The following is a 140,185-nucleotide window of genomic DNA, read 5'->3' on the forward strand; positions in this document are numbered from 1 at the left end:
TTTTGAATTCAAAAAGAAACTTTGTTAAAAGCACATGTACACATCATTCTCCCTTACTGAAAAATACAGAGCCTGTGATTATGCAAATATGTTTCATTTCAAAAGTTTTATTGCTTGACACATGATGTCTCCGGCTTTCCTGTTTAGTTCATTGTCAGTGTTGGTTCACTGGAGGTTTCAGGTTTCAACTTCAAGTTGCACACTGGACCACGATTGGCTGCCAAAGAAGTTGTAATGTCACAAAATCATACTCCTAAATAGTATCTTAAACTCAGATTTAGGTGAGCACAGAGAAACTTTGTTAGCAGATGAATATGAAAACAGCCCTCTAGTATCAAACTCTGCACCTACATAATTTTGTAAAGTTAAGCTCAAACATCCAAATGAACAAAAAGCAGACTACATTTTGAGTGGAGGGGGGACTTTAAGCTCTCCTTATAAAGAAAAAGCACTTTTTTATTTACTCAATTGTTGTTAACCTGGTGGTTGCTGTAAATAGCAACAGTCTGTTTTTCTTTCCTTTTTTGTATGACATGAGGTTATCAACAGGCTTAAAGTTTGAATGGATTGTAGGTTAAGATTGTCAGCTGATTCTTAATCCGACAGATCCTCGGGGGGGGTTAAATAAGGTGTATCAGATCAATTTAGGTGCTTATAGCGAAGGAAGGGGTGGTGCTATGGGACCTGAGGCAGACAGAATAAGATCTCAGTGCTAAGTATCTGCTATATCTCTGCTTCGCTGGCAGGAAAAAGGTAGGTGTCATATATGCTGTTATCAGCAGAGTAGGCCTGTTTCCCATGTCTCTGATATCTCTGTTTTATCATCAGTACAAACAAAAGGCCCTTTGAACAATTCAAAAATGGCCTGGGGGCAAGAATGTCCATCTTTTCCCCTCATTCTCTTTTCCTTTCTTTCTTCTCGGTCTTCACAGTGAAGCGGCCTATACAGCAAATGTAGCCACTCCACACATATCCACACTAACAGCCCACACAGATTCTAATCTTTTTTCTCACTTATCCGTTCCTGTTTAAAGAGCCTTTGTCACAAGTGACCACGGGTGAAGGACATCAGCCTCTCTGCTCTATCCTGTCTCGTCCTTTTTTCCTCTTCACTTTAAACAACTGTTCAAGGTGAGGATCGGTTTTGCAGTGGTTTTGCAGAGGAAGAGCACGTAGTGGTTTTAGAAATCTAATTTAAAATCTAATTCGTGTTGCCAGCTTTAAGAGGATCCAAAATAACTTAAAACTATTCAAAACAAAAGCATACAAGGGTATCAGGGGTTGGACTGTATGAATTGAGGCCCTCATAGCAGGTAGTGTGTTGGTACAGGTGAACTGAATGAATATCTGGCGGGATTTGGATTAATGTAAATACATCTAAAATAAGCTAAATAAGCCTTTCCCTCCTTTGCCTCTCTGCCTCTTTTGTTATCTTTTACAGTAGATTGCGCCTGAAAGTAGCACTTTCCTTTGTATGAGCAGACATCTCCTTGACTTCTGCTTTCATTAACCTCTCAGTGTTCTCCATCAGAGAGAGGGGAATGTGCTACAATAATATCCTGATGACGACACATGGGTCAGGACCCCTCTGATCCTGAGAGGGGAGAATATCTCATTAAGAGAGAAAGCCTTTGGGACACTAAAGCAATTTGGTTTGCCCTCTGTTCTTAGGAACCAATTAAAACATTAGCCTAAACTATCGCAGCACTCACAGATGTTGATGTGCAGGCATGACTGAAAAGTCAAAGCCGTAGCAGTGACTCCCAAGGCTAAAACAGTAATCAGAGAAGGTGACAAATACGCTGCATAATGTAAATTAAAACACTGAATTAAAGAAGAGAGTGAGAGATGTGCTGTAGTTATAATACATACAGGACATTTTATTGGCTTGTGTGTCCATACAGTGTGTATATCTTTGTGCCAAGGTCCCAAAAGTTGAATATGCACTTCTTTTAAATACAAATATGAGCAGGGTGACATAAATCCAGTGACTAAACATCAATTCAGACTCTAAAAACTGCTCCCTAACTGCTTTCTCCCACAGAGTTTTCATTCCATTTTCCATCCCATGATTTGATTCCAGGCTATTAAACTGTGCTTCCAGGCCAGCTGAGAAAATCTCAACAGCTTCATTCTGTGCTAATGAAGCACGGCCTGTCCTTAACCAAATCTCATCCTGGATTACACTGGCCTGTGTGGAAACTGTTCCTCAATCTTTCATTCCTATCTCTAACTCAGTTTAACAATTACATGCTAATAATCCACAGATTCCAATCGTTGGGGATACACAAAGAAACAAATCCGGTTTAAAAACCAGGATCATCCACAGGTCACCAACAAAAAAAATAAAAGGGGGGACAAAAGAGTTGATGAAAGGAGATTTTGTCATAAACCGTTTTTTATTCATCCAAGCTTGGAATTTTTTTTCTAGCTTCTGAATATTTACTTTATCTTATTTCATTTTTAACATTTATGACACTAAAATTTAACATTCAATGTACTTCATGTACAAAATGTGGAAAAAAGGTCTTTGCCATCATCTTTTCTGTCACAGCAAAGAAAGATCACATGCTTGTCACTCCGAAATCTCTCAAAAAAAAATCTGATTACTCATGAATTCGCCTCCAAGGGCAAGTATGCTTCGCTGCTGTCCCCGTAACAAGCTATATAATCATAAGTGAATCTGTCTTTCCCTGAAAAATTATGAGAGCATTCAGTGTGCTTGAGCCAGCTTGCCTACCAAACCACGTGGACATTCTTTTCTCCTGTCAAAACATTATTTACAACCGTTCAGGACATTGTGACAGAGTGCGGCAAAGAGAAAATATTTAAGCATCACCTCTGACCGTGTGTTCCCTCCTAGCTGATGTGATTGACAGGAGATGAGTGCAGATATGCTGAGTCCACTGGGCATCTCCCTTAGCGATGTCACTGTGGGGTCATGTGATGACAGTTCAGTGTGGTGGGTCATCACCCCCTGACCCCTGAGCTGAATAAACAGAGGGGATTCACAATGAGCGCTGAAAGTAACTGGAGTGAATGACAGACAGAGGCTGGAGTTACTGGGTTATCCCTGCAACCATGGCTGCCTATGAGAGCTACAAAATAAGAGCACTCCACTGGTACTGAACATTAAACACTTCATCAAACACATAGATTCAGCCAAGAGGCTTCACAGCTGAGCTACTTTTGAGAGCTGTTACCAGCACAGTAACCGTATTCACGTTATTTGCAAATAAATGATGTCCCATTATCCATGCAGTTAAACAGGCGGATCATCACTCTTGAGGTCAGTGGTCCAATCACCCTCGACCTCATGGGAGAGTGTGTAAGTTGGACGCAGGCCAGCACGTAGAGACAGGCTGGCATTTCACCCATAGTGCCTAACATCACTGCCAAAAGCATGCCTTTGCACTAGGTCCTTAACAGCTACAGATCAGTGCTCCGGACACGGTGGATTTTGGCTGACCCAGTATACAGTGACCCTGCAGTGGAGAATACTGATACGTGCATGTGTGTGTGTGTGTGTGTGTTTTTATTTGTCTGTCTTAGAGGGGCTGGTGACGATGAAAAAGAAAATTCCACCAAAATTCCTTTCATACACAAAAATCCGTTGTGAGAAGGAGCACAGTGGAAAAACAAAAATTACAGTACTCGGGAAGATTTGTCTTTATAATATTGCTTTCTGCCGCTGCATGAAACTGCACTTTGGCACAGCCGAGCTTTGAAGTAAATGATGACGTCAGCATGCTACCATGCTCAAAATGATGTAAAATGCTGTACAATGTTTACCATGTTCACCGTCTCAATTTAGCCAGTTAGCATTTGCTAGCTTTTGCAAATTGCAAATGCATTAAACACAAAGTATAGCTGAGGCTGATGGGAATGTGATTAGTTTTGGCAGTATTTGCAAAAATCCATAGACCAAAGTATTGGACAAATTGAAATTTAGAGCAGATGGTGGCACTGGATGAAAAGTTATGGGATCATCAAAGTTACTAAAATTCATCCTAAGGGGGACATGAATGTTTTGTCACAGCCCAGCCTCAGTGAGCTAGCTACAAAGAGGGAGACCACAAAGGATTTAAAGTAATTAAGGCAATATTTCATTTGAAACTAAGATAAAACAGAAATATAATGGATGAATCTGTAGTCAGTCAGTAGTGGACGCAGTGTTGAATGTATGTGTAGTGTTGTGAAGGCAGAACAAAAAAAAAAAAACAAGGGTGATTACGATGGCGTGAGAGAGAGACAGAATGAGGAGCCAGCCTAAATGATCCAGGCCTAGCATGCCCAGGTGAAAGACATCAAGTTAGCTGGCTCTGCCCATCTCTACCTGCAGGCAACCCGCAAAGGGAAAAAAACATGAGGCAACAAGAAGCCCAGCAAGAGGCTTCATCTTCGTTTCATGGCAATACATCAATAGTTGTCGAGATATGGCAATCGTGACTAAAGTGTTGGATCAATCGACCGACCGTCATCCCGGGAGCTATCCTGCCAGCATGGCTAAAAATAAATGTATATTTTTTTATACATTTAAAAATCATATTAAATTGCTTATTAGTAACTTTGTTGTCCCATCAAAATACTTTTATTTCCTTCACAGAGAATGGCTCTCCTTATGAAAGACAATATTAAAACTGTAATTGGCTTTAATCAGGAAATCTGTTGTGTAATGGATACAGGCACACGTGACAGTACACACATACAGACAGTAAAAAAAACCCACGCAAACATACACATTCAGAGACACATGCACATAGACACATAATATGATCCCTCTTGGCAATCTATGACCCAAATTCTCTATGAACCCCTCCCTCTTGGCTCCTCCACTTCTGTTTTCTCTCAGTCTGTCTTTCTGGCAAGGGACTGGGACCTCATACATACAGTTACCTTTTTTTTCTTTTTCTCCCAATCAGTTTCAATTTTACATGAACAGAGACATGAGCACACGAATTTCTCAACAAACAGTCAACATTTTCTACATCTCTCCAAGCAGATATCCCTATTGTCGTAACTAAAATAGTATCTCAATTTCCACATGTAAAGAAGATGTGTGCCTGTCTGTGGATAAAGGGGTGTGTGAAAGAAAGAAAAAACAGCAGCATCCTTCCTTGTGTGTCCCTGATTGATCTTAGTATTAGATAAAGACTTCTCTCTGTCCCTCTCTTCTCTTTAAGAAACACCTCAACGCCTATACTATATCACTGGTCTCACCTCTGAGTCAAGGGCTTCCTCCCCACGTGAAAGGAGAACAGGCGTCCAGGAGGGAGAGAGGCTGCTGGGGCTACAGGGGGTTAAATGCAGGCTGTGACCCCACTGATCCCCCTGCTGAGTCTGTAATGCCACCCATAGACCGAGGGCTTGGGGGTACGCACGTGGCTCTGCATTGAGAATATAAACTAGCCGAGAGTTTTGTGGGTTTCAGGGAAAAATGGAGTGAGGGGATTTCAAAGGAAGTCTTCTGAGATTTGCCATATGCTCAATAAGCCTTTTAACACCTGCACTCTTTACCATAAGCTGTCACCTGGATGATATTCACAGAATGATCTATCCTCCATCCTTCAGAACTTTCCTCTTTTTTGCCTGCTTTGACTGGCTCTACAAAATGTATTTTTAATGCCTCCTTAAGCACTTGACAGTAAGATCTATTGCTTCTTTTTTCCTTTCCTTTTTTCCTTGTTCCTTAAAAAAATGAAAATGTTTGTTTGCTCAGGGGAGTAATTACCAGTGGCAGAAGAAGTGCTCAGCTCCTTTACTTAAGTAAAAGTACCAATACAACCATGTGAAATACTCCATTACAAGTGAAAATCCTACATTCAAAATCTTGCTTAAGTAAAAGCACAGAAGTATCATCAGCAAAATGTGCTTAAAGTGTAAAAGGTTAATGTACTCAATCTGCAGACAAATGCATTGACTGATACATTATTATATATGTCAATATTAGATTATTTATACTGATCTATCTGTTGTAGCCTGAGGTGGACTTAGTTTTACTTTATATACAGTTAGTTAATTTACCTAGAGATTGGCCACTTCTAAATGGTCACATGATAAATGCAAGGGGTCGTGAGATGATTAACAGAGGGGCAGGCTGCAACAGAGAGGAAAGAAGAAAAAAACAAAGTTTTTACTTTTCTCTCATTTCTTTTGGAAACAACTGGAAAATTCAAACAGCTTAGACATGTACATAAAAACAGCTTAGAGAGGAAACGTCTCTTGGGTTGAACTGCTAACAATTTAAAGACATCTGAAACATTATACAAACCCCAACTAGGTTGGGAACCACTGGTTTAATCTTTAACAATGTATTTTATAGGGTTATGACAAAGTGGTTGCAAAATCTTAATCTGTTAAGTAACAAGTTACTATAGCTGTGAAATAAATGTAGTAGAGTAAAAAGTGCAGTATTTCCCTCTAAAATGTAGTTTAGCAGAAGTATAAAGTAAAATAAAATAGAAATATTCAAGTCAAATTAAGTACAGTACTTAAGTAAATGTACGTAGTTATTTTCCACCACTGGTATGACTATATATCATACTGCATGTGTGCCAGTTCCAGACTTAAGTGTATGAACAAGACAGTGCTAACACACAGTGGGTCAAAGCAGATCTCAGTAGCCACAGAAACAATGGCAGAAAGGTCAGTGTGAATCAACACAATGACTCACAAGCAAACACGGCCAGACCAACAACAAAGCTCTAATCAGCTGCTCAGCCTTTCTGGAAATGACTCCATTACATGGGCAACTCTCTGATGAAGTAAGGGGACAAGCAGCAGGGAGATAATACACCCTTGTACACTGATGCGGGGGATACTAATCCCCACTCTGGACTGGCAATGATGAATGAGATTCCTGGGCTATGTGGAGGTGTATTGAGCACGAGGTAAGAGAGAAGAGGAATGCGGCGAATGGAAGAAGGCAGTTGGGTGATTAACCAAAGGTTGTGTGAATGGCCCCTCTGATAGTTATTTCAAACATGTATTTGTACATTGGTGCTCAACAGCACTTTAATGTGGGCTCTTATTATTCTCATGGCAGATATCCAGAGACTCCAGGAGAGGGAGGGAATTGTCTATTTCACCAGGCAATCTTTTCATACTTGGCTTTACTAATAAGTTTTCTTTGTGGTTATAACAAAGCCGTTGTTTTATATATTCACTCAGCAGCAATCAACATTTTATCACTCATCTGAATTAAACTCACCTGTGAAATTCTGCAGAGGGTCTAGAGACTATTGCAGCTACTGAGAGTTGAGACACCTAGGTTTTGTGCTATGTACAGGCCCACTGAGTGATGCGGTACAATATGAGTAGTTCAATCATTTACACAACAAGCCAGAAGTAAATTGTTTCACAGATAATTTCAGAGGGAAATATTGTACTTCGTATTCCACTACATTCATCTGTCAAATATAGTTAGTAATTACTTTTGACACTAAGATATTACATTTACAAAATATATAAGCTAAGAAAACGCAGTGCATTTTAAAGATTATACAACTTGTAATACTTTTAATCATATTTTTAAAAAGCAGTGTCTTCTGGGGACCGTTTGGCATGTTTTAGATGTCTGTGAGTTGAGAGTGATTTTGCCTTTTTAATTTAAAGTGATTAAATACTTCAACTGAGAACTACTACTTCATAATCACTAATATACTGTAGGGTTGCCACTACAGATTCTTTTCATTACTGGTTAAACTGTAGGTTTATCTTTTCTTCTATTTAGCTATTTTGTCTATGAAAGGTCTAGCAAAAATGAGAAACCAGAATTACCTATTTGATTTCTTCAAATTGCTTGTTTTGCCTGACCAACGGTCCAAAACATAAATATGTTACATTGGCAATAATTTAAAATAAGAATTTGTCATTCAAGGCACAAATGTCAGTGCATTACAAGGAAGACAGAACATACTTTGTGAAGTGCTACTTATTTCAGACCGGTGCCTGGCACACTTCTGTCTGTTTAAAGTAAAGTTCTTCTCAATTTGACCTCATGGCTATTCTAAGGATGTGAGAGCACCTTCTCAGATCTATAAATGGGTATCTCATAATGAGTATGATGACACCAAGCAGAAATACTCCTCTGTTTCATCAGGGAACTCACACAATCTGATTTATTCTATTCTTCTGTGGCAGATGTAGGAATGTCCCTTTTTCAAAAGGACTGTTAAATCACCTTTGGAAAAAGTCAGAATTTGATGTGGGAAATTTTTAGCCTTTTAGCCCACCGTAGTAAAGAAATGGATTACTAAAGCCATGCTACCCTGTCATGTTGCATCTTTCAAATTCACTGTAGAGAGTGTTGCATCATTTATGGCCTTGTGATTGAAGATTCAGGTCCTATGTTTTATACCTGAATGCCACCCAGCTACAAAGGCGCTGCTCTCTAGCTTAATTTGACCCCTAAAGTCAGTGAAGGAGAAGGAGGGACAAAAGCTATCACCATGGGAGAAAACAAACTGTTAGCTTGCTGTTATTATGGTACCATGTGCTGTGGTGATGAGCTGATGCTCCTGCTGGAGGTATGACTGCAATTTTGATACATGATGACAGCGGTGTGAGAAGATTTCTGATTCTTTACTTAAGTAAAAGTATCAATACCACAATGTAAAAACATTCCATTACATGTAATAAACCTGCATTCAAAATCTTAACTAAATAAAAGTACAGGTATTATCAGCAAAGTGCACTTAAAGTATCCTAAGCAAGAGAGTAGAATGACCCCGACAGTGTTATAATATTATTATTTTACTGGATTATTGTTGCAAATGTATTAACATGTAAGCAGCATTTTAAAGTTGTAGCTAACTGTGATTGCACTAATTTAGCTACAACTTTATATACTGTTGGGTGGTGTCATCTATAACACTGCATCATATCTCTTATGATATGTTTTGTGTGTAATACCTCAATCTGTATAAGTAGTATATGACTGCAACTAATGATTATTTCTATTACTGAATATTTTCATTATTGATTAATCTGCTAATCATTCTCTTGTTCAATTGATGAATTTTTAACCTTTGTAAAATAATAGAAAGTGTTACCCCAAAGATATTTCTTTTTTTGCATCACATTAGACAATGGATCGAATAAGACTGTGGTAGGCAAATTGAGGCCCATGGACCAGATCAGGCCCTCCAGCAAAAATATTTTGTCTCCTGATGAAATTCTTTCACATACTTTCACATACCTTTTCACAAATCTGCTGTAGATAGAAATGTAAAAAAACAAAACTCAAATATCCCATGAATCATATGAATCCCAGTAGCCTACTATTAGTGCAACACAGAAGATACATCCTCATATGAGTCATTTTTTTCCCAAAGAAATTATAACGTGTACTGTTGTAGCTCAGTCAACCCTCAATTACTAAGCTAAAAATAATAAATGCCCTCGGATACAATCCTACAACACCCAGTGTTATGGATCCATTTTATTCTTAAGTAAATTAAACAAAATAAACATTGCCCCAGCAATGAACAATGCTAAAGAAAGAAAAAAACTGGCCCACGATTGAAACTAATTGCTGATCCCTGACGTAAGACAATCCTTAAAACTGAGAGGGTTGAACTAGGGAATGCAGGTATTTTTAGCATAAAAAGGGATAAATGATCTTAAATAATCTTTTATCAAAATAGTTGCCAATATATTTTCTCATGATCAACTACTCAATTAAACTCGTAAAATAACTAGTACTGGGAAATGAATGTAGTTCAGTAAAAAGTGGAGTATTTTCCTCACAAATGTAGTGGAGTAAAATTGTAAAGCAGCAGCATACTTAATATGTACTGGTACAGTAGTACAGTACTGGAGTAAATATACTTATTATGTAGTTATTTTCCATCACTGCATGACGAACCTTCCTACTTAACAATTAAGTGTAAAAGAGAGGGGACAGTTTAACCTACAGTAAATGCATTGCATGCATCTTCTATAGTCTAAAAGTAATAAACATTAAAAAGAAAAGAAATAAAATTATCTACAAAAGGCATACCAAAAGAGAAAATTCAGTTTTCACTGAAAAGCCCAGAGGACACTGTGCTGATAATCACTTAAAAGAAATGAGCTACAGTTACTGATAGATTTGGCTTTAGTGAATGAGCATCAGGGTGTTTTTTATTTTCATTACTGCAGTTTGTGCATGGAGGGATGTTATGATTATTAATATTGCCTCAGCATGAGCCTGAGTGATGAAGCTTGGTAAACAGAAAGACAAGGACAGGACATGAATACTCCCCTGCATGTCGGCGCTGGTTAACCCTACAGCCACATGGGTTGTGACATAGAATGAATATAAATGGAGAAATGGGCCTCTCCAGTGTATTGTTGTCCAGGTTTTCCCCTCTTCTGTCTTGATACTATATGTTGCTGATATTGGAGGGGTGTTTATGGCTGATTGTTATAGTACAAAAAGAACTATCCACAGGTTTTAAAGCACATAAGAAGATGAATGGAAACGTTGGTGTATCGATGAAGAGAAGATGAGATAAATGCTGCTGCAAAGAATTTTTTGGGTTAAATACTGATACTGCAGGATCTGATTTTGCTTCCACTTCTGTAGACACACCATCACCTTATTGCTGCCACCCACTCTTACACCACCACTAAGAACCCACTGGCCACTCTAACATACCTTCAGAAGTAAGCAGAGATGGGAAAACCTGCCAGAAAGACTACCATCTCAGCAGCACTCCATCAGTCAGACTTTATGGCAGAGTTACAAGAAGGAAACCAGTTTGAGTAAACGAAATATGACAGCCTGCTTAGAGTTTATCAAATGAAGTTTGGTCTGATGAGACAAAAACTGAACTTTTTGAGCAGAACTACGACCTCTAGATCTATGACACCCGGTACTACTCATCATCTGGCTAGTACCCTCCCTACAGTGAAGAATGGTGGTGACAGGATAATGTTTTTGGGGGCTTCTCAGCGGCAGGTACAGGGAGACTGGTCAGGATTGAGGGAAGGATGAATGCAGCCATACACAGAGAGGTCCTCAAAGAAAACCCGCTCCAGAGTGCATGCGACCTGAGACTAGGACGACGGTTCACTTTTCAGCACGACAATATTCCAAAGCATACAGCCAAGACAACACTGGAGTGGCTCTGGGACAATTCTCTGACTTTCCTTGAGTGGCCCAGCCAAAGCCCAGACTTAAACCCCAAAGAACATCTGAGGAGAGACCTGAACATAGCAGTTCACACACTTCCCATCAAATCTGACAGAGCTTGAGAGGATCTGCCTAGAGGAATGGGATAAACTGCCCAAATCCAAGTGTACAAAGCTTGTAGGGACTTACCCAAGAAGACTTGCAGCTATACGTGCTTCCAGAGAGGCTTTTACAAAGGACTGAATTAAGGAGTCTGGAATACATTTGTAGAGAGATTTCATTTTTTGATTTTTAACAAATTTGCAAAAAATTCGAAAAACATATTTTCACTTATTGAGTGTAGATTGATGGGTAGAAATTGCAGTTTTATCAGTATGAAATTCATCTACAACACAGTAAAGTGTGCAAAAAGTGAAGGGGTCTGAATACTTTCTGAAGCGCCTGTATGTACTTTTACTTAAGTAAATATTTGAATGCAGGACTTTTACTTGTAACAGAGTATTTCTACATTATGGTATTGCTTCATTTACTTAAGTAGAATTCTCACTATTTCTTCCACCACTGTTATCAGGAACAAAAGAGTAGTGTCTGTCCCGGGATAGATAATAATTTAATACACTGTTAACTATGAAAAAATGCATCAGTCTAGAAAAATATAATTCTTTGTCCAGTGACATTCCTCACTGAGATTAATCACTGTGGGGCAGGCTGCAAATAAAGTCATTCGCCTAGAAATCTGATGTTGAATCTTTTTCATCAACTAAATTAAAAACTAATTAACCGTAATTAATTATTGATTAATTATTAACTGCAAATGCTGCTGGCACTGGGCATTCTACTATATGCTAACAAACGGCATGCTTCATGAAAGCAGTTCTTTTGCATTGCTGTTTTTTTGTTTTTTTTTTAAATGACCAAACAATATTTATATTTTCTACTCTATGTACCAGAAAGATAAGAAATTGAAGCCATTGCACGTAGAACTTTTAGATTATGGAATCTTTCAAACTGTACCTTTGGACAGATAGTGGCAGGCTTTTTGCTTTTGTGGAACTGCGTTGTATTTATGCCCAACACACTGTTAGCAAAAGGTTGCTTATTAACGCACCCAGCAGTTAGGGAGCAAGATTATTATCATGTGGAGTTGTGTGTTTGGTCACCTGGCAAATGTACACAAGTCCAATATTAACTCTCGTTTTAGCTCTGTCTTTGGTCTCTACCAACTCCTGAGGGAATTACTTTAACTGGTTCTTTAGCTGCTAAATGCTCCACTATGTTCACCACAACTGTGTCTGTCTGGCGTTTGGTGCTGAGCAAGTTTTTGTACAGTGGTTTTGCTGAGAATAACACTAGGACGGCGCTGAATCGAAACAATAAAACTGCAGTTTGGACACCTAAACGAGCTGAAACTCCATGCAGGTGATAATTCTCTGTAGTTTATCATTATAGCCACTTTAAGTCCTGACAGTAGCACTAGTGTATCCAGAACTATTGATGTCAACAACATGGAAATAGATACTATGAGGGAGGACACAAATTGAAATATCCTTTAGCAGATGATATCATGTATAAAGATCTGCTTATATTTCATGTTATCTCCCCCTGCACATGTATGCCTATGTCATCCTGATCGTACATATCTTTCTGTCTCTAAATCCTTGCTTCTTAACACATCCTCTTCTTCATTCCACAATCCTCCCTCAGTGTCTCTCCATCTCTACAGTCGTTTGTTTCTTGCTGTCTTTGATCATGAGCTGAGGAGGGCAGTAATCTACTGGAAGCCAAGTGTTTATATCTAGGACAGCTGAGAATTGGGTCACATGTGATTTTTGCTGCTCTAGGCCCGCATGGGCGCTACCTCTAAGTTTCCTCATGATTTTCTCTCTCTACAGTACCGAAGTTTGTCAACAATGACTCGGCAGAATGGATGCAAATGCCCAGCCAAGTGTCAAGGTGAGACCATTATAAAAGACAGCTGTCCTGCATTATACTCTGTACTTTCTCACTATTTGAATCAATAGCATGGCGGCAGGCCAACCTCAAAGGCGATTACGGGGATTTAAAGTAACAGCCAATTTACCACTGTCTGCATCTGGTTTATATTATATAAAAACCATAAATATACACTGTATATGCAGTGTTTACCATTGATTCATTTTTAGCAGGAAAAGGCAATGTCAGTCTGTTGGTCAACCACTTCCAGACCGAAGTATCTCTACAACTATTAGATTGCTTGCTGTGAAATGGTACAGACATTCATGTCCCTCTCAGGATGAACTGTAATAACTTTTTTGATCCCATCAGGTCAAATTTTTAATTGGTCCAATCAGTTTATGACTTAATACCTGCAAAACAAAAGGATTAGCATGCTGATTTTCACATTTAGTTCAAAGTACCATCACAACCATCACAGAGCAGCTAGCATGAAACTTCACCGTTTCAAACCTAGCGTGAAATAAACTAAACGAGGTTTCAGCTGCCAAAGACACAAAGACATGAAAGTGATAGTAATGTTTGAAAGGTGCTTTTGAGGAATTATTTCATGGTGATGACTTAATTGAAAGTAGGAGTAATGCAATTGCTGACATCGTCTCCTTTGGATGTCAGGGATGAAGATGTCAGCGATTGCAAGTGGTAAAACGTTTTTTCTCCGGTGTCTGTTTACGGTGTCTTGTTTAGCCAATCGAACAGACTGAAATCAGTCTATAAATACAAACACTGTTATAAAAAAACCCCAACTTTGGCACGATGAAAAGGCATAATATATTCCATGATGGATTAACAAATGCAGGCATTTTTTTTAAAAGACAGAGAGCATTTATTTAAACTGTGGGTAAAATGAATGGGTTGTTGTGAAAGCAGGAAAATGAGCCACAACACCAGGGATTGTGAAAAGTTTAAGAGGAAACTATGCAACTCTTCAGTTTACATTATTTTATGTTGCTTAAAGTGCAGACTTATGGGTGTGATTGTACACATTGCACATACCCTTCAAGTTGGCCATGTTGAGGCTGTATAGTTTCCTTGCTGCAGTGGTTGACAAAATGACCAAAAATTCTCAAAAAGCATTTGAAAAGCATATTACTGTGTCTCGTCAAAGACCAGACTGAAGCACATAAGTGTTGCCATTACCCTCTCCACCAGTTTGGTCACATTTTCTGTAGCGCTTTGAAATTTACTTGCAGACACAAAACAGCAGGATGTCTAGTTGGGTTTTTTGAAAAGGTGATACCACTGCTTATCAGTAATTTGGAAAGACATAGGGAGGCTGGAAAGAAGTGAAATTTAGGACTTTTGCTAAGCAAAGTTATAATGTCATAATAAAATGTTTCAGTCTTTACAAATACACCTAATGCTGCTCTGTGCTTTTTTCACTCCATCAGACTGGCCACCAACAGATAGCAGCACACTGGCCAGCAAGCTGTGCAGTGATGTCAGAGAGCACTGAGGCACATGTGCTCTCGCAGATGTGCCGGTAATTATGGGGGAATGAATAGTGATGTTTTAAGAGGAGATCAAGGGCAATTACTGTGATTTAAAGCAATGGAGCCAGGCCCTGAGCACACACCTTCTAATTACCAGGCACAATCTCCGATCTCACAGCAAGCACGACAGTTTTGGCATGTTTGCATAATCGAACAAAGGCTGCAATATGGTGTTTATCTTACAATATTCAAAGGTCTTGATTCTGCTTGTGCGTGATAATGCATTTTCTCTGTGATGTGTTTGCCTCTGCTGCCGCTGTCGTTGCTGGTAATGACTTTGAAAAAGCTTGGTGATATATTTAGCTGCTAATCAGACAAAATTAATCTAAAGTCGTTTGGAAATTTTGTTGCATTCCAATAGCTTGCGGGAATGCATTAGATAGGAGTGTGTGTGCTGGGGTATCCACAAGAGGCCAAAACAGGGATATAATTTCATTTGATTGCCACACTCATCAAGTCTAAATGAAGATTAATGAACACATGATGGAGGATTGAAAATAATAATATTCCTGTTGTCTTTAGGGCTCTAATTTGTTTGAGAACATGCTGTCACGCTACACAGGGCTTATTGGCATTTGCTAATGGACTGCTCATTGCAACGGGGTGTGTGTGTGTGGGGGGGGGGGGGGGTTGTCCTGTATACACTACTAAGGCCATAAGCTATGACGAGTAAGAATAGAAAGTGGTACGGCAATGTATGTGTTTTACAAGTGCTATTTGAGGAGACTGTGAGTGTGTGAGTAGGAACGAGTTAGTGTATGAGGAGGGGGAGGCCAATTCCCTAAATAACTTGTTCATTGATCGCAGCAAGTAGATGCAGTATTGATAGTGTTGTTCGCCCAAAGGACCTAGATCCACTAATAATTAATTGCAATAGAATAAGGAGGCAGGGCGTCTATACTGCATTGCAGCTCTACACAGTACACTGAAGATACAATATATAACAGTCCATGTTCAAACCGGTCTTCTATGTAATTTTAATTTGCACCAGAAAATACATTTTGAGAGAAAATATATGCAAATACAATTTTTATCACCATAATAAGGACGTTTTTAATGATGAGACCTGCCAAGTTTCAAAGTTACATATATTTATTTGTTTTCAATCGCAGCAACTGAAGCCTAATTTAAAAAAAAATTTGTGGTTATGTATAGGCATGGCACATGGTTAAGGTTACAGAAGACTGGGATCTTAATTTAATATTTAAAAAGTCAACAGTGACATAACACAAGACATAACATATTTATATTATTAACATACCACTCGGGATGCAATCCCAGTCTCCGGTGCAGTGTCAGAAACCTGCATTCGTACACCCACAACCCAGCCCAACTTCCTACACGATCGTTAACAGTTCAATTCCTCGAAGAAAAAAAAAGAAAAACATGGGTAGGAGGGTTGTTGACTGCTCTTCACTTGTCCTCTTGTGGCAAAACAGCATGGCTGCACTGCCAGTAGTAAACAGGCAAAGCAAAGGGCACGCCAGCAGAACAGAGTGATAATTGGAATTTACGGCATCCAAGTGGTTTGAGTTGTTTCTGAATTATTCAGGACTAAATGACACATTTAGTGAGCCTTTCACAGCATATTGGTTTATTCTAGTAATGCTATTAGCTGATGTGGCTCATCTATGTCAGTGCTTTTGTTAGCTGTTCCTATCTACTAAAACTGTTAGATTTAGACATTGTTGGTGTTCTGATAATTATGTCATTGTGATGGAAGTCACTGCAGATTTAAGGAGCAGCCAGTATAACAATATATATATTCTTTATCGTGTGCACTTTGAAACTGGTTTTTTATTCTTCAATCGGTTTATATAGCTTATAAAGCATATGTAAAATAATAAAAATAGTAATATACATATACTATACATATACTTTTGCATTAGAAACAACCCTGGTCAAAATTGAGGAAGCTCTGGTCTTCACAGTTTATTTTATAGTCTTGTTCATGCAGTTAGCCTCAACTGGAAATCACAGGTGCGATCCTTTTTGTCGCAGTGATCACAGGTAAACTGATTTTTGTAGCAATGTTCATAGGTGTACTCACTTTTGTCGCATTGAGATTATACTTTGGGGGCCATATTTTTAATGCTGTCTATCAACCCCGTTTGTTTTTAATTATACATATGATCACATACGCTACACTTCAACTTATAAATAATCTTTTAACATTTCAGTGACATTGCACAGGGGTGTACATTTTAATATATACCATATATTTTATATATACTAGAACCATGAGATCATTTATTTTTAATTCTATGATGAGCCATTTAAGCTAAGTATGTTTGATTCTTATTCAATCTTGGCGCTTTTTTTTTTTCTTGTTATAGACCACACAGCCTTCAACTCTACGCCTGTAAATCTAATTGGTTGAAATACAGTGCTATTGGAGAATATTCATTAAGGACGAGTTCTATGCGTCCTGTGTGATCTGACTGTCACCCCGAGGTGAGCATCACTTTAACCAAACAACATCTTGAGTGTCCCTCAAAAAATAACCAGCAAAGCAATTTAGTAGTATTAATTTCTAGGCAGTAGAGTTGCATGTTGACCAACATTCAAACAATCATCTCTGGTATTCGAAAAGCACAAATTTAATGGCTGAAAAAGGCCTACTGTATTAAAAACACAATGAAAAAGCTTTAGGTTAGGTTTTATCTTAGATCCTCGGGTTATATTTACAATATGAGGATTCAGCTTCCATAGACTCAAGCCTCTAGACGTGTTACACAGCAGAGTGTGGGTGCTTGTTCTCCACCAACACAAAATGTTATAGGTGATCTTTACTGTATCCTGGAGAAAACACTGGAATAGAATATTTACTTCAGCATGACACTGATATTCACAAACTTCCCTTTGCATGTGTGTGTGTGTGTGTGTGTGTGTGTGTGTGTGTGTGTGTGTGTGTGTGTGTGTGTGTGTGTGTGTGTGTGTGCATGCCTGTGTGGATACAACACACAAAGATTCAATAAACTGATCAGTCAACGCCGCCAGACCAAGTACCTCACTCTATCAACAATGCATGTGTATTCATTAGATGGATATCTCCAGAATTTCACAAATGCAGTCCTTCGATACACAAAGTAATGCCCTGTTTGAGAAGACTTACCTGAGACCCTGAAGCCTTACTCAGGGTCATTCACAGAGATAAGGTTCTGTATAATGGGCTACAATCATTGTCTTCCTCCTCTCATCTGTTTAGAGCAAGTGACACTCAGTGTTGGTAAGCGGTACAGCTCAATAACACCATGCTTCTGCATATGAGTTATTAATAACAGTGTGCTCTTGATGCTCATGCTCTCAGCTCCCACAAACTGATACTACAGCTGCACAATGTCTTATTCCAAGCAACACTGTCCATATTGAGTACAAAGACGCCTGAGGTTTTAAGAGTTCTGTCACAGTAAGGGCTGAGGGATCAATGCACAGCTCAGATGAAATGTGTGATTCAAAAGGGGGGCAATGACATCCCTATTATGTCCTGAGTCATCAAGCATCCACTCTAATACCTTCTGTCTGACCTTCATCTCATCCCTCCTTTCACTCTCACTGTGTGTTTAAAAATGTAATCCTAACTCAATTATTATTCCATTCACTTCTCAGCATAAAATAATTTGGGAAAGGGGAGAGACCAAACATAGTGTGCAGAGCTTGTCTGTTCTGAACTGATTGCTGTATACAGTACACTGTCTAGCACTGTTATTTTCATCCTGTCCCAGCCAAAGGTTCACACAGGTGGGCTTACGCATAAGCACGTTCACATTTATGCATGAACAGCAAGATTTCTATTGCTGCCTTACTGATCGCTGGGGAATAATGTGTGGGTGGACCCTCTGGGCAATTTCTGATCCCTCACACCACCAGAGACAGAAAGAGAAAGTGAGAGAAAGAGAAACAACAGGGAGACGAGACAGAGAGAGAGAGAGAGAGAGAGAGAGAGAGAGAGAGAGAGAGAGAGAGAGAGAATGTCTGTGTGTGTGTCTGTGTGTGTGTATGTGTGTTTGTTTGTTTGTTTGTGAGAGAAAAGAAGGTTATGTAAGGGATGTGAGAAAAATGTCAGCCGCTGACATCTGGCTTGTCCTTAACATAAAGACTCACTGCCTATAGAACAGAATTACATTAATTAAACCATGTAGAAGTATATTTTTGAGTTTAAGATTCTGCAGGAAAAGGAGAGAAGGTTATTTAAGTAGACAGAGAAGATGTCAGCACACTAAGCATTATGTTTGCCATAGCCATGAGTTTGTAACAGGATTACACAAAGTTAGGTAGGTTTTTTTTTAGTATAGACAGAGGAATGAGAAATAAAAGGGACAAAGATACTGTATATTATTGTCTAAAATATCTGAAAAGTTTGGTATCACCATAATGGTTTAAAGTTTAAGAATTAATGTTTTTCATTTCTATTGACATTTGGATTGACTTGATGTCCCTCTTATTTGTCGAGAGGCTGATTCCTCCCACACAGCCACTTTTGATGACAGCAAAAGAGGTGCTCCTTATTTGAATTGCTTCAGCTCAGACAGCCCACTCCCATGGTAACATGAACTGTCTGGTGAATTAAAAATTTAAAACATCCACCTAATGTTCAACAGCAAGAGGATACATGTCAGTTTTAGCATACTAAGTACAAAAAAACTTTGTGGCTTGGAGTAGACAGTCAGACTAGCACTGATGTGCATCAGATGACTATCAGAACATGGATTCAAGCTTAGATGGGCAACGAGTGCAGCTGGATGACATTGATTAAAATGACAATGAAACTGTAAAATAAAGAGGAGTGAAACTGCTGTCACTTACTGTAAAACCCATTGTTGTGAGTTGAAATACTTCTTGAATGCTGAGGTTAGTATGTAGAGTTTGGAGAAGATCTGAAGGGTGACTACTTATTCTCAGTGTGATAAAAATCATATTGATGCCATTAGTGCAGGGGAAATATTAAGTGAATGCCTGTGTGCAAGACAACAGTCATGTTAACATCCATGAGGACATTAATTAATCCATTAGTGACATGACTAGAGTGAGTAATCAATTACTAATTACTTAGTAATAAAAAGTACCTACATTACACTAAAGAACAGCATAATTAGTTACACTACTCATTACATTACTTTCCATTCCTACAAGTGGGAAACTGGTAATTCTCTGATATGACATGAACGCAGCATTACCTTTGTGTGTGGAATAAAAACTAAAGCTGCAAACACTGAGACAGGACAAGCCTGCTTTCAGTTTGAAATAGTGCACATTTTAGGCTAACAGCTGACCTGATCAATGCAATGGTTCATCAATCCTGGTAGCAGCAGCAGCAAACAAGATAACTCCTCCACGCAGCCACCCTGAAGGACATGATCTGTCTCAAGCTTGCTTAATGAAATGCTACAGTATACTGTATTACCGGTAGCAGAAGCACCAAGTGTACTTTGTAGCACAGTTAGCAAATGAGCTGCGTAGCACAGCCAAAGATTGGCAATGACAATTTAAACAGCCCGCCATATTGCAGGGGGTGCACTGAATATTCAGGTATCCTGCAGAATATTACATTTGTGTGAAAGAGCAGTTTAGAAAAACTTATTCACACTGCTTCAGGCCATTAAATACACAACATCATTTCTGTTAGCCAGAAATTATTTCAATTATGTAATCCCTGCTTTTATTGCTTTTACGGATGCGGCAAACATTACTAGTACCCTTCCATTTAAAAAAGAAAAACCCCAATTTTCTCTGAAATAAGTTAAAACTGATAAAAATAATGGGCATCCACTATTTTCTATTCAATATTTAAAAGAACAGACGTGTGGCTTTTGATTTTCGATGTAACAATCAAGCTCTCTTAGTGAGACTTCTACACTTCTCAATTACCCTTCTGCATAGATGTTCAATTGGATTAAGATCAAGACTCACAACAGGCCACTTCAGAGCAGTCCAATATTTTCCTCTCATCCATTCTTGGGTGCTTTTCAATGGATGTCTTGTGTTTTTAAGCTGTTGTAGAGGCCATGACCTATGGCTGAGATGGAGCTCTCTGACACTAGGCAGTATGTTTCACTGCAAAATGCTTTGATAATCTTCTGATTTCATTGTGCCCTGCGCAAATTCATGGCACCCTGTACCAGATACAAATTAACCCCATGACATAACTGAGCCTCCTCTATGTTTCACAGTGGGGATGCTGTTCTTTTCTTTGAAAGCTTAATTTTTTTTACTCAGTGAACATAGAGCTGAGGTGACTTACAAAAAAGCTCCAGTCAGGCCTTTTTATATTTCTCTTTAAAAAGTGGGGTCTTCCTTGGTCATCTCCCATGGAGCCCACTTTCTGAATGAAACTAGGCTCCACTTTGATCTTGGAGTTCAGCTTCTACCTGTTTTGAAGTTTTCCCTGCTTCTTTTCCCACAATTCACACTATCCTGTTCAATCAAGGGTCAACTTTCCTGTTGTGGACATGTCCAAGAATGTTGGCTACGGTCCCATGGACCTTATACATCTTAATAATATTAACAACCGTGGTTAAAGGAACATCAAGGTGCTGGGAGATGGTCTTGTAGCCTTGACTTTGACCATTAAGGGCAATTATTTTCTTCCTTATCTCCTCAGACAATTCTCTTCTTTTCTTTGTCTTGTCCATGTTCAGTGGGGTGTACACAATAACCCAAACAGCACAATTAGTACTTTTCTCCATTTAAATAGGCTGGATGACTGAGTATAAGATTGAAGACACCCTTGATACTAATCGAAGACAATAGTCTGCTTGAAATCACTACAACCCTTCCGTTTATTACCACTTCTGATAGGTACCAATAATTTTGTCCAGGCCACTTTAGAAGACTGTAGAATAAACAACAATTCAGCTCTTTTCAGAGCATCTTTGTTTTGATTTTATGGTAAAATCAAAGGCATGCAGGTATGCAACATAAAATTGCTTTTAATTTTAACACTTTTCAGGAAGGAAGGCACATTGCCTAAATAAGGTGTGAGGGGACCATCACTTTTGGCCACATCTATATGAGCACTTGCCTCAGCACTTTCTTCTCATCATTATATGCCCTTCTATGCCTTGGGTACTTCTCACACTTTTCTGATACATTCTTTTAATGCAGCCCGTGTTGTCTCTCGCTTTGACACCTTGCTGAATTGTCTTTCTCTTTGTATAGTATGTGCGCTACATGCTCACACCCTGTTCTGACCACAAAGAAAATTGTTGCATGCCTTGATTTATATTTAAAAGGCCTTTCAACTATCAGGAACAAAAGTGAGTCAGACATGAAAATGTGTGATGAGCCACCGTCAGTGAACCAACATGCTTTCTTAACCATGAGCTACTGCTTCACACGATCACAACTAATGTTTCTGTAGAGACTCACGCCTCAGGACTGGTGATGTGTTATCAACCTGAGGACAGAACAACAGCATACATCAAACCTACTAGATGTGTCAGTAACAAGATATTGATTTGGATCCTTGCCCAATAAAATGATGATATGTGTATGCTTGGTTTGGCCGACTGACACCAGTGATTTTTTTTATACTCTCCTCTTTCACTCCTGCGTCAGTCCCATCCATGCCAGACATCCCAGTCTGTCATCTCTCATCCATCTCAGAGTGTCTCTTCTGGTGTGAAGGGGGACCTGAGTGAGTGGCAGGGGCATCTGAGACACAGTGTGAGGATAAGGGTTATACTACTCAACAGACAGTGAGTGTCTGTCTCTAAACCCCTCAGCCAGATGGCCACTGTCTGCCAGGGAGATGGCCAATCGCCCAGGGTCACACGTGCAAATTCAAACAAACCTAAACACACATTGAATACATATACTACAATACTGTAGCATTCTACTGTATTAGGTATTTTTTATTCCAAAATGTGTGCAATAATAGAGAGAGGTTAGTACACAAAAATGCGTTGTGAATCGTTAAAATATCTGCTCATCGGAGCTGCCATGCCAGCTGAGCCAAAGTTGAGGCCAAAGGTAATGAAAGCTTTGCAACAGTAAAAGGCGTAAAGACATTCAAGCCATATGTGGTTTCTGTGGCCATATGTGGTTTTGTTGTCCATCCCAAGCACTGGGTTGGCAAACACTATAACGTGTAACATGCTGTAACATGGCAGCTGTTGAGCACAAGGCCAGAGAAAGTCTGTGCTCAGTAATATCTGCCCAAGAATCCCCTCTCTTCTAGGGGAAGATATAACGGTCCGTGAGCCCCCCAGATCCACAGACAGATGGAGACTCTCATCTTTCCCTCCTCCTCCCCCTATTCTCCCAGGCAGAGCTGTTCATCCTGCCCCAAGGAACATATGTGCTGCTTCTACGAGAAAGTGCAAAATCTCATATAAGTGCCAATTTTGGGATCTGGCACATTTCCCGAGGGGATTTTTAATGTTCCGTGAATGGCCATGTAAGACAGAGCACACTGCGACCTCTTCTGTGGTGCCAAACTTCAACAAAAATATATGTGGGCACCCCAAACCAAAGAATTAATACAACACTAACAATTAATACAACACTGAGTTAAGATGAGGCAACATTGATCAATCCTGATGAACATGATGCAAGTTGTTGGCCATTTCACATTTCTGTTGAAAGCCAATTACCTATCACATAATGATTTCACTTTTATAATGGCTGAGGATGATTAAATTCAATTTTCATAATGGTAGTGTGCTATTAAATGGCACCACCTCTGTCACTCTACAATCAGGTCTTCTTTCAATTTTTCTAAAGAAGAATAAAGAAGAACCAGAAAGAACTGAGAGTGCCAGATTACTGTCAGGTAATTGCCAAGGTAATAATGAAGTTAATCTAGCAATGACCTTTGGGTGTTACAGTGTAGTTGTCAATGTGCTTTATTCTTTCTTTATTTCTAATAGAACATTTCAAATGCAGCTAAAATAAATGGTCTTGAGCCATTTATGTAGTTTTAATAAGCATCAATAAACTACGATGGACTTTCTTCACTCTAACAGCAATTACATAAATTCAAAATTTAGTATGCAAACTGACTGAGTAAGTGCTGATCATGTTATCATAACAATTCCACGGCAAATTATTAAATTTACTTGGCAAAAATCCTCAGAGAATCGCCACCTTAATGTTGTGGATGGGTTTGTTTGTTCCAAGCAATTCGTAGAACCCTGATGAACAGGTGCTTTCGGAAAAGGTTCACCTTGCTCAGACCAGGGAAACTGGGGCCCTCTCCTGGAGCCAGACCCTGGATTTGGGATTTGCAGGCGAGCATCCAGTGTTCGAGCCCGGTCGGGCACAGCCCGAAAAAGTTACACGAGGCTGCCACCCTGTGGGCCCACCACCTGCAGGAACAGGCATCAGGGTCGGGGGCAATGTAAGCCAGGTGGCAGGCAAGGACCTAGGTGTGCTGATCCCTGTTGGTGTAGACTGGGCCTAGGGACTTGGAATGTCACCTCTCTGATGGTGAAGGAGCTGGAGTTGGCGGAGGTGGAGGTGGAGCAGCAGCAACTATATTTAGTTGGACTGTGTCCAACTATATCTAGTTGCTGGGAGGACTGTGTCCAACTATATCTAATTGCTGGGAGGAAAGCTCTGACTGTTGCTTGTGCTTATACACCAAACAGCAGTTCAGATTGTCCGGCCTTCTTGGAGACTCTGTGAGGGTTCCTGGAAAGGGCACTCCCTGGGGGCTTTAAAGTCCTCTGGGGGTACCAGAGGGCCAGAGGGGCTGCAGAGGTCATGGATACAAAGACCCAGGTGTGGGAGGAGTTTGGGGAGGCTATGGAGAAGGGCTTTTGGTTGGCCTTAAGAAAGTTCTGGCAAACCATCAAACAACTCAGGAAGGGGAAGCAGAGCTTGGCCCAGGCTGCGTTCAGCCAGGGAGAAGAACTACTGACTCTAACTGCGGATTTCGTCGGGTAGCCAAAGGAACACTTTGGGGAACTCCAGAACCTGGCCAACATGTCCTCTGAAGAGGAGGGAGAGTTGGAGACACGGGGGAAGTTTCACTTATATCTCTGACAGAGGTCACTGAGATAGTCAAAAAGCTCCCCAGCGGCAAGGCGCCAGGTCTGAGATTTGCCCTGAGACGCTCAAGGCCCTGGACATTGTTGGGCTGTCTTGACTGACACACCTCTTCAATGCTGCATGGAGATCTGGGACAGTGCCTGTGGACCGACAGACCAGGTTGGTGGTGATTTCCATATTTAAAAAGGGGGGCTTGAAGGTGTTATCCCATTACTGGAGTATCTCACTGATCAGCCTTCCCGGGAAAGCTTATGCCAGGCTGCTGGAGAGCAGACTCTGACTGATTGTGAAATCTCAGGTCAAGGAAGGTCAATGTGGATTCCCACCTGGGTGTCGAACAACTCTTAGCCAGCCCCCAGTAGCCGGGGCAAGCCGACCGAGCGTAAATCCTTCTCTCCCCCGGCAGCTCCCGAGCAGCCAAGAAGCCAGCGCGGCTGGGTGACTGTCCATAACAAGAAGCATAGCCCTAAGCGGAAGCCCATGGTTCACCACCAACCAGTCCGTGTTTCAAACAGATACTTCCCACACAGCGACACAACCACTGAGAAACCAACTCTGGTTAATTGCAGCTCTATTTTGAGAAACATGACGGTAGCGACACAAGCAACCATAGTCAAATGTATTCCTGGGGCCAGAGCAGGCGACGTAGAATCCTATTTGAAACTGCTGGCTAATAATAAACGTACATATAGTAGATTGTTATTCACGTCGGCGGTAAGGACACCTGATTACACCAATTGGAGGTTACAAAAATTAATGTTGAGTCAGTGTGTACACATGCAAAGACAATGTCGGAATCTGTAGTTTTCTCTGGGCCCCTGCCTAGTCTGAGCAACATGTATAGCTGCATGTCATCATTCAACCGCTGGCTGTCAAGGTGGTGTCCATCAAACGACTTGGGCTTTGTAGATAACTAGTGAACTTTTTGGGGAAGACTTGGTCTGATTAGGAGAGACGGCATACATCCCAATTTGGATGGAGCAGCTCTCATATCTAGAAATCTGACTGAGTTTATAAGTAGACCAAAACCATGACAACGCAGAGTTGAGGTCAGGAGGCAGCGTTGCAGTCTTACATGCTTCTCTGTGCTTCCCTTACAGCAGTCACCCACCCAAAACCCCATAGAGACTGTGTCCGCCCCCCAACCACCTAAATTAATTAACTGAGAAATAAACAGAAGAGGAGTTGTACACAGAAACTTAATAAAAGTTAAGACCATCACTGCAGAAATACAACAAAATAGGAGAAATAAATGTGGACTCTTAAACATTAGATCGTCTGAAGCTGTATTACTAAACAATCTAATATCAGATCATCATATTGATATATTTAGTCTCACTGAAACCTGGCTGTGTCATGATGAATATGTTAGCCTAAATTAATCTACTCCCCCAGTCATATTAATACTCTTATTCCTCGAGGCACCGGTCGAGGAGGTGGAGTTGCAGCCATTTTTAACTTAATCCTAATAATCAACCCTAAACCTATTCTCAACTATAACTCATTCGAAAGCCTGGTTCTTCCATCACGCAGAAGATACCCAGTTGTATTCAGTTAGCTAAACTTCAAACATGCCTTAAGGACATAAAGACCTGGAAGACCAGCAACTTTCTGTTGTTAGACTCAGACAAAACTGAAGGTATTGTGCTCGGCCCCCAACACCTTAGCAACAAATTATCTAATGAGATAGTTACTCTAGATGGCATTGCCCTGGCCTCCATCACCACTGTTAGGAATCTCAGAATTATCTTTGATCAGGATATGTCCTTTAACCCCCACATCAAACAAACTTCAAGGACTGCCTTTTTCACCTACATACCATTGCAGAAAATTAGGCATGTCGTGTCTCAAAAAGATGCAGAAAAACTTGTCCATAGTTTTGATTCTTTTAGGCTGGATTATTGCAACTCCTTATTATCAGGCTGTCCCAATAAATCTTTAAATACTCTCCAGAATTCTGTACTGAAAGTAACTAGGAAAAAAGATCATATTTCTCCTGTGTTAGCTTCTCTGCATTGGCTCCCTGTAAAATTCAGAATAGAATTTAAAATCCTCCTCCTCACCTACAAAGCCCTTAATGGTCAGACACCATCATATCTGAAAGAGCTCATAGTACCCTATAACCCCACTAGAACACTGCGCTCCCAGAATGCAGGCTTGCATGTGGTTCCTAGAGTCTCCAAAAGTAGTATGGGAGGTAGAGTCTTCAGTCATCAGACTCCTCTAGTGTGGAACCATCCTCCAGTTTGGTTCCAGGAGGCAGACACCCTCTCCACATTTAAGAGTAGGCTTAAAACCTTCCTTTTTGATAGCACTTACATTTAGGGCTGGCTCAGGCTTGGCTTGAACCACCCCCTAGTTATGCTGCTATAGGCTTGGACTGCCGGGGGACTTCCCATGATGAAACAAGCTCCTCTCTCCTCCTCCTCCTCCTCTCCATCTGTATGCATTCATATGGCATCAGTGCTCTTTACCAACTTGACTTCTTCTCTCTCCCGTAGTTTTGCGCTTTCTCGTCTCTTCTCCTCTCTCCTCCTGTCACTTTTTGCAGGTATTTCTGCCCCTGGTGCTGCAGTGTGGATATGTGACTGCAAACCACCTACTGTCCCCATGATCCTGCTCAACATCCACTGCTTCAGTTATTATGATTATCATTACTATTATTATCTTTAGTTTTATTAGTACTATTATTCACCGATTATCATAATTATTAGTTTTATTATTATTATATATTATTATTGTTAATGAGATAATGAGACTCTCTCTCTCTCTCTCTCCCTTTCTCTCTCAACCCAGCTGGTCATACGGACGCCCACTATGAGCCGGGTTCTGTTCAAGGTTTCTACGGGTTAAAAGGGAGGTTTTCCTTGCCGCTGTCGCCAAGTGCTTGCTCATGGGGGAATGTTGGGTCTCTGTAAATATAACTACAAAGAGAACGATCTAGACCTGTTCTATATTGAAAATGCCCTGGGATAATCTCTGTTATGATTTGGTGCTATATAAATAAAATTGACTTGAATTGAATTGACCCTTGTAAGGCTACTGAAGGGGTTGTAGGAGTTTGCTCATCCAGTCTACATGTGTTTTTTGGACTCGGAGAAGGCTTACAACCATGTCCCTCAGGAGGTGTTTTGGGGGTAACCACAGTCAGAGTTGTGTTTGTGTTCTTGACAGGAAGTCAAACACATTTCTGGTTGGTGTTAGTCTCTGCCAGGGTTGCCCCTTGTCACCTATCATGTTTGTCATTTTTAAGGACAGGATTTCAAGGCGCAACTGGGGGGAGGGGTTTGTCCAGTTTAGGGAACTCAGAATCATCATGCTGCTTTTTGCAGATGACGTAGTTCTGTTGGCATCATCAGACCACTACCTTCAGTATGCACTAGGATGATTATGCAGCTGAGTGTGAAGTGGCTGGGGCGTGGAGTTAACACCTCCAAGTCCAAGGCCATTGTTCTCTGCCGGAAAAGGGTGGATTAATTCCTTTGGGTTGGAAGGGAATTGTTGTCTCTAGTGGAGGAGTTTAATAATCCTGGGGTGTTGTTCACGAGTGAAGGTAAAATGGAGTGTGAGTTTGGCAGGCGGATTGGTGCATCATCTGCAAAAATGGGGGTACTGTACCGGACCATTGTTGTGAGGGAGGGAGCTGAGCCAAAAGGCAAAGCTTTCAATTTGCCAGTCAATCTACATTCCAACCCTTACCTATGGTCATGAGCTTTGGGTAGTGACTGAAAGAATGAGATTGCAAATACAAGCGGCCGAAATGGGTTTCCTCCACAAGGTGGGCTAACCCTTACTGATAGGGTAAGGAGCTCATACAGCCAGAGGGAGCTTGCAGTAGAGCCGCTGCTCCTCTGTGTCAAAAGGAGTAAATTGAGATGGTCGAGCATCTGATCAGGATCTGTGCCTCCTGGGCGCCTTCCATTGCAGGTTTTCTAGTCACGTCTGGGTAGACCTAGATCACACTCGACCTACATAATTCATCTGGATTGGAAATGCCTCGGGGTTCCTCAGGAGGAACTGGAAAGCGTAGTTAGGGAGAGGGACGTCTTGACGACCTTGGTTAACCTGCTGCCACAACAACCCGACAAGCAGTAGAAAATGGATGGATGGATGGATTTAGCAAAAATACTGGCAGAGGACCAAGAAAATAAGTTGATAAGCAGATGTCAGTGATTGCAATAAGCATTTTTAGACCCTCAGGATATCAAAAAGTTAAGTGTCCATTTATCAAGAGGAGAAAATCAGACACAATTCAGCATAAATGTTATTTGTACAGCTGTACATTTGATCAGTTAATGTTGAGTACTGAATGCTTAAATTTTATAATTCATGAGCTGGTACAACATATACAGGTATTTTTGGATGCTGAAGCAAATCTTGACAAGACTCATTACTTATCATGTTCATTCTGTATAGGCAATTCTGGTATCTGAGCCTGGCAATCATGAAATTTGTTTCAGTACAAGTGAAAATGTGAAAAACGTGTAATTCATGAACTGCTGAGATTTCTTCAGTAACACAGAGATCTTCAGAAGTCTGTTTTGCCCACTGTAAAAATTAAGTATAGCTTTCTGTTCCAACCAATCAGGGAGAAGGATGCCCTGGGAAATTTAAGACATTAGAACAACAATTCTTGCTGAACTTTATTTTCACTTATCTCATGTAAAGTCGGCTGTAACTACTTGATTATGAGCCAAAGCATTAAAATTAGTTATTTCATATTGTGGTATAGAAAAAGTATCTACATGGCTAAATCCTCCATGGATAAATGTGAATTTTTGTTGCATTTTATTGCACTGCAGTCACTTACTCATCACTGTCGATTTCATGTTGCTATAGGGCTTATGCAACAGTAATTGTACTGATCTTCACAAACATGACATTGAAAACAATTTTCAAACTCTGAAAGGGGCTACCAGCCAGAGAAACATTAGTTGTTGACATTCTTATTTAAATGTCTAGGTTAGAATATTCCTTGACATTAATAAATGTTAATGAACACGGAGTGTGAACAGATTCTGACATGTTTTTTTTCACAAGATAGCAGGCATTGTAATGTATGTAATCTTTTGTGTCCATGTTCTTGATAAATATGGTGCTATACATCACAACTGTAGTTAACACATACTTGCATACATCTATCAAATATTCAAGGCAAATGTGGACTATCTCTACATGTCTATAATATTTATGTGTACAATATATGTATTTTTTCTAATTTTTTGACTATGCTACAGAAAACTGACTGCACATTGAACACAATGATAGATATGCAGTGAGTCATGTTAGTGTGTATCTCTAAAGTGCATTTTAGGTTACATTTAGGGGGCATGAGGACCTACTACATGAATCAATAGTGATTTAAAATAAATGGAACTAATACTGTTAGGAGTAAAAAGAAGTGCTTGTGAATGTAAATGAGAAGAAACTTGATGGTTTTAGTAAAACTGTGGTTAGAAAGATGTAACTGCTGTGTAAGCAAATAAATACAATTATATAACCTATAAAAGCTTCATCAGGATATGTAAAAATAAGATAGAAAAGGAAGAAACTGTAAGCCACTTGGAACAAAAGTGTCTGCCAAATGAATGTATTGTAATGCAATGTAATGACAACAGCCCAGAATTCTGATTCAGATCACTGGTGCCATGACAAAAATTACAAGTAACCAAAGGTTATTTATTTGCTTTCCTTGGCCTACCGTGTTTCTGTGCATCAGATATGCATGAAGGAGAACTTTTATTGTGTTTATGAAGAGGGTAGAGGATTGGTAGATTGGTAACCACAGAAACACTGAGTGCCAACCAAGGGGGGACCTGGGGTGAGTACAGATCATACAAGTCATCATGGTTCATGACTGACTGTGATGCTAAGAGGGAGCATGGAAAATTACCGCACAGTAAATTAACTCAGCAGTGTGATTAAAAATAATTTTTGTGAAACTAATTTGCACTTACTGTAGCATAAAATTAAGGTTGCGTTGGAACAGTTGGTTCAATTTTCAGAGGACCATCAGGACTTTTGAAAATTTAATGAGGATCCAAATTGCCTCTTTTTCTCTCTCCCGTCCACATTATGTATTTGTGACAACCCAATGTTGCCTCTGTCTGTTAAAGACCAGAGAGCCAAACAGCAGCAATGTATTAATACACACACAGAAGTCCAGGTGGATCTGGTGGGCAGAATTTAGGAACTATTTTAGGCTTATAATTGCTCAGTTCAATCACCCTTATTCTGCATTTTTTATTTCTAATTTTGACTAAAGTTGGACAAGAGGAGTGCATCTGATGAAAATCATCAGTCTCATGATGTCAAGAGAATAGCTCTATGTTCGATTGCAGAGGTTACAGGTCCATGAAGGGTTAAATGGATGACCTTTCAACTCTTGACTCCATTTACAACCACAGACGACGAGGCTAATTTTTATCCTAGTAGCACTTTGTTTAGAAATCAAAGCACTTCATCATCCATCCCACTCACTTAATCTTTCAAAATGCTCAGATGACATTAAAGGGAGACAAGTAAAAATCCATATCGAATGTAATATAATCTTAATGAATATGCATGTAATCTACCATGGAAAATGGCCCTCAGCAGTACAATTCTCAGTTATCACAGTTAAAGTTTTTTGGGGGGTAAAATACTCTGTCAGTGACATTCAGTTTTGGTGGTTCACCGTTGAGCCTCGCACTCAGTGTGTGTGTGCGGAACCTTTCCCTCATGTGGCTGACACAGGGTTTGGCCTACTTGAAGGGAAGAGAGTGGATCTTTATGAGCTCCTCATGATAAGGCAGGGAGACATTAGGGTGACGGGTGTTCTAACCCGTCTTCCTCACGGTCATTGTGTGGAAGAGAAATGTTAGAAGATGACAGCAGAGAGAGCAAGCAGAATATAATCATCCTTTACCTCAACATGGCCTCCATCCAGCTGAGTGGCTCTATGGTCTCCATGGACATCCACTGAAATGACAAAATAAGAGGCCATGACTGACTTTGATTTGTTACAGGAGACACGGGTTTCTGCCTGCTAGCCTGTGCTGTCTCAGTCCATATAAACAGGAGTGCAGAGTATTCACTTTTGGTGTTCATATAGCCTACTACTATGGGCTCATATGAGGGTCAAAAACATTTTGAGCTTGCAAAGCGTTGTTCAGTAATAATTCCTAAGTTTGTAGCTGTAAAATGTTTTTAAACCTGTACAAAAAATTCAAATTTTAAAAAGATGTGGATGAGAGTGGTGAGAAGGAACCAAAACAGTAAAGTTATGAGCCATAAAACCATATTAATGTCCTGAAAGTGGCTTAAATGCTCCACAGAACTAAAGGGTACTGCAGAGTCGGGTGACAATATCTGTTGGTTCATTGCTACAAACAACCCCTTTTACACAAAAGTATTCAAATGGTCCATTGTTAATACAAAAATATTGATTGTAGCCAGTTTAACTTCTCCTAGCAACTTCTACCAAAACTTCTGTATCGAATGAAAATGACATTGGCAGCACAGATACGTCACCTGCTAATGACTGGTTATGGCAAAAACAAATCAAAATAACTACCCTACCAAGAAGAAATCAGCTAATATGAACACAATGTCAGGCTGAGTGAATGAAATGAAACAAAGTGGCAATTCAGTCTGATTATCTTGTTAGTGTTGATAAAGAAGCACTCAGCTAAACCACAAACGTCAGTGTGTGATGATCAAAAGTCATCATGCCACATGACATCCAATGCAATACTGTTTTTCATTCATATCATGTAATGCTTTTTATAAAACTAGATCTCCAGAAAATGTAACCTACACTGGGATCTTCTTAGCTGAAAGACATCAAATAGTTCAAGGTGAGAGCAGTAAAATTCAAAATTACATAGCTGATCTGAATTCGGATCAGCTATGTAATTCAAAATTACATAGCTGATCTGAATTCAGGTCTTTGTCAAGTCTTCTCTTACACTGGCTGAAAATCTTGCAGATGGATAAAAAAAGAGTTGATCCAAGATCTGTGGTTTTGGATAACCTTGTACCTACAGTGTTTGAGTCACAGTAGGGCATGTTTCTGCCTCAGACTGGACTCCTGTAGTTGAAAGGGCTGTCTTAAAGCAATGGATATGAATGGCATGAGCTTCGATGAGAAAGAGTTAAGGCAAGTGTGTCAGGGGGAGCAGGCTGCAAAGAGGGAAGGTGTCTTTTAAAACATATTTTTACAGTTCATGTAGTTTCGCTGATACGAGTTTTATACATCTTGATATTGCTATGGCACATTTTAAGTCAGTGCTTGGTCTTATTTTCAATTTTCAAATTTTGTATTTCTCAGAATTTCGCCTTTCTCTTGACCATTCTAAATTATATAAAATATATATATCAGTTGTATATGCCCTTTCTCTCTATCTATCTTCATCTGATGCTCTAATCTTGCACCTTAAATATGTAAATTGGGCACAAATGTGAAGTGTACCCTTGGTTTTTACCTCATGAAAGACCAAGATCATTATCATCATCTAGATTAAGTTTTTTGGTCTGCTTGTCTTGATCTGCTTTGTTTTGTTTTAACTCATAATTTAATGACAGGAAACATTGCATTGCAATAAATGGCAATAAGTCTAATTTAGTTAGTGTAGAGAAAAGAGCTATGGCCGTTGATCAGAATCAAAGATTAGGCTCAATGAACCTGGAGCAACATCTGCTCAGATACACTTTTCACTAAGGCTGCTTACACTCATTCATTACATTGAGACCACAGAGTAATATGGCGAAGATAAAACCTAGTTAACTTTTGCTGGAACCAACGAGTCCTCCAACTTTAACGACTATAAAGGTCACTGAGGCTTTCATTGTCATGGTAACAATAATACAAGCTGTAGGAGTGTACCAGCGGGCGTACATGCAGGCGTACATGGGAGTCATATTCCAGGTAGACTAATGATAACGGTGTAGTTTTTAATGTTTACCAAGTGATCATCAAGATGGAGTATAAAATGACTGCTATAAGCCTAACTTTTCAGATTTGTAAAATCTTGATAAGCCCACACCACCAAAGACCCTCATTCTTCTTTCATTAAAACTTTTTTAGCTGTTCATTAACTAAAAGTTTGTGCCTGATTTTTTCTTCTGATGTTCCTGGGCAACTGCGCACAGGTTTTTGTACCCTTTGTAAAGTGTTACCCAAAAGGTGTTCCCCAAGGTTCAATACTTGGACCATGTATATCCATCAATAATCAGGTCAGGTTCATGAACTGTCATCTTATATTGTATTACTAATTGCTTCTTAGCTTGCTTGAGTACCTACTCTGATTGTTTTCTATTTCTACTTGTTGTCTTTTAACAAAAGTAAACAATGGTCTGGGTATCCCTTGCAAAGTCCCATATTTTATCTTGAGCTTGTGAAGATTTACACTCTTAGTTGTCTCTGTTTACATGCAAGAAACGTTCAGTGGTTTCTCGTATACAGCTGTGAGATTATGTTAAGACAGAAACAGTGTGGGAAAACCCCTGTTTTAGACTTTATGCCGATGATCTAGTGTCATAACTGATTTTGTAAGTGTTTTTGGTATTGTTATTGTTATTGTTTTTGTGTGTGTGTGTGTGTGTGTGTGTGTGTGTGTGTGTGTGTGTGTGTGTGTGTGTGTGTGAGTGAAAGTGTGCATGCATTTTATGTTCTTGCTCATGCACTTCTATAGACGTCTTTATGAATCTTTGAAAGTAAAGTGAACTATTTATTGTATGCAAATCAATTTAATTTCACCCTGCTGAATGGGGAAATTATTACTAAAAATAATTTTGGTAACAAAACTGGACTGGATTGCATTTATTTGCACTTTTATCCAAAGTGCTTTACAGTTTGCTTCTCATTCACCCATCCACACACCAATGGCTGAAAGCTATCATGCAAGACACTAGCCTAACCATCACAACTTGGGGTTCAGTGTCTTGTACAAAGAGACTTTGACAGGACAGGAGAAGTGGGGGATTGAGCCACTAACGCTGCAATTATTTGTTTACTCCTGAACACCAGTGATAATGTTTATGCTTTTCAATCTGATCTGGACAGCCACCACCTTTTTATCTCTGCGTCCAGGGTCATCATGGCCACAAAAATTTCCATGAGAGCATGGGCTTTCAGTGTACCATAAACCTAGAGCTTTGCCCCGCCACACCTCACAGCCACAGGCCTCACAGCCAGAGGCCTGGCTGATCTCGGCTTGCGCTCCTTCTCTCCTCTGTGACTAAGTCTCTTCCACCTAAAGTTAATTTTTAATGACACACTTTGTTATGTGGGTCCATAGGGGGCCCTTAGTGGCTGTGCTTTAATAAAGACAGTCTCACTGCCTGCTCCCTTCGGAGTAGGCTTCATTAAAACCAGTGACAGAAAAAAGGTCTTTGAAGTCCCAGATTTGAGCCTATCCAAACTTTATATTTCTCTGTCCATCTGTCTGTCTAGTGTTTTATGAGTTTATTTTCATTTTTACGTCAGTGGGTGCAATAAACAAACAAGATATTTTGAAGGACAGATGATGTGACCCCCAAAGGGCCACTTCATGACTGTAGTGGAGTGAGTGTGAGTTTGAGTGTGTGTTCCACAGGGAATGGTGCGTGGGGTAGAGAGAGAACGTACAGATGCACCGTCAGTCTCCATCAATAATCATTCATCGCCATCTTATAATATCCCACCTCATAACAAAACCAAGAGATGCATGACAATATTTTTGAAGCTGGACTGCTGCAGAAATGGTTGGATTACAAATTCAAAAACTTCACAAAGAATGTATACACTATAATAATAATTTACCAATATTAGACTTATCATTGGGTGTCATTGGCTGAATAATGGAACAAGAAGTTTCTATATGACACCAAGAACTCAGAGAACTCAATTTTTTAATCAACTTCTAAGTTTTATCAACTTCTAATATCTGTCACAAGAGGATCTGACAACTCTATGAAATAGAAGATACCCTATATAGTAGAGTTTGTGAAAAGTGAATGATTTCAGACACAGGCTAAGTGAACCACCCAGGAATTTCATTGTGCGCTGCCATGGAAACAAGTAGGCTTAAGATTGGTCAGTGGGGGTGAAGTATCCTTGCTGTTTTATATGACGTGAACTGGCAAATGAAAGACAAACTAGCCTAAGCCTCACAGTCATATGCCAACCAGTTTGATTGTGTTTATCTGTTAAGCACAAAACCTTGTTCGATATCCCTTCCTCAAAAATCTATGTAATCTGCTATTAAACCACCAGGACTGAATGTCGTTGGTTCATGTTAATCTGCACAGAAAATACGCTTCGTCTTCAGATGGGTAGCTCACAATATTAGATCCAGGTTACAGTACCCGTTTTTAAGGATGAAGAGAGAACTTTGAAGTTGAGTGAAGCTGCTAGTTATTGTTCTCTATTGCTACGAAGACTTGTGTTCCCAGCCAGAGTGAACACCTGGCTCTTGGCTTGTTGCTATAATAATCAAGGGAGGAAAAAAAGACTGCAGCTGTGCTATAGTTGTATTTAGCCAGTAAATTAATAAATATCTTCTACATGGTACAACTGCCTTTAATTGCTGAAACTGATTAGACTGTTTATCGGTTGTGTCCCCTGCCTCTTCTCCCATCTGTGCAAAGATGTAATTTTCTTCTCCCACACTTCTCTATCAAGAAAATAATCACAGAACAGAGTTACGAAAAAACTAAATTAATGCTATCAGTAATCTTGGGGAGAAAATGTCATTATTTAAGGATGGGACAACTGAGTGGTCTACGGAAACTAGGGTACATGGGCCTAGTCATTGGTGGTAAGGTGGCAATAAAAGCATGTTAGAGCAAAGTTAGCACATGATTTTCATTATAACTTACCCTTTGGTAGAATCCTTATAATGTCATGGAAATTTCCCTGCATGACCAACAAGGGAATTACAATATGATCACGGAAACAACAGAGGTTATTTTAGGTAGCAAATACACAAGCATGCCATATTTCTACTATGGTGTCGAGACATAGTGAATAACATTTGAAGAAAAATTATTTTAAAAAAAAATTATCAGCATCCTAATCCTCTTTTGAGATACATAAAACTCAACATAAAATATTTGCTAGATTACATTTGTATATGTATATACGCATCTCTGCCTTAAGGAAGTGGAAAATCCAAATCGTGCTTTTGGGTTCCGCTTGTATCACTGGTGGAATCATTGAGGCTGCTGTACTTCAGAGGGAAGACATCAAATATGCAAATTCAAGCCAACACAATGAATGCCAGATCTTTCTTTACATATTTACACTACACTATCTTCTACACTATATGGGATTCCACACAAGGATATTTTCTTGATGCACACATTGAAATCCAATTAGTCACCTTCTAAAAAGCTGTTAAAGATGGCAAAACATGGACACATTTATGCCAGTTATGTTAAGGAATTTTAATTATGCTGCATAGGGCTTTTTCATTTTTGATCTTTTATACGGTCGCCCTCCTTTTACTGCCTATTGATTAAAATAAGTCAGTATTTTATAGCAGATAAGATCAAAAGTACAGCAGGTAATGATTAACAGAGGCACATTTGATACTTGTAATAGGCACTATATGTCACATGCGGTGTGCTGAGCAGGCAGCGTTCTGTGTACTCTCCATTTATTTCATGTGATTTTGCCTTCCCTCCTCACAGGAGGGGAAGAGCTGATTGCAGTGTTCTCCCTGTCTTTTTCAATAAGCCCGGCACTGTCGGCTCCTCTTTCACTCAAACTCATGTGTGGAGTGACTGTCAAACCGCCAAGGCCCATTCGCTCCAGCACACACAACATCCACCACAACTCCTTCTACTCTGTCTGCATCACAGCTCCTCCCCAGCTCAATCTCAGCTCACAGTCACATTCTGCAGCTTTGAACTAGAATTTAGCTCACCTCACGTCTCTACCCCGCAGCCCCTTTCCACTTCCCTATGCATCCCCACTCTCCTCCCAATCTTACAACCCCCCATCTCCCTACAGCTCCACTTGGGGCTACATGATAACACACTTTGGAGGAAACCGTTTTCCCCCAGAGCAGCCCAAACTGTGAGCATATTCATTCCATCATAACAGCACTGTAGCAAAACTGCTGTCACGCCGAGTTTTCCATGCTAATGCGGCTCTAGGCGCCGCTACCCTGCCTTAAAATACTGTAATGGAGGTATGTGGAGTGTTTTGTGAGTGCTGAAGGGGGGGTGTTTGGAGAGGTTAAATAGCTCAATGCCGGGGCTCTGGGGCATTGGACTGAATGTATGGAGGATGGGATGGTGAGAGGCTATGAAGATAGTTCACATCAAGGTAGCAGTTCCTTTTAAAACTAAAAGCAGTTTAATTCCCAGTAAGGTAAACACTGCTCGATGCATAGCAAAATGTGAAACCACTTGAGCTAGCTCCTCCTATTTCCCCCTCTACCCTTTGAGAGAGGTGAGAGAAGAGGCTTCAAAGGGCTTGACTGACACATGGTATTGCTTTGAACTATGTCCTTGAACTGTCATATGGAAAGAAAGACACTCCCTTTAATCACTCACTTACAAATGTCATGTATCAAGATATATGTACTCAGATAGTACCAACATCTCGTTGCCTCATTCTTATCCTAGCGCACGTGCACACATATACTGACACACAGTATTCTCTGCTGCTGCTGCTGCAGCTGCTGCTGCTGCAGCTACAGTGAGGAACTGATGGGAGTAACAAGGATCTTGCCATCCTCCAAATGAACAATTACTTCCTACTGGCAACATGATGCAGTTGTCTGCAAATCATTGCGACACCAAGGAGGGCAATCAGCCAATTACAATTACCACAGTTTTCCGAGTTACAGGCTCCCGTTTACTCTAAAGCACATGTGGGATTCATGAAACTGATCCCTCCTGTTCCTGTGTGCCTCACCTTTGATGTTTCATTAAATTCAGAGATTCCCCTGCATGTGCCAAATGGATGGGAGCAGCTTTGTTTCTCATGTATGGAGTTCAGTGACCTATCGACTTGTAAACTGCACTGTGATCTTAGAATGAGTTCTCTTTCTTCATGCAAACAACACTTTTTTCTTAAGCAACAGTGGAGGGTTTTGGTCTGGACTATTTCTTGGTCAGGCGCAGGAAACTTTACTGCCCCCGTGGGGGCAATAAACAGGGGTAACTCCGCCATGACCTGTAATATCTACTCGCCGGAGTCTGAACACCGGTGGTGGTGGTGAAAGACTGAAGAACAATAGCTAAAGATTTGGATGGATTTTTGATGAGCTCCCTAGAAGCACCCTTTGGACAGCTGGTCCTGACTTTTTTTTAAGCTTTATACAAAAATAAAACCTCCTTGCCAACACTAACAGCATGCAGGATATCAAGTGGCTCATCATCAGATACCTCAGCCTGTCTTCAATTTCATCTGCTCATCACATCAACTTTTCTGCATCACAATTCAGCTACTGAAACTTCTGAGTCAGTGCTAGGTCAAATAGTCTTTTTACTGCAGATTATTCAATTTTAATCTTCAGTTGGTCTACCCTACATGAATCATAGGCGTAGTGCAAAAGTATAAAGACTGTGTTCTTAGATGTTCCAGTCTGGGTTGTCCAGATCATTGTGTTGCCTGTTGATAACGCTTTTCTCTGTCTGTATGTCTGTACATGATCAGGTTCCCACTTCCCATGCACCGACTTTGTGTTTGCGTAATGTACAAGCAAAACCACAAGCAGGTCAGGAATGAAATCAACCATCAGGTTGTTGGTGTGATGGAAAAGAGGAGATTGTTAATTCATGTCGCTGATGAATAAGTGATTGGCTCCGGCGTTGGGGGCCAGGCTTAAAGGCACGAGCCATATGGGGAATGACGAGGGGCACAGATGCTCCTCAGGGCCAGAGGGCTGATAGCAAACTCAAAAGGGACACAGAGAGGGGAGAGAAGACACCGGGGCAAGCATGAGAGATCAAGCCAAAATGTGAAGAGAGAGGCATTCTTACCCCAAAAAGCAAACTCTGTGCAGAACTAACCCCCTAACCCAGCGTCTGAAGTGCTAGTTCACCACAGGGGCCCCAAGAGATGCTGGTTTAAGAAGTTTGCCTCTGAGCATTAGATCCCGTCCTGCTCTGACCTCTATCAAAAGTAAACAGCTCAAAGAGGAAAACTTATGCACCCGTGCAAGTGACAAGTCTGACCTCATGGGAGGGAAACTGAGATATCTACACAAATACACTGTAAGGACAACACACAAATACTGTTATTAAAATTTCCAACTACCCCTTTTAAATCCCTTTAAAGATATTTATGTTCATAATTCACAGACATGCAGCAGACATGCACACACACACACGCACACACACACAAACACACACACACACACAAACCCAAATGTACAAGTGTACACATTCTGCAGCGCTACAGCTAGAACACTGAGAGGATCTCGGCTCCATCTACTGGTGGCATTATGAATAAACAGCTACACTGTGGCTGAAGGGAAATAAACACCAACTCAGTTCCCTAAAATCATTTTCTCCACCCTTTGCCAAGCCTTCCACTTTCCATTTACACCTCCTTCAAGCCAAGAAACTCATCTGACATGATTAGTAACAGTTTGCCATTGCAGCACTACGGTATCTTTTATCATCCAAAAAGGAAGAAGAAGGTAGTTTCAAATTAGATTTGATCAAAAAATTTGATATCCGGCATTGCACACGGTAACACGTGTTTATAAAAGATGATTGAAAATACAAAAAAGTCGCAAAAATGAATCATACTTTCTGTGTAAGAAAGTAGTAAACTTAAATCCTTGAATGACACAATTTTGATTTGCAGACAAGGTTTCCTATATTAGATGCTGAACCTAATGTGACTTTCTTGTCCCACCATCAATATATACTATCTGTCTTAAATTCTTCTCCTGCAATTTATATCTAGGTGGCGCAATTTTGTCATTCATCCTCAAGAGAGTTTGTCGGGATATGCTTAAAGGGGCACTCCACTGAGTATGTATTGCATTTTCATAGTGTTAGTGGACTTGCAAGAGACATATTAAAAAAGAATGGTCACAATTGAAGCTACAAAGTCTAAGATATCCACATTTTTATTATCAAGTATAAGTAAAGCCTCAAAAACACTGGAAACTACATTTCCTGTCATGGAACTCTATAGGATCTTTCATTAGATCCTCCCTGCCTGGTAAATAGAAAGCTGAGGTGAAACTGGAACTTCCAGGTTCTGTTCCAGAAGTATGAAAACCAAATTTAAAATCCCACTGACATTTTATAATAGCTCTTATAACTAAAAAGCATCTGATTAAAGGTCACAGCTCCACAAAGGACGTGTGTCCATGGGCGAGCCGAGTTCAGACATGTCTGTAATAACAGCAGGACAGAGAGGACTGAACAGTGCTCAGCAGTTACTCGGCAGCAGAGATTACAACTACAAAAATTGGAAAGATTACTCTGGAATAGAGATTTGGTGAATTTTAACCATATGGACAAAACCGAGTTACAATAATGTAAGCACTGGCAAAGGTTCCAGTTTCTACGAGTAAGTGCTGTAGTGGATGCCGATTTGTCTTCGAGTATGGAAAGTAAACCCAAGGAACAAGCGTCATTTTTTTCAGACTGAAGTAAGAAATGCTGAATGAGAAATTACACTGAGGTACAGAAGCTCCTTTAGTGGAACAGAGTTTCGCCTGGACGGGATGTCCTGACTTGGCTCTCGCTGCCCATTATTTGTAACCCAGGCTCTCTGATAAAAAAAAAACTGAAAGTCCAAGATGAGATAACCCTGATGACATCATCTGGATTTTGTTTGTTTGACCAGACATTGGGAAGCTCCCTCTAAAACCACAGAATACACTGATCAATTATTCTCAGGGGCAAAGTTGTACTGTGTGTGACGAGTAAGCAGAATTTGATGTGTAAAACGGGCATAGTGTCCCTTTAATTAGAAAAGACAAATCAATCTCAAAAGTAAATAAATTGATTCATTCCCGTATTCAAGGTAATTTGTGAATACTTGCTAACATGACACTTTTATATCATTAGCTTAATCCCACAGTGCGTTTGCTCTTGATGGAGCTACTGTCGGCAGCAACGGAATCCGAAGTCACAGTAATCTTTGACTTGTAGAAAGTTAATGTTGTAAATGAAGATCAAACAAAACAGTGTTCCAGAGCTGCAGTCACTGGGGAAAGGCTTGAAGCTGGGATCTCAATTATTTTGACTACGCTATGTAGATGTAGCACTATTTCTGGTTAGATTCTGCTGGCAGTGTGCTTTTCCTATTCTTATCACCACCGACAGCAGAACAGCAGAATAATAAAAATCTATTGTGTAGCTACTTGTAAAAATCTCCTCCCAGCAGCAAGAGCTTGTGGGACATTTCCTGAGATTAATGTTTTAGTTGACATGGTTAATATTGCATGACACTCAATGTTTCAATGTAGTGGTTTCAGATAACATTCACAGAATATTTACTCAGGAAAAGTGGGGGCTAGATAACTGCCCCTCTGAATCCGCTTATAGAAGGTTCTCCCATCTTCCCAAAATTGCAGACAAATACATCAATTTGTTATCATTGGAAACAGCTGCTCAAGAACTGCTGTAAAATGGTAATAAACTGCGAGGACTTGCAGAGAATGTTGATAAGACAAATCTTCCTCTTAGGAACATCTTTTTAAAAACCACAACCTGGTCTCTCACATTCACTATCTCTACCTAGATCAGAAAATGAATTGCTGCTGTACATATAAAGGATTCCCCCCTTTCACCAACAGTCCTTTACACTGCGTCATTGAACAAAGCATACAGCAAGACACTGGGCTTCTGTATTCTACACAAGTTCAGGGCAACAACACAGCAAGATGTAATAATGTTGTTCATGCCAGCATTTTGTTTTTGTCAAGGAAGTTATTTAATTTTTGTGCATAAGTCAGTCCTTTCATTTTCTCATGAAGAGAACATGATGTACTGACGGAGCAGAGATTTCCATGATAATATCACACACACACACACACACACACACACACACACACACACACACACACACACACACACACACACACACACACACAGTTACAGAGGGTAGTAGTGAGGGGCTAATAGCTTCTCTAAGGCTTAGATCCAACCTAATTTGCACCATGCAAATTCCCTGTGGGGACCGCACATACAAGAAAACCATATTAATGTTCAGTGTGCATCTGTGGTCTCAAGGAAAAATTTACAGTATGCGTTGCTCTCAGGGACAGAAAGAGACTACAGTATGTGTGTAAAGAAAGAGATAGAAATAAAAGAAAGGGAGGAAGATGTGATTCAATGCCACTAATCTCCCGCTGTGACATTCTGTTCCAGGCTGAGAAACGCCCAAATTATTCTTTTCGTCTTTTATTCATAACCTGCGGGACATCCTGACTTACCCTCTTACCAGTTTGCTCCTAGTCAAACTCGATCTCCCTCCCTTTCTCTCTCTGCTCCTCTCTTGCATTCCCCTCATTCTTTCATTTCTCATCTTATCATCCCATGTGTGATTTCTAACTAAGCTTATGCATTCATGAGTGATTGCTTATTTACATACATGCAGTATTGGGGGTGGGGTAAAAAGAAGCAGCCCTAAGAGCATTAGCATGTATGTTTTTTCATAATTATGATTACTCGTAATTATGCATTGATGGAAGTCATGTCCATTTGAGAAACTAGTCAGAAGATGGTAAAATTTTATGAGGTCATTCACAAACTGATTAATGAAAAATAATTAACAATTTAAGCATGTTAACAAATTCTATATTTTGTAATCCAGTCCTTGTTCGTAGTGTACTGCACAGACCCTTTCTAGTTTTTTATTAAAATATTTCAGATTCTAATGGATTAGTTAGTATGTAATAGCAATGGCTACGTTTATTTCCGGTTACAAGAGAAATATTTGAGTGGTTTACCTGTCATAATCTGGTGTCAGACTATGAGGTGAAAGCAGGTATTAAGCCACAGTGCAAATACAGCTTCTGGGATGATAAATCATCTTGAAACACAAGAGCAACTGCACAAGACGGCGTAAAAGGATTATCGTGGAAGAATATCTTCTGGCTATGTCCCTACTGACTCAAAAAAGCTATCAAGTGAACACGTTCAGTGTTTAATATCTGCATTTTTATGTACACAAGCAGCTGTGTGAATACTGTAAGCTATTTTATTTGTTCAGTGCCTCAAGGTCTTGCAATCCAATACTGGGGTCAACAGTACACAAGAGTAAACAGATGTTTAGAAACACAAATATTTCTTCAAATGTAACTGCAGAAAGATTTAATAGACTCACTCAATGAAAACTTTTTTTTTGTTAATTACATCTATATTTTTGAATAAATTAAAAACCACTTTGAACCAAGTTGAAGTTTTCTTATGTAAGATATGATAAATTATTATATATTACATTATTAGATTGTTAAATTTAATGAATCAATGCATAAGTAACATTTTTCACTGTTGTAGCTGGTCAAGATGGAGCTACAGTTAGGCAGTGTACTCCAGTTTTTCCCAACCTAGGGGTGGAACCCCCTCCAAAAGGCCACAAGATAAATCTGAGGGATCAGGAAATGATTAACGAGACAAGAAAGAAGTGCGGCTACATACATTTGTATTCATATTTTGTACCTTTTGCTAGAACTACAAACAACTCATAGGCATCTAAAATGTGAGAAGGGACATTGCTTTTTTGTAGGAGATCACAAATCAAAAAGGTTAGGAACCACAGGTTTAATCTTTAACAATAGATTGTGTTTTATAAGTTTATCAAATGTCTTTTAATCAAAAATCTGAATCATAATCTAAAAATAACTAGTAACTACATCTTTCAGATAAATGGAATGGAAAAAAATACAGTACTTCCCCGTGAAATGTAGTGGAGTAAAAATATGAAGTATAGCATAAAATGAAAATGGTCAAGTAAAGTGCAAGTATTTCAGAACTGTACTTGAGTACAGTACTCGAGTAAATGTATTTGCACAGCTGCCCAGTTCTCATGGAGTTGTAGATGTCTAAATTTCCATTTTTCTTTAAAGACTTCCCATCCATGTTGGCTGAAAGCCTAAGTTCTTTCTTGTACTTGCAAACAGAATTTGAGAAAACAATCTCATCAGAAGGTTCTCCGTAAGGACAAACAAAATTAATATTTAAGGCGAAAAGTTGAAAATCATGTTCATTGTGATCACCCATTCTTCCATGTATTCATTCTGCTGAAATAGCATCAGTCTGCCATTAACAGATATAGTACGTTCCATCTATCCTGTTGCAGTTCATGGGTGACTAGTTTCACAACGGAGAACATAAATTCAGAGGTCTGTAACAATGGAGCGAATCAAGTTTGTGTAAAATGTCAGCTCTCTATTGTTGACTAACAATCAATAGAAGCAGACATTTGAGGCATTTGGTCTTTTCGAGACCTAAATTCAGTTCAATAATATTCACACCGAGTTCCTCAACAATTTCTATTGATGGCTACTAAGAGCCTGACGATGAGGTTGCACAGACTGTTCTTTAGATTTGTTGCTTCTGAAGTGCATCAAACACTGTTAGTCTTTAAGGTTGTTTTTACTTGTGGGCAAGCAATTTTTCAATCAATTTGAAACTGTATTTGTTTTAAATGTGAAGGTGTTTGGATTGTTGGCTTGTGTATCTGGTTCCTTTACTACAATATGGTGTATATTGGCCACTTCTACAAAATTTCCACATTAGGAAAAATACACAAAAACATCCTACTTCTCAGAATAATTCTGAATTCTGAATGAAACCCAATTAATTTGAAGCTTTATTAAGGTTATACTGAGAAAACACTCACATGATCCAAATAATTCAAAGACTGAACAAACGCCCTGACATGGTTTGCACAGTGACATATGATGAATTTGTAAATAGTGATTAATAACGAAGATTACGAGGTCATTTTTTGTTTCGTTATTGCGTAGGAGGCTAGTTAATGTAGTAGGGGGTCTTGTTGAAGCATTATACTGTAGTAATCCTTTGTATTTGTCATTCGGGATCTTTTTGTAATGGTAGCATGAGTCTCAAATTGTCATTAGAAATGGTGCAGGTCTGTGTGTTTTCAGATATGAAGATGAGGGCATAAATTTTGTGTCGAAAGTGAAATCCAAATGACACTACATCAACCTTATCTGCAGTTACAGAAGCAGTAGCCAATTCATAACCTGTCTGTATCCTTGACGCCTCATGTCATTTAGCCAACAACACAGGTGTTTGTTCATTTTCCAACTGTCCTGGCCTTCCTCTGCTGTTGTCAAATAATATCACACAGGCGGCAGTGTCCTTGTTGACAGGAGCATTGCCCAGAAGTCCCCTCTCACCTTGTTTTGTGCCTCTGTGTCCCCTTGGTGATGTATGCGTTGAGGCAAAAATATGTATGTGTCGCTAAGCTCCCAGCTGTGTGGATGGCCCTCAGCCCTTTAACACTGTGACTTCTGCAACTAACAACGATCACTCTCTCCACGTACCATAATTAGAGGGGGGACAAGATGTCATGTCAGTCTGCCCACACTGTAGAGTCTCTGCTGTCTGCAGCATCAACAAGCTGTGTCCATACTGAGGTCTCACACATGGGAGCTGATATTCTGTTCCATCTGCTGCAAACAAAAGGTGTGAATATGAAGACACATTTGGCATTAAAATGTATGATCTCTTAAGAACAAAGGTCAGTTTCGATAACAACAACTGTACTAGACTGCTGAAAGCTCTGACAGCAGTTATTTATTTCCTTCCTTTCATTGTCAAGAAAAGCTACGTGCCAGCTGCATTAATACCCCAAATTTGCAATTACAATTTGGCACTTTGCGAAAAGTCATTTCGACTCACATAATGCTAGAAAATGTTACTGTGGCAGTTGGAACAGTGTAAGCGGTCGTGTCCTCAGTAATAATTCTGGAAGGGCGGGGGTTACTGACATAGAGAAGAGTTTACATGGTAGCGTTACACACACATTGCACACATTGGGCCTTTTAAGGCTTATTCGGAGCTAAATGGATTACAAGAGGTTTCTCCACCAAAATGACATACGTGACAAAGCAGAGAAGGGCTTGAAACAAAATTTAGATCAAAATTTAGGTAAACAACATTTACAGAAAATATAATTTAACAACAAAATTTATAAATAAATGTTCAATTTAGTGTTTTCTTTCGAATAATTCTGAATTTGGTTGGTGCCTTATTAAAAATTTCTTCTGGGGAAATTTAAAGTTCAACTCAATTACATTTATTTGTGAAGGAGCATGTACAACAAACATTAAAAGAGTACTTCATCAGTTTAACATTGCGCTCCTATAATATTTTCAGACTCATGATGGACAGTTTTCTATTTTTACCAACAGGGCATCTGGACTACAGACAATCGAGTTGAAGATTCAACTGCGATATGCCAGTAGCAGCTGATGTAGCCTCGAGCCTCAAGCAGAGATGAGGAGTGGACTACAGAGGTCTGGTAAACTCGCCTCTTTCTAACTCCAAACCTGCAGGGTTTTTTTCAATTTCAAATTTGTAGTCCTCGGACCCAACTGACCCTGACTCAAGGGGCAAGTTATCACATTTTGCACAGCTCCATCTGGAGCTGCAAAAGGCTTTATAATAGAATCTGATGTGTAAAACATCAGGAGTTCCCCTTTAATCTCAAAAAAAAAAAAAGAAGACAAAAATACTTTTTACCAGCTTTAGCTACTTATTACTTAACATGTGCAGTCACTGGTCATCATAGCCTCATGACCTAATGTTTCTAAATGCCTGGCTATAGTCCTGCTTGCACTTGGTCACATCAGCATCATTTCAGCAACAGAAACATGTGACAACATCTCCTTAGTGTTGACTTCGCATGTTTGAAAAGGCATGGAAGAAGTCGCTGTCAACAACACTAACCCTATGGTGTTTTGAAATGTCAGCATGCAATTCGAAGATTCAGCTGGACAACATGTCATGCTGTAACCTCTAAACTGTCAGTCCCTCTCCGGAACACTTTGCAGTGTGTGGCATTAGAACTTCCATCAGGTGCAGCCTGACCCGTGCGGTTAGACAGTTGGTGAGGCTGACAGTAACTGGGACCTATGCCACAAGGATCCCTGCTCTGAGATAACGTCTGTCTTACCTCTAACCCCCTGACACATCTACAGGAGGCATTAAGTTGTTAATCCCATCTGTGGCCACAGACACATGTACATATGACCAAAACCTGATGCTTACAGACAGAATTGCTCCAACATATCGAAGTATATTATGACACAGACGAATTCCTATATGCATATATAACGTAAATTCACAAATATTGAACATATGTGGTTTTTGCCATTCTGAAGCATTTCTAACCAGTGTGTGTTTTGAACGTCTTTCAACACACACAAAAAGCCTTGAAAACCAACAGAGATGACAGAAAGCAACAGCAACAAATGAATATTTGCCCAGTGTTTAGAATGCAGCACATCTCCATGCAGGTCATGCTCAGCCAGATGCTCATGAATACAGTTGCAACTTGGATATCTGTATTGGAAGTTATGTGTGGTGAAGTTTTGGAGAGCTCAAGGTCACTTCCTGTTTATTTGCACTTGGTCACATACTGGCTGTCAAGCCATTGGCTACCTTCCTGACCCCTCTGTTCCTGCTGAGGCATACTAACATGACAGTTACTGTATTTCATTTTAGATTCATTTGAATCATCATTTTGTTCTTCAACTCTCAGGGCTGTTGTAGTCAACTTCATACTCAACTCTCCTTGGACTGTTGTCCACTAATTAGACAAGGTTACTGCACAATTAGGCAAGTAATAAAATCATTTAATGCCAACTAAATAATCATTTAACCATTGTAGACGACAAAAAACGGTCTCACGTTGTCTCTTCAGTACATCAAACAACTGTAATCTGTTAGCTGTTGTGGGAAAAAAAGGCAGACAATCTCAGTGCTACTCTGGCTGGCAAAAACAAATAAACACAAACTGAAACGTATGTTATTCAGTGGCTAAAACAAAAGAGAGGAATTCAAGAGCTTGAGGAATTCAAAAGAGTCACTGTAGCGATCTTAGGTAAAGAAGATAGGGTCCACTTTTATCACAGTGGAAATGCAAAGCATGAGAATAGGTAGGATATAGATGCCTTTGTGGATGTGTAGTAATTAGCACTGAATTTTTTCAAAGCCATAATTAGTCTGCTACCATTCCCACTTGCTTATCCTCCCTGTCTTTCTCCATGTTCAGCAGAAAAAAAAAAACTCAGTAAAAGGGAGGAGGATGGCAACCAAAAATAACACAACTTCTTGTGATCATTAAAATGAGAAAGTGGAGGAACAGCTGCTTACAACAAAATAAACACATTAACACCAATGCTCCACAGTGTGCAATCACAGAAGCCCGAAGAGACAGCTGTCGGCCTTTAATTACAATAACATTCATCTTCTCTTTCAATCTTTTTCAGCATTCTCACCAGTTTCTAGACTTTTATTGTCGTTATCAATATAGATCTTTTTGCATCTTTTTTTTTTTTCCAGTTTTGCTACAGTGGTACTCAAACATAAATGTGATACTTTCATCCATATAAGAAGGATTTTTACATAATGCATGCATGAGCAGTTTGCTCAGTGTAGGTCAGTTCAGGCAAATGACCTTGGATACATTGTTAGTGGAGAATAGTTTAACATTGTTTGTTTTATCCAGACAAAAACAAAAGTGTGAAAATGACAAGTTGAAGATTTACAGGGGGTTATGTGAGGGACTGTTTCTTGGGTAGGTGCAGTGACTTCCTGTCGCCAGACTAACCAGTTGCTGACTATAGCTTCACATTCGATGGACAGATGTAAGGGGAGCGTGAATCTTCTCATCAGACTTTCAGCAAGAAAGCAAATATGAGTGTTTTCCAAATTGCGTAACTACTCCTTTAAAGTTTATCTGAAGAATAAGGAGGAAATAAAACAACAGGACATTTTAAATTTGAAAACACACTTTAAGTTACTCTAAGTTAGGCTACATATCATCCATATTTTATTCCCCATCAGCAAATGCACACAATTGCAATTTTCTGCTAGCAGCACTTCCTCAAAGGAGCACATTAGCATAATTTCCAACGTACCTTTTAACCTCTCCTTTACATAAAAAAATGTTAGGCTAATATAATTTTTTTGGAAGACTTTTTACATTGTGAACCTTGCTATACACTTTATTTTTTTTAAATGCACTTCTCTTTCACACAAAGGTTGGCTGATTAAGCCAGAAAAAGCTGATTTAACAAGTTTAACAAGTTTCCCTGGGGTCTAGATAAAAAGAATTGTTCTTTTGTACAGCATATTGTTCCTAGTGAAAATGCAGCCAAACAGGAATGATGCTTAATTACATTCAAAGCTGCCATTTATATTCCATTGTCCTGCCTGAATGTTGGCAGATCTCAGCACAATGTGTTGACTGCATCCTTCCTTTCGCTTCCTTAATTTGTTTTTCGTCCCCCGTTTTAGGGTTACACAGCATAACCATTCTGAACCCTTTATAACTTCCTCAGTAATCAGTCTGTTCTTTTTTTTTGTGGCAAAGCCTTAATCAAACATCTCATAGCCTCTACCAGCCAGAAATGTGTTATTCTGACTCAAACACAAAAAAGCATACAATTACTCCCTGAGGACCTGTCCCTCCTCTCTGCTACAGCTGCAGAAAAGAGGGCACTGTTCCAAACACGTCCTCTTCCTTTCTCTTCTCTTTCATTTCTTCTGTGTGTTGGGAAATAAGACCACCCAGCCCAAACCATAATGACAGAGGATGAAAAGATCGTGTACGCTATGTAGAAACACTCAGTAGAACAGAAGGTTACTGCTCTCTTCCTCGTTGGAAACATCACCTTATGTTACATAATGAGCATTTATCCTATAATTACATATGCCATTTGTAAAAACTTAAACATTTGAGATGTATAACCTTAATATAACTTATGGAGGCCTTTTATTTGATATATAATTAAATGTCAGAGAGAGCAACAGTAACCGAAGCAAAGTGATATGCCTTTATTCCTTTTTTATTTCAAGAAAATCTGTTATGCCGGGCTACAGTGTGGGGGGGAAGAGAGAGAGCGAGCTGCATGCATGCAAAACCAAAATTATTTTGTAAACCGAGTAGTCATGTTTATTGCTCTGCCACTGCAACAGTTCTAATTCTACAAGATCTACTCAATCTGTAGTCTTGAGATGACATTTTCTATTGAATGGATAACTGTTACCGCCTACAGTAACTATAACACAACATGCGAAAAGCAGCTTCAAGGCAACTATAAAGGCAAAATAGTCTCTGACCTAAATTGCTCTCTCCTAAATTATGTCCTCATTTCTTTCAACGCTAAATACAATGGGGCTTTCAACTGGCCCAGACAGTGAAACAACAAAGAAAATGGAAACCTCCTTGCTTGCAAAAAGCGTAAAATTTAAACTTCTTTTGTGCACTCTTAGAGCCGAAGACAAACTTATATAGAGGCAGGCAAAGTATTTAGCATAGATCACTGCTCTCAGTGTTAGACAGGGAGCACTAAGCTCAGGCATTGTCTGCCTATCTGTTGGTTATTTTGCAGTCACACTATATATTTATCTTGTGCTTTGTGCAAGCTATTGTTGCTTTTTGCAATTCTGACTTTTTGCAATCATGTGGCTCTACCTCTGAAAGATGACAAACAGATTATCATTATCAGTGCAAAATGTGCTTGTTTTTCCAGAGCATATTTAGAAGCGCTGTTGCCTAGACACACAGCTTTCTTTTTGCTATAAAAAAATAGGGAAAATTGAACTTTTTCCCAAGCAACCATGCAACAGCTTTGACATTACAAATCGAATTTTGGGTTATTTCGCTTGCTTGTCCCTGGACGAAGATAAAAAGAGACTTGAAGCATTAGCAGTATTGTATGTGTGTGAGTCAGAATCATATCACACAGTATTGGCAAAGGTTTTAAGTACCAAAAGTAAAGTGACAATGCTTTCAAAAATAATGCCATGAATAATTTTAATAAATTGTGCAATAAACAGAAAAAAACTAAATCAAATCAATATTTGGTGTGACCACCCTTTGTCTTTAAAACATCACCAGTTCTCCTCGGCACACAGTTTTTCAAGGTACTTGGCAGGTAGGATATTCCAGGCATCTTGGAGAACTTGCCACAGTTCTTCTGTGGATTGAGACAGTGTCTGTCTCTCCGTGTAATCCCAGACTGACTCCATGATGCTGAGATCAGGGCTCTGTGGGGTCTAGGCCATCTGTTGCAGGACTCCTTGTTTTTCTTGTTGCTGAAGATAGTTGTCTGTGACTCTGGCTGCACGTTTGGGGTCGTTGTCATGCTGCATCCTTCGTGAAAGTATCACATCACTCTTCTATTCAACGACTATGATGGTACTGCATGATGGATAGGGAATCAAATATTTAAAGTGCCTAAAACTTTTGCACAGTGCTGTGTGTGTGTGTGTGTGTGTGTGTGTGTGTATATATATATATATATATATATATATATATATATAACGTATGTGTGTGTAGGGCGTTGCTCGTCACAAAAGTAAATTGTGATATTTTAAATTGTCTAAGGCGCAGTCCCACATTTTTTTAAATAGTATTTAGATTACACTTTGAGGATAACAAGCCTCCCGGGGTCGGGGGTTAACGGTGTCTCGTTGATGTTTTAAACTACAGACTATGTTTTCAACGTGCTGGTTGTGAACACACCCCTACAGTGCTCGCTCAGCGGCAGATTTGTATTGGACAGACGGCTGGCTGCGGAAAATGGGAGACGACTTGGGTGACGAGTGGTGGCAACACGAGGGTAATTCATTTATCTCGCTCAGCTCTATTATCTTAATTTTTTTTTTTTAGTTTATCCGAGACTTGTGGTCCGGGTGTTTTGTTTTGCTGTAGCCTGATGAGCGGACTATTAACGTTAGCTCGTAGCTGTAACGAGGAAATGTCGATTGGTTATTTGCTAACTGTAAGCTAACGTTTACTAGCTAGCAGTGGCTAGTGAGTTGCCTGTAAGTTTACTTTCTGCGAACCCATAGCGACAGTCGTAAAACACAAAGCACCGGCAAGTGTGTGCATAGGTTACCCTCCGACTTGTTAAGACAGAGTAAGTTGGCGTTCGTAGCACATGTTGTTACGGGCAGAAGATGTGTAAACACGTGTGTGTCTGTGTGCGTTTGTGTGTGGGGGTCATGGGAAAATAACTACCTTAACTGCTCTCTGGGGTCGTCTGTCCTGCCTTCTGCCTTGTGCCTTGAACCTCACCTCACAATAACTAGCTCTCTTCCACACGTCCAGCTCGGCATTTATTCTGCCGTTCCCACTCCCGTCACCATAACTCAACCCTGCGGCTATTTCCCCCCCCCCCGCATAGCTCCATGCACGCTACCGCTAGAGGGCACTCGTGCGCTGTAAGGATCGTCGACGTGCTCGTGTTGGACGGCAAAGTTTTACGAAGTGCATTTTCAGGAGGTATTACAGTGAAAGCTTTATGTCAAGCTTATTTAGACATGTCGTTTCTCTCTCCTCGTTCCGTCTCTGTCTCTCACTTACAAATACACAGACACACACACACACACACACACAGAATACACATCTAGCTCAGTACTTGTGCACATACACTAAGCTGGCAGGTTATTAAGCCCACCCAACTGAAATTAATGCAGTTTAATACAGCGGTGCTGCAGTGGATCTTCATGAGCGTTATGGTGCTCAGTGTGTGTTTGAAACTTTGTTGAAGAGGCGTCGATCCCCCACTTTGTGGTCACTTTGGAGGCTGCTGTTTGTGGCGCTGCTGAATTGCTTCGCATTATGCGGACAGGTGTCCGCCCCATTTATATCAGGGCGGGTAGGTTAAACAGAAACACCTCTCTGTAATAATGCGATACAGTTCAACAGCACCACAAACTACGTCCTCCTGAATGATCATACAGCTGAGTCTACGACTCTGATTCAACTTAAATAAAAACTGAACATAACTGTCATGAAGGTAGGATTTATTGCAGGACTGTTATATTGGACTCCATTAGTTTTAGCTTGGTGTAACTGATACACTACCAGCTGAGTGTATATGCTGCTGTGTGAAGAGAAAAGGGATAAAAACTCAGACAAACTGGTAAAAGGAACATGATCGATAGAATCTGTTTGGAAGTCATTTCTTATTTTTTGCATTTACCCTTATTGGCCCCAACGACACTAAGCCATACTTGTAATAATATCCCGGCCCTCTTTTTTTCAACAAAACTCCACTGTGGAGCATTTTATCATGCCTGACAAATTCACATTACTAATGGTATTAAAATAAGTTACTGTTTGTATTGTGAATGACATGAGGTCCCCACATTACTTGTTAAATAAATGGTCTACGAGCTGTTCACCTTTACAGGTGAGTAGCAGCATTAAATGGACAAATTTTTGTTTGGCATTTGGCCTCATGTTCTTTTGTTGCTGTGGAAACATATTTTTGCTGCATTTTTTTTTTTTCACTAAATTTTTGACATGCACTGATTCACTTGTTTTGTCACATCAAAAATGCATAGGACATGTATATTTTATTCAACTCATAATTTTTAGTGCTTGATCACGTTTTTGTTGCTGTATCCTCCTGATACAGCAATGCATTATCAGCATCACAATTCTTTCATATACTTTGCATTTTTTTCATCATGAATTCATTTCTATTTTGTAACATCTAGCTGCAGTACTAAACATTATGTAGTCGCAGGCATGTTGGTCGTTCTCAGGTCAGTGTTTTCCCTTTATGCACTGTGGGAGGATTTCTGTTTTGCTGTCCTGTATTGAGAGCTACGCTGCTTCCTCTGTGTCCTTTGGTCTTTGGAATCCTTGTTGGACCAGGCTTCTGCAGCGTCCCCAGAGGAATCTGAGTAGAGAAAAGAGGCATAACTATCTGTTAAGCAGCGCTCACGGGATGTTCATTCCTGCAGATCTACTTTTTTTTTGTTTTGTTGTTGAAGCATTTGTTGTTTGTGTAAAGATGCAGTAGTGTTGCGCTTTTTAAAGGGGAACATATGACTTGCTTCCATAGGCCTGGTACGGCGTGCTTTAGCCATGCCCCTAGTGAAATTAGCCACGATCATGTGCATCTTCATTGCTGATATCGTGCCCATAGATAGGAAATTAGGGCTGGTGGACTAAAAATTGGATTTTTCTGAATAATTCAGATTTTTTTTTTTTTTTTTTTACTCGAATGATCCAATATTGATTCTTACAATCCCAAGACTGATCTTTGCATTTGTGCCTTCTCAGTAAACATATACATCTTCGCTAAATTGTTACGTTTAGACAGTGGTTACATGTTGAAAGGAATCAGTTTGGGCTGCATGCTGTCTAAATTCTCTCCTACAGTGTGTGGAAAATTACTTATTACAACATGCACAAAAGGTTTTTTTTATTTTAAGTTAAAAAGTAACCTAGATTGTAGCTTGCTATGTGAGTTGCATTCAGCCATGACAGTCTTGTAAACTTTGACGTGAATACTTTCAGTCTATATGGACCCACCACAGTTTATGGGATCGTCTTGACTCAGGATGGTTATCTGACTCCGGCTATCTTGTAGTGTATCTACAGATCACATCCACAACAGGGATAGACTGAAAAGAGAATCCCCACACTGATCTGAGCTCTGTTTGTGTTTGTTTAAGAGATACTATGTGAGGCCATGGAAGTCAAGTGAACAGTCTGTCCCTGCCGGGGAGCTAACAGTAGCTTACAGCTGTCTGCACAGATCAGGCTGATGTCTTGTCAACACAAACAGTGCATATGAATTAGTGAGGAGACTCTCAGTTTCTGCCCTGTCTGTGATAATTAATGTGGATGTGCTGTACTTAGTTAAAGCATCTGCTACTAGCAGTCCATGCATAGCAGTACGGGATAGCATTTATTTTTCAAAATATGCATAATAATTGCACCCTTATAGCTGGTGCAAGGGATTTTTATCTTGCTCAACTGTTTTGCAAAAGTAGGCCTGAAAAAATATTGACGTTTCATGTTTCAGTTGTTATACATTTGCCAAGTAAAATGAATCCTTGGTCCACAGTTTTAAAACTGGGAAATGTGTTCACAATGTAGCCTAAAATATGCACTTTACACAATTTTATATTCAAGAAAACAACAGTGTTGCTCACTGGTTGAATGTAGAAGAAATTTAAGTTCCTAGGATGAATTCTGTGAAGCATTTTACGCAACATTAGTATTTATCTGATTCTTGACTTTGTGAATCGAAATCAAATCGGGAGATCAGTGCTAATATCCAGCCCTATTGGGGATGCACACAAATGAACACAAAAATAATTAATGTATGCATTTTCTTATTTTTTTTTTTTGAGGTTGTAAAACTGTAATTTAAACTGTAATTTAAACTGTAATTTAAACTGTAATTTAAACTGTAATTAAAAGTGAAATAGATCCATACCAAGCTCTAACTGGGTATACTGCACATTTCGCTGTGTAGAAGGAATGTACAGTATCTACTGCAAACATGCAAACATGTTATAATCAAACCTTTTATGAGATGCCTTATATAAATCAATGTACTTTTTATATCGAGAGATTTGTGCAGCTGTTCCTTTTTCTGGGTAGGCCCCTTTACTCTGATTGACGTCCCATCTTTACTCACATTTGTATCACAGACATGCTTGACAGAAAAGGCTGTGAGGCTGACTGAAAATTGACAAGACATAAAAGGAGAGCTGAAGTCTGTTAGACAGAGCATGGGATTGACTTTGAAGTTTTAAGAACGAAGCTGAGATGTGTGAGAAGCACTATGACGTTTATGGGGATGTGTCTTCTGGCTAAATGCTCACACTAATGATTCTCATGAGAGAACTAGAGTCTGCCCCAAACTGTCATCAGTTGCGTCCTCTGGTTTCCACCATGCCAGCTGGTGATGTCAGGGCAGTTAATGTGTCTCCATGTTTGTCATCATATACCTGCTATGTCAGCTCTTTGCCAGCCTCTCCTACCACAGGAGGACCCCATACTGTCAGTTTTTTTTTTAATTTTTTTTTTGTTTAGAGGGCAACTCATCACATCTTTAGCAGCAAGATACAATTTATTAAAGCTGTTCACGAGCCATTTTATTTCTGTCACACTATGTAATCATATATTTGTGGTTTTGACCTTTTTAAAAAGATGATATGCTTGTTGTGTTGTCTTAAAACTCTGAATGCTCATGATACTAGTCTTCAGTGTATTTAAACAAATTGGCTGAACCTAAATAGGGATAATAAATTGGTTCCCTTTGTTTAACCTTGTTTTCAAGAAGTTATGAGAGTTATCTATGTTATTTTAGAAGTTAGATGCACTGAGACTATATATTTCTCCAAAATGAATTCTTTATACTGCTCCTCATTAGTGTGTTCAGCCTCAGTGATGCACACTCATATTCCTGTTTCAAAAATGATTTATTCCATCTGTTTATTTTCCATTATATTTGGAAACTGTATCCTTCATACCTTTTTAATATTCTGGATAGGTCTCCTTCCCCCTGCATGCCTTACAGAGCAGTTTGAACAATTGAAGGTTATACAGATGTTTTTCCAACTAGTCCTAAAAATGGTGTAAGTCTGTTGTGTGTTTGTATTAGATTACAATTTGAGTGACAGACCACCGACCAGTTTCACATGTATTTTACAAACAACAAAATCCGATAAGGAAAACAGGAAATGTTCATAAAGTAAGAAAATCAACACAACCATTTGTGAATTCACCTGTTGTGATGGCGATGCTGCAAAAAACTGTATTATTTACAGTATCTATGCATTGGGAGGTTGGGTTGGCAGGAGATGGCAAGTGCTGAATGCTTTGCCTGCTGTGGCAGCATAAGTTGCTGACAAAAGTCTGACCAACCTCGCTTTGTGACTTTAAAGGGTTTTTTTGTTTTTTTTGTTTTTTTGTTTTTTAAGATTAAATGTGGAAAAGCTGAGGAAATGTGTTAATAGATTCATGTAAAAGTTGAAAAAGGATTTTATTCCATATCAGTTGTCAATTTCAAATAAATTAAGACTCAGATCATATCAATTTAAGTTTATAATTTGTACTCTAAATATCAAAGGCTTTTGGTGTTCCAGGTTTTTTGGTGGCAGTGGAACAACATGAGCTGAGTTTTCCAGTGCACATTTGAAGGCGGCTTCACACTTACACACAGACACAAACACAAACACACACACACACACATAGCGTTGTAAGGAAATTTTCTTTCGGACTCAGAGTTTGTCCACCAATAACCAATAATCTTTCTCAATTCCAACAGATTTGTATTTATTCGGCTAGTATTGTGCAACGCTGTTGATGCCAAACCCCCTCTCAAATGTATTAAAGGTGAATAAGTAAAAACAACACAAATACTTTTAATGAACAGAAAAAAACATTAATGAAACAGAAAACTATGAACAGTACATCACACATTTGGTTGTAATGATAACTCGCTTGGCTCTACTAGACACACGTCATACAAACGATAAAGGATTTTTAAAATCAGTAAGTCCAGGTACACTAATTAGAGTAGGTTTTACAAATGCTCTTGTAGGTCAAACACCACAAAGCATTTATATGGTCATTGTTACCAAATATAACTGTAAATATAAACTCTGAGTCATCTTTAGAGGAAGTGTTTTGTTATAGTTGTCTAGTCCAGGAATGTGACTAAAAACATAATACTGTATGTTCAGAATAGATGTATTTTCACCTAATCACAAAGGCCACTTACTGTAATATTTGAGGAATGTGAGGCTGGAGAGGTAGCAGGGGATATAGTGATGCTACTTGTAATCTTGCCAGCACCCTTGACATGACAGCCATTGGCAAGTATTTGAGTCCTTTGCTCATGTCGAAGATAGTATGGTCCAACAGGCTGTGGGAGGCTGTGGGTCATACCATTCAGAGACTGGACATACGGGCTCCCCAGATGGATATGGATCTTGTTATCCTCTGTGGTGATGATACTGGGGCTTGTGTCGGTACTGTTGGACTTCTGATGTTGCCAGCTGTTCTTCCATTCTGGAGTCTTGCAGAAGACAGCCTGATTTGCAGCTTCTGTTGGTTCTGGAGAACAGGTCCTGACTGTTACAATCTGAATGGGGGAGTTGTTGTGGTCGGGTGTTGCAGAGCGTGATGAATTTGGACTTAACACCCGAGTAATGCTTGTGCCATGAAGCGGGGAGATGGTGCGGTCAGGGCTTGAAGGGGGTGTCTTAGTATTAACTGCAGGCAGAGCTGAGTTCTGGATAATGGTAATTCTCTGCTTGGGTGAGGCTCCGCTTTTTGGGATGACAGCTGTGCTCGTGTAGGATGTGGCTGTCTCTCCAGTGGGGCTGCTAATCTCGAGTGTGGCTGTGTTATGTATATGATGTGGTGTTACCTTGATGTGCAGGGGCTGCCCTGGGGTGTGTGTCAACATCATCACCTCTCCATTACCTGTTTGGTTAATATCTATGCCATTGTCTGAAGGGCTGCTGTATTGACTTATGTTGTTATTTGCTGTATTAAAGCTATTAAGGTTGTTGACAAGAGAGCTTCTTCTGTTTATGACATGTGCATTGTGGTTTGGGTCCTTGTCATCATTTTCTTCATATAGTTTCTCGCTGTGCTCACTGTGGTCAGGTGGCAGGCTGTCTGTTGGCTCAGTCTGTACCTCTTTGCTGGTCTGATGAAGGTCTGAAAAGTGTTGTATGTTAGACCCAGGTGTTAGATTCTTGATTCGTTTTTGTCTGTCTAACTCACTACTCAGTTCCTTCATCTCTCTTGCCAGCTCTCTGTTCCTGGCTTCTTGTTGGGTCAGTTTCCTCTGCAGTGAGGAATGATCTGTCTGCACCCTGCAGATGGACTCTTCAGTCCCCATCAGCTTCACAAGTTTCTCCTTCAGGGTATCTACTTCTCGGGCTAAGAGTCTGGACTTAACCTGCTCCTTCTGAAGACGGCAAAGGAGAAGGTGTTCCTGGTTGACCTCCTGCTTCTCTGCCTGCTCGTACCTGGAAAGCTCCCTCTTTGCCACCTTTAGTTCCTCTGTTAGAGCCCAGGACCTCCTCTGTTCATCCTTCAGCCTCTTTTCCAGGGAGTCAAAGTCCTCTTCCACCTTCAACAGTTCACCTTCCAATACCACCTTGTCCAGGAGTCTCTTTCGCAGCCTGTCTAGCTCCTGGTTCAGTTCTTTGACTTTGTTGTCCTCTGTTGGGCAGTGATGGTTGGTGTTGTTTGGAATAGAGCTGTGTGTGTACTTCTCCTCTTTTTCTTTCCTATTTTCCAAGACTTGTAACTTTTTCTTCATTACGGTTAATTTATTCTGTAGCTCTCTGTTCCTCCCCTCCTCTGTTTTTAGTCTGTCTTGGAGCTCATCTTTTTCCTTCGCTATGCCCATAAGCCTTTCCTCTAAATCTGCATGAGACCTTCGTGGCTGGTGCCTCTCTTCTCTCTGTCTTTCTGTCATTGTTGCCGAATTGCTTTGCTCATTTCTTTTGCCCTCCTTCCTGTTAAGTTTTTCCTCAGCTTCTCGTAGGCTCTCAGTCATGGTCTTTCTGTCCTCCACCAAAGCTACAGTCAGTGACCTGAGCTTGGCCAGATCCTGTCTAATCATCGCTTCACTCTTTTCTATTTGGCCTTCAGTAGCCTCTAGCTCTCTCACCCTGACTTTCAAAGTGTCGAGCTCACCCGACAGCATCTTACTAACCTCTCTCTCTCGTTCCAAGCTGCCCTTAAGAATACTACAGTCCCGTTTGCTCTTAACCAAAGCCTCCTCTATCCTGTCCAATTCACTGATTCTGCCACTGAGGTTATCCACCTCGACCTTCAGGCTACGGCAGTGGCTGATCTCCCTCGCTAGTCTGCGGTCCAGCTCTCGACACTGGTCCCCTATGCGTATCAGCTCTTCGTCCTTCCCTTCCATTTCCACTACCCTTCTCCTCAGCACCTCCACCTCTGACAGCAGACTTGGGGCTGTCATGGTGTTCTGGCTTTGGTTGAAGATGGAAACTTGGTTGTGGTGCTCCAGATACAGGGATTTGAGCTCCTCCTTCTTTGCACTGGAGTCAGCAGGACTGATGTGCAGCTTGATGTGGTCAGTGATGGCAGTCAGTTCTTTGACACATCGCCTCTGTTCCTCCAGCAACTCATTCAGACACTGTTGCTCCTTTACAACCAGCAGCGCAAAAGCCTTCAGCGTGGTCAGCTCCTCTTTTAGAGCTAATACTTCTCTTTCATTTTTCTTTTCCTTTATTTCCTGGTATTCTCTTTCCTTTACAATCAGGAGCATGTGTCTGTAAAGAAGAAAAAATGAGGCTAATGTGAAACAGAATGATTTGGACCTGGTTTTATTGTGTAATTTAGTCTTATTTCAGCCTCAAAGGACCATTTGTAGTGTTTACACTTAACCTCCTCGCCTCAACTTTTAAACATAAACAATTTTTTTAAGTTGTGTATTTCCAGCATAAACATTTGTTTTCATCTTCGGAAAAATTAAATCATATTGTCCTCCCTACTCAAACTTTTAGCAAAGCCAGGAATACTTTTACTCTTTTTTTTTTACATGTATCTTTGTGTGTATACATGCCTCTTTTTCTGTGCCTACCTTTAAACCCTAAAACATGTAGATATGTCCACGTATTTCCTTGTTGTTCTGCACTTCTAGGCAGCGTTCTATAGAATGTTTTGACTGGCATTGCAGATGATCCCTTGGCAGGGAGTGTTTGTTAATTAAGAAATTCTCTACTCTTGAATACCGTCAACACTGCATCCCATCACCCTCCCTCTGTGCACCTCAAACGCTACCCCATTTCAAGCTACGAGAGGCAAGAATTCCCCCCTGTTCCATAAGTAATTACAGACTAGCTACATTTACCAAGTGCTGTCACTCCTCACATTCCCAGAGATGCATACCAGCAATGTGCTAATGTGTTTAATACACGCTGTACTCATTTGTGTCACGTGCTATTGCAAGCGAGGGAGAGTTGAAAGTGATCTCGCACCAGTGGATTTTTACTAATTAGAATCCATCTCCTCATATATATTTTTTTTTGCCATGAGTGCTGCATACTGTATATATCCAGAGTGCTGACTTTGAGGTCTACTTGCGTTTTATGTTCTAGGTACTAATACGATGTTTTTCTCGTAGATGCATGCTTAAATGCTCTTGTATATGTTGAAAATGTTCCCATATTTTTTTGCATATGGTAAGTGGTATGTGGAGATATTGCTATTGAAGTATGGAAAAGATTACTAGGGCAGCCAATGTAAAGTTTAAAATATGAACCTGCACATTGTATTTAAGGTTTTTAAGTGAACAGGATCTTGAAAATTGACATTTAGAGCAGATATTAAAATATATTGCAACGTTCAACTATAATGTGTGTGTGGGTGGGTTAAATTAGCAAAGATTTGATGTTTTGAATGAAATGAATGGCAGGTTTGAAAAATAATTGTATCTTGCTTTAATGCATAGATTAATAGCCTACACTACTTAACATCAACATTTGTATATATGATCTCAATTTTATTTGTAAGTATTGTCTTGTCAATAATGTTTCTTTAAAAAGCAATAATTGCAAAGAGTTATAAGTTAGAAATTAAAGGCCATAGCTTTTCAGTGTAAAAAGATTCAGAGTGAGACTTAAATTAATGTCTTCTAATATACAAGTAGGATACCTTTTTGAAGTGTTCTTTGGCTATCTAATAGCAGCTTGGCATTGCAAGCAACTTGGCATTGCAAGACAATCTAATCTATGCAGAATTTCCCAATGGCTACTTTATCTGTAACAGCTCATCTTGCAGTTACAAAGCCAGTTTTTTTTTAGTGACAAATGTTTTTCTAAACTCACATTTGTGTCATTCCTATGTTAACAAGTTTTATGATTGTTCCTACCTGTGCTGTGCTGTTGGCCTCTGTCCTTTAAAATCCTCAGAGAATAAATTGTCTCTACTCTTTCACCTCTCCTTTCCCGGAGATCCCAGTGATGTGGACATTCCATCCGGAAAACCAAACATTATGAGAAGTGCTTTGCACATTGAGTCTCACTCGCAGTCAGTGGCGCCCATTACATCATCAGCAAGTCCTTATATGGGACCGTACAGGCTCTACCGCTGTGTGTGTGCGTGTGTGTGCGTGTGTGTGCACGTATGTGTGGTTTTACTGGAGTTCAGCCCATTCCAGATGAGGTCATTTTGTAGCCATGCCAAAGAGGCTAATGGGAAGGACAGTGTTTGTTTGTGTGTGTGTGTGTGTGTGTGTGTGTGTGTGTGTGTGTGTGTGTGTGTGTGTGTGTGTGTGTGTGTGTGTGTGTGTGTGTGTGTGTGTGTGTGTGTAAAACTAAAGCTTCAATCACAATTCAAACTCAAAAGACTAACACTCAGATTGTAGGATTAGCCTGAGCGAACGTGTTAACCATGCTACATAAGTACCAAGCATAATTTAACATGTTCTTCTCATCTAAAGCCTGCACACTATTTTACATTGTGTGTGTGTGTGTGTGTGTGTGTGTGTGTGTGTGTGTGTGTGTGTGTGTGTGTGTGTGTGTGAGATGTTCTCATATCTTTTAAGAAGAGACCTGTTTTGTGAGTTGTAGCTGCTTTGCCTTGGGCCTGATAACCTGACTGGGAGATGACATCATTAGTTCATCGGCCCTCAATTACATCCATATGTCTCTTTCTTTCTCTCACTCTCTCTCTTACCCATACCCCATCTCTATCTTTTTCTTTTTCTGTCATTTAGTTCATACCTTTTTTGCTTTAAGGTACAGATTGCACTTTTTTTTTTTTCCAAGTGCAATTTTTACCTTTCTCGTGGCATCATCAATATCTTTTGTATCCCTGTGGTCTTCTGTGGCATTACTCAAGTTAAATATATGTGTTCAATGGAGCAGGGAGAGATGACGGATAATACTCTCATTATTCTCACTGATAGCCTTGCCTGTCACAACAAGAATGACACAAATCATAATGGAAAAATAAATTATATTTTAGCCTGCTGAAATAGCCTGATAGTACTACCAGTGCTACAGGACAAAACAAACATATATTTCTGCGTACGACGCGTGTTCCCCTCCGGGAGCACTTACTAGCACTGTGGCTCCTAGTTCCAGCTTTCACTGTGAAATATACCGCCGGTAGTATTTCTTTCTGTCAAGCAAACCAAACCCATGTAGTCCCCAATTAAAGGAGAACTATTTTCCCTCTGTCATGTTGTCATCACGCAGGAATTTGCAAAACAGCCTTAAAAACACACTTAGACTTGACTTTTTAGACATTTATGTTCACAGGCCTCAATATATAAAGTTACTGTCTATGCCAGTCACGCAAGTTAATGATGTAATGCCTGTATTCTGAGCCTTGTTGGAATTTCCTTAATCCATTAATTGATTCAGCACAACATTGGCTGCCTGTTTCAAAGTCAGAGATTACGGTTTAATAACATTTAATCTATAGTTTTTGGTTTGAGATGGCGATTTCTTGATGTTTAATAAACTTAGATATTAGTTATGTTAAGGCTGTCGAAGGGGAAAGTTATGTTTTGCTAAACTGTTTATAGATATTTTGATTAATTTGTGGTGGTGTTGCATTTTACTGCATTATACTGAGAAGTGTTTCTAATATTTAGTCTCCACCTTGATACAGATTGTAATCTTTTTATGAATTTATGATATATGCTGTATGAGGCTGTATTAGTTTTACTCAGGTGCACCTAATAAAATGGCAGCCGAGGTGTTGTTTATTGTATGATACTTAGAGACCCAGTTTCATATATTTTTACTTTAATTTTTTTTTTGTTTGGGGGAAATTTTAGTGTGAAATGGAAGTGGAACATCAAAATGCAGAAAGTTAGCACCTCGGTTCTGTTACATTGCTAAACACAGCTTGTATTCAAAATTGAAGCTGTCCCAAGCTGATTTCACACGAATCGGTTCAAACAACTCCAGGCATTTTCTGATGGATCAGTATTAGCTATATAAAACCCATTTGGTTATTCCTGGTACGCTAGCTGTCAAAAGCATCTCACAATACTCTATTACAATACTACAAACACACAACACCTTGACTGACTGGATAGCTCGATTGTTCTGCCTTGACCCTCAAGACTCTTCTGTAAGGAAAAGACTCTGTAAGATGAGATAGTTCTGTTGTTGTGGAATGTTAAAGTAAAATCCTCCTCATTCCTTCCAATTCCTATCCACAGACCAACTCCCAAACCAGAGTTCATGAGGTCCCTTAGAGGAGGGGCTGGCATCTGCACCGCTTGTCCTCAATTACAAGCATGATTCAAACCCTCAAAAGGCATTTCCAAGAAAACCCTCAAACATTGCCGATATGTAATATGACCCTTTTCTAGGAGAGGAGCAATCTCTTCTGTTGGCATAACTCCTATTTTCAGCCAGGGGTATAATTTAAAGATATTTAAATTTATTTTTTTTTAAGCTGCTGCCATTTACAAAGCCTTTAGTTGTACTAAACACTGCTGTACAGGATCATAGAAGAAGCATATTCCCAAAGATGCTAAAAGAAAAGCAGCTGCTCAGGCAGTCTGTGCTGACTGTCTCTCTTTATTTATCAGAACGTTTAATAAAATTGAAGGAATGACTAAACTGACCTCATATGCTCAGTATAGTTAATAAATGGGCCCAACAGCTTGCAATCAGCACAGAAGTTCTGCTCTGAAGTGATGCACTGCAAGAATCCTATTGTGATTTATTGAGATCTTCTTCTGGCACAATATTGGCTGAGTGGGCAGATGGTGGATATGTTTGAGCAGGGGGGATGGGCAGAACAGCTGTGGGTTTCCGCTACGGAACAGCCAAGTTTACTTTGTCCTTTTTCTTTGAGCAAAGTCTACAAAAGTTCCTCCACCATTTTTAATCAAGCCAGATAATTTGTTTGTTTTTGTTTGTTTTAAATTGCCAGCTTGTTAGCCATACTAGCAGTGTGCCTTTAAGAGATGGCAAAGTCAGTCTGTCTGTCTGTCTGGTCAGTCAGTCCGCCACTTTAATCCACACTGAACTATCTCAACAACTTTTAAAATGGATTTTTATTTACTTTTGTACGGACATTTGTGATCCTCAGAGGAGAAATTCTACTGACTTTGATGATCTGCTGACTTTTCCTCTAGCACCATCAGCAGGTTGACATTTTTGTGAGATGTCTCAACAACTATTAGATGGATTGCCATGAAATTTGGTACAGACATTCATGTCCCCCTTCAGGATGAATTTTAATAGCTTTGATGATCCCCTTGACTTTTCATTTAGCACCATCATCAGGTCAGAATTTAAATTTGTCCAATACTTTGGTTTGTGACAAAATACCTGCAAATTAATGACATACCATTCACTTTCAGATGTACTTGTGTTCAATGATAATTAGCAAATATTAGCATGCTAATGCACTAAATTAAAATGGTAAATGCAGTAACCATGCATCAGTATGTTAGCATTGTCACTGTGCGCATGTTAGCATGCTGACTATACCTTTTAGCTCATATGTTGGTGTGTACAGCCGCATAAAGCTACACCATGGCTGTAGATGTGTACTCTCATAAAGTAATCTTTTGTAGATCATGTGTATTCCTTCCATACATCTGTAGCACCCACTGATGATGTATTGATGAGGAAGCTACATCAGTTGGGGAGTGAAAACATGATGGAATTTTAAAAGTGGTTTGCGGGTGTAGCATAGAGTCTGTGAAGTGTTCTGTGATTCTGAACTCAAGTGGACAGATGAGAGCATATATGTCTTTTGTGTGTTGAACACGTGTGTGGTTAATGCTGAGGTGCTGTCAGCCAAGTGACAGACCATAGGAAACACATGCAGGCATAGAGCATGTTCAAATAGATGAGGTTGGAACAACCAGGCTGCTGCATTGTGATGTGCAGATGTAATCATCCTCTGACACGCAACAGGGATCATACTATGGCATAAAGTGATTATATACCGTGACTGGAATTTACCATATAGTTCACAGCTAAAACAGGTCATCTGCTCTGCACATGGCACCTTGTGGAGCTTCTTTTTCAGGGAAAATAAAAAGAGAGAGTGGTGTTGATTTTAAGCGGCTCTCTTGACTCAGAGCATATACTTTGAAAAGAATCAGGGAGGGAGATTGAAAAATAGTTGAAGAGGATTTGGAGTGGGAGTGGAAAGTTTTCCAGTCTACTGCAGAGCAAGATGTAAGAAGGAGAGGATGGCAAGGGGAGATGAAAGGAACAAGCATATCACCATGTGCCTTATGTTGTTTACCCTGTGGATAAATGCAAGCATTGACTCAGTTCAGACCTGTTTGCAGCAAGCTCAAGAAAGAGCAGTTGGGAGTGCAAAGAAAGGGAATATAAAGTATTTTTCAAGTGTGCTTCAGAACAAATATAAATATACACCGATCAGCCACAGCATCAAAATCGGTAACTGGTTTTAATGTTGTTGCTGATCAGTATATACAGGCAAGGGAGCGTTGCTGTTTGGCTTTATTGTGCATGCGCAATGAGGATTAGGTCACTTATTTAGTTTTAAGGGATACGATTAGACCTGCAACTAACAATTATTTTCATTTTCATAATGTATTCTGCCGATTATTTTCCAGAGTAATCGATTAATCATTTGACCTATAAAATGTAAGAAACTAGTTTAAAGGTCCATAAAAATTTTCTAAAGCCCAAGGTTACAACTTCAGGTTGATTGATTTGGCTTATCAAAAATCCCAAACCCAAAGATAATCAGTTATACTATTGTATAATGCAATGAAAAGCAGCAAATCCATTCGAATTTAGAAGTCGATCCAAGATCATGTTTGGCGTTTTTGCTTGAACTAATCAGTTACTGAAATCAAGAGTTTCAGCCCTGTTAGCCCATACTTTAGTTAATGTGATAAATTCAAGTGTGATGTTTTAGACACATGTTCTTAAAGGGAATACATAAAGCAGGACAGGCAGGGAGATGAAAATCCTCTGTGTTCAAGCAATCAGGAATGTATGTGCCACACAGGGTTCACACCGCACCACAGACATGCTGTCTACTCATGTATTAATCATCATTAGGCCAAGATGAACCACAGAGCCTTTATGTGTGAATGTTTAGGGTTTCCACATCGTATTTGAATAGACAGAATTCTAGTAAACTTAATCACTCTACTGGCATAACTATTTTTGGTCTTTGATTGTGTGTGTGCTTGTGGTGGATCAGTGGAGCATTTTCACTTTGGCACGCAGATGCAGACAACTAGTCTCCTCCCAAGGCTGCAAGCCCAGCGTGGGTCCAGTCTCTATACACCTAGATTACAGAGTGGACTCTGGTACATGAACCAAGACAACCAGAGAATTCAACATAACAGCCCTGTTTTAGGTCTCAAATTGCATAGGAGAACTGGTGGCCATCTTCATGCTAGACCTAGCTATACCCACAGGCCACATCTAAATGCTCTCTCTATTTGGGAACCATCAGCAAACCCTCATCCCATTTACTTAGTTTAGAAGAAAGCTTCATCCTTTGCAGTGTGGTATTGTTGAATTGGGAAGGAGGGTACCAATTTAGACTGTATGTGTAATTGCATGTTAGTGCATGTTTATGTGTTTACAAGGGAGAGTGAAAAGAGCCAGGCTGGCCGCAGGTCTAACCAAGTCCAGGATGTAATGGACTGTGTCTGAATGGAGTAAGTCTAAGTACAGTTTTGAGGTCACATTCACTGTTTGGTAGAAATGCAGAAGCCAACAGTGCCTTTGCTCTATCGCTCAGCCATGAAGAGCATTACAGACCGACATAGACTAAAAGAGTCTAAGCCTGTGCAAGTGTATGTCAGAGCTCAGATCTGGCTTGTTCCAGTGCTGAAATACTTTAATCCCTTAGCCTTTTCTAAACTATCTGTAAATCCTCATCTATTTTAAATTTGGAGGGTTTCTGAAAGGCATAGGTCGATATTTGTACAAGTTTAGCTTCAATGCAGGCTACCAATTTAGTGGAAACTATAAAATATTGTTTTCTTTTCTTAGGCGTTCATAAGATCCTCTTGGGCTTGGTGCACTAACCTTTCTCTGTCCTGCTCCAGTAGAGTGGTAAAGCAGTTGCTCTTATGAATAAAAGCCCTGTGGCTCCTCTGTTGCTCCTCTAGCCTGTGTAAGGCGCCACTGTGAGAGCGGGACATCTCCACAAGCTGTTCCAGCATCCGTTTGGATGTGCGCTTCTGGGCCTCCACCAAGTGGTTGAGCTGAGGAGAAAAGGGGGAAACAAAATGGGGAGAGGGGGGTGAAAAAGATGTCAGTGTACCTTGACAAGTGGAAGGGTTGACCAGGATGAGGAAAGAAGGCCTACATAGTTTGTAAATGTGGTACTATCAGCCCTAACAATATTATTGTAACAGTCTAATGCCAGGCTAATGCTTCTGGGTAGTGTAGACTGCAACTGGACATCAGTTGTGATTTTAAAGGATTAATTCACAGAGATTTCAAAAAGTGTATTTTCCCCCTTGCCCCTATTGCTGTGTAGCCTCTCAGATAGTTTGGAGTTTTTCTGCCGAGATTTTGAGATTTAAGACCTCCACCTCAATACAACTAGCATAGATGTTATTTCATTGAAATAAGCTTGCGGTTACTCAGGATAATTGCTTCATTGGAATTACATTCTCTTTAAGAAATAGTCATTATAAAAACTTTTGACAGTGAGGTCTGTAGATTAGTACAAAACAAGCATGTAACACCTGTAGTGCAAAATTACAAATTTGTGCAATGATGCAGGAGTAATAAATGCTGTTTTGTCAGACAGTAATGCATTCATCTCATTAAATTTGATTATCCCCTCCATATGGTGTTTGTTTTCTTAGTATTGGCTGTTGTTACCTTAGCAATTGGTTTTTCATACACATCCTGCAGGTGGTCTTGCTGGGCCTGGAGAGAGTCTCTTTGCAGGGCACAGAGAACCTTCTCTGGTCCACTGAAACCATAGTGGGCCCCCAGTAGCGCCGGATCTGTCTTCTCTGATTTCAACACAGTGATTACCTCATCTCTGGCCTGGCGTGACAAACATTGCAGTAGAACAGTAAATTTACCTTAAATATATCATGGTAGCTGCCGTTACAGTCACAATCTCAGTTTGTGCGGTTTAAATGAGTTTTGAGTTTCACATGAACTAGGTTCAACTACAGACTGAATATGCGATATGCACAAATCATCCTACCTGTAATTCTCCTTCCAGGATACTGAGCAGAAACAACAAGTCATCATGGGACAGGTCTTCTCTTGTGTGTCTGCCCTCCCTCCTCTCCCTCTTATCTTGCATGTTGTCCCTCTGGATAGTGCTTTTAGGGTTCTGGATGGGGATGGAAGAGAGGGTCTGTGTTGTAGTTCTTTGGTGCACCTTGATTCCAAGACACCATATTACAGCTTTTACCAAAGGGGTTCCATGTCGTAAAGTCCACCTAGGAGGACATGGAGAATGAAAAATGAGTGGAGGTGGCAGGTATTCAGAACCTTCTTCTGACAAAGACAAATGCGTGCTGCCGATCAAAGAGTTTAAACAAGGTCATGAATTGTATCCTTAGCGTACAAGTGGTTATTATGTGGCTTTAATAAGTGACCAGCTGATGCATATTATATAAGCCTTTCTGGGCTGATTTAGTCAGAAGGCCTCTTCTCATAACACTTGGTGTTACTGAAACGGATAAGTGTGCGGCTGGCATTACTTTGTGTGAGGCTTATATCATCTCGTAGTCCTAGCAAAATTAGAGCCATGACTGTCAGCCTGGCAGACAAAAGGACTAAAGGTTTCCAAAAAGTGGGATGTTGATTGCTGACAACATAAGGGCTGAATATGTGGGTGCAGCATGTCTATGTGTGTATATGCATGTTATTGAAGCATATCACATCAGCGAAACAGTGTTAGCTAGCCAGTTTTCTCTTGAGTTGATGTTTGCAACTCAGATTTAGAGAGAGAAAGCAAGCAGGTTCATATTAGTGAAGGATGATGTCATATCTCTGTTCTTCAGCTCTGCTTCCCTAGTCCAAGCTCTCACAGAAGCCAGGAACACCACTTATTCCCTAGTTGTTGGTCAAGTTTCTTAAGTAAGTTAAAGGCCCTTGTGTTTTCCTTTCTTGTGGAAACTGAGAAAAGCAATTAAGTGAAATGTTTGAAAACATACAGAGGTTGTGTTTTTAGTGAAGTTGTTTTAAGACCGTGATTAAGATCTCTGACCTTTTTTGTAGGTGCTTGTTAGAAATTCTGTGTCTGAACAGGAAAGCAGTGACTCTCTGTCATTAAGGCTTGAGAGCAACCTTGAGACTCTCTAAACAAGATCAATAATGTTACATAAAGGACAAACATTGTGCAAGAAAAACAGACCAAACAGAAAGCAAGCCCTTTAGCTGTTCCAGATTGTAGCCAGTAACATCCCTCGGATATTGAATCCTTGTGAGAATGTAGGCTTACGAAATAGATGGTGTCTGCATAGAGGTATTTTTCTCTTGGCCTTTGCGTGGAAAGGAAAAAGCGTGACGTTCTCAACTCCCTCCCTTCCTCTTAATACCCTCTTGGTATCAATCAGGAAGACAGACGAAGCTGTCTTGGCTATCCCTACATTCCTTTGACCCACTTGTTTGCGGTGGCAGGAAAGGATCATGGAAGCTCTTAACACAGTTGCTAAGGAGTTTTCATTAGGTCCCTTTTAAACTATCAAAACTTACTGTACTCAGGACTTATTTTCTCAAAACATACAGGACCCTATTACACTATTACAGTACATAAACTCAAGGTGATTGTATGTTCTATTATTGAAAGAAAGCAAATGGTTGAGGATTTGGACTAAAGAGAACCTTCATCAGTCAGCTTGAATGGGTTTAGCCCGGGGTTGGTACAGATCAAGATGAAGCCATGCAGTAGAGCTGTGAATTGGTGATCTTTGGCAAATATTTTCAGTGGTGGCCTGGGGTCTGTTATCCTTGGACATGAGTATGTATATATTTATTTTTCTCTGCCAATTCGACGGTGCTGTTAATGTGAGCAGTCAAGCCAAGACACGTGCTGCTGTTTCCTTGCCCTTGGCCTTAAATTGACTAATGTTGATGGGGTCTGACCACCTCACAATTCTCTCTCAAACGCACACACACACACAGATGGCATGACTCATTGTGTTCTTTCTTTGGTGTGCTCAAAGTGTCTAGACAAGCACATGCATACTGATGTCTAAGCACACTCCCACACAATGCCAGGCATGTGAAAATACCTCTCAAGTTTTGGCTCTGAGCCAGAGTCAGCCTTAATAATGGTTGCCAGGGTTGCCCCACAGAGGACTGTCCACTGGCAGGCAGGCTGGATGCCACACATGTGGCTTGCTGCCTCTGTTTATTTGTCTTAACACCACCCAAGGCAGCATGCCTGCATCCCTCCCGTCTACTCAAAAGGGCACCAGCTGCCCTCGCAATAAACTATTAACACTTCCAAAAAATAATCTCACTCAGTGCACTCTCTCCCAATTGAAAACTGGTCTACACATACACACAGGTGGCATCTTAACAGTAAAGTGAAATATGGTCATGGGAGTAGCCACACCTTTTCTTTCCCATTGTCAAACCAGCTCTGTAATCAGCCTCCAAACCAAGTTTAGGTTTGTCATCTTTATATGCAGTTTTTATTAAAGCACTGAGTGGGCTTGTCTGTACTTTTTTCAGATTGTCTCTTTTAAAAAAAGAGACAATCTTTCACTTAATCACTTTTTTTCACTTTTTAAGAGTGGAGTCTGTCTGTTAGTATCGCACATGCAGAGGTGCGTGCGTGCGAGCAGGTGACGGTATATACACTTTTGCCACTGGTTTCATGCTACTGCACTGGTGGACAGGTTGTAGTGGTAACATGCCAAGAAATGAGGGAAGATAATTCTTAGAATACGAAACCTGTGTTTTCAAGTTTTGAGCTCAGTAGGCAGTTTCCTGCCTCAGATACAAGGAGAATGCTCTGAATGAATAAAATCTTAAAATGGATTTATACTCCTTTCAAACTATATATCAGGTTGTCGGATAGTGTCGGAACCTCCCCCAAACCAACACACAAACACATTTCTGACATCAGATTGGATTTCCCCTTTCCCCTTCCAACCATTTCTATAACTTTTTTAAACCAACAATCCAACAATCACGCCCACTTGAAGCCATGGGAGAGGAGCCAGGCATCGAGCTTCTCTCTGTAGCTCTCCTTTTTCATTTGTTACTCTGTTTAACTGTTTAACTATTTGTAGCACTGTTTTCCTTGACATTCGGAAAATATGCACCATTATCCCAGGTTTTAAATGAAACCAGCCCCCCCCCCCAAGAGTTTTCTATGCCCTCTAGTGTGGCTTTTTGGAACAGCTTAAACCAACCCTTACTCTACTGAGCATACAGCGCAGTATGCTAGGTAAAAAAAATGCTGTATTTTTTTTCCCCTGAATGTCGCCCCCCCTCTTTAGGAGCAAACAACCTGGCACATGGCCCACAGGTAATTTAAGTTCGAGGCCCCTGCTTTAGCTATTCACTCCCAGCAGGCGGCTGATATTCACTTTATATACACCTGTCATGGGAGGTTGGCTCAGTCTGTGCCCTGGAGTCATCTCTGGCCTCCAGTTTCCCAGGGTCAAGTTGGCAAAGCACTCTGTAATTCAAATTCTGTATGGTTGATGTATGTTTTGGCAGGAGCACAGTACTGCAGGCATGGTTGGTAAGAGGGTTATAACACAGAAATTATACAGTTAGCAAGTCAGCCAAAGAGAGTGGGAGATGTTGAACATCCTATAAATTTATTTTGTCACCAGCTGTTATATACTTCATTTTTATGAGTTAGGTTAAACTGCACAGTGCTAAATGTTTCACACACCGATGACTGTAACACAAAAAGAGGGAGCATTAGATGAACCTACCGTCTTCACTGCAAGTGTTGTGTTCACTCTCCCTAAGGACACTCAATGCTTTGTTTAGAGTGTTAGACCATTGAATTTTCGTGGCTAGGGAATTTACCGCAGTTAACAGCAGATTTGTCATCCTTATGTAGGTTTGGAGGTATCAGAATTGGTATTGGGAGAGAAAAGTTGGACTGGTGCGTAAAACGTTTAATTTTGCCATGATTTTTTAATTCGTGTAGATAGACTCCAAGGATAAATTTGACACATTTGATTCCACATGCCTAATCTGGGACTCTTTTTATTTTACATCAAGAATTTTTGGCCTGTTCATGCGCATTGATCTATGTTACCAGAGAACTAGTGATTAAGAAACTGCAGAAGTTTCTTGAAAATATTTCAGCTTTTTTGCAACTACGCATGTCTTATATACAGCAAATACGATTTCTAAACAGTTTTTTCTGCCTTAAACATCATTTCCTTTCAGTATTTGGCTGTGTTTTGTTTGAAGTGCCTGACAGTTTTAAGCCCCAGATGTGACAGTGCTCCTGCCGCCTGTGTTGTTAAAAGCGCCCAAGGCTTTCAAGACTTCTGAATGTTGGGTTGATGAAAGAGACCAAACATTTTCCTGTGATATAGATTCCTTTGCATGCTTCATTTATAATCTGAACCGTTTGGCTCCACATGGAATCAAATATTTTCCTGCTCACAAGATCTGTGAAGAGAGAGCACACTTTAGTGTCATCATATGCTGCCATACAGCTGTCAGGCCTTAAGTGATCTTTGAAGTCTAGAATGGTATTGGTTGGACTAGAACTAAAATAAAATAGCGAGAGTGAGCTAAAGTATAGTTGTGGAAAGCAAAGCAGTAACTATATGGCAGTCTGTGATGAAATGAAATGTGGTCTACATTGTTGTGTTGTGATGCAAGCTGTGTCCTTAAGGAGTTATTTTTGTTCAGCAAGACTCTGTGGCAGGAGATTGCTCACTTAATAGTGTGAAATTCTACCATTTACTGTGGATTTTGTGTGCACTAGTGACCGTGTATGTGCTTGTGCGTAGGCATGCACTTTTCACACAGACACATTTAATCTCTCCCCTAACTTTGATTTAAGATGCTAGATTCCATGAGTATTGCATCAGAGTCTTGCATTGATGATTGATACAGAATGAAGGATGAGCACAGTGTTACTAATATCATCCATGTGATATTTGCCACGGGGGGGATTTAGAAAAGAGCAGGAGAGGAATAGATGCTGTAATGTTAGTAGGACAAGTGTGACAAAGCCTAATTATTTAAGCTAAAGTTTGGATGCCTTAATTAGTTTTGGCCAACAACAACACCCATCACATAAACTGTAATATGCTGTCAAGGTGAGAAAGGGTTTCCTTTTTTTTTTTTTTTTTATCCTTGTGAAAGCTTAAAAGCTTTGAGTTATTTACATAACCTTGTATCTCTGATTAGCTCCTCCTGTGCAACATTATCAGGAGCATCTATCACACTCTGCCAAACAGGATTGGCTTCACTTAAACACATGAATGATAGTGTGTCCCCATAGAAATCGGGGGATTATACCACACAGATCAATTGATCAGAAAGACAGAAAATGAAGGCTATCACTGAACCAAGGTAATTTAATGTTATTTTGTATGTGTGACTGACCACTCTTATCAGACTGATTCCCTCAGAGGGAAACATTAGAGGTCAGATCATAGATAATTTAACTTAACACTTCCTTTGACTGTAACAGAGAGGAGGATCAGCTTAGACATGGCATACTCGCACGTACCCACACATCTAAAGACTTTGGATAAGCATGCACAAATTCAGTGTCTCTTTTTACTCTTCAGCCAAGACTTACAGTCTTGCAAAACAGTTGAAGGAATTGAAATGGGGACTGGAGTCTATACTGTCCTTGAACATCAAACTTGGTTTTACTTAGGTGAATTTAAGGTAAACTAGAACTGCCTGGGTCGCAACCAAAACCTGCATACTGTTGAACACCTGTTCCCTGTCAAGGTAGTTAATATCAGATTGTGTGTATAGCTTTTCCTGTGTTGAAACATAATACATAATGTTAGTAGTTTTTGTGTGCATTATTTTAGAACAGGAAAAGCATTTGGTTTAGTTATCCAGATTTCGTAAATTAATCAGGGTTGAGTCTGTGTTTGAAAGTGTGTGTGTTTGAGTGTGTGTGTGTGTAGGCCACCACGCCTGTCACAGGAGATTTAAAGCATGTCCTGCTTTGTGTATCCAAAATATGGTTGTAATCTTCAATAGGTAATCAGTGTCAGTGTTACTACGCATCCAATACTCCTCCTGCTGGTGATACGCCATCCCTGCATTTTGTCAGGTATAAGCTATGAGTATTACTGACAAAAGCTTAAATATCCTATCAAACACTAACAAGAGCAAGAAGTACAAAAGAACAGCTACTAAAATTAAAAAAATTTAAGACTGTATGGGCTGAACAGCTAAATTTTAGAAGCCAGCTGAATATGTAACCAGAGACTGGTATTCTGTACTGCCTTTCTTCCAGTCATTCCACTATAGCCCGCTTGTTAATTTTGTGCATGCAGCCTAACTTCCCCATTGATTTAGCAATAATACATGCTCAAATTGTGACTTGAGGACAGATGCTGCAGGGCTCCAAAACCAATAACTGCTACACCCACTCACCCACCCACACCAATACCAAGATCAGTTAATGGTACATGTCTTGAGATGAGTTATTGATTGTTGAAACAAGCGCTGAATTGATTTCATGGAAAGTATCATATTGTTGTTTTTTTTATACAAGCACCAATATAACAACAAAAATGTCAGAGTATATTTGGGGCTGGGGATGCCAAAGCCTGTTTAATGCTGTAATTGGGCATGTTGTGTTTTCAGGAGGATGAAAGGTGTAATTGGTTTCTATTATCCCTCTGTACAGGCCAAATTGGTAGACCTATCTTTAATCAGACTAATAGTGAAAACTGCTGATGGTGATTAAGAGCTTTTCTGAGGTCATGGCTGATAATGTCTTAAGCAGTTGTGTGGGTACTGTGCCGATTTACAGGAGGTAGCACATCACCCCTGAAAACTAAGAAGTCTGAGTAAAGAAATCAAATTGCCTTTTGTGTGATACTGAAACATTCAACCCTTTCCTGGAACCAGTCAGTAGATCTTAATTGCATACAGTCATCGTCATTGACCATCCATTAAAAGCAGTAACCTCTATTGATCACCCATTAAAGATGATCGGGCAGTCCCATATCCCTGTATGTGATTCCTCTCCACAGCCTTTGACTTTCATTGATCTCTGGTTATCTGAGCTGTAAGCTTGTTGCCCGGTATGCGTTTATAAGGATACACTTTTCCTCCTCCAGCATCCACCATCTGGATCAACTGTGGCGTGGAGGATATTGGGGATAAGGGTTAGAGGACCTGAAGATATTGACTTTCTCATAGGTCGAAGTCTGCTGTCTCCAGGCAACACTTTGGACTTAGCCTGGTTTCCTCAATACTGTTTTATTTATCTGGTGTGCACTGGGTTAATCTTGTCATCTTTGTCACAACCTCCATTCATTGGCCATCTTTTTATTGTTGGCCAATATATTCATCTGTTCATTCTGTTCTTTATTTTCTGGGTTTAATAATTGCTAAAACCCGTGATAGCTATTTGTATTACTATTTGCTGTTTGAATTTAGCTTACAAGAATCATAGGTTACAGGAATCTATTAATTTTTATAATCCCTACGCTGTTGCATTTGGCATCAATCTGTGAATGCAATAGTATGCAAGAAGTGTTATAAAGTACTGGAGAGAGATTTTCTTGCCTTTAACTACTACAATACCTGTACAATTCAATGCTATGCAATATAAAGAGGGGTAACAAATTAAAGAAAAATACTGGATTAATCAGTTTGATTCCTATCATGCTCTTTGAAATCTATTTTAAAAAAAAAAAAAAAAAAAAAAAAAGCTGAGCAAGCCATGTTGACCATTTTGGGATAAAGATGTCGAGAGTGACAAGGATTTGTTATTGGGGCAAAAATCATAAGTGTATAAATTTAGAGAGATATTGAAAAAAGTGAGGTAGTCCGACAAGTCGTTCCTCACCAAGTTCGTGACCAATGAGCATACATGTGTCGTACACAAAGAAAATGGTAAGAGGCCAGAATGCTTTACTTCTACGTTAAGGGAGGCCAGTGTATTCTTTTATGCTGTGGGATACTGTTCTGGCATGTTGTGGGTCCACTTGTCCACTTAAGAGGGAAGCGCCACAGCAAATTAACCAGTTATACTGACTAAAACATTGCTATCCTGACATCCACAGGGTGCGAGGGGTCACACGCTGTGGATGTCAGGTGAGAATAAAAATGAGGTGAATCATCTTCTACGGCCTGCGAAGTCACTAGATCTCAACCTAATTGAAGACCTATATGCGATATTGGACTCACATAATAGACAACAATACTGTCATTAAAACATTAAGCGAAAGAAATATATTTTGGAAACGAGTTCATCCCCCCATTGGATTTCCAGACACTTATAGAGTCTATACTGAAGAGCACTAAAGCTGTTCTGGTGACCCAACACTTACTTACATACATACATACTTATTTACTTACTTACGTTTCATTTTGTTTTTCCCTTTCATTTTGCACACATCCCAACGTCAGGTATGTTGGGCCACCAGACCTTTAACACTTATTGTTGATCAGACAGGTGCATCATTCTCAGTCATTAGATATTCATGATATGTGCCTCTTGCCATGCTTTTTTTGAGACTTTAATAAGTCAGGTGCTAAAGTACAGACAGATTGCATATGCAGTATCGGTCAAACAGAAATATTTAGTCAGATATATGATACCTGGATTGTTGGTCGCATTGTTAGTGACCAGTATAGAAGTGACCACCAAAGTCACAAGCATTTTTACCTGTGCATGAGGGGACCATTTGCTATTATTGAAAATATAGTCAATAAGCAATCTTTAAATACTGCACCACCAACCTTTTGTGGTACTCTCACCTTATCTGTCTGTTTTAAATGATTGTTTCACCCAAATTCTTCTTTACCTCAGGTATCTAGCAGGGCGTATTGTTGTGGTTTACTTTTCCCAGGCTTTGATCTGTCAAAAATTTCTGCCTCCAACTCCAGAATAGTATAGTGAATAGAAATTTATTCATGGTCCTCATAATATTATAAAATTAACTTAAAAAAGTTCTTGAACAAAATATTTTATTATTGGTGCAGACCGACAGTATATTAAGCTGTTGAATTTTTTTTTTAATTATACAGAATATACTATATTAAATGTTCCATTAATTGTCATTTTGGTCAACGAAGCCTTTAATGGCCATCTGCTCTCCTCTACATGGCAATTTCATGCATAAATGTTAAGACAGTATTGTGCCATAGGGGAAACCACCTCTGATGCCATACAACCTTTGTGATTCTAAATTGTTAACACATATATCCTTGACCAGTGTGTTAGGGTTTTCTTTGTGCCATTGTTGAGATTAGAAATATGTTTTAAGCCTAACATCAGTCTGGCTGCCCTGTCAGCACCTTCTAGTCATCTGACAGTTTCGTTAAATTAGTATTTCACGGCTCATTGAACACAAAATAGCAATGGCAGATGATGTATGTGATTTGTGTTTTCAATTCAAGCACATAAACTGCCTGTAGATGATGCCAATGACATTAGAAAGATTAATTAATTGTTAAATTTTGTTCTCACAAGCTAAACATTTTACCTTGCTGATCATTACTAAATTAAGCCATCCTATAATACTAAGGGACACTTACTGTAAAACGTTTGGTTACTGACTGTATCCCTTTCATTCTTAAATATTTAAAGATCAGTACCACACTGTTCTAACGCAACCTTGTTCATTAATGAACACACCTAAACCAAAGCCAGATAATGATGGCCAATACCAGTACCAACAGGGGGAAAAACACTTACCTGGTACAGGACAGGTGGACTCCTCACTGTTCATATATAGGCCTGGATTTTTCTTTGATTATAGTCTGTCCTCCTCACCTGTGTAATTAGTTTTCCTTCTTCCTTTTTGTCCTCTCGTCCTTGGTCGCTAGCACCTGTTTATCCTAACGTTCCTTCCAACCATCCACAATAAAAAAACAAGAAAGGACTGAGAAGCAGAGGAAAGAGAGTGTGAGTGGTGAATGGTTGGCTTGGCCCATCAATATTAGGGGTGGTCTTTCAGCAGAATGGGTGTATGCCTGGACAGATGACTGTAACAAATAAGATGGAAGTGTTGGAGTGGGGGATGAAGTGGAAAAGGGGAGTGGTTATGGAATGATAGAAAGAAAAAGACTTGTGAGGGAGAATTAGAGAGCTGGAGTGGATGAAGGTGCCCCAATCCATCTTTCACACTCTCTTTAATCGGTTGTTGACTAATATCGGCCCCAAGGAAGAAAAGACAACAGTAGAAGGGTGTGAGAATAATAGATTGAATGGAAAATCGGAAATTGAGATTGGGAAAAACTACGAAATCATGCTGCATGCAGACAGGGTTGGCAGAGTGGGGAAAAAATGGAAAACCTCCCATTATTCTAACTTGGGAGCGTTGAATGGTTACAGTACACGCACGCAGGCATGGTTACCCCCACTGTTAGCTTTGAGTTCACATGGTTTAAAAAGCCTAAAAGCTACTTTTGCAGTATGTGGAGCAGTTCTCATTAACAAGTAAAATTAGATGTAAAAAAACCGATTGATTAATGATAATATTGGATTTTATTTACATGTAACTGTCAGTGATGGTGGCTTGCAGCCATTTTGCCAAAAGTTTGTTTACATTTCTGTACTTCTGTGTGGGAGATAGCTGGAGAGATATCGTCCCTAAGGCTGGAACTAATTATCATTTTCATCACTGATTAATCTTTGGGTTATTTTCTTGATTAACTTGATTGACTACTTATTCTGTCTATAAAACATCAGAAATTTGTGAAAAATGTCCTTCCCAGTGTCACAGAGTCTAAGGTGATGTATTTAAATGTCTGTTTTGTCCAACTAACAGTGAAATCCAAAGGCACTCGATTTACTATGATAAAAGAGGAAAGCTTCAAATTCTCTCATTGGAGAAGGTCCAACTGGAAAATTTTGACATTTTTGCTTTAAAAATTACTCAAAAATGATTAACTGGCTCTCAAATAGTTGTTGATTAATTTTCAAACAATTGACTAATCCATAAATCAACTGATCCTTGTAGTTCTAATTATCGCTGTCAGAAATTTCCAGTGTCTCCAACTCAGAATTACAACTGGAAGGCTGACAACAGTTTTTCCAATTTGGTTGCTCCTAATTACAGTCTAAAAAATATGATGTAAACTCAGCATCAGCCAAATGCAGCTTTAAGCATTTGCATTTGGGCTTGAAAGGGCAATTTTACTCTAAACCAGTTAAGGTAGAAAAGCGCTGCTGCTGCACTCTTTTCTATTGTTTACGACACTGAAGCAGTTGTTTTCCGTTAGTGGTTAATGATATTATCCTGTTGGGATGTTACTGATTGGGATTTGGAAATAAGTGCAACATGCTTGAAATTTCAACCCAGACAGCAATACATAAGCTTTTTTCTATTAAATCTGATAGACATTGCCATGCTCAAACTTGGGCTCTTACAGGTGAATTTTAGCCTTATCCACTGAAAAAGAAAAAGAGGCAGTGTTGGCCTGCCGGTTCTTTGGACACTGCAGTTAAACCAGCAGATTTATTGCAGATTTCATTCTGGCATCTGTTCTTAAAGCTGAAGTATTTTGAACAAGCACGCATGTATACCAAAGGGTCTGAGCATGACATCATAGCATGAGATGAGGGGTATGCACTGAGAAGTGGTAGCAACCAGTAGGCTAAATATAACCAGGTGCTTTTTTTTGAGGTCTTCTGCATTTTTGTCATCTCAGGCTGCATTTGTGTATGTTTACTTTTCTGTAGTGACTGAGTTGTGTACTGGAGAGACTGATTTCTGAACCAGAAATCGAATCTCTGGTTCAGGGGGGGGGGGGCAAACCATGGCGATGGATTCTAACTCCATAAGCTTGCATGAGGAGTTTATCTTTCCAAAATGGAGTGGTGTTTAGGCATATCTGTTAATAGCAAAACCCGATATTGGCTGAGCTGAAATATGTTCTTTGCTCTGAATTGCCTCAACTTAACAGGTCCTTGAATTATACCCAGTTGCAAGTTAACTCCATAAATACAGATAGATATATAAAGGACATTTCTCCCTCTTTTTTTCAGATGCATCTGAGGCGGAGGGGGAGACACAACAAGAAAAACAGCCAATACAAAAAACAAACACCAAGAAAAAAGCAGAGAAGAGGAAGAGGATAACAGAGAAAACGGTTAAAGCCAAGAAGAAGAAAAGTGAACAGGTGTTATAATATATTTCTGTCATACCTGCTTATCTAGTAGGTTTTCATTGTTTATATCATCACCACCACAGCTGCAGCAGTGGAAGCTGTTGCAGTTGAATGAGGCAAAATCTAGACATTAACAGTTATAAAAAAAAAAAAGGGGGGGGGGGGGGGTTAACACTAAAATTATAAAATAGGACTGGACTGTTAAATAAACCACACATGATTGGACAGCAGGCTCAGAGACTGATTTACTAAGATGTGTTTCACTTGCGGTGTGAAGCTTTTTGATTTACTCGTGTTTGAAATCAGTTGGTAAAAGGTTCTGTGGTGTCTCAACAGTACGTTATTCAGAAAACATGTCCGCCCCCCCCAAACCACTACTGAAATAATCAGGTGTACGTTGTTAAATCGAATAGATTTCAGAAAATGCTTTAAATTAGGAGTGGGGAAAAACTCCCAATAATGCTGTGCAACATGAACAATAGTAAAATTAACCAGTGTTAAATATACCGATGTCATGCTCTGGACTTTTTGAGGTGAATCATTTGGTGTTGCATCTTGTTGGATTTTGCGTGCTATATAATTCAATATATGGTAGAATGACTTTAGAGATTTGAAATATGTCTAATTTATGATATGGAACTATACTTTTTACCTCTGAGAATTAAAATGCATTCAATAGACTGATTTATATATATAATATACAAGTACTTTGCCTGAATTGTGTGTTCTGCATGTACTCCTTCACAGACCGAGTGCATAAGTCCTCAAAAAAAGACTGAGGATGAAAAGTCAAATAAACCCAAAAAAAAGAGAAAGGTGAGTGTTGCTGCGTAGACTGTTCGATGCAGTGGCAGTCTCTGGGCTTTGTCTGGGAGTATTACATCAATATATGTTTTTTTCCAGAAGAAAAAGACAATTACTGATGTCCTGGCCACCTCTGAGCAAAAACCCGGCTGTCCGGCTGACCTGCAGAACCTGATCACACAGTATTTCTCAGACAAGCGCTCTGTGATCGAGCAGGAGGAGCTCAAATTGCAGGGTGAGTCAGGGCAAGTCCCCTTTAACTTGGATGTTCAGTCAATATCTGCTGATCTGTTGATTCACCAAGGTCACCTTCTGTCCTGCATCTTCCAGACTCCTGTTTCCTGTCCAGTAATGACTTGACGCACAGCCTCTCCTCTTATCTGAAACAGGGTGAATGATGTTTCTAAACTTGATTTGGATAAATCTTCTATCATGTGTTTGTTCTAAACACACTCATTTCACTTTTTTTTTCTTCTTTTCCCATTATCCTTAGTTTGTCCCAAGTGGGCAAAGATTCAAAAGCAGCATACAGAAAAGAGTTCGGTGGTTCTGCTCATCGTCTGTAGCTCTGCTCTCCGAACCATTGAGCTCATCAAGTAAGTGATACACCAGTGATGTTTATTAAATTAAAACTTCTTTATTATAAACTGATATGAGTGCAATTTGTTTTTGTTATTCCCAGGCAGCTGACCACCTTCAAGGGTGAAGCCAAAGCAGTAAAGCTTTTTGCGAAACATATCAAGGTATTAGAGATGTCAGTCATTGTATTGCTTGTGGATTGTGTGCAAGGGGGCAGGCTTTACCAGAACAGTTCTTTGTGTGTCTTTCGACTGCTTAGATAGAGGAGCAGGTGAAGTTGCTGCAGAAAGGCGTCACCCACATTGGAGTGGGGACACCTGGCAGGGTCAGCGCTCTTATTGAGAAAGGTAGGTGTGGACACAATAGTATTACTGTTTAACTGCAAAGCTTTTAAAACCTTCCTCATCTGTGGAAACTCTGTCTATTTTTCCTAGAGGGGTTGAACTTGCAGGCACTGAGATACCTGGTTCTGGACTGGAACTGGAGAGACCAGAAGCTCAGAAGGATGGTAGACATTCCTGAGGTAAACTGCTGCCCCCTGCTGGATGATTAGCTTGTTTTGAAAAAAACATTGTTAGTGCATGTGCACAAGAGAGGTTCAAGTTTCCACATAACACAACATAATGGGTTTCCAAACTAGTCGCAGTGTCAAAAAATCCTGCCTGAATGCAGGGCTCAAACTAACGATTCATTTCATTATTGATACATCGTTTTATCAATTAAAATGTCAGAAGGCTGAGAGGTATTAATCATAATTTCCTGGTGTAGGAAGACTTTAAATATCTTCAGATACCATCAAATACTTAATAAAGTCATCTGGTGTGTTTAGTATTTATTTGTTTTAGTGAACAAGGAGATGGCTTGTGTCCAGCAGTTGAACTTTTTAAATAACAAGTATTTGCATATTCATAGATTCTGGATGTTTCAGTTAGGGAGAAGGATTAGATTTACTAAGGTAATTGAACTTTATTTATGGAAAAACCACATCAGACAAGAATCATTATTCAAAGCAGAGAACTTTTTATATGTATTGAAAACATGCCTGGAGGAGATCTTTATTTTTTATCTTTTTATCTTTTTCCCTAGCAACTATACGTTACACATCATCTGTTCCTGTCTCTTTCAGATCAAACTGGACTTTATGAAGCTTCTGGAGAGTGGTATCCTGAATGGCTGCAAAGAAGACAAAGTCAAAATTGGACTTTTTTAACTGCACGTTGTAAACGTGCTAATAATCCACATGACGACTTTAAAGCGAGGTACTGATGGTCCTGACAGCATGCCGAGGGGCCTCATCCTGTTTGTTTTCCCTTTGTGTAGGATTGAAACCTGTGCTGTGCTTTCACTATTTTCAGAGGCGGTGTCAAATATGTGGTGCTGTTTGTTCACTCTTGTAATCCAACACAAAGTCCCGGTGTGATGGATTGAATAAACGGACTCAGAATGAAACCGGCATCCTTCTGTTTGTTTGCTCTGACCTTGGGAAATCCCTCCTACTGACAATGTGAGGTCATGAGTTTACTTGCCCACTAGGAAGCCCCATATATCATAACATCCTTGCTAGAGCATTTTAAAGCAGCACAACATGGGCCAAGAACCAACAGATTTTCTCCCATAGCAAAAAGATATCGTATATTCTTCTGTGTGATTTTGATATAAATAAACAGAAACGCGTGTGTTTGTCTTGTAGGAAGAAAGTCATGAAGAAGAACAAAATCATAAAAAATATGGAAGTAACAGCAGATATAAAGAGGTAGTTGGTAAAGGATTGTGGTTAATAAGTAACAGGCCACAACGGTCTCCCCCGCCCTGCAAGGCCTGCTGGGAAAATCTCTTGGCAAGCAGAGTTGTGTGTGTGTGTGTGTGTGGGGGGGGTGCGTCTGTTTGTGCGTGCGCAGGGAGATATAGCTGAAATAAAGAACAGGAAGCGAAGATAGTAGCACTTTCTCGTACAGAATTTTTGGCTCTCCTGCTGTGCAGCAAGTAGCTCTCCGGTCCGCAACCGAAGGTCCCTCTCATGCGCAGAGTGAAGGGCAAGTCCGGGCCCTTGGCTCGGAGGCCAGACAACTCCGCTTTCAAACAGCAGAGGCTACCTGCCTGGTCTCCCATGCTGACGGCTAACACTGTGCTGCCTTTCTTCTACTTAATGGCTCTGCTATGCATGCTGCTGGGAGTATGGCTGCTTCTTACGGTACAGAGCACACAGGAATTGAAGGTGAGTGTGTTTGTGAAAATTGCACTTCCTTATTTTGTGTGGAAATATTGTATTAACATACACATATAGTATATGTGGGTAAGAGAGGAGGAGACCGAATGCCCTTGTGTACAGTAAGAACGGGAGTGACAAAGAGGAAATGGTTAGGTTTTGATTAGGTAAACAGGAACAATTTACCCACAATTTACATTAACACTGTCCTGTATTTTCAGATTGACTACACCGAGGCCGATACATGTGATAAATGTTTTGAAAAGCGTAAAAATGTTAGCAACGCAGGAGAGAGTTGCAACTGCAAAGTGGAATTTTTTCTTAAGAAACCATTCAAGGTAATTAACCTCAAGTTTTTGACAAACATATCCAATGAGTTGGACAAATAATCTTACTCAAGCCCAACGTACAAGCTTTATACAGAGCTTTATGGTTCTCATAAGTGGATGGAGTTTGATCAGCTGTTGAAGTATGGTTGAATGCTCTGAAAAAGCTTGTAAGTGGACCTTTAGTTAAGATTATGTTGTCAAACCATAATATATATAGTGAATGAAAGACAGAATTCAGCCCAGCATTTCTGTTTTCGCACCTATGCTGATGATCTCTAGCCTGCTGTTGTTCCAGGGGGATGTCTTTTTCTATTATGCCCTCCAAAACTTTCATCAGAACCTCCGTAGATACATGGACTCCAGAGATGACGGACAGATGGTTGGCAGGAAGAAAAACTTAAGGGTAGCTCCGCAATATTGTGTATTAATTCATCAGAATAACATAAGAACACTTCACTTACTGCTAGGTTTTATGTTGACATGAATTGCTGCAACAAAAACTGTTTTTGCTGAAATTGTTTATACATTGTAGTTGTTGTGTCTTTGATGCAATGGTGGAGAAAGTATTCAAATCATTTACTTCAGCTAAAGTAGCACTGCTGCAATGTAAACCTACTCTTGTACAAGTAAAGGCCCTCCATTCAAAATCTAACATGCTCATTATATAGCAGAATCTGTGCTAAATTAGGACATATTAGAATATAATTTTATTCTTCTTATTACCGATTGATAACTATGTGTGCAGCATTTTCACGTAGTTGGTAGAGTTGAAGCTAACTTTGACTACTTGATATACAGCTGGGGAGTTTAATCTATAATAAAAAAAAACATATTTTTTAGACACATTTTACATGTAAAGCCTGAATCTGAGAAGTAACTGCAGCTGAAAAAGAAATGTAGTGGAGTAAAAAGCACACTATTTAGCTCTGAAATGTAGCGATGTAGAAGTATAAAGTAGCATAAAACTGAAATACTCAAGTGAAGATCCTTGAACTTGTACTAATACAGTAGTCGATGAAATGTACTTAGTTACATTCCACTACTTCTTTGTTGCATATTTTAGAATGTTAAATAATCTTCCTGGGTTTTTCCATTAACCTTGCTCCTTCACTAGAACCCCAGTTCATATTGCGAGCCGTTTACCAAAGACCAGAATGGACTCCCCATTGCCCCCTGTGGCGCTGTGGCCAACAGTATGTTCAATGGTAAAGGCTGTTGCCATCACACACCATCCATCATCACGTCCCTTCTCCACTTTTCATCTCACTGGACTGTTAACTCGCATCTGTTCTCCCAGACTCCTTCATTCTGATCTATCATGCATCCAGTCGTCCTTCAGTTAAGGTTCCTCTGTTACGGAGAGGCATCACCTGGTACACCGACAAAAATGTCAAGTACCGCAACCCCAAGGTGGACAACTTGACACTAGCTCAAGTGTTTGACGGTAAATAGAGCTTTAGATTTGGTCAAACACGGACTCAGTATTTCAGTTTCTAGTAAGTACTCCAGTATTTCAGATGTCATTCGTCACGTCTGGTTTGCAATCACTCCTCAGGCACAGCAAAGCCACTGTACTGGCAGAAGCCAGCCTATCGGCTTGATCCCGTCGACCCGAACAACAACGGCTTCATCAATGATGACCTGATCGTATGGATGAGGGAGGCAGCCTTCCCTAACTTCAAGAAGCTCTATGGGGTTTTATACAGCGCCAGCAACCCCTTCACTGTGGGTCTTCCCGCAGGGAGATACAGCATTGAGATATCCTACAGTATCCTTTCACTGCTGTAAGGGATGGACAGAAGTGGGGACTTTGTTGTAGGTTAGATTAGGGGATACAAGTCCAAGTCAGCTATTTTCCTTTGAGCTTCTCTTTGTGATCACCTATTTTCAGCCTTGACCTCTGCCCTTCCAGACTTCCCTGTGCAGCACTTCCAAGGCAGGAAGGCAGTGGTGCTGACCACGCTGACCTGGTTTGGAGGTCAGAACCACTTCTTGCCCATTGCCTACCTAGTAACCAGCAGCCTGATCCTGCTGATAGCTGTCATCCTCACGGCGGTCTGGTGGAAGTTTGGGAAGGATGGAAAGAACATGGAGGAATGAATGGTAAGAGGTGTGCCGGGAGGCTGAGGATCGAAATAGTGAATAAAACTCACAAGCAGCTTAAAATTGATCATTGTTGTGCTGATTAGGAGCTGTTTTGAGCCCAACAAATCCTAAATGACAAGAACGTTGATATGAGCAAATGAAGGATAAAGACAGTGGTTTGAAAAATAATTAATTTGATACAGTACCATAATAGCATTTGCAGGAAAACCATCGAAGAATATAGTTTGACATCTGGAAATTACTTTCCCTATCTACTAAAGGATCCACATGTGCAATGGCTTTTGTTGTGATGATGATGTTCTTAACCACTTGTGAAAGCTGGGTGCGACCGCACAGGCTTCAAGCTTCCTTTACTTGCTGATTTTACTTGAACCTTTGCATTTTTTTTTAATACACACCATTTTGTTCATGTACTGTTAATATTTATAAAGATAAATATATTTATTATAATTATTATGTGAACAACTGCTAAAATCCAGTCACTGTGGTATTGAGACTGCAGTTGATGTCTCAGTAAACGCAAAGTGGAAAAACTACACTTCAATAAGTGTGATGTAGAATGCAGGACACCAGCAATCAGACAAACCCTGTAATGCTAATTTTTTAAAACCGAATAAAAGTTTCTAATTACAGCAGCATTAAAGTTTCTATGTCAGTGTTATATGGGACAATAGGTACTTAAAATGCTATTATTTAGCAAGACTACGAATCTACAGCCATGCTAGCAGCTCTGTGAGGGCAAAAGGGAGTTTTGACTCAAATGTTCAACGTGGCAATGCCAACATGCCTTTTTGCAGGTATGTTTACCTTGATCACTGTCTCGTTTAGTGTGTTGGCACGCTGACAAAGTACAACCGGAGCTGATGGGAATGTCGTTAAATTAGCAGATACTCAGTCATAAACCAAAGTATCACATAACAATGCTTTTTTTATAAACCAAAACAATGATGCAATTTAGATCTTTTCCCCTATAGTCTTAGTATGGCCATTGTTGATAATGGAAAAAAATGCTTTATCTAACTGTATTTGCAGTGTAATTGTGAAGTCTGTATATGTTAGAAACACAACATAAACATCAGTCACATGTAAGTTCTCTGTTACTGCCCACAATAATAATTTTTCTGTTTTGGTGACAGCTTATGATTGTAATAAAACATTTTCTTTTAAAAACTCTTTATTTCTCTATATACAATCAGTGAGAGCCACATGAACACAACCCCTCTGTGACCAGGGAGCACCAAAAACACATATGTATATTGATTGCCTTGGTTATTGAGCATAATCAAAGCAGGATTGGTGGCACAGCTGTGTGAGCACCTTCCCTCAGGGGAGGTTGCTGTTCTGTAAAGTCATAAAGCAGCTAGTTCCATTTTTTCTCTACCTACACTCCTGCCACGTTGTTTGGTCAGGTCAGTACCACAGGTGGACAGGAGAGGAATGCAGTCTACTGGTGCTACAGACAGACAATGAACACATCCTACTACAACTATAAGCCACATCATCACCAGTCCATAAAACAAACACACAGGACTGAAATATGGAAACAGCTTACCACACATACAGATGTTGATGCACATAGGTACAAGGAAGGAACAAGTCACACTCAAATGCATTAGGACAGATTAAACACCCATTTCAACACGAGACAATCACGATGCACAAATAAACACAAAGGAAACTTTACGAATTATCAGCTGTAACAGATTTACCAATCTACCTCCTCTCTCTGTACCTTTTTGCTAGAAAATCCTCTAGGTCTTTTAAAAATGTTTTTTTTTTTTCTCCTATATTAAGACTGCTTTAATGTTTAGTTGGCTAAACCTGCAAAGTTGGCACGATTGTGAAATTAAAATCTGCTGTGAATCAACATTGCATAAACACAGAAAAGGCAACATTTGGTCTCCAATACTAAAAAAAAGTATTTTCTCTTTGGGAGGTTCACTGATGACTGGTTCTCCCTTTAAGCCTCTTGAAGTAAGGTGTCTACAACAGTGCAACCACAATTTTTGGATCTGTAGTCAGTGAGGGTAGTGGTGGGGCATTTTTGAATGAGAGTCTCTCCTTATCAGCAGGATGTGAAATAAAATAAATATCAGTAAGTCACTTGAGAGTTTTAACAGATTTGCAATAATGGAATTACTAGAACTATACAAAATTTCAAGTCATGCTTTTAAACAAAGTAAGACAAAACGTACCATGTAAAACTAGAGTTTCTCTAGAAAGGAAAAATTCTTTGACCTTGAATGTGGGGTACTTAATGCAACATGCAGTTAATTCAGTAAGAGAACCCTTTGATTTGATTAAAGTAAATCATGAGGCACATTGCAGTTAAACCTGGTTTAGTATGTAACAGAATAATAATGGAATAATGGAGATCACAGTTTCACAGAATGCAAGAACTACTAAGAATCACAGAACAGGGACAAAGTCTTTATCAAATAGTAGTCAGCTTTCTCCTTTTCATCCCTCCGACTCTCACACCTGGCACAAACACATTCATCTTTGTGGTTTCAGTGATAGGACTGTAATGGCACTACACAAGCAGATTGTGGCCATGCAGAGACAATTAGGCAATACAGACATCTCCAGATGAATCTAAAGCTAAGGTAGTGTTCATTCAAGACTCAAGCCCAGTCCCCAGGACTCGCAGGTTCACACCTCCTCCCACTTAAGCAACCCTCCATCTTTGTCCGTCGGGTTGTGCTGAGCAATGGGCCACATTAAGGCCATGTGCATCCCGACTCTTCAGCTCTGTCCCGTTGGCTTCGGAGTGCAACTCTGAGGTACCTGATAAGTCAGATCCTCAGTGGGTGTGACCTGTCCAGTGGCATTCTTCGGTGTATCGTACGCCGACCTCCCTGACTGGCCACTGTCTGTCCCTGTGTGAAGGGAGGTGGGCCCGGCCCCCATGAAACTACACACAGTGGTGGGCTGGTTCAAAGAGGAGCCCCCTGACGGGTGGCAACCCATATCAACCACAATGGGTGTGGCATATTCAGATCCCGAAGCTGGCAGGGGTTCTGCATAGGCGTGGTATACATCTGGTGAGATGGGGGCATCGTACAGGTCCGGATCTGAGTATCCTGGGTCAGGCCCCTCGTCTGGTTTAAAGGTTGAACGTGCACCTAATGTTGTAACACCACTCACTAGCGGCTGAGCATATTCTGAAAAGACAGCATGTTACAGTATATTAATAACCAGGGATATCTTACAGTTTATAGGTAATCTGGTGTCTAAACATTCTGCAATATTCCAAACAATTCTCCAGAAGCCCAGTTTCTATAAAGCTGCACAACTAAAGAAACTCGGTTGTGGGCAACAATCACATTTCAGTGCAAAAAAAGAAAGTGTAGTGTATTTAAAGAAAAACGGGAGTATGCATGTAGTCTTCTGTGCCTTTTGCATTTGCTTAAAAGACCCAAAGTATGCAGATACTTTGACTTATTGATGATAATTGATGCGACATTACATAAAAGGAAATATTAAAACAAAAAAGCCATGATTTAACAATTAAAAAGATTCCTCATTGAGATTCTGGTCACTATCGCACTTAAGAGCAATGCCATAAGAAGGTCTTGTATTGTTCCTATCACATGGACTACTGGATGTCAACTTAACCTATCTACATTCTCAGGTTTGTATTCATTTTCACACGCATTAAATCACACTAAATGTAGGTTACATACATAAAGTAAACAAATTGAGCTAGTGTTAGTTTGGTATGTCAAAGCTAGCTGTTTTTGGAGAACTCTGACTTTTGCGTGAAACATCTGATCCGTTATTAGGTAGGCCTGCATGTCAAAGGCACCCTGTGACGTATTTGACCACCAGTGGCACTATAGAGCAGTATTTTTACAAGTAGGTCTCCGTTACCTTGTAGTGTGCATGTATACAAGGACCAAAATGCATGTCCATGAGCATGCAAGTGACATGATACATATTCCTGCTACCAGTTTCACGCTATTAACCCTCATCAACACATGGTGGCAGTAAGTGTAACCACCTGCCAACAAATGCAGTTAAGAAGAAGAGTACAAGCTGTAGCAGTAAACATGGATGTGAGCAATGTACATTTTTGAGTACAAAAACATTGCTTTGTTTATGGATGTTTTAAAGCTTGCATTCAACACTTTTGTTAGACCTCAAAGAAACACACAATGTGATTTGGAAAGAAATGCCGAATGTAAGAAGTTTTTTGTTTACAAGAAAACTCCACTGTGCACCTTTAAATCATTGCCGATGTTACTGGTGTTTACCTCAGAGACTAGCCATGTCAAACAAGAACAGTGGAGTGCATTTCTTATTTCCACACATTTCTGTATACAATAGTTGGCGGCTGTAGGCTGTAATGTCCTTTTTAAGACAGTATAGCTGGAGAGGTTTCACAACTTTCGGGGATAAAAGTTTTGCAAAGTTTTACGAGAAAAGAAATGCACTCAGCTTTTTTGTTGTGCTGTAAGGATACACACATTTCAGTGACAAACACTGAATGTAAATTTTTTTTGTTTTTTTCACAATTAACACTCAACAGGGTACCTTTAATAGCTGCCAAGTACCCTACAAAGAAACAATGAAAACACCTGTCAAGAAACAAAAAAAAAAAAAAAACAAGCTGCTTGCAGTAAGAACAGTTGATTATTTCAATAGTCACCATGTTGGACAGTGTTTACCTGCAGGCTCAGCATGTAGTCTCGGTACAGCATCTCTCCCTGTTAGCCGACCCACCTCGCTGCTGCTGTACCGAACCGAATCCTCAGTCTCCACCATCTTAGAAGGCAGCAGCTGCTTCATGCTCTTCCACCAGTCTACAGTAGAAGCAGAAAGAAATGCACAGAGCTGTACCAGCAAACTCTCACATACAGAGCTGAGAGCCTATAATGCAGAGTGATGAGACATACCTGTGCGATCCCAGTGAGGAAGATCATATGTTCCTTCAGAGCTCTTCTTCCTGTGAACAGGGAAAAATAGAGAAATGGAGGCAAAAACTGAAGTTTTTAAGAGGCTTTTTCCCCTTTTTTTCATTAACACATGATAACGAGAAGAATACACACCTGTTCCTCCAGTGCCAAGCACAAACCACAGTCAAGATGAGAGCAGTCAGAACCATGGCCAACACCGGAACCAGAACTGCTGCCAGCGCCACATCTAAGAGCAAAGATACTACAATAAGCACCAGATGAAAATTGTCTCTCTTAGGGATCAAACAAGCTCTTTTTTTTTTCTTTTTACTGAAGGATTGACGCACCTTTGCTGGTGTGGGGAGGCATAGTGGTGTTCCTTATGTCTGGGGTGTGTGTGGTTTGGCCAAGGTGAGGTGGGCGTTTTGTACCCACAGGAGGTGGACTATGACGAATAGTGGGTGTAGTCCTTCGCCCCGGCTTCACTGTCCAAAAAACAACCCAAAAAAAAACTCACATCTTAGATTCTTGGAACATACAAGTCTCTTATTATGGGATATTTATTTATTTCCCATTCAACCAAGTTTGTTTACCTGCAGGAATTTGGCAGCCGAGCAGCTCCAACTTGAGTGCGATTCTCTGGTGCCATAAAGTGGGATTTATCCTCACAAACCGGGCCTCAATTGGAGGTATGAAGTTATTCCTCACCTCATGCAGGTAGTTGATATTACCTTGGAAAATCTACCATAAAATGAGAACAAATTGTCTTACTTGGGCCAGAGATTAAAACCTGACTGTAGGCCAGTGGTAGTATTTTTGAAGAAAAAAAGTTTATCAGAGCAATTTCTTGTCTCAGACTGTTCAAGAGTTCTTTATTGTCCCTCGAGGGGAAATTTAGTTTACAGTAGAGGGCAGAAAACACACAAACACAAGAGGACATCGTGCATTGATCGAAATAGTTGCAGCAAACAACCAAATAAAAGTGTGAACAAATGCACTATAAGCCATAAGCTGATTGTTTTCCAACTTGGCAAGCTAATTACTACTTTCCTCGACACAATAAGAGCCTGTGAGAATCCCAGCATAAAGCAGCTTGTAGACAGCAGTTCCAGCCTAACAACCTGGCCACTAAATCCATATCCATTCATTATTAATGCCCAAGTGCCCTGACTTGTCTACCACAGCACTTAACTCAAACCACTGACTGCTCTCATTTCCTGCCATAAACATCTCTTCGTCGATACCAGTTGCTATGGAAACAATTCAAGTATGTGTCCCTGCAGCCTTCTAAAGTGACATTTTTGTCCATTTGCACTACTTTGAAGGAAAAAAAAGAAGAAAAAAAAAAAGAATAAAAGCCAATGACGTAACAGTTGAGCAAGCATGGTTTATTGATTTTGTGATTGTATTACCTTGTCTTGTGTAGAATTTGTTTCCTTGTAGATGTACCATTGCTGGCCATCGTTACTGTACAGGACCCGGTATGCTGAAATATAGTACTGATACTCTCTCAGGTTAGAGCCTGTGGTGATGATGCCTGGTTGGGAAGATGGCAGAAACAAGAAGATGACAGCTGACTTGACCCTAAGCTTAAACAAGACTGAGGCTGTGTCTGATACTACTCCCTACTTACTGTAACGTGCGCTTTGTTTACCGTCTACCGCTTAATTTGAATTGAGATGAGATTGAGTGTGTAAATCTTTATCTGGAAACGCTGCCTTCACAGAAGACATCCTCGAGCATCACATTTAAAAAACGTTTCATGAGGAATGTAATTGTTTTAAATAGCCAAGTGTTATCTCCCATGTGTCTTACGTTCTATTTTGTTGCGCTAGATGGGATTGTTGTTAACGAGTGATGTGTGTCCTTATGTAACTATGTGATACCCATCTTACGCTGCCATTTTGGCATAAATAAATAAATACACTATATGGTGCCCCAAAAATCACACAATTGAACAAAAAAAGTAGTGTCCATGTCATGTACGCTACTTCCTGCCAAAGTGTAATATGTCGCATTTTATTAAAGTGAAAATTACCGTTGTGCAACCCTGTCAGTGATGACGCAAAATGACGAATAGTAAGTGTCCAAAATCTCAATTAACTGCTTACTGTTGAGTAAACTAGAGAAAACTAGAGAAAAAGTCAGGGGATCATCCAAGCCAGTAGGATTTCTCCTCTGGGGACTATGAATGAATGAGCAAAATTTCATGGCAATCCATCGAGTAGCTTTTGAGATATTTCAGCCTGGATCAAAGTGGTGGACCAACTGACACTGCCGTCCACAGAGCATTCAACAAAGACGTTTTCTCTAGCTTCTCAATCACATTGAATTTCTTTTTTTTTTAGGGTTTTGTCTCCAGAGCACACACTCAATATTTCATGAAATCAGTTTGGACCAAAATTGGTGGACCAATCGTGTGATTCTGCCACTCCTAAAAATGAACAAGTATGGTAAAACCTTAGGGAAAATTTTGCTGGAGAGCCTTATTCTTGGCTTACAGTTTAATTAAAGATAGTTGTTAAAGTGTATAGTAGTATCAGTGAGAGTATATTTTTATATCAAGGTATATTTGTGATTGTGTACCTGTTATCCTCTTCTCCCTCTTGAGATCGACCTGCAGCCACTGCTGCTGGTCACTCTGAGAAGGCGCCCAGGGCAGCCCGGCCTTTTTGAGGCGTGCCCCTGATGGCACCCACTCACTGTGCTGACCAAAGACGTTGTTCCACTCCCACACAGATGAAGCAGAGAGCTGAGTGTCTGCAACACCACCAGACTCCAATCCCAGCGTCCCGTAGCAGCCTGCAAACACAGACAATATTACTATCATTAATAAAAATTTAAAATATTTGGGAAACAATGAGATTTAGCAGGTCTTAATATAACTTCTTTTAAAGTGTATGTAATTCCACAGTTTCATTTGGATGAGGGATTCCTGCTCCAAATCGAAACATTTAAAGGACTTCTCCCAGCAAACCTATTATACCTCGTAATGGTGCTTTATAGAAAAAACAAAACTAAAAAATAAATCAGAAAAACTCACCATTGGTCCTGAAGGTGAAGAGGCTGTTTGACAAAGTTCCTCTAAGGAGAGAAGTGTAAGATTAGAGGACACATATAGTACATAAAAATTCATTGTTTTCAGTCAGTTTTTAACCATTTTTACCACAAAGTGCCAATATTTTGACTCCCTCAAAAGGAATTTTAAAAAACAAGTTTTTGTGTTGAAACTTTGTGTAACATGATTTTGACCTGTTTTTGTACTGTTGATGAAAAGTCAGATTCCCATTCTGCTAAATTTAAAATAAACACTGCTAAATGCAAAGTTGTTTCTTTAAGAGACAGAAACAAAAGCACCTACGATTAAATAGTGGGAGCAAACTACAAGTAAATGAAGAACAGAGGGAGGCAGGTTTTGTGAGCTGTAGTGCCTGAAGTTCTTACCCAGTGGAAGTGACGTTGTTTGCCAGTGAGCCCTCATAATGAGGGATGCCCTTGCTGCTGACCACGCTGATCCTCCCTCCCACAGCGTTGGACACCACGCCTGCATGGACGGCTGCCAAGCACAGAGGAGACGACTGCAGAGCGAGAGAAGAGGAAACAGAGATTATACAGAGACCCTGCGTGTGTACCTTTCCAATTAACATAACATAGTTTTCCACTGCATCTGACCACCAAGACAGAATTATTGGACAGATTTACTTGTGTGTGAGTGTGTGATGTTTGATCGGATGTTGGTAAGGAGATGTGCAACGGTGGAAAGGGAGATCACCAAAAGAGCAAGACAGTTGTCACACTGACGTTCACTGTTTCTGGTTATTTGTCTACTTCAGTATATGCTGTAAACTTAAGTTTGTTCTGCGATAGTCCACACACTCTCTGTTATCAGGCCTGTCACGAAGTTGGCTGCAAATTTATTTATTTATTTTTTAAATCCGCAGCATTACAAGAAATTCCCATCACAAGTCCTAATACTGATACTTTGCTGCCAGTGTTTGCTTTTACAGCCTGAATGAATGATGAACACATGTTGTAGCAGGCTCGAGGCCTGTGTGTGGTGTATTAGTCCATTGTAGGCAATGTTGTAAATCAATGATTAGGACTTCTTAATGGCCATATTGGACTTTATACAATTTTTGCATTAATGTGATTAAATGTAGTGCCTTGGTTTGTATTTAATAAGCTGGATTGGAACAAAAAGAGCTTGACAGATAGGCCCATAATAGCTTATTGCAGATATATCAGCATCAGCAACAAGAAATTGCAGTGAGGAAATGCCAAACTAGGTTTGAGATCATCTAGGCATTTAACAGTGTCCTTTACATAATTTGTCCACCAGAGAGCACTGATGAGTTTATATTTTTAGCTGTAAAACAGCCCACTCAATATGTATCTTGTTTACAATTCTTTAAAAAAAAAAAACACATCTAAGGGATCTCTATTAAGATTGTTATTTATGTTTTATGTTCATGTTTTTAAAAAATTACTAAATCGGCAAATATATCGTTATCAGATTTTTTAAACTCCCAAATATCTAAATCAGTATCTCCATCAAAAATCTAGTATCAGGTCGATTATAGTTATTTTACACATTTAAAGTTTTTTAAATTGATTTCCCAGAAAATGTACCAGACAGCGATATCTATATTGCTATTACGAAGAAAATGACATATTTCATGATCAACCGTTTTCTCCACAATTGCCCAGCCCTAAATCTTTGAAGAGTACTACCTCAGGTGTAGGCATTATTTGGAAGGAGTCAATACTGGCGCTAGGTATCTGTGGCAGAAATGCAGGCGAAGTTCAAGAGGTCCTAAAAACCGTTCCTGGAAAAGTTCCTGTGCTGAAAAATGGCCAATAGGTTGGGATGCTCAAGGATAGGTTGATCATTTTTGAAGTCTGTCTTAAAACAATAGTCATGTGCCCTTATACAAAGATTGAAACAGGTTTTGGTTGCTGTAATCATTCCTCCCTTTTCATGCTGAACATTTAGATATCCCTTTCTAACATGCTTTCAAATTAAGTGACAAAATCTTTAGTCCTCGTTTTGTGCAAAAATGTATTTATCTGAAGCTTATGAGACTTAGTCATTCTGAGTTATTCAAATCAAAACGTGAGTGTCTTTTTAATTCTAAAATTCCTTCTTTGTGTTCGCTTGATGAGCGGCAGTGGAAGCATAGTAACAAAATGAGGGCATTTTGTACTAAAAAGACTAAAACTTTGGAAGATATCCACTTGATCTGTTTAACTCGAATGGTTGAAGCATCATATTAACTTCAGATAAACTTTTCAATATCTTTTGCGCTGAAGGAGTGTAGATTCTGTCCCCCATCGCTTACATTGGGAGCATGTTAGGGAAGCGATCTCTGAATGGCCACTAGGAGCTTGAGGAATGATTACGGCAAGCTAAAACTGTTTCAGTGTTCATATGGGCGATATGCCTAATACTGACTGAACCTGTACTTTTATTAAACAGTACTGTACCATTTGGGACCGTTTGCAGGTAAGTGAAAGGAAACAGACACTACTGTCAGCTCTCAACCTTCAGACTGAGGCAGATAAAGGCCGATGAGTCAGCATGAAGTCACTTCTCTGCAGAGAGAACACCGAGTGGCATTGGTAATGATTCACAGCCGGCTGCATTCCTGTCCAAACCTGCTGCCACATCACTGGGAAAAGGACAAAACCTGAATCCTCTCTGGCCACAAGCTCCTTTCCATGAACAGCTGCTTGAGTGAGGTGGAATTTTATTACTGGAAAAGGCCCACACTGGAATTCACAGCCGACGAGATTGTGGGAAAACTGTAGTGACCCAGAGAGTGACAAGCACATGTACACATGTATTCGCACACACTCTCACACACATGCACAGCAGTCACATGCTGCCACAGGCAATCAACACTTGCCCTGTGACTCTTGAACTTCCCAAAAACACGTACTACATCCTAAGCCCACCAAAACACACAAACACAACACAAACACATTACACCCAAATCGCCCCGCCCCCCCTGAAACTGCACAAGGAACACACACACACACAACACATGATGGATGTGATGATGGAAATAAAAAAGAAAAACCATCACAGAAGAAAGAAAGATACTGAGGCAGAAAGAGAAAGAAAGCTGAAAAGCTGGTCTGTCTGTCTGGGTGGGGCAGCTGATCCCTATGTGATACAGACTCAAGAATGCATAATACATTATCAGGCCTCCAAAATCACTATCATATTACAGCCTAATGATACAGCAGACCCCCAAAACACAAGCATCAATGAATCACATTCATACATACACAGAAAACCAAGGCATGCATACGCAAAGGTTTTCTCCAACTTCTCAATCACACTGACTAACTCTCCAGCCTTTTGCCTCTACAGAACACACACACCCCCAACACACAGCTCTGCTCGGCACCCTCTTGCAGCTGGACTGGATTAGAGGGTTATTATTTTCGGCCAAACTATTATCTCACCTCCCTTTCACCCACTGACCCTGCCCCTCCTCTGTTCCTGTGGGGCGCTTCACTCCCTGAAGCACACCCTCACACTCCTCCCTGTCCTCCCATCAGCCAGCAACACCCCTCCCTCCCGTCCAACAAAAACCTCAAGCTCTGAACATGAGGTCATCAGCCAGAGACTTGGCACCCATGACCTCACACGCAGCGGGGGTGCTTGTGAGGTCATCAGCCCAGGACTCGCATAGCGCGGAGCGGGGGCCCGTTTACACGGGAAATAAAAGGAGGCCCTTACTGAATCAAAGTGAAAGATATGCCAACTTGCAGCACAGTAATGGATGAAAATATGAGTAAGCAAACACTGATGATGCGGTGGTTCGTGTGGGTTTACTCTGGGGGTTGAGACCAATGGGGGCACCATGACCCACCTGGAAATGTGATGCTGAAAATAGCGACCACCACAAAAAGAAAAAAAATCCTGCAGTGCGTGCAAAAATATACTGTATGTACTCACCTCTCTGTATCCATTTGGTATAGTTCCAGAAATCTCCTCAGTAGATGTCAGGCAGCCCGCTGGACAGTATTTACTAAGGAGAGAGAGAAAATACACATTGTGTGTCTGACAGCTTGATCACAGCACAAATATGTTCACAAAGCAAACGTTGTTTACCTGAACTCTGCCTCTGGGAAATCAGTTCCTTTGTCCAGGCAGGTGATTAGATCTGCAAGGGCAAAGAAACAATGTCAGAATTGGTTTGTCACAGACTGACACAAACTTAATGGCAACCACTAATCGTTTCAGTCATTTAATTGCTGGTTCCACTTTCTCAAATGTGAGCATTCGTCTTTAAAATGTCAAAGAATGGTTGAAAATGCCCATCGAAACTTCCCACTGCCCAAGTTGAAACATTTAAATTGTTTGTTTTGTCCAACCAGCAGTCCAACCAGCAGTCCAAAACCCCAAGATATTCAGTTTAATATCATCGAAGACCAAGGAAACCAGAAAATATTCAAATTGGAGAAGCCGCTTAAAAAATTACATGAAGAAATGATTTTGTGTCGACTACCCAATTGTTTCAGCTCAACCCTAAACACATCAAAGGCGTACTGCATACGAATGTGAGGGTGTGTTGGGGGTTCCTAATGACATGAGTGTTTCGGTGTCGAAGCACACCGCATATGTCCAACAGGATGGTGTGGGCTGCTGGGAATTCTATGTAAACCCTGTGGTGGTGTTCATTCTCTGTGAGTCTTGACCACATTATCAAAAAACCAATATATCCCGTAAACCAACCTGTGAGTCAAACTAACAAATACCCCAAACCCCCACAGGTCGCCATGGTGACTGATTTACTTAGCTGGACCACAAAAAAAAAAAACTTGCATCAGTACTTTGGTGGAAAAATTAGATGGACTCATTGACGGACTTGTTTGCCTCCCATTGTGATTCAGTCACAATGGGAGGCAAATCAATTATTTTCCTCCTGCGGCCACGTCACTGCTTTCCTCTTCTTGTGGCTTCATCCATTTATCTGAAGTCACTGAATATTTTCCACAAAACAAAGCGAGCCCTTCAAAAACAGAAATCACAGTGCTTACCAACATCATTCTTATTAAAGAGATAGAGTGCCAATTTTAAGACCTCAAAATCTATTTCACTGCCTTATGGGCTACCACAGTACTACAGTACAATAGCTTGGGGGGGGGGCAGTTTGTATCAGATGAATTATATCTATACCAAAGTTTGGCCTTAATCTTTTTTTGTTTTATTTAATCAAAGCAGATCCCACATAAACCATTTTTCCCCCCTGGGTTATTTGTGCAAAGGCCCTCTAAGCTCATTTCGGCCAAAAAACAAACAAACAAAAAAAAAAAAAAGTGATGCATTTGAGAAGTCAGGGTTCATTTTGTTTTTGTAAATCAGCCTAGAAACTCAGATGACATGTTGCTATTTTTCATTAAGTCTATTAAGTGTTCTGTGGAAGGTCTGCATTAAGTATGCAAATTACAGAATGAGTGCTAAAGTCAATGAATCAACTTATCAATTAGTCAAGCAACAGAAAATGAACTGTCAACAACTTTCATAATTTATTATTCATTCCAGTGATTTATCAAGACAAAAATGCCAAAGTTCTACTGTTCCAGGTTTTCAAATGTCAGGATTTGCTCCTTTCCTCCAGTTTATGTCTTTGTTAAATCAAAAATCTTTGGGTTTTGGACTGTTGGTCAGATGAAAACAAGCATCATCTTGCCCTCAGGGAAAGTTAATGGCCATTTTTTTTCACTATTTTTGACATTTTTCAAAATTACTGATTCTTCGAAAAAACAAATCAGATTAAACTAAAATGCAGCTAATTAGTTACTTCTTGATCGCCGAGCGTCTGGTACACTAAATGATGAGCCAAGACAAGATGCACCAGAAGACCTGATGCCGTCTGTTTGTGATTAAACATGCTTCTTCATCATCATGTGTTTTGGTTTAAGCCTGTTCTCTCTCTCTCTCTATTAGTTATGTTTGTAAACACAGCAGAGAAACATTTATTTCCAATTATAATCAGTTGAGCAATACAACATGTTGATGTTTAATCTGTAACTCAAAGTCTTTAACCATGGATGTGAATATTTACTTAGTTTTGAATATTAGGACATTATGAATTGGGCATTTAAGCAATTCAAGACCTTTTATTTTTATGAATAACATCCTAAATGGCATGTAGAATGTTGTCAGTGTTACTTGCATATCATCATGGGCAAACCCCACTCAGTTTTTGTTTTATTTTGTTACTGATTTTGTTGAAAAAAAGATATGAATCCCTTCCTAAACATTTCATCACACAGAAAAACCGGTCAATGTAGCATGTGCTCCATTTCCTTGCTGACAGGTGGAAGTAAACGCTCCTAGCTCCACTACTGGTTTAGTAGTTGGGCTGCATTACTGCATGTATGGTGCTGTAAGCACAGAACGTGATCTAGTTGGCCAATATTGGCTGTGTTTGAAAAACTGTTGCCTCCATTCATCCAGTGTCCACTTTATTAGGTACACCTGCACAGTCTAATGCAATCCAACACACCTGTTCTGCCAAAAAGTATATTTTCATGATGTTCAGAGTCCGTTGACACCGTCAAGAGAGGTGTTACATTTCCATGATACGTTTTAGCACTTGGGTTATACTTAGTGATAGTGTTGTACTGGACTGCCTAATACTGTGAGGTGCTTCTAATATTCTGCGCCCCTCACGTAAATAGGGAGGACAAATGATTAGAGACACATCTCAATATAATGCAGCCCTGGACAACAACACCTTTGGCTATGGCCTCAGTAATAAATATATAATTGAATTTTTACATTTACATCAATGGCACCAAAAACTGAACATTATAAACTTCTTACAGGTAAATGTTGTGGCAGGGCTGTTGTAATGTACTGTGTTAGACTGTACAGCTGTACCTGAGTGTAAATACTGTACAGACCACAGTTCATGTTAACCTAATTTCCTACAGTAATGATGAGTCACTACTGATTTTGATGAATCATAAAAGTCCTTGATATCCACTGATTATTTTCATCTACAAACCACTGTTAGGATTGGGTGACAGAAACTCCCTCTCACATAGTAATCACATCACATCACTATCACATGCAACTTAATTATGGCACTTCTACGGTAAAAGCGATATCGCATTAGAGAGCAGCTGGCGGCTTCTCACAGAGGGCAAACCTTATAATAAAACCACCAAATATTATCACTTTCCACTCTGTTACTCTCACTTCCTCTCTCGCCCATGCTATCATTCCCCTCCACTGGCTTCATGTTGTCATTGACTCTTCTCACTTCCTGAAATGTCTGTCTGCCTCTATCCCTCTCTGGTATGTTTTACAAGCCACACTCCTCTGAAACCCAAACGACAACAAATAAACGACAAATACGGTAACAATAAACTGGATCTCTCTTCCCATTTAGCATCTGTAGACGTGGAAGGCTGTTAAACAGGTATGAACACCTGGTGTCAGAAGGCGGCCGGTGCTCTCTGTTCAGTACTGTCTGTTCTCTCATTTAGTGGAAAGAAAAACCAAAAAACAAAACAATAATTGGAAACGATACCCGTAAGCATGATGACCCTGCAGACTGCAGCAGGAATTCCAGATATGCGGCTGATCAGAATATACCATTCTCCACAGAGCAGCACCCTATCTGCCGTGTGTGTTTAAATACACACTCAATGGCGAGCAAACACCACATTGTAAATGCTCCTCTCATTTGCCCCTCGAGTATCACAACCAAAAAACAACAGACACAGTTCTCCATTCAACTCAACTTAATTGGTCACTCTCTTTTTCATTTTATTAACCACAGACATCTTCTTTGATCCAATAACATACGTTGGCCCTGATGACAAAACACATTAACAAAACAGAAAATACAACAGCGTTTTATAAAACACACCATGTTGTTTTTCCTGAAATGTGATTCAGAGGTACAAAACTTTGGAACCAATCCAAAATGGAACAGTGGGAAAACATACCCCAAACCCGACATGAATAAAGTAATTTTCAAAAAGACACCTAATCCAAAAGAGCCCGGAGGATAGTCAGTCCTGATCCGAATTTACCCAAGAATAATTAGACTAGATCCATAATGTTGTCAACCCAAATAGAAAAGACAGCACTTTCCACTTCACCTCAAAAAAACACTTTTTGTTATCCAGAGCAAAAGCAACATGGCTCTGGGGACGGCAATGTCGCACACTCGCTATCTATCATCTAACTATTGGATGGTTTACCATGAAAATTTGTGCAAAAATCCATGGCCCTAAGATGATTAATCCCACTGACTTTAGTGATTTAACTTTTCCTCTAATGCCAAAAGCAGGATCCAGTTTTGACTTTGTCCAAGACTTTTGTTTTATGACCAACAGAGACGTGTTGCTGTCAAAACATTTGTTAGCTCCAATTTCCATAATTTCATGTTTCAACTTGGAAAAAAAAAAAAATATCAGACCACAGGATGAAACCTGGCTTCATGAATTCCTACAAAGCCTGAGAGTATGAACCTCCTGAAAACCCAAAACTGCACAGTGATCAAGCCACAGACAAAGCTGTTTTTGATGGTCCTCAAAGTGGACATAAGAAGAGATATAAAGTTTTCATCCAACAACACTGATTAAGTTGCCAGCTTTCTGAGAAACACACACATTAAAGATCTGAAGTCTTTCCAGGACAATCTAATTACTTCAGAACTGATAAAAACATAGGGATGTGGTGCAGAGTGGAACAGCTGTGACTTATACAGCCACACACGATCTCCAAAGCAACTTTTACACCCACGGCCAAAACAGAAAGGTAACCAGGCTCGACAATGAGATGACTTCAACGAAACATCATTCCTGTAGCCCCTGCAGGCTGGGACCTACGGCTGATCAACAGATGAGACACAATCAGGTGAGTAGGCTGAGATCTTTTTACCTGTGTGTTCAGTGGTGGCGTAGGACAGGTGGAATCCACGTCCGGTGTGGTGGGTCCCACTCATGAACTGGACAGTGGCCTGGTTGCCAGCGGACTCGATCAGCTCTTTGACCTTCAGGCCCAAACCGCAGTACTTCACTGTCAAACAGCACAGGCAGCCACAGGAAAAGACAGAGGAGATACAGGTTTCTGGTTACTCAAACAAGCCTGTTTAGTTTAACATATATAACAACAAACATGCCATTCGGCAAGCGTTATATTGGATAATTATATAGCAAGAATCCTCGAATAGTCGCTGATGTGAATACCCGGGCTGTACATCACAACAGCGTGTTTCCCATAAGATCTGGGGCAGGACGACACCAAGTTAAATTTAAGACTTTTAAATTACTTTTCGGTACCACACAGAACGTAATTTAACACCCATTTCACATTCATACCAGCTAAAGTATGATGGAAAACCACTAGGAACCATATAGTCGATAATTATTTATTATTAGATCACATTTTTCCAGTACTTCCAAGCAGTATATAACAGTAATTTGTAGTTATATAATTAATTTAATTAACATGACCTGGACCCAGACAGGCAGCAGAAAATGGATGGATGGATTATGCATTTTTTAGCTTTTTTTTTTTTTTCCTAAAATTGACACTTTCCAATAATAAGTTAATCTGCTTTATAGCTACTGTAAATCGCTGTAGTGACGGCGTTTGCTACAGGGTCTGATGGTGCCCACTGAAACTCCACAAAAAAGGTCGCCTGCACAAACAATACACTATTGCAACAACCTCACTTTTAGTTTATATGTATAATCCATCTCCTGATAGCCTGCAATCACATTTCAAAACCATTTTCTAACCAACAATACTTACTATGGCAGGCAACAGAAAATATTTAAGACTTTTGTACATTAGATTTAAGCCTTTTTAATTCCATTTTGAGGTGACTAAATTCAATGCTTTTCAAGACATTTTACAGCCTGCGGATACCCATGGACTATACTTTTAAGTCCGGAGCATTTCAAGAAATCACCCGAAAACACTCAAATATTCTCACAGTGAAGCGCAGCTACAATCCTACCTTTTCCCAGACTACTTAAAAGGAACTATTCAACCAGGTTATGGCAGATCATGTTAATACCTTCTCCGATTTTCTGACATAACCTAATTTCTCCAAATAATTTGGTTCCTTCTGTCTATGTTAACATACAGACAGTCAAGCAAGTATTGGAGATAATGATAAACATTCAGTTCAAGAGATGTCTGATCACGCTGAATAGAGAGAAAAGAGATGGTCTCCCTCAAACCAGTTCCAGTCTACTCCAGTGGCTACTTGTCAGCCTCACCAATCTCACTCCTCTCGGGTCCAATGCCGTTGTAGAGGCGGAGGTAGTTGACCTGGCAGTCGCTGTTCTCTATGTCCAGCTCGGCAAAGCGAAAGTGGATCCGGTTGCCGCGCGGCACACTGATCTCCCACTCACACACCGTGTTGTTGGGGTATGTCACCGGGTAACCCAGAGAGGACAGAGTCCCACTGCTGGGGCCAAGCACACTGGGACCACAGCCATCACCTGCAGGGCAACACAAACAACAACCACAACAACAGGTTCAGGGAAAAGGAGGCGGGAAGAACCAGCTCGAACCAAGAGTTTTGCTGATTTCAGATTTTTAAATCAAGATTTATGAAACAAATTCAATTTTGGTACTTTTTTCTAATTTAATTAATGAACAATACATTATAATAATAGTAATACAGCCATGTAAATTGGAACACACACTGTTCATTATTTGTTTATTATGCTTACTATTTTGAAGCACAAATTCTAAATGTTCTCTGTATCCAACTCCTCCACTTTGTGAGAACTTGCTGCTTTTCTTTATTTATATCATTGTATAATGAATATCATTGGGTTTAGGGCTGTTGTTGTTGCTCGGAAAAAGGAGGCATCTGATGTCGCCTAGGACTCAGGAAATTCGGGTTGGACATTTAGCATTTTCTGAAATTTTAAAGACAAAAAGATGATTCAGTCAATGGGAAAAATACTCAGCAGATTAATCGATGATGTAAATGACGGTTAGTTGCAGCCATATTCCGACATTTGTTCTTCTTTCACAAGGCTTTGCATGTTTGGGATTTGTTCGCGTTTCTTTCTGCAGGTCAGGACATCAGGTAAGTGTAAATGCAACTGGCTTAAACAACTTTAGACTAGGCCCTGAAGTGTAGTAGGTGAGAGATATCTGGGTTGGCTGTAGCTTGAATCACGGGGTCGGAGGTGTGACTCCCGTCCACATGTTGAGGTCTCCTTGAGCGAGACACTGAAGCCCTAATTGTGCACGAATGTGGGGTTAAAGGAATGTAATTTGCTTTGGATAAAAGCATATGTCAAATTAATGTAATGTCATGTAATAATTGAGTTCAGCAGATTGGTATTAGCATTTGGTTGGCCTTGGGTTTTACAGCCAGTCAAAACTTTTGGCTGCGCTGCACAGAACATCAACTAATTCTGACCAAAACTTAAAATCTAAGAAGCCGCTTTCTGATTATATTTGTTTCTAGCAGATAAATAGCACATAATTAAAATTTAACGACGGTTTAATGCCTCTTAAATTCAAAGTTACAACAACTATGACCTCAGGATTGTTAAGGAGGAGGTTTGTTTTTTCGTCTGGTCTGAGCTCTGAGTTGTCAAGAGAGCAGAGACATGGTGTCTGTGGATGTTGTGGGCCCATGGCTCTGAGATAACACTCAACAGTCACGCTTCATGGTGCTAAGTGGATGTTCTGTCGGCCTAGAGTTATGTAAGAGCCCCTCAGTGGACACTATCCAGATGAACAGGACAAAAACAAAACTGCCTCCCCTCTCTCTGACTCCCAAATGTTCCTGAACAACTGCATGGTATTACGCAGGAGCTCCTGAAGTTACACCTCATGCCCCCCCCTCCCCAAAAAAAACAAACCGAAATACGACTTCATTTCATTAGAAACACATCCCTCAACCTCTATCTATACAACATGAGACAATTAATGTGAGAACAATCAATTATAAGTCATGTGAAATTTAAAGTTATGACGAACTGTGTCCACGTGTTTACAGTCATACCCCCACTAGCTACTTCCCCTACCCCCCAACCTCCGACCACCTGAGGCTGGCTGTCGACTCCGAAAACATGCCAAATGTTCGTATTTAGGAACAATGTGGTGTAAAACAAACCGTCTCCAATCAAAACCTATTATGTTTTTGCCGTGGCTGTAGAATTAGGTTCACGGTAAAAATCCAAACTGGGCTACCTGGAAGGACAACAAGGCCACAAGCTCCCAAATGAGCTGTTGTCTCGTACACGGGGAACTTAAAGCCAGACTCCATTGAAAAATCTAGCAATTTGGAGGTAGCTAGCTTGTGAGAGAACGCAAATGAGAAACGGGCTGTGAATTTAAACTTTTAACAAATCCTTCATAAGCCACATGACAATTCAGCAAGCAACTGATCCACAAATCTGCAGTTACTCCTTTGCAATCACAGCTTTTCAGAACCAGTTTGCCTGGTTTAACTACACCCGTCTTTCGCCAAAAAACACCATGACGGGCGGCGGCAAGCGGTGTAAACCCAGCGGAACTCCACGTACACACGGCCATGTAAGGTAGGTTTAAGTTTGGCGGACAATAACAATACACCGTCCGCTAACCGTACGCTTATCTCTCAACGCCTAAAAACGTCCGCGTACACACTTTAAACCAGCATGGCCGCATGCGTCTGTGGCTGTGGCTGTACTCGGCTCCTCCGGTTGTCACCGCGGCCGTGTGGCACCAACCTTTCTGCGCTCGGCAGCTCTCCGTGGTGAGAATGATGAGAATCGACAGGACGAGAACCCCGGCCCCTGTCGGTCCCCTGCCCACCATTACCGCTCTGCCCATAGCAGCCTGCAGTCTGAATGCATACTGCTCGCTTCGGGACCGGCTGCACCGCTTCAACCTGTACCGAGGAAAATGAGAACAAAAAAATATATGTCTACTAATCTTCCGATTTCTCGAGAGCGAGATCCTCCCGTGGATGTCCTTTTACTTCTCGTTTCACAGTCCAGTGGTTAGCGACACTCTCACTATGGAGGTAGCTGCTCCACACACACATACACACACACACACACACATACATACATACTTACACTCACTCACGGACGGACACACACACACACACACACACACACACACACACACACACACACACACACACACACACACACACACACACACACACACACATCCAGTCTGTGGAGCTACTTCCTCTACTGAGGCTCCTCCTCCCGATCTGGATCTGGGAGACCCGAGTCCCCCAAGTGGTCTGAATCAACGACCCCAGATTTACCAACGACCAAAGGGGGCCCAACATCCCCAGGTTCATTTTATAAAAACTGCATGTAAATTCATGAATTTAAAACTCCAGTCTTGTGAGTCTTGTGGCCCTGGTTTTGTCGGGGGGCAGTGTCTCAAAGTTTCAATTTTTATTTTTGCTTTAGGACTGTTATTAAATTATTTTGTACAGTGCCTATGTGCATGTATTTCTAAATACAGTGTGTTTTATTTAAAGGAATGTAAAGGAAATAAATTTCCCCATAGGCCAAGTCTTTCAGTGTCTTGTTTTACCCGACCAACTGTCCGAAACCCAAAGATATTCAGTTTACTGTCACACCTATAGGAACATTTGCAGTTAGTACCACTTTAGCTTTATTGTTATTATTATTATTATTATCTTATTATTATTATTATTATTATTTTAGTTAAAGAAAAAACTTAAACAATTAACCCATTATGAAAATTGCTGTTTTTATTTCACAACTTTATTCTCCCCGGTGTCTTATTTCATAATGTCGATTTTCATCACAAAGTCTTTCTCTGTCAATCACGTCAAACAAGGTAGAGCCAGTCATGTGAGAGACGTGTCCGCACAGTCAGAATGGATCAGCGGGTTTCGACTGATGCATCATGTTGATGGGAAGCTTGACATGGAGCAATCGTTCAGAATTTAAGGGGATCACCATCATACACGATTATCATACACCTCAAACTTAACCCATTGCTTCTTCTTCTGTACATCATTTATTTTATGCCCTTTTCTACCTGCAGTGTGATGTTATGCAATTCATCCAGCTACACAGTTTATATAGTGTTAACTGCGCCAATCATACCTTTGTTTCTATGCCTGTTATATGTAACATTTGTATTATATAATAACATAGACACACCTTTATTTACAGTAGCGCAGTTTGGTACATTAAGGCCGGCACATTGCACATCATTAATGCTCTGCACCCTCATTTGCACTTTGCACCTACCTTTTATTTATTTATTTTTGTACTTGTATTTTAGAGTCAGATCATTTTTATTTATATAGCCCAATGTCACAAATCACACATTTGCTTCATGGGGCTTCACAATTTTTTTTTTACAGCATACGACAGCCTCTGTCCTTAGACCTTTGATTCAGATAAGGAAAAACTAAAAAAAAAAATAAAAAAAAATGGAAGAAACTTCAGAAAGAGCAACAGACTTGAGATCATTCTTCCAGGACAGAGAGAATAAAACATGACATGCAGTAGATGTTATGTGTACAGAATAGAGCAAAGTAGCAAAATTACAATATGGAAAATCAGAACGTCAATATTAATTTATATATTTTTTTTTCCCCCAGGGAAAGTTAATGGACATGGCCCAGTGGGAAAATCTTCAAAGTGACTATGTATGTGCAGCATAAATACTGTACTATACTTATACAATATATATATATATTTATTTAAGTAAATGTATATTCAGCATCTTGGACAAAATCAACCTAGCCATTGTGTTGCTGGTCAATCACTGAGACTGGGACTGAGCTAATAAACTGCCCACCCTTTATTTCTCCATCAATGAGCTGTCCTTTCAGGTATGAGCCTCTGTGCACCCAAATCTGACGCAAGAGAATATATGTGCTGGGATGTTAGAAAGGCAACCCAGCACGGAGTTATTAAAGTGAGACCGTACGGAAATACGTTGACTGTGGCTGATTAATGGATGATTAATGGATGGAATTCATACGTCCAGGCTTTGGCTGGACATTTCAGAACCAGCATAGCAATATGAAGAGACTTTAAAAATATCCACTTATTATAGTTGTACTATACACCCTCACTTGCAAAAAGCTTGGACATGATGCAACTGTCAAGAGTAACCAATGGCAACGTGTAGCAACAAACACAGTTTTTAGCCTGAAGCCTGTGAGTAATGTGTCAAATGATTCAGAGTCTTTTTGTTTTGGATGGATGACCCAATGTGTGTGTGTGTGTGTGTGTGTGTGTGTGTGTGTGTGTGTGTGAGAGAGAGAGAGAGACTATGTTTCTCTCTGTGTTTCTGCAGACTGGAGGCAGATGTCCATGAGGGTGTAAGAAAGTGTAATGTTTAGAGAAGCAGCCAGATAGTCACTCATGCTGAAACTGTCCACTTCTACATTCTCTCCCATACACTCCCCTCCCGTCCCTGTTTTATTTTTTTTACATTCTCTCTGTGTTTTGGTATGACACATTTGCACAAGGGGAATTCCAATATATTCAAAGTGGCAGGCTTATCAAGATGGGACATTCTTACAAATTCCCCTCAAGGTCCAATATAGATAACATACTATATCAGGTTTGAAAAAAAAAAAAAAAATCTTTACATAGATGTTCAGTCTAATTCAACCAAGTGGAATATCGCTGCAGTGAATAAGATATTTTTAAAGATAGTTTTTTAACCTGTGGCTTTTGGTGACAGTTGCTTTATTGCTGCTGCTGTATGCGTTAACTATTTTTTCCCTTCAAATGTTTGTTTTTCTTTGATTCTTTCCTCATAAACACCCAGGATGTTGAAGTTAGGACCATTCCCTTTACTTTAAACTGGTGACAAAATACAGATAGGACCATAAAACATTGCTCTTACACTGAATAGGGTCATATTTCGCATTCTATAGTCCATATGGGCAATGCATGAATAAATACACTCAGTGGCCACTTTATTATGTACACCTGTAAAATCTATTGCAAGTCAATGAAACAGCTCTTCCATAAATTCCAACCTTTACGAAGCTCAGAAAGTTCAGTTTTTGGTGACATTGTCTCAAATGTAAACATTTATTATATGTTTATTACTGAGGTCATAGCTAAAGGTGGTGTTTACTGCACTAAATTATAATGAGAGGTGATTTAGATTTTTCTGTCTACCCTATATACATACACGAGGAGGGGCAGGAACAAAAAATTAACAATTAATATTATGCACCATTAAAGTAGATTTTATGGCACAACAGTCGTATTGGATTGCATTAGACTGTACAGGTGTACCTAATAAAGTGGCCACTGAGTGAATATATTCCTTTTGTTTACCAAAAAGAAACACTCGCAGAAAAAGAAGTGTACAGTATGTTATTCTACAAAGTGACTCTACTTATGTTTGGGGTCAATTAAAACAACCCCTTATTAAAAACTGTTATAAGACTCCAGTAACAGAAATCCAAATAGATGCCTCCCCACATGAAAAGCCATTGTGTTTAACTGTGTTTTACAGCTGAGGTCACAAACAGAACTAATACATAATTTTCTTCTGAAACATATTCAAAATAATTTCTATGGGCAACTCTTATAACATTGGTAAAAGTCATGAAGTACCAAGGTGATAAAACAATGTTAAGGATGTTTTTTTTTTTTTTGTGCTGAACCATACTTAACCATGTGTTGATCCAACTTTACATATAGTCATTTCTGTGAACGTATAGTTAATAGTGGGGTTGTGATGGACACTGTTTTAATGTACTTTTTTGTTCCCAAACAGAATTAAAGTTTATTCAACATGTTTCTCACCAAATATTTTGCACATTTTAAGCACCTAAGAAGTACAAGTAGTTGTTTGTGCATGGCTACTGTATTATATTGCATTTAATTGTTCGTGACACTATGTCCACCCCTTGGAATAACCGATCTTCAGATATGTTTCATCTTCTTCACACTTAAAGTTGTTATATGTATAAAAATGAGATCATTTTTCAGGTTTTGCATGTACAAAGACTTGTCTTTGTATTGATCGGATGTTGCCTTGAGACCGCTTGGTATGGGATTTATTTTTCTGGAATAAAAGCCTTTGGTCAAAGATCTACTATCTTAACTAACAACATCCAGACATGCATTAGGCCTGTCATAAATTTTCCTCTGTCTTGGAGCTGCATTAGTGATTTCTGAACTGGTTAATTTAATGTTACTGGCTTAAAAGCTATTAAACATTTATGTTTTTAACCAGCTGTCATCACAAAGACAAAAGATAAACTGTTTTACTGAGGACCCCTGCTGGAAAGTTGCATATTTTGTGAGAAAAGTTGACCAGGCTCAAACTACTGAAATGAGACTGTGCCCCTCGGTGGTCAAAAGGTATCATAACAAGTTGTTAACAGTTGGCCATTCGTCTCACGGTACCTTTTTTATATTCCTTTATTTCGTACAGTGTCACCCTCGGCGTATACAGTCTATATTGTACCTGAAACGCTACTCAATTCAAATCAGTTTGTTGGTTTTGTTCTAATGCAAGCCCAAACACCACCTGACACTATGCACAATTACAAAGTTGTGTGTGTGGGTTTGTTGATGACGGTTAGTTGAGTATCAGTGGACCTGTCTTTTCTTTCCCATGTCGTATTATTACTTTGCACAGCCTTTTGGGAAAAAAAGACAGTTAGTGAGGGATTAGTCATCATAGTCATGTCTGTACCTGCTGCTCCAGGTGTGGACAACAGTCAACTCAGGAACTGATACAGGAAACAGTCGGTACAACCAAGCCTCCCTGTTGGTAATACCAAAATAATCTGTACCAATACCAGAGTTTCAAAAAATTCCAATACTCAAGTAAAAGTACAGAGGTATTTTCAGTTAAATGTACTCAAAGTACCAAAACTAAAAGTACTTGTTCTGAAGTAAAAAATCCCCTCTCACTGGCATATAATATAATATTATTATATTGTTAGTACGGATTCACCAATGTGTAAGCAGTATTTTTACTGTGGTAGCTGGTTGAGGTGGAGCTTGTTTTAACTACTTTATTTGCAGTTCTGTAGTTTAGTCCAGTGATTCCCAACATAGGGCTCGGGCCCCTCCTAAGTGTCACGAGATGATTACTGAGGTGGGAACGAAGAAAAAACATAGTTCTGCTGCACAGATCTGTTTGGCTTTGTTGGATTTTTTCTCAAATCTTTGCCTTTTGTGAAATAGTGGAACATCTAACCTCCTCGGGCCTCAAACAGTTATTTAAATGAAACAGTCTGAGAAGCTTAGAGGGCAAAAGTCAGTTTTGTGAAACTGCTCACGACTCAGAAACATTTGAAACATGACAGGGACCAAACTACACTTGCACTTCATATGTTTCTCTGTAAAATCAGCAAAGTAACTAGTTATTATACCTGTCACATAAATGCAGAGGAGTAAAAAAAATATATATTTCCCTCAGAAATGTAGTGGAGTAAATGTATGAAATTAAAATTCTCAAGTAAAGTACAAGCACCTTAAAATCTTTGTAGCTGCACTCCACGACTTAAGGTATCCATTTTACCACCCCCACGACATTGCTCCTACTTAAACCGATGCATTATGTTTAACAGCAGTCAGCGACTAGCAAATGAAAGCAGTACCATTAAATCTTTCAAGAACAGATGACATGTCTGGTCATCTATTCCAGAAAGATACAACCTGTGAAGGATATGAACCGGGGATGGGAAAGGGCTATAAATGATATCGATCCGTTGTTGTGGGGAAATTAATGGAATTTCCTGCGAGCGTTTGACGCCTCGGCATGTAGCTGTTCTTGACCGGTCAGCTCGAGAAGGTCAACAGATGCAGGGGAAACCTGATTGGTATTCTAACACACTCAGCTGTAAAGAGGGGATTGGACTTCAAAGAATTCGACCAAGGTCCTGACAGTGACCAGAGGGTCAAGAGTTTCCATGGTGACGCCACCAGGGTGGAGGCTGCTCTAGAGGTAGGACTCTCACTGGTTTACACTGTAACCTTCACGTCGAATCCGAATACATACCCTCAAGACTGGGTGATATGGCTATACAGCATTTTCACACAAGCAGTGATTAGGAATACATTTTAATGTATTGATGTATTAAATATAATTTAATTGAATCTGTTGCTATGACAATTTCTGTTCAGTTCTTGCTACAAGCCATTTGCTTTATTCCTTGGATTAATATCTGTGCACTATATGATATCTCCACTGGGAGTCAGTAAAGGGTGCAGATAAGTGCAAATCAATCACCATATAAATCATTCTTTGCACTTTCACTGATTAAAAAGCATTAGATAGCTTCCAACTGTCTCACCGCAAATGTTTTTCCTAATATGTGCAAAATAACCACTGGTTCCGTGCAAGACTCTGGTTAGATTTAGGCAAAGGCAAGCAGCCAGCTGTCTCTTTTGAGTTAATCGGCCAATGTAAAATAGGAGCCAAAGCTTCAGCCTGGCAATGTCATATTGAGTGACATTACAGAGTCAAAGCGAGGACCAAGTATCCACCTAATTTCTTTTTTAATTTTTGTTGTGTGTGTGTGTCAATTCCTCTTGGTGAAGTTAACTCGAAGAGATTGGATTGTTACTGGTTAACTAATGAGCCTCATGGGTGTTAGACTTCTGGTCTGGTATGAGTTTGGGAAATTGTTGAACAGTGTGACTGTCGGTTTGTTTCTGGCTTGGATTTGTGTTATTTTTGGTAATTGTAGCAGTGTGTTTTCGGTTGATTTTAGGGTTCTCGTTCAAGGAAAATGGATCTGACTGTTTGTTCAACAAATAAAGTATGCTTGCACGTGTGTATGCAGAGATTTATTGACACTTATTTGGCCAGGATATTTCAGGGTTACAGGTAAGGTTAGAAGCAAGGCTTTTTGGGTCGTAAGGCTTTAGAAGGTGGCTCAGGGTCAGTTACAGAGCATTATGTCTAGTTTTTTAGTCTTCTTTGGGGGTAGTTGTTTATGTAAATATGACTTCGTGATCATCAAAACAAGTGTATATGAACAGAATGTGGACTAACATATATGCATATGCATTTTTGTAACATCATTGGGACCTTTTCTGGTATAAACACACAACCTTGTTGGGACCAGTAGTGTGTGTGTGTGTGTGTGTGTGTGTCTGTGTGTGTCTGTGTGTGTGTGTGTGTGTGTGTGTGTGTGTGTGTGTGTGTGTGTGTGTGTGTGTGTGTGTGTGTGTGTGTGTGTGTGTGTGTCTGTGTGTCTGTGTCTGTGTGTCTGTGTGTCTGTGTGTGTGTGTGTGTGTGTGTGTGTGTGTGTGTGTGTGTGTGTGTGTGAAAGATCTTATATCCTGCAAAGTATACTACAAAATTAACACACAGAACAAAGTCCAAGGGGAGATGCAAGGTTGCCTTTTGATACATAGACTCTGTTTGATCTGAACACTAAGTGATTCTCTGTAAGCTCTCCCAGATCCGCTTTAATCTGATCAGAGGTAATCACAACATGCACAGTGAAAGCAGACCTCTGTTTGACATTGTCAGTTAAAAGCCTTTTGTGTGATATTGTATAGCTGCATTGCACCCCTGTGTTGCAGCTGATTAATGTGTTTGATCCAAATGATAATATCCCCCCTTTAGATTTATGTTCTACACGATCACTGTAGCTCTGGTTATTCAACAGACAACAGAAGCTCTGTGTGTGCGTTTTAGCCAGTGAATAAATCAGCAAGTGTTTTCCCTGCATATGTACCTTTGTTTGTGTGCAAGTGTCTGAGTGTGTACATGAGTGCATGTGAGTTATGTGTCGTCCTCCCTCCATCATCATAAACACTGGGCAGAGGAGCAGCTCAGTTTAAATATCTAAGGGTCTGTGGCTGTCAGGGGTTTTAGAGATGTGGAAGGAAATGTGGTTTTCTAGCTGCCGGTTCGTTCCGTATTTTTTGGTCCATTAAATAAACACATGTGACTTGATGAGTCAGTCTCATTATCCTCCTCATGGACTTATGGGAGATCTCGGGTGGTGGTCCACCGCCGTATAACCATTAACCACAGTGTCTGTTCACGCCACAGCACCCTCCGGCTGGACAGTCAACATACAGTATGCACATGCACTACATCACATATTCAGCTTCCTACAAACTTCTTCACACAAATAGACAGATTATGGAAGACATACCCACAGCGGTAATAAGATCCGGTGCACAGATGGTTGTCTTTTGACCTGGAGAATTTGCTCTAGTTTTCTAAATAATCAGAAAACCACAGCTCCCTCCAAACCAGGGGTGACTGTAAATGATGGGTGTCATTTCGCCTCAACTAGGATCCGATCTTCACTGGGAATACACATTAATAAACCACTGAACAAGGAGCTCATTCAACTTTATGTGCATAGACAAATACATGCAGAAAAAACAAGAGACATCATAGAATGTTAAATGGTGTACTGCAGATGGTGTGATAGGAAAAAACTGGTATATAGCATGTTTAGTGATCTCCTTCTGCCCTATTTGCACTAACTAGGACTCAGGATGCAAACCCCAGCCTCCAGTATCAGAGTCCTGTGCTCTGTATGCCCGCCATCCACCTGGACCACCTACCTACAACTTGAATGCGGCACAAAAACATAGCACGTCATGCAATCAAAAAAACTTTGGCAGCTGACTTTGGCAACTTTATGAAAAGTTTTTCATAACGTATTTGGCAAAACAAATGAATTTCTATAAAACAAGGTTGGTTTGCACTTAAATTTTTAACTTGGCTCAGGTTTTATTTGACAGCACTGTATCACAAACTATGACAGATAAAGAAGGTGGTTATTAGATCATACGTTTAGATTGAAGGATTTCATATCTCTTGACATCTTTTACTTGCATTTTGAGGTTGAATTGCTTCAGTGAGACCTTTACAAGACACTTTCATAAGCTGATGCTTTACATGGCTCAAAATATGCAGCTATCCCTTTTCTGAGTTGTTTTTACCTTCCTGTCAGTTTGCAGTTACAGTAAGAAAAACTTGTGTATTTTTTAATTTTATTATTAAATAGACCACTGTTTGTTAATAACGCTGAAGTTCAATTAAAGACTGTTGGTTCCACTATGAGAAAACTCTAATTACTGAACGGACCAAACATCTTTTTTCCATTTTGAATTAGTCTGAAAGTACATCATCATTTTTATTAGACTGTGTCTAACTGTCATTTCGTCATGACATAGTTATGTCCACCTCTCTTTTATCCCTTTCAGCCTCCAGTGGGACATATTCACACCACAGATAACTTCAAATCTTGCAAATCTTGTGTAAATTTAGCCTGCATATGTTTCCGTAGATTATTTATTATCACAGTGTACATTCACTAAATGTGCCAATCAGCAGCCAAACAAGAAAAAAGAAAAAAAATGAGGATGTGGCACACAAAGGTGATGAGAGATCACCGGACCATCTTCCATAAACTTCACGGGCCACACACGTGCAATATTTACAGCGATGACATTCACCAAACTCACATGTGGTCAAGATCACATGCTAGGCTGTAAAACGAATGACCCATTTGTTGAAAGATGCAGTACTGTGGATTTGCGCTGGTTTAATCACATATAAATTACTCTGCATTCACACAATCATCCGGTATTAAAAAAAAGTGTTGTCATTGCTGATCCAGCAGAGACTCCCATGTCTCCCCTCTGTCCATTTTTCTTCTCTCTCTCTCTCCATCTTATTCTTTAATTCTTTAATTGCCTCGCTGACCTCTTATTGCCCTCCAGTGTTTATTGTCAGCGACAAATTGCGTTTTTTGCTGTATACACACTGATGCCTCTTCAGCAGAAGAAGAAAATTCATCAGCCGTAGAGAGCCACCCCACAGGACACAAACATATATGTCAGCTGCTCCATCTACAACATAATTGGCAAAAATGCCACTCTGAATAGTTTTCTGATAACTTTGAGTCCAGAAATTTATCTTGAAACACCTACCAACAAGGAGAGATAGCTTACGTTGTTGGGTACTAGATACCAGATACTAATGAAACTAACTCACTCTGTTTGTTGGTTTTTAATGGGAAATTAAAATGACTGTGACAAAAAAAAAAAACCATGTTGCCCCTCTGACGGGGCATACAGACATTCAGTACACAAGGTTTCTAAAGGAGAAGTTTAGTGAAGTAGTAATATTACTTTTTAGACCAGGCGTTGATGCTCAGGTTGGGTAGGTCTACATGCCGATTGAAGACGAATGTCGGTCTTTTGTGCATGCTTCTCTTCTGTATTAGCAATGCCGCATGACACACACATTCACACTCGCATCCATCCATCACAAACACACAACCATGCAGTATTGTTCAACTGATAATCGATGAGTCGATTATGAGGAAATTATCAGATCAATCATTTCAGTCAATTATCAAACAAAAATCCCATTCTCTGGTTTCAGCCTCTCAAGTCTCAAACGTGATGATTGATGCTTTTCTTTGTTGTAAATCACTGGAAATTAAATACTTTATCTATGGGCTGTATCATTTCTAGACCATTGGTTGAAAACACTGAGAAATTTGACGACAATACCTTGGACACTGGGAAATTGTAACAGGCATTTTAAACTATTTTCTGACATGTTATAGTGCAGAATCAAAGAAATAATCAATAGATTAATCTATGATTAAAATAATTGTTAGTTGCAGCCTTAAATTATACAATTTATATGTCCCCAGCCACCAACTACAGTATTAATGTGTAGATGTCGATGTTACTCATTAAACAGAGTGTACATACTGTAGAATGAATGTGCTTTAATCATCTTTCCACGTGTGTTTCTGCCTGTACCCGCAGACTGTTTTTAACCAAGTGGGCAGAAAAATAGAATCCACCTGTACGTAAACATTCGGTTGCTGTTAACACTGTGTGAGAGAGGTGTTAAGTCAACTTTTTAGTAATCTTTGACGCTCTGGTTTCTGGTGTTATAGTGGATTATATTACAGTGTGTGTGTGTGTTTCTATTTTTCTGGCCTCGCAGGGTTCAATAATACCTAGATTTACAGTTTGTGATTGTGATTATTTTAATGTAAGAGTTATGGTTCTGGTTTGGATGCCGGGCAGAATTTCAGTTTGGAGCTTCTAAAACTGGGACCAATTTTTTTAAACTGTGGTTTTTCTGTCCTGGAAAGTGTTTGGCAATATCCAGTCTTGGTTCAAGGCCCAGAGCTTTTCTTGTGGCTGAGATATTTGGACCCGAGCGGCATGGACAAGCTCTCTCTCACTGGCCAGGATCCATTCTTGGCTTTCTGGACACATTCCTTGTCCAGGTGCTGGTTATTTTCTTTTTCATTCTGCATGAGCACCCCATGTAAACTTTTCCAGGCCAAATTCATTTATTATTCAAACACACAATAAAAGGTTTCATCTCTCTGGCAGCCAGCCCAAGATTTCATGTTTTTTAAGATATTCTGGTCTAACCGTCATCTCTGCCCATTTAAGAAGAAGAATGGAATACATCAGTTAAGAGATCAGTTTAAAATTAATTTCTTAACGCAATTATTGAAAAAAAGTTTTCCATTACCAAAGGCAGCAGGACATACTTCGCTCCCTCTCAAAGTGAACAGCTCACAGCTAAGATTTTAAGACAGTTTAGTTTGTTACAGTATCAGTTTTTAATGGGGGAAGTGAGCTGTATTTTATGGGCGTTTTTCATCTTCCAAGACAGAATAAATAAACTGCAATATCTATACTTTACAGAGGTTCAAAGGTCAACTTGTAGGAGGTCTGTCTGCCCACACTCAACTCCCTTGTACCGAACATGGAACACGTTCTGTTTGTGTGTGTGTGTGTGTGTGTGTGTGTGTGTGTGTGTGCGTGCGTGCGTGCGTGCGTGCCAGCATGCGTGTGTGTGCGTGGTCTAACGTTTGCATATTTGCTGTGTGTGTCTCAGGGAGGCTCCACTACACATCGTTTACAATACGGGTTTTATTGTACGGTCTCCCAAGTAGCAACTAGCAGCCCAAGAATACATCAGTGATTGACAGAGACTGATAAGACTGAGGGAGGTCGGACAGTAGGCTACTGCTCCTGTTACGGTGTTATAATGTATATCCAGTGTTGCTAATAACTCACCCCTTATTTGTCTCTAAAATGAAGGTGCTAGTTGTGTTAGGAATGGAGTAGTAAAGGTGGAAGTGACTTGTTTTAGATGCACATGGTTTCAGAAGCAATATATTTTCACAAATGAAATGTTTTAGAGGAAAGGCATTTTTATATAGAAGACTTAAAATACCTCAATTAAAATAAACTGCTTTTCATTTTGCAATAGCAGTAACTTAATACAGATTTTTTTCCCTCATTTAGTGAAAGTGTCTTAACAGACATTTATTTAAATGGAAATCTTAATGATTTCCACTTTATCCTCTAGTAAATGCATACATAAAAAGGAAATGCATATAACAATGCGTATTGTATTGCACTTTATTTATTTATTTATTTGTTTTTATTTTTTTAAACAAGGAAATATTGGTAATTAACACCACTTGTGTGTTTTTCTGTGTTGTAGCAAATTTTAAAAAAAGTCTCAAACATTAAAACAACATGAAAATACAGATGAATGACACTTGGTTTGTGGTTCTCAATGAAGGAGGAAGTATTAGTAGAGGCCATCTGTAGGGATGCCTTCTGCCACTTCTGATTCTGAACTCCCATCTGATAGCAGTGCTCTTTTGTCCCAAATTTAAAATCTGCATACCCCGCTGCATGGAAGTGATCGGGATCATTTTTATGTGAGGTAACACGAGGTCAGAGATTGCTTGGGAGCTTGTGTGGAATCAGCAGCCTGCCTTGACTTTATGATTTGAACAGATAGCAGAAGCACTGAATCTTATAATGACGCCAGTGGCGATTACCACTGGCAAACGCGTAGCAAACTTCAGAGGCCAGAGCTGTCTTGTCCCCATATGCTGCATCCCAGCATGCTATCTGTTTGTCCCAGGTCAACACTGAGTCCTATGAGCATTCCACACATACTAACACCTCACTGCAGAATACTCTACCCACAATGCATTTCAGCAAGCACCTGCGTTTATAGCCCAATACCTTACCCTTTCACCTAGTGAGCAACATGTATCTATTTTTTTTCTCTTTAGTCAAAAACAGCAGATAACGGTAAAAGAAGGAAACATGAGGGGATTCAGCATCATATGAAACCCTTGTATGTTAGGATCAACATCAGTGTATTTGAGTGTGTGCTGCAGCATGTTTACAATACTCTAACATGCATGTGGGAATGTATAAGATTTGTGGGCAGCTCCATCTCTGATATCTGTTATATGGCAAGTCAAAAGTGTCATTAACCTCCGACCTTTCGGCACCTAAATTCTGCAATGCTCGTGTGAGGTCATATCCTGCACGTCTTGTTTGCTTTGTGCTCTGACGGCACACATTCAGCCTGACCTCCCTGCTCATCCTTAAATCGTTACAACGATTACTATCAAGACATGGAATTAGACAAAGTTATTTATAGAGTGACAATCACTGAAAATGCATAGAGAGAAACATTAGTCAACAGTTTTCACACAACTCTTAAGAGCTACAAAGCACTGTGATTGGTGAAAGGCCTTAGTTAAAGGAATAGTTAGACATTTTGGGAAATACTCTTCTTCAGTTTCCTGCTGAGAGTTTGATGAGAAAAGTGATATTAATTTATCTGTTTATCTGTCCGTTCAATAGGAAACTGGAGCCAGCATCCAATTAGCTTAGCATACAGACTGGACATAGTGGGGAGTAGCTAAGATGACTCTGTCCAAAGTAAAAAAATAAAAAAAATTTAAAAAGTGGTTTTATGGGGGTTATGTGCGAGACTATTTCTCTGCTGGTGGGCAGCACCATTTCCTTCAGCTCCTTATCAATCTCAGCAAGATAGAAAATAAGCATATTTCCCAGAATGTCAAAAATTATTTTAAAGGGGTCCTCATGCATTTTTTACACTTCTATTATGTTGGAAGATTCTCAACAGACAGAGAATATTATAAATTAAAGCAGCAGAACGTTTCAGAGAATCCCTTTGAATCCTACACTTCCCATAATGCAGCCAATTGTCTATTTTTCTTTGACCCTCTCTGCCTGTTCTCCAAACCCAATCCAAAATAACTTTGATGACATCATCGGGGTCATTTCTCAGGCTAATGTTACAACCAGCCTACGTGAAGCATCAACATCTCCCACACCTTACTGCTTTGGCTGGCTCCATCATCTTGTCATGCAAGTGCAGTTTATTACCAGCTGCCGTAGTTGTTGAAGTTTTATTTCGTAGTGAGAGAGGTTGCTGTAGAGGTTTTAGTTTTATTTCTGTAGGGAAACATCAGCAATTTTTATGTATTTACTATAAACATTTGACAGATTTAGGATGTGATTGGTTACTGTTCTGCGCCTCACCAACACTTCCAGGTCTCTTATCACTAATAAGCTGAGGGATGTTTTGCTCCTCATGGAAAATAAATGGGAGGTAACGGCTCCGCCTTGAGGAGTTTAGTTGGAGTTAGAGAGGGTCTGTTAATTCTAGCAGAGTAGTTGGGATTTGTACACAGCATGACAGGAAGTGTTGCCTGGAAGTTTCATCTCAGAGATGGAACGTCCGCTTGCCTTTAAATTCTCCTCAGACAGGGGGAGAGATATACTTACGCAAATAGTTCATAAATCAGTGTCGATTGGAAGAGTTGAAATCAACTCTCGCTCGCACACAGTGTGCAAGAATTGGCACAAAGCTATGACGACTATTAATCTCACAAAGGCAAACATAAAAAGTTGACTTGTGAAGTCCTTATGTGTATAGTGTGTGTGCTCATGCCTGATTGACCCCTCGCTATGAATTTATTTAGTACAAAATTTCAGAGCTCTTGGCAAGCACAAATCAAAGAAGATAACCCGTGATTTACAGTATTTAAAGCATATTTTAAAGGTCAGTTGAGTGAGTAAGAGAATCTTTATTTTATGCAGGACGAAGAAAGCAGACTCTAATTTAAGAGTATTAGACAACACAATAAAGCAGTTAATTACAAACACCACAGGGGAGAAGGACAGATGATAAGACAACCAAAGGATAAGGACAGTAATTAGAAGACAGGAAAACAGAACAGGCCTGAAGCACATATTTACTTTTCTGTCCATGTGTGACCTTGTACTGTACAACTTTATGCCCCCATACCTTCCTCTATATGTTTATCTGTCACTAACTTGTTTCTGCCACTCACCTAAAATCTGACCAGTAAATCAAACATGACAGGAAGCTACAGACTGTCTGTCTCCCTCTGACGTGTCTCACAGTATACCACTCATATTATTCTGTCTGTTTGCCAAGTTGTGGATGAAGGTGTATAGGGACAAGGCAGTCGTACTATAGTGTGATGAGAGTGTATGGGGGGTTCTGTACATATGTGTGACTGTAGGCTGTTTTAGATTATCCTGTAGGTGTGACTTTACATTCCCATAAAAGATTTCCTCCAGTAACAAAACCTGTGCACAAGGCAATGGCTCACAACAGCAGAAACACATTAAAGGAATGGTTAAACATTTTGAGAAATATCCTTGTTTACTTTTTTTCCCAAGTGAGATGAGAATAGATGTCTAATCGTCGGACAACCCGAGACAGTTGTATGACTGCAGAGTTGGTCATGTGAGGGTTAAATGAATACATCCATGGTCAATATAGCTCTGTATCATTTAATCACCTTGAACGTAGACTTTCGCTGATGTGAAGCATCCACATTTGAATGCATTTTAGGCACTTCTGTTTTATTTACTGCCAATTATCAGAGCTTTCGGTTGTAATTACCGTATTGGCCCAAAATATAAGCAACCCCTCGGTTTTCTTGACAGTTCTTGAGAAAAAAAAATTTGTCATTTTACATTTGGTCCAAAGGGGTAAGAATGGTATTTTGATGTGACCTGGTGAAATTGGTAATAATGGTAACTCCGATAGTACACAAACATGGCATGAGTATGGATCTGGCGTCAGGATGTGTTTAGCCTAGCTTAGCCTAAAGACTAGAGGTCGGTTGAATGCGCTAGTAAGACTCTGAAATATACACCAACCAACAACTCTACAACTATCTAATGCACAGTTAATCGTCTTTGTTTAACCAACACATAACCAGAAATCTACAAATTTCTATTTTTCATTTCAGGGAAATTTGGGGGGATTTTAGTGCTGTAGATAGTTCCTCGCAAAAAAAGCATATCCATCTGCCCAGCGTTTCTGCTCAGCATTGCTGGCAATACCACTGGTTTTCAGCAGTGTTGGGCAGTAACACATTACTTAGTAATGGGTTACAGTAATTCGATTACTTCTTCTGTAATGAGTAGTGTAAGAGAGTACAATTTGAAATTCAGTAAATACATTACAGCTGCTAATCCCAGTAAAGCTTCGTAACTTTGACATTTGGGGGTCAGCTTGTTTGCTGTTTAACCGGGAGTTTGATGCAGGGTTGTTGTCAGTTTGGTCTCTGTTCGGTGGGTAGACAGGATATGGTAGACAGATGCAGGGTAGGCTAGCTGCTGGATGGCCGGTAAATCCCTCCAAACTGTAGGACTGCCTGCTTGTTATAACAGTGTCTTGTTTTCTATTTCTACTATTTCTACATGTGTTAAATACAAAAGGTGCAATGTGTCGGTGCTGAGGATTTGGAGTTGAGAGCTGAGAAACAAAGGTAAAGTAATGAGTAATTTTGCTGCTGAGCAATTAGTAAAGTAATGTAATCACTTCTTCAATAAGTAATGTGTAATGAATAACTGATCATGTTTTTCAACTAACTTGCCCAACACTGGTTGTCAGATATGGTCAGATACTAGCCAATGGAGGTGGCAGCGTCTCTATGACACAATCATATCTTCAGGATGCAATGCACACATTTGCTACGCTGGGTTGTTGTACCCCCCAAACATATTTCAGTTGTCCTTTTTACATTTCTGTTTATGTGTGTTTGTAGAAAAGAGATAATGTGCAAATTAATCAGTTTTAGAAGCATTGTACTTTACACTCAAGTGTGAGATTGGCGTGAATCTGGTCATGTCATCCTTGGAAGGAAAGCTAATAAGTGTATTTCAACAAGTGAATTTTTTCTATAAACTATACAGATCACAGACATCACTCATGCTCACATTCCTATGAGACAAAGACACAGTCTTTTGAGAAACATCTGCAAAACTTGATTCAGTTCTGTTTGTTTTTGATGTCCTGTAAAATATTGTATTTGGAGAAACTGCTGTTTTCATAAGGGCCCATGAGAAAGAGAGAACCTTTTGAATCAGACTTGAACCACCAAGCCACCTCATACCTTGTAAACCCTGTACCCGTTTCTCTTGGTGCAGTGATGTCATCGTCGGACAGCCCCAGGTGAGAGACAGGAATGTTACAGCCTGTTGATTGAGGCAAAGGACTTTTGGGCAGGGTGCTGTGTATGTGTGTTTTTTAACATGTGGTATGAAGGGAGACTGTGCATGTGTTTGTGCATGTGTATGTCTACAGTATCTGCATCTATGGGGGCTTTGCTCCGACACTAATGTGTGAAGACTTGTCTAGGTACAGCCAGCTGTGAGCGGGGGAGTGTGTGGACTGCCTGTACATTCACAGCAAATACACAAAGCTAAATAAGCCCACCACTCACTTAGAGACACAGATACGTGTACATGTACAGTAGGATGAATACATGACTGTAGTGAAAAGGGTTTGTTCCTGGTTCCGTGGGTAGACAGAGTGGAGACTGTGGTGCTTGGGGTCATTATGATTAGTTATTGTTGGGCCTGAAGCATGGGAGCCTCCAGTGAGCAATATATCACACATTTAGTTCCCATTTGGGAGAAAATTAGCTAAAATATGTGATCAAGTCTTTTGTGTTTTCCTTAACCCAAATTCTGTAGTGCATACAAATATTGTACATATTACACATGGCTGATCATTTAGAGATAGAATAAAGGTTTTGGGACTTTGACTTTATTGGAACGACTCACGTTTTAAACCCTACAGTCTGCATCTGGTTCATGGGATAGTAGTCTGTAAGAGAGGGAGGCGGTGGTAGCCCCACTGCGTGAGCAACGAGGTTGTTTTCTTAAAAAACTGAATAACAAACCTCTGCCCTTGTTGGTGGTGAGAGGGGCATTTCTGAAGTGACACAGGGGACTCTTAAACCCAATGATTTATGGCTAGACCTTTGGTAGGGGGCGAGGAACGAAAAGTACCCACCCTGAGTGTAGCAGGTGTGGGTTGAAGGCTGCAACTGTGATGAAGCCAGTGATGAAAAAGGCAGGACTGAATTAGCTTTAAGGCAACTGAAGACCCACAGTTAATGTGTTCGCAAGCCAGCTGTGTAGGAAAGTATGAACATCTACATTTATTTTACTACATGAATATACAGTTTTGTGGATAATTTGAGATTTAATGACTGTTATATAGAAAACATTATTTTTAACTGCAATGATATTCAGCATTTAGCTGCAGCTGATAGTGAGTGGCAAGATTACCTGGGAAAAATCTTCATCTTATTATGTTTGTGGGGTTTTTTTGTTTGTTTGTTTGTTTTGGGGTTTTTTTGGTGGATTTTTGGGGGTTGGTGGTCCATTTTTATTTCAAAGCCTTGTTTTCTCAAAAGAGCTGAAAAAAAATCAAATCCAATAAAATTATTTTAACCCGTTGCCAATAAAAGTCAGTTTCAAGAATTTGAAGAAATTAGCACTGGTATCTTAAGACATAAGGGAAATTGTTGTTCTAGCATCATGAAAAATGACCCTTGATTATTGAAAATTATTGAAAAAATTTGATTTGTGATAGAAACTGGTAAAAAAAATCATCTCACACTACTGGCAGGTTTTTGTTTTCACTTATTTTGGGAAAATAAGGTTTTTAGGTCTCAATAATAGAGAACAAGTCTCTATGGTTGTAGACTCTATGAGACTACAACTATGCTATGCTAATGTCAGCATGCTAACACGTTCATAATTACAATGCTAACAGTGCTTACCATGTTCACCATTATAGTTTAGCATATTAAAATGCTGAAATTTGTCGATTAGCTGATTAACAAAAAGAGCAGCCTAGGCTAATGGGAACGTTGTTAGTTTGCAGTATTCGTCATAAACCAAACTATTGGACAAAGGGAAATTTTGACCTGATGGTGGAGATAGATGAAAGTCAAATGATCGTCAAAGTCATTTGGATTCATTCTTTGGGGACCACGAATCATTGAACCAAACTTCATTCCAACCCACTCAATAGTTGTTGAGATATTTCAGTGGTGACTAAAGTGGTGGACTGGCTAATAAACAGACATTGCCGTCCCTAGAGCCATGATGCTAGAGTGGCTAAAAATTACAAGAAGAAGAAAATTTGGTGTGCTGTTGTGGCAATGTCCATGTATGCTTGATTTGTGTAGTATCGTCATTACTCCTGACATAGTTTGGAGTTTCTTGGTTTACTACGTCCATTGTTCATGTGTAGGGTTAGTTCAGTGAGACCGATAGGGTCAGAGAAGGAAGGTCAAGGTTCACTGTTCTGGGCACTGGGGCAAAAGTTCAAAATTGTAAAAGTGTAAAAAGAAAGAAGCTGATCACACACTTGTTGAAAAGCATTGTAGGTATAACCCGGATTTACTTGTTGTCCACTCAAAGAATCCCTAGCAGTTGGATGCCCCTGGGTGACATCATGAAGAGGTAAATATTAACTCAGTGTTAGATCAGAATGTGGGGGGGGGACAATAAATATTTTCAGACTATATTTAAGTAGTTATCCAGTATGGGGATGCTCTTTTTAAAAAAAAAAAGAAAGCAGTGGTTCCATTACTGACAAGGAAGGTATTAAATAAACTCTCATTCTCATGTTGATGGCACTGATTGATTAATAGATCACTGGTATTCTTGGGTGCTTTCCAGCCAAGCAGAATTCCACAGCTCTCTGTCCCTTTGGGTAAGGTGACATGGACACTTTCAGATGTTTACTTTTGTTTGCAGTGCAAATTCCAAGATTGCCTCATGGTGAAGAGGGAAGGAGTAAGGAATGTGGATGCCTTACAAACTCGGATGCCGTAAACTCATCTGAAAATGTAACAGGACTATGGGACAGCCGCTCTTAAACTGTTAAAAACAGATTCTTAACAGAGAGTTACTGTGGTGATGGGCTGATTGTCTCTGCTTTATGACTGTAAAATGTAAACTCAAAGCAGTGCAAATATTTAAAAATGCATCTATAGTTGCCATGCAGCACTGAAGCACAGACAGTGAGTTGACGGGACCCTGTAGGCCTTTTGACAACATGTGCGTTCATTCACAAAAGACAAGCATGTGCAGTTTGAAGAGCAGAGGTCACAGAAAATAGTCTGTGAAAGTTGGGCACCATGAGCAATAGATAGACAGTGATAAATGGCAGACTGGGCACAGATTGCTCTGTAAGTTACAAATACATTTATTAAGAAAACTTGAGCACATTTCCCCACACATTGACAAGCATACTACGTGTTCTGTCTAAATGCCATTCTGTCTGCCATCTACTTGTTTGGACTGTTAATAAGCAGTATTTATAGTACGACCAAATGAGTGTTTTTGCTCAGCCTCTATGTGGTGCTCCACGGGAACGCTTATGCTAAAACACAAGTACCTAGTGTAACTCTCATCAGGGGCTCTGGACAATGTCATGCATAATCCACATCATAAACTTTCTCAAGGCACAGAGGAGGTATGCCAGCTAGCAGGAAAACAAAGACACTCTATCTTATGTACTGCATGCAATTCTTTGTTTGGGCGAATGCTCACAAAAAATTTGGTTGATTGCGTATGTGTGTGGATTCTGTGGATTATTTGTGCTCACTGTATGTGATACCCCGTCCTTATTTAGAAACCCAGTACTTATTTTTTTCTAACAGAGGGGGGAAGATCTTCGTGTGTCTGCCTGCTTCTCACGAGGACTCACTTGTGCTTCTAATCCCTAGACTGCAGCCATGTGGGAGACAAAATGTCCAGCTTTAACTGTAAGGTGCTGAGGTGGTGTCCTTGCTAACTCCATGGGTGAGTAAAAAGTCCCAGTTCAATCAATCAGCTACAACATTAAAACCAGTGACCGGTTTTGAATGTTGTGGCTGATTAATGTATATAGTAGCTATAGCTGACACAGCTGTTTAATTCCTTGTTCTTTATGGCTATGCAAAAGTATAATGTGTGAAATCTGTATGAAAGCAGCCACAATCATTTGAATTATCCTGGTATGAGATTTTAATTTTAACACTTGACAAGCAAATCAGAAATGAATTTTCCTCTATGTAACAAAACTTAACATATAATTTATATACAGTACAATATACAGTAATTATGCAAGTTAAAAAATATATATATACATATTGAACCTGCAGTAATTGATCTTTTGGCAACTTTGGGGCAATGCAACAAGCTGTAAACATAACATTGATATATTATCACCTGATAAAGCTGATCTGGCAGACGTGTTGGTGAACAGTTGCTTATTTACGCATCCAGCTGACATAAAGCAACATTTGAATTCATATGGAGTCATGTGTTGAATCAAAGTCCAATATTAACTCTCCTTTTAGCTCTGTTTTCAGCTCCACCAACTCTTGAGGGAAATATTCGTCTCTTTAGCTGCTAAATGCTTCAGTATGTTCATCAGCTAGTTTGCTAGCTTGCTTCTTGGTGTTGCTATGTGGTGCAGGACATGTTGTGTACAGTGGGTTTATCAGAGCTTTTATTCCGAAAACAGCTGCTTGCTGCCACCAGAAACAAGGGTTAATGAGAGCAGTGAGACTGAACCAAAATAGTGAAGTTGTGGGCAGTAAACAATTCTCTTAAAAATGCTAAAATAAAAACTCAGCAGAGTTGAGGGGAACAGTAGAGTAGGGTGATAATTGTTTGTAGGTTCACCACTATGAGCAATTCCTTTCACATTACACACGGTAGCTTCCTCCATTGTTAATATAAAAAAAAATAATTGAGTAGTGCAGCTTTAATTTGACTATAAGTTGCAGACCTTTTCTGGTAGAATAACAAACTGAATGCTGAGATGATATGAGTCAAAGAAGAGGGTTTTACAATATTGAAACAACAGCCGTGAATCAATGCTCAGGGCCTACTTTCACATGCTGCAGCATACAGTGCAACAGGTGCAGGCCGGCTGGTGAGAGGCAGTTGTGATGCCCATTGAGGCTTCATTAATGGAACAGGAAGAGATTTGAAGCACCAGGGCAAACACACACAACTCATTACCCCCTGGCTATTGTGTACCTTTCACGCCGCAACTCAAAGTGTGTGCCTGTGTGCGTGTGTGTGGTGCATTTATTGCATTTATATGAGTTTTGTGTTTGAGTGGGTGGGTGGAGAACAATTACAAGCTATGCTCCTTAGAGATGAAAACTGCATTGGAGTAGTTGGACTTTAGGTTGTGGGTTACATTACATGTACAAACACCATAGCAATGAAGCTAAGATGATGGCTTTAAACTGATTACCTCATTAATGAAGGATGATGCCATTAGAGCATCACACAATGCAGTGTTACTAGACTGATGTTTTTAATGGTGTTACGTAAACTCGAAATTTCGGCAGAATGATACTGCTGAGAACACAATTGAGACTGACAGTCCTCTGCTGCCAAATCATGCCAAAGACCAGTAAACTGACTAAGCTGACACTTGGCTGTTGGAGGTGCAGCAGGACATCCGCCCTTTTACGCCACTGTGTCACTTTGGAACTGAACGCATCCACTATCCCTCATACGCACACACTTAAGCCACCCTCAACCAGGACCCTCAGCCAGGGCACACTGCTGGCCTCTGTTCTGTATCTAAAATCACGAGAGCAAAGAGTGCAGTGATTTACACAAAGAAAATAAAAGAGAAGACACACGGCATCCCCGGCTGTTTCACAGCAGAGGTACAGTACTGTACACACTCTGTATAGTCAGGTTGCTGGACACATCAGAGTTACTAAGTTGTTGTGCACAGGTGTCAAAACTGCCCTGGAAAGTGTCTGCCGTCACAGACCAACAAAGAACCTCTGAGAGAAAGATTCTTTTTAGTCTGTGGCTGTGACCGAATGCTCCTTCAAATTACTCGTCAGACAGCGTTTTACCACGTTTAATGCTGCCCAAATTTTTCACGCTGTTGTTATGCGAGCCGTAAAAGCAAGGATGTTAGTTTTCCTTCTGCTTTTAGACAAATGCAGATGTTACACTGGTGGGGGATGATCCTCACTTGATTGAAACAGAAAAAAACCTGGCAAATAAACCTTTTGTATGTTTCAGTGTCCTCTACACAGTGGTGGAAGAAGGGCTTATATAGTTTCCTTGGAGAAAGCAAAAGCAGTATTACCACGATAAAAAAATAAAATACACTATTAAAGTCTTGCATTCAGATTTTACTCAGTCACTATTAGAGAGGTGTTTGAATTAAAATATTATCAAAAGTCAATTATCAAAAGTAAATTTACTTGAAAAATGAAAAATTGTCACTTCAGAAATTAAAATTTTTGATGTATTAATGTATAATCGGTACTTTGTTGCTGTATTGATATGTCTAACTACAACAAAGAATTAGGTTTCTACAGTTTATAACATATTTTTAATACTTAATCCCTAATTTATTCAGTAATTTAAATTTAAGTACAGAAAACCGTTATATTTCATTTTTCGTCTCACGCCTTAAATAGGCTACTAAATATACCTTGGAGCAACAGCTGTCAGATAAAGGCAATTATAGAATATAATGTGGTGGATTAAAAGTAAAACTCACTAAAAGAAATACTTAAGGTACCCTTAAGTGTCACTTTTATAATAGATGTATTTAGTTGCTTCTCCCCTCTGAGTATGCTCTCATTCATATTTCTAATTGTGCAAGTGCTGTAATGTCATTTATACACAATTGTTTGCATGCAATAAATATAATCCCTGTAAATGCTTAATTATGATCTCAGGTGTGTGTGTGTGTGTGTGTGTGTGTGTGTGTGTATGCATCCCTGGCTGTTTTTTTCCCAGGTGTGTGCCGGGACAGGTGATCTTAAACAACCAGCTCCAGTGCGTCTGGGTTCATACACAAGAGTAGTGATTTACTCCGCCTTTTATTGCATTCAGTGGCTAGTAGATAACAACATTAATAAGGGAAACATCCCTCTTTATCATTCTCATCCACCGTGGGCGCTCAGCAGGGGGATGTGAGCATGTTTTGCCACTAATAAATTATGGCATCACATTTTGGGAGGTTATATTTATTCTCAGTCAAGTCCCCATCCCTCCATCCCTCCCTTCCTCTCTCTCTCTCTTTCCCACCCACCCAAGTGGCTCCACCCTCCAGCAGATATAAACTGTGTCTACAAGGTGTGCGTCCGTTATGAGCACATATCCCAGGGTTCCCTCTGTGTGGTTGTCTGTCTGCCTGCTATTCTGTCTGTTAGTCTGACTGCAGTGATTATTTCCATATAAACGGCCACTCAGAAAGGTAAGCACTGCCCCTATTATCACCATATCCACTGTTTCATATGCGTTTGATTTTAATCTCTATTAGCAGTTCATTTGTGATTGATTCAAGCTTTTTCTTTTACATCTGCATGGAAGTTGTTTTATTGTCATTAACGAATTGTTTGTGCATACTGTGAGTTCAGTTTCCAGTGTTGTTCCATTACATATTATGCATCCCGTTGCTCTTCTAATGAGTAAACCTAGTTTGCTGTCATTGTAATTGTAATTTGGCAGGAATGCGTAGTGAAAGTTATTTGAGTTTGATTGGATGAATTGTTGATCACAGAGTGACTCATTACAGCATTCAAAATACCCCTTTCCTCACTCTTAACACGTGTCCAACTTCAGATTTGACTTAAGTTTTTTAAGCAGAAGTGCTGATTAAAATATGTCAAGATAAATATTAAATATAACACAACAAACAAATGTTTATTAATGTATATCATTCTTATTTCTAGTCCAAAATCATAAGTGTGTTCTTTGTAACAGAAATGAAATGAATTTTCAGTGATAGCTGTTTTGGGTTTCTGTGGGATTTGGTAGTCCTCACAGATCTGGCCTTTAGCCGTGGAGGTAGCATCATTTCTGCACACCATCATCCAGCAGAGAACAAGTCTACAGCTACAGTGTTGTTTCTCAGGCAGCTGCATGTACAGCATCCTTCTAGTTGGGCTGCTTTCTCCAGGGCTTCAGAGAGCTAAGGTCTGTGCTGTCCATCCCTCTGTGAGAGAAAGCCTGTGCTGAAGGCAAATATACATTAAAATGTTTTGTGTGCATGTGTGTGTATGAGTGTGCACATGCAGAAAGCTGAAGCCAAACTGTCAGATGTATGTGACAGGGGCAAGAGCAGCAGTTTGGTGAGAAGAGACTGCAGAGCAAACACCATCCTTGGCTCTGTCCAGCACTCTCTCTCTCTCTCTCTCCGGCCTGATTTGCTTTGTAATGCTCTGTCCCTGACAATGCTCTTCAGTTCGGTGCCTCATCAGTCACAGCAACTTTTAAATGATTCGCTTGCTACAAGATAAAATTTTCATGGCTTGATCATATTCAGAATCAGTCCCTCTGATCGTATATTTAGGAGAAGTGTACAAACTGAGGAACAGATCTGAGGGTTTAAAGGCCCGAGCGATGATAGATTTATGTTTTCAGGCCTGTTACTATGAGGCTACAGCTGAGATGTGATTTTTACTAATCAGTAAAAAAACAACATAAAGGTTTATTAGACAGTTTGGGTTTTCGGAACAGTTATTAGCTATTCAGACAGTTCCCATAGTTACAAATGTAATCCTTTTACAGATTCTGATCCTGCAATCAGCTGATTCTGATCAATTAGGTCATGTGGACTGGCTGTCAATATGTGGCATCGACACATGTGGTATCTACCGGTTTCCTCTGAAACCTTGTCCAAACCTTCTTGTTTGGACGAAGATGAGGTCTTTTTCTGTCGTTCGAGTATTGATACGTAGATTTGGCCTTGCTCTACTCGGATCTGATGTGTGTTCAGGATGTTCAAGGACCTACAATAAAATACACATTATGCCGCATGCAAATAAAAACGATTAAACAAGTTGCTAAAGGGTTTTAGTGTTCCGCACCCTCCTTTTTTCAAGCAGACCCAATTTTCCACAGATTATAAATTCTTCCTTTCCCTCTTATTTCTGCACATACAGTTTTTTTCCCTCTTCATTATATAAAATTAATGCATTGGTCCTGCATTGACCTTAGATTTATGAGAAATGTCACTAAAAACAAGATCCTTAAATATGGTAGGGTATGGTATGGATGATACTGTGCACCACAGTTAAACTTTCAAATGGAGTGTGTGCTTATATTTGTGTGTTTGTGTGTGTGCATACAACATTGTACCCCCCTGTATACGTTATTCAACAAAATTCAGGAATGTGCAGCACAAAGGGACAAAAGGACCCAATGAAAACCAAGAATGACGGTAGGATAAAGGAGAGGGAAAGAAGTAAACACTTTGGTCATTTAGCTGCACAGCTGTGGCAGTGTGTATGTGTACGTGTGTGTACGAGGTCTGTTTGAACAAGGACGTTTGTAGCGTGACTTGAAGAGGTGTTAATTTTACGAGGTGTGCTCTGCGATAAAAGCGGCGTTTAGGGAGCCGAGGAGCTGCAAATGTTTTTCCCTTTCGCTGCGAAACCACAACGTCAGTGCACTCACCAAGATTGAGCACAAGGGTACTGCTGGCTTAAGGATACATTTGTGAATGGTTTGCGGTACAGGGAGGAAGGCAGAGTGGTTTGCCAGACATGTTCAGTGGGATTTAAACACTAGTTTTTGGTCAGGCCGCCTGTGTCATAGATGTACCAGGAGACACTTTAAGAAAGACCTAATTTGGTTGAATAAGTGGCTATTTTAGGTTCAAAAATAGCTTTTGCAATGCTGTCTTTCTGCACGCACAAACTTATAGCACAAGCAAAATGTTCACATAAGAACACTTAAACAACAACAAGTCCATTGTTCAACCTCAGATCTTTGCCCAAAATGTAATCAGCACCTCCCATATCTCATCACCACTGGACTTTTCTGTAGTTCTTTTCCCTGCTCTGTTAGCAAGGTGGCTTAAAGAGACACGCTTTCTCGCCCTCTGACCTCCACTGCAGTCAGCAAAGGCCTCCGAGTTGCTCCAGGTCACTGAACTGGGATGTTTCCAAAGGGAGAAAAAGGCCAGTCAGGGCAAACAGACAGATGGAGACGGAGAGGAGGGAAATGAGCTAGAGGGTGAAGATGGCGAAGAACAGACATGGCACTGTTCACACAGAGACACAGGATGAAAGAGAGACAGCGAGAAGAGGAGTTGTCTGTTTCCGACAGAGGCGAGAGAACAGACAGATGTGTCTGGAGACATGAGGACGGCAGACACAGCTAATATTTCAATCTTGGTCTAACGCACAGGAGGAGAGATCAAAAAGTGCTTTTGAGAAAGAATGTGGCACACGTCTTAGCTGCATGTATTTGGCAGTCCTGCCCCATCAGCTGAACTCTGTCAATGTGTGTGCATCAGTTTGTGGAAGTTTGTGTGTGTGTGTATGTGTGTGTGTGTGCGTGTGCGTGTGCGTGTGCGTATGAGCAATATAAATCCAGGACACCAGACACAGGTGTGTTTCCTGAGTGAAGAATCAGCCAGAGGTCGCTCTCAATCATTATCTGGATCTCCTCTCTCCCTCCTGACCTACATTGTTGAGTGTTGGTGTGTGCGATGCAAATTACACCAATTTAAAAAGACATTAATAACATTTACGCTATTTATACTGTGTAGGGCATTAAAGCATAACAAGCCTCATAGTGTAAATATTCTTGGCCTAAATTTTTTCACTTTTACATACAATAGCAACGTGATTGACTCTTTCCCCCAAAATACAGAAATACATGAAATTATTCAGTTCTTATTATGCAAGTGACAGACACTTCAGAGCTCACCTATGCACAGTTTGAAATTATACCTCCACATTATAATTACCACCTAAATATTATGTTCAATGGTAGTCCTGACACTACAGGCATTGAAAAGGTCATTCCAAAGCATAAGCAATAAACTTATTTCAGGAGCTTTCTTGAATACCAGTACAGTTTTTATGAGGTTGAAAAGTAGGCTTTGTTTTTTCTCTTTTTGTAATGAGCAAAATCTAAAAATGTTATTCTTGCATGATGCTTAAGTTCCCTACTGGAAAGGTCTATTTTCAGTGTTCCCTCTGTACCTTCCTGTAGTGGTAAATCACAAGAACTAAGGGAGCTGGTGTTCATTTCGACACACTGTAGTTTTGATAGCCTTACTCTTTCTTGACACATTTGTTCAGGGAGTGGCACAGCTGCTGTTGTTTTAATTACATTATGGAGATTGCAGCTTGTATAAACTGCAGTAACACCTCAGCTTCCGCTGGTTGAAGGTTGACTCAGCAAAAACAACAGCTTACAGACATTCGATGCCCATGAGTCCTCTCACGTCACACACCTGATTGACAATTCACTGTGTTTTGTTTATGTAAAATGTCAAAAAGATGGACATCTGGAAGTAGTTGAGGAAACAGAGGCACACACATACATGTTCGTACACACATGACATATAGACATATGATGGAGGCTACTTTGAGGTTTGCTTATTTTTGAGGCTGTCTGGGCCAGGCAGGATATGCTGAGAGCTCAGTGGTGTGTGACCAGCCACACATGATCCTGGCAGCAGATGTTGAAAAATTAGGGTCCGGACCACAGATATTTGTACCTCTTTGTCCCACTGGGCTGTTGTCTAACGGTTAATGTGTCCAATTTGAATGACGGAATGGGATGTAGTGAGAGTGGAAAAAGTAAATGAATTATTTTCCAGAATTTTTACATTACTGTTTTTCTAGTGATATATACATACAAATACAATATTCAATTAATAGTTTGCACATATCATAGCAGTCACAACCTGACCAAATGTGATAAAGTGGTCCCTAGACGGACTTTTTTAGCCATGCCATGGCTCTAGGGGGCGGCATTGCCGGTCTGTCAGTTCAGCACTTTTGTCCAGGCTTAAATATCTTAACAAGTATTGGACGGATTGCTATGAAATTTTGTACAATAATTCATGGTCCCCAGAGGATTAACCATAGTGGTGATTTTCATCTAGCATCACCAACAGACATTCATGTTCACCTCATGAATTGTAATAACTTGATCCCCTGACTCTTCCTCCAGGCCATCATAAGGTCAAAATTTCAATTTGTCCAATACTTTGGTTAATGACAAAATACCTACAATGACCTAAACAAATACCTAATGACATCCCGATTAGCCTCAGTTGTACTTAATAAGCAAATATTAACATGCTAACACACCAAACTAAGATGGTGAACACAAATACAGCCTCACAGAGTGACTTGCATGGTAATAGACTTTTAGTCTTGTTAAAAAAAATACCTATATAGTGCAATGAAATATAAATATGCAATTTTACAAAACACAGGTGATTATTAGACAATAGAAATTATAACAAATGTACCAACAATTTATGGGAAGCCACTTGGTTGGTCATGAATACATTACTCTCCAGAAACTGTTTCAACTTGGTTTTAAAATGATCCCAGTTGTCATCCACTGTTGCAAAAATTATGCATCCATTGGATTGGATGTTATGCTTGTTTGTGCATTTGTCTACGGTTCTCTCAGTATGTGTGCAACTGTGACATGTGTGTCTCTTCCTTTCTCATAAACAAACCGGTATGGAAAGGGTGTGAAACGAAAAAAAATACTTGTTACATGTTCCTGGTATGAAAATGTAGAACATGGTTGCTGTTCCTGTTTAGTCACTGTTACAAATGAGTGCTTGTCAGAGAGTCATCACCGATGGAGCCAAAATGTTTTACAGCGATGTTTTAAAGATTAAACTGTAAACCTTACAAATGTGAAAAACACCTCACAACACGCTACTCACGCCATCACGACTTCTCAAAGCTGTTACACATTTATATGTGATTTCATGTCTGCCATAGGCATGAACGTAGTTTAGGGGTTGACACTAGCACTTGAAAATAAATTTAGTGGGTACAATAGACTTCTTTATAGTCACTTTGTTGTAACGGCGCCCTTCTCTTTTTCTATTTTCTGTAGTAAAAAAGCAAAAACGTGGAAATTGCTGATTAATGTTTATGTCAGAGACTGAAAGTGGCTCTACTGTATGAACAAGTCGCTCGGGAGGCAACACTTATGTAGAATAACGTGTCGGAGAAAAGCACACCAGGTAAAGACAGAGGGTGTTTCCATCGCTCTGGGGTTGCCTCGACAATGTCATGGCGTTGCTATGTGACACTGAACAGACCCTCGTTGTGCAGGTCCCTCTGATCTGTAGTTGCAAGTTTTGTTAGAATATTTCCACCCCTTTAAAAACACATATGCACACATGCACATACCAACACTGAGCTGGGACGTTCCTAAAAAGTAGTAAAACGTCACATTTATTTTCTTAAACCTCTTTATGTATATTTACATGGTCACGTTTGGACAAAATCACATCATACATTTTACATCATAATTATCTATCACAAAGCACTCTGTAATCTCTCTAATTAGCAAAAAAAAAATTTTGGATATTTATAAATTGTCATTACATTACATTTGAAATTTAATTTACATTATCTAGAAAGTTTTATTCAAGTCACAGAAAACACAGTCAGCATTGGTTTTGTCATCTCATTTCTCCAGACTTAAAACTCAGCGAAGATGATTAAGTATTTGTGAGTTGATCGTTACAAAAATGTGTCAAAAGTGTACTTTTTTCTTTTTTACACCCTACGACAATATGCCCAAAACAGCAATAATTTCAACTATTGCAACATCCTATCTACAGGATATTTTAAAATATAAAATATATAACATTTCTGTTAGTGGGTAAATGTCTGAGATCACGCCTGAGCTTTTATCAACATGGTTAATTTACCATGGATATTTATGTGTATACACACATGCACACCCATTTCAATATTTGTAAATATCATCTGAATTTTTTGGAATCATAAAAGTTGTAATCCTATTATTAAGAGATGGACCATAAATTTAGATGTAATCGAATCATTCAGCTCCACGTTTGGCCTTTTGTGCCATAAAAGTTTCTCTGTTCTGTTGTGGAAAGTAGAGAAAAGATCGACTTTTTCTGGCAGTTTGCACCTTTTCCACAAAGTCTGCACCTTTTTCAAAACACTCTCAAGGTCTTGAAACACTTCTGACGGACCACTTGACTCTGAGTATTTGTTGGCAAAAGTGTCTGATTATTTTAACCGGACAAATGTTTCAGGATCAATGCACCTCTTTCTTCTTTCTAGTCCCCACCTCTAAGAAGTCTTCCATTTAGACTACCCTACAGTATCCGGTGCAATCCAGTGCACAGTGTCAAAGAACCATCAACGCTCTTTGTTGTAACAGAGAAACCAATTCTAAAAGATTACTATTGAGAAATGTTATACTGCTCACCTCTTAACAAATCAATACACATCCTTCCCCTTCTCCTTCTCCTCCATATGTTTACATGATCTCTCTGTCTTTATTAGTCGTTGCTGTCCTACATAATGTCCATTTGAGCAGCC

At 39.8% G+C, this 140,185-nt stretch overlaps 4 protein-coding genes and 1 long non-coding RNA gene across 8 annotated transcripts; 3 read left to right on the forward strand and 2 right to left on the reverse strand.

Moving 5' to 3' along the window:
* Positions 1-6,744: 6,744 nt before the first annotated feature.
* Positions 6,745-14,595, forward strand: LOC120801905. Its single transcript, XR_005709152.1, has 3 exons — positions 6,745-6,890; positions 13,012-13,072; positions 14,503-14,595. It is a non-coding gene; the product is annotated as an uncharacterized LOC120801905 (long non-coding RNA).
* Positions 14,596-52,204: 37,609 nt separating this feature from the next.
* cmss1 (cms1 ribosomal small subunit homolog) lies at positions 52,205-84,606 on the forward strand. Of its 3 annotated transcripts, none has more exons than XM_040149328.1 (10): positions 52,205-52,370; positions 81,653-81,786; positions 82,522-82,590; positions 82,678-82,813; positions 82,909-82,968; positions 83,072-83,174; positions 83,261-83,321; positions 83,417-83,504; positions 83,592-83,680; positions 84,284-84,606. In XM_040149328.1, the coding sequence occupies exons 1-10, from the start codon at positions 52,331-52,333 to the stop codon at positions 84,365-84,367; spliced, it is 864 nt and encodes a 287-aa protein (XP_040005262.1). In that variant the 5' UTR covers positions 52,205-52,330; the 3' UTR covers positions 84,368-84,606. The 3 variants fall into 3 exon arrangements, with proteins under 3 accessions (XP_040005262.1, XP_040005260.1, XP_040005261.1); XM_040149326.1 differs by lacking the exon at positions 52,205-52,370 and adding an exon at positions 52,927-53,035; XM_040149327.1 differs by lacking the exon at positions 52,205-52,370 and adding an exon at positions 52,927-53,035 and having other exon boundaries at positions 82,681-82,813.
* LOC120801951 (filamin A-interacting protein 1-like) lies at positions 54,221-62,541 on the reverse strand. Its single transcript, XM_040149324.1, has 3 exons — positions 62,433-62,541; positions 58,290-60,831; positions 54,221-54,443 (listed from the first exon to the last, which is right to left on the reverse strand). The coding sequence occupies exons 2-3, from the start codon at positions 60,825-60,827 to the stop codon at positions 54,303-54,305; spliced, it is 2,679 nt and encodes an 892-aa protein (XP_040005258.1). The 5' UTR covers positions 60,828-60,831; positions 62,433-62,541; the 3' UTR covers positions 54,221-54,302.
* Positions 84,607-85,032: 426 nt separating the features above from the next.
* Positions 85,033-88,928, forward strand: tmem30c (transmembrane protein 30C). The gene is made up of 7 exons (XM_040149325.1): positions 85,033-85,372; positions 85,585-85,701; positions 85,988-86,095; positions 86,807-86,897; positions 86,990-87,136; positions 87,248-87,460; positions 87,605-88,928. The coding sequence occupies exons 1-7, from the start codon at positions 85,175-85,177 to the stop codon at positions 87,790-87,792; spliced, it is 1,062 nt and encodes a 353-aa protein (XP_040005259.1). The 5' UTR covers positions 85,033-85,174; the 3' UTR covers positions 87,793-88,928.
* A 570-nt stretch (positions 88,929-89,498) lies between these two features.
* dcbld2 (discoidin, CUB and LCCL domain containing 2) lies at positions 89,499-108,797 on the reverse strand. Of its 2 annotated transcripts, none has more exons than XM_040149329.1 (15): positions 108,426-108,797; positions 105,963-106,187; positions 104,614-104,751; positions 99,820-99,871; positions 99,664-99,736; positions 96,141-96,274; positions 95,740-95,780; positions 95,283-95,498; positions 94,109-94,233; positions 93,290-93,437; positions 93,044-93,181; positions 92,850-92,943; positions 92,697-92,746; positions 92,469-92,603; positions 89,499-90,962 (listed from the first exon to the last, which is right to left on the reverse strand). In XM_040149329.1, exons 1-15 carry the CDS (start codon positions 108,526-108,528, stop codon positions 90,544-90,546), a joined length of 2,091 nt encoding a protein of 696 aa, XP_040005263.1. In that variant the 5' UTR covers positions 108,529-108,797; the 3' UTR covers positions 89,499-90,543. The 2 variants fall into 2 exon arrangements, with proteins under 2 accessions (XP_040005263.1, XP_040005265.1); XM_040149331.1 differs by lacking the exon at positions 108,426-108,797 and adding an exon at positions 107,905-108,017.
* Between the last annotated feature and the right edge of the window lie 31,388 nt (positions 108,798-140,185).

Source organism: Xiphias gladius, chromosome 16 (genome assembly GCF_016859285.1).
Source record: "Xiphias gladius isolate SHS-SW01 ecotype Sanya breed wild chromosome 16, ASM1685928v1, whole genome shotgun sequence".
NCBI classification, from domain to species: domain Eukaryota; kingdom Metazoa; phylum Chordata; class Actinopteri; order Istiophoriformes; family Xiphiidae; genus Xiphias; species Xiphias gladius.

Excerpts from the sequence above, each read along its gene's own strand:
- cmss1 (XM_040149326.1), top strand. The coding sequence starts at position 52,942 with ATGCACGCTACCGCTAGAGGGCACTCGTGCGCTGTAAGGATCGTCGAC. Across the intron at positions 82,969-83,071 it reads CTCCTCTTATCTGAAACAGG|TTTGTCCCAAGTGGGCAAAG; the intron begins GTGAATGATGTT and ends CATTATCCTTAG. Across the intron at positions 83,505-83,591 it reads CAGCGCTCTTATTGAGAAAG|AGGGGTTGAACTTGCAGGCA; the intron begins GTAGGTGTGGAC and ends TATTTTTCCTAG.
- LOC120801951 (XM_040149324.1), bottom strand. The coding sequence starts at position 60,827 with ATGCTCCTGATTGTAAAGGAAAGAGAATACCAGGAAATAAAGGAAAAG. Across the intron at positions 54,444-58,289 it reads CACATTCCTCAAATATTACA|ATTCCTCTGGGGACGCTGCA; the intron begins GTAAGTGGCCTT and ends TTCTCTACTCAG.
- tmem30c (XM_040149325.1), top strand. The coding sequence starts at position 85,175 with ATGCGCAGAGTGAAGGGCAAGTCCGGGCCCTTGGCTCGGAGGCCAGAC. Across the intron at positions 85,373-85,584 it reads AGAGCACACAGGAATTGAAG|ATTGACTACACCGAGGCCGA; the intron begins GTGAGTGTGTTT and ends CTGTATTTTCAG. Across the intron at positions 87,137-87,247 it reads ACTAGCTCAAGTGTTTGACG|GCACAGCAAAGCCACTGTAC; the intron begins GTAAATAGAGCT and ends ATCACTCCTCAG.
- dcbld2 (XM_040149329.1), bottom strand. The coding sequence starts at position 108,528 with ATGGGCAGAGCGGTAATGGTGGGCAGGGGACCGACAGGGGCCGGGGTT. Across the intron at positions 96,275-99,663 it reads TACCAAATGGATACAGAGAG|TCGTCTCCTCTGTGCTTGGC; the intron begins GTGAGTACATAC and ends CTCGCTCTGCAG. Across the intron at positions 93,182-93,289 it reads CGGCTGCCAAATTCCTGCAG|TGAAGCCGGGGCGAAGGACT; the intron begins GTAAACAAACTT and ends TTTTTTGGACAG.